Genomic DNA, 101,434 nt, shown 5'->3' with positions numbered 1-101,434 from the left:
GTTACATTCATTTAAGAACTGCTGCTGAAGGGAAGAGTGATTTGAGGGGTTTTCTTATCACGAAATAACATTCATGTGTATGGTCCCGTTGCCAGCACATTTTAACGAGTAATCTCTGGCGACGATCTGTGCACGAACAGGCTTCTGGTATTTGGTCTTGGTAGAGGTTTCTGAAGCCACTGTCCTGTCATTCACATGGCCTAATAAGGTTTTCATCAGTTCATTACTAACCCCCCCCCCCTCAACAAAAAAACCAAACAAAAACAAAAAACTGTGTCCATGTCCTTTTTATTGTTTTTGCACTGGGCTCAGAGCAGGAGTCTCATTCTCATTTGATGAAGGAAAATATGTCTAGCTTAAGGTCTAAATTTCACATTCAGCTCAATGTTTTCGCATTTATTAGAAAATGCACCAACAGGAAAACGGAGGAAGGACGTCATTCTGGAGTGGGTTTCATTTCGGTCTCTCGTGTGACCAGCAGAGAGAAGTCTTGAGCCACAGCCCGCACCCTGCATAGCAGAAGAGACAGGTAGACAGGCTACTTACTGATGCCCCCTCTGTTTGGTATGTATATGACGTTAAAGTATATATCTGTCTAATGGTATGATATTATATATGATAGTATAAATAAATGATTTTTTTTGTTTTTTGTTTACCTCAGTTAGGAATCAATAGACATGAGAATGAAAGGACAGACCAAGTGCACTGCTCTGGAGACTTAATCAATAACACGTTGATAGATCAGAAACTCATTCAAACATGATTTGAACCCAGATGCGCTGGAAACAGGGTGGCCATTCTACTGCTAAAAACAAAATATGTCAGACCCCAGTATATTAGAAAGAACTGAGGGTAATGTGTAGCTCGCCAGCCACTGGATTCTTTGCTTTTCTAAGCAAAGGCGTGCAAGGCATATGAAGCATGACATTTAAAAGCAGATTTTTTTTCCCCCAGGCGATTGAAAAGTATCAGTTCTCCCTCAAATTTGATTGGTACTTGTGCTGATTAGATAGCTCTATGATACTCCATATGTTCGTTTTGGACCACGGTATAATGGCTGATACTAATCAAGAGATAATTGGCACGTTCATCTTGAGAACTATCATGGGGCCCCGGCGGGTTTGAGGTCCCCAGACTGCACAGAACCTAGCAATGGTTCAGTGCAATAAGAGATCATGTATTTCACACTAAAGGTACTGGCATATAAAAAAACGAAACAAAAACAAAACCTAAAAATAGAAGCGAAACTAACATCTTTTATGGAACTGCCAAAGCGCAGGGCCAATAACTTAAGATCTCAGTGTTTCTTCTCGATGATGTATATAAAGCCATAGTCCCCATTCACCTTTACGATGGGGGGGGAGGTTAGTCTGTGCACAGAAAATGCTGTGTAGACTTGATAAACCACTGACCACAGTGGGGTTGAAACAATAAAGTTTATAATTTATATAGACTGTATTGTAGTATCCGGTCCTTTAGACCAGCAGTGCATCAGTCCCGTTATTCAAAAAGCCTTCAAACATGGACTGGAGATAGACGTTTGAAATTGCGTTGCTGCCATTTATCTTTCACACCATCCATCCATCCATTATCGAAACCGCTTGTCCTGCGGACTGTCCATGGTGTCTCCCCGCCTGCCGCCCAAGGAATGCTGGGATAGGCTCCAGCACCCCCGCGACCCTGGGAGCAGGGTGGACGGTTGGGATCCTCCACGCCAGTGGTTCTCAACCTTTTTGGGGTCCTGGACCCCCTGCGTATTTTTGATCTCCCCTGAGGACCCCTCCACATGATCTTGGGGGAGGGGGGTTGCAATTTGACAGAAACAGTAGAAACTGCATTTTAAATTGCATTATAGCATTTATTCACTCTTTGGGGCAAAAATAAGAGCTTTCAGTTGTAACTTAGATATAGTTGACAAAACAGAATTCTTATGCAGTAACTTTCAGATATATGTAACAAAACAGAATATGTATTCAGTAACTTTCAGATATATGTAACAACAGAATTTTTATGCAGTAACTTTTAACAATGCAAACGGGAGCGAGATCTCTTATTAAAATACAATAAATTACACTTGTGAAACAGATGTAATTAGAGAAAAAAGTCCTGTTACCCTTTATAGTTTAGGTAGATAAAGGTCTCAGTCACATTTGAGTAAAATAATCCTATTTCTATAAATGTCATAGGATCTTTTTTTAAAAGATATTTTATTTTCACGGACCCCTTGCAATTACACCACGGACCACTAGGGGTCCGCGGACCCCCGGTTGAGAAACACTGCTCCACGCCACTGTCACAAAATAAGAAGTAGTGATCGGTTCTTGTGGGCGGGAGCCGCTGAGTGAGCAGCCATTCGCTGACATTAATGGGAGGAGTCTATGACAGTTGCTGCGCTTGTCTGGCCAAACAACTAAACAACAAGGCTGTCGGATGTGTGTAGTAACGCATGAAATGGCGTTCTCACATACATGCCCACAGATGATACCCACAGACCACAGCGGGTGTGGGTTGGATGGCTCAACCCGCGTAAAATCCCCCCGTTCATGTCCCAACAGTGTATGCCATGACGGCGTTTATAGCGGGATCGGAGCGCCATCAAGTTCACACACACAAAAACAACCACTAATACTATTTCCGGTTTCACTACACAATTTTCGAAATAAAAGTCTCCAACCGTGTAGGCGAGTAGCACGTAACTTGCCGACCTTAAAGTCTACTCGCCTTTTCTCCCAAGTTTGGGAATGTCTTTTGGGCCATTTTTGTTTTGTTTTGTTTGTTTGTTTGTTTGTTTTAATGCGAAAGATGCCCAAATACTATTTATGTTTCTTTGTCCTCTACCCTGGAAGGAAGGAACAAACCTTTGATTTTGTATAGCTACTTTTTTGGGATCCAGCTAAAAATCGCTCTTTTAATGTTTAGCAGTGATTTTTGGCTTTACTACAATCATTTGACCAGTCAACACAGAAGGTAACCCTCTTCTAAGGTATATGTACTCCACAGTATACTGGCGACCCCTAACGGGAGCAGCCGAAAGTAGTAGTAGTAGTAGTAGTAGTAGTAGTAGTAGTAGTAGTAGTACACAGGTAGACTCACAAGTCAGTCTCTCTTTTAAACGCTTCGCTCAACTAGAGCCTGAGGATAATCTCCCAGCTTTCGTTGCAAAAAAAACAAACAGACAAAAAAACAAAAACAACGCAAAAAACCCCTCAACAACTGCACTGCAGATCCGATCCAAAGTCTTTAGGGCGGTCCTTCTACTGGGGCGGTGTCATGCAGAAGTCGTGTGTGCTTGTAAACACTGTCGTAACAGCAACACATGTATTGTAATGTAACCGGTTATTTTCTTGCCCGGTGCGGGATTCGATACGAGGTGTTCTGCACCACAAGGCGACATCACTAACCGCTCGGCTAAAGGGTTGGACCCAATAGCTAGGGACTAACGTGTCTTATTAGTAGTTTACAGTAGTATGGCTCAGACGCAATCACCGGTGAAAGCACTTCCAACGTTTGTTGATTGTTGCGTTTGCGGCGAAACATATTGTAACGACCACGTATGAGTAGATTCGCTAGCCGCTTGGCTGACGGGTCGGACCCTTTAGTCGACTGGTTAACATAGTTGCCCGTAGTGTGAGGGATTCGGGTTCGCGTCCCGGCTGCGGCGGTTCCCGGCTGTCCCCCGAATTCGCTACTATTTTGTAATGACCAGAGGAGGCGGTCACTCTGACTGTTCACAGTTCTGCGCAAGGGCTCATGGGACTGTTTATGTTAAAATCGTTGTTTTAGTGATGTGGTGTTCATGTTTTGGTTATTTTGTGTGGTTTTAGTGTTTGTGTGACCAGGACAATGTTGGGGGCTGGCTGGCAATGTGGCCATAATGTTGGTGTGTGTTCTATTCAATTGTAAAATAAAAGAAGATTCACAGATGCACAGGGATTGCCACAAAAACCGAGATCTCTGTCTCACGTCGCCATCGTCTACGCTAGCTCGCCAAATTGGTGTCAGAAGTGGGATTTGGGCTGAAGAATGGAGAGAGAGAGATCCAGAGATTGGAACGAGACATTGAACGGACCCGTTGGCACTTGGAAACCTGGTATGGCAAAGACGGAGCCCGCCAGAGATGGTAGTTTTTCAGCCCACCCTGATGGCTCCAGTGCACCGCGGCCCCACCGCCCCCTACATTACATTACATTACAGTCATTTAGCCAACGCTTTTATCCAAAGCGACTTACAATAAGTGCATTCAACGTAAGAAATCAGGAGAACTACAAGTCATCAGAGGTCATAAGTGCATCTAAACAAGCATCTAAGAGCAAAACCAGTGCTAAAGTAAAAGTGCAAGAAAGAGATTTTTTTTTAAATGAGTGAATTCAATAAGTGCTAAGAACAAGTAACATGGTACTTCTGGCCCCCTAGAGGCCAGAAGTGCCAATACAGGGGAACGCCTTCTTCCCGCTGCCACTGACCACCCCATAGCGACCAGGAGGGCTGCTGCCAACGAACCACCACCACTGGTCCCCACGCCCAGCCTGTCGCACCCCGCAATTGCGCACAGAACACCAGCTAAGCTGCCCAAGTACAACAGGATGACACAGCTAGAGCCGCCATAGCTCTCGCAAGTCCAATTAGCCGCATAGCGGAGCGGATGGACCAATGAAGAAGCTGCCATTCACCTGGCCTTGGTGTTGGAGGGAAAGGTGCTGCAGGTGCTCCTTGACCTCAGCCCTGACCATGGCGCTGGAGAGGAGATTTGGGCAGCGACCCTTCACTGACCAGCGCAGGGAGCAGCTAGCCAGCTGCTGCTGCCAAGAAGGAGCGAGCCTGGGCACCTTTGCCACAAATGTGTAGCTGCACACACAACACGGTTACCTGCAGTTCAATGGAGCCACCGCTAGAGGAGCTGGCCCTCCACGCTTTCCTGCAGGGGCTCATGCCAAAGCGGTTGTACCAGCATGTACTCCTCGCCCTACCCCAATCCCTCAGCAAGTCCCTCCGTGAAGCTGAACAGGCCGAGGTGGTACTCTCCATGTGGCCTACCCAGCAGAAGTCCCCTGCTCTCCCACCGCTCTTCAGGTTGGCTGACTATGATGAGGAGGAGGAGGCAGAAGAGGTCTACCAAGTTTGACCTCCACCACAGCAGTCTCAGCAATGGCCTCCAACATCCAGGTGATGTCCACCCCGGCTGACTGTCTGCTGTTACCGGTATAACGAGCCTAGTCACATAGCCAGCAACTGCCCAGCACCAGCACCGAAAGCCAGAATCACCTAGGTGGTGGGAAAATTATGGAATTCCATTTGTTGGCCTTCCTCTTTTCCTCTTCTCTGGCAGCTCCACATTCAGCATCCTTCTCCGCACATGTCCAAACCATCTCAAACTTGCCTCTCTTGCTTTGTCTCTAAACCGTCCAACCTGAGCTGTCCCTCTAATATAATCATTCCTAATCCTGTCCTTCTTCGTCACTCCCAATGAAAATCTTAGCATCTTCAATTCTGCCACCTCCAGCTCCGCCTCCTGTCTTTTCTTCCGTGCCACTGTCAACAAACCATATAACACAACTGGTCTCACTACCATCTTGTAAACCTTCCCTTTCACTCTTGCTGGTACCCTTCTGTCACAAATCACTCCTGACACTCTTCTCCACCCAATCCTCCCTGCCTGCACTCTCTTCTTCACCTCTCTTCTGTACTCCCCGTTACTTTGAACAGTTGACCCCAAGTATTTAAACTCATCCATCTTCGCCACCTCTACTCCTTCCTCATTATTCTGGTGTCCTCCCTCTTGATCACAAATATGTATTCTGTCTTGATCCTACTGACTTTCATTCCTCTTCTCTCCAGTGCATACCTCCACCTCTCCGGGCTCTCCTGCCTGATCTTGTCCGTCAACCTGTCCATTACCTTCGCAAACACAAGAAAGGGCTCAGAGCTGATCCTTGATGTAATCCCACCTCCACCTTGAACCCATCCATCATCCCTACCGCACACCTCACCACTGTCACACCATATATATCATACATATCCTGCACCACTCTTACACACTTCTCTGCCACTCCCAAGTTCCTCATACAATATCATACCTCCTCTCGTGGCACTCTGTCATATGCTTTCTCTAAATTTAGACACAATGTAACTCCTTCTGAACTTCTCTATACTTCTTAATTACTATTCTCAAAGCAACATCACATTTGTAGTACACATAGCCATTGAAACTCTAGTTAATGCTCACAGCAATTTGCATATGAAACTGATTGTTGTTTTCGTTCATTATGCCACTGTATTTTGTTTATAAGGGTGGGGATACCTGTAGTCAGTTGAGACTGAAGAGGCCACTTAGATGAGTGATGAAATGTTTCTCTCTCGATTCAACTTTCTGTAATCACATCTGTAGTGCTCTTTCGTGGCACTACATCATCTCTCCTCTTAACCTAGCTTCCACTACTCTTTCCCATATCTTCATGCTGTAGCTGATAAACTTTATACCTCTGTAGTTACTACAGCTCTGCACATCACCCTTATTCTTGAAAATCGGTACCAGTATGCTTCTTCTCCACTCCTCAGCTATCCTCTCACTTTCCAGGATTGTGTTAAACAATCCAGTTTAAAACTTCACTGCCATCTCTCCTAAACATCTCCATGCCTCCACAGGTATGCCATCTGGACCAACCATCTTCTACTCTTCATCCTCTTCATAGTTGCCCTCACTTCTTTCCTGCTAATCCACCACACTTCCAGATTCACTATCCCCACATAATCCAACCTTCTTGCTCTCATTTTCTTCATTCATCAGCCCCTCAAAGTACTCCTTCCACCTTCTCAACACAATCTCATTGCTTGTCAGCACATTTCCATCTCTATCCTTCATCTCTAACCTGCTGCACATCCTTCCCAGCTCAGTCCCTCTGTTACTCTAGCCAATGGTACAAGTCCCTTTCTCCTTCCTTAGTGTCCAACCTCTCATACAACTCTCCATTCACATTTTCCTTTGCCTCACCACCTCTCTCTTCGCTTTACGCCACATTTCCTTGTACTCCTGTCTACTCGCTTCATCTCTTTGACTATCCGACTTCTTTACCAACCATTTCCTCTGTATACTTTGTTGTACTTCCCCATTCCACCACCAAGTCTCCTTGTCTTCCTTCCTCTGTCCAGATGACACACCCTAGCTGTCCCCCTCACCATTTCTGCATTGGTTGCCCAGCCATCCGGTAGTTCTTCAGTACTACCCAGTGCCTGTCTTAACTCCTCCCTGGACTTCACACAACAGTCTTCCTTCTTCAACTTCCACCATTTGATCCTTGGCTCGGCCTTCACTCTCTTCATCTTCTTGATCTCCAAAGTCATTCTACAGACTGGTGCTGCCTAGCGACATTCTCCCCTGTCACCACCTCGCAGTCTCCAATTCTTTTCAGATTGTGCCTCCTGCATAAAATATAGTCCACCTGTGTACACTTTCCTCCACTCTTATACATCACCCTGTGTTCTTCCCTTTTCTTGAAATATGTATTCAACACAGCCATCTGACACACAATCAGTTTAATAACAATAAATTATTTATACAAGTGTCAAGGCAACAACTGACACTTCATTCTGGTATTTGTGGCACAAGCTGAAGATCTGGCTGTATCATATCTAAAGAGTAACAAAAAAAAATCCATGGCTCGCTTTACAATTTTCATGAAATTTGGACACCGGCTCAAAATCCCAGCTTGATATGTTTTAAAAGGTGTTTTGACTTGTCAAAATGTATCTGTAGATATCCTGAATTGTCGTTCTTAATTGTTTTTCTTAGAAGAGATATCTTGTCAAAGTAGGTTGAATCAGTTCATCTGGATACAACGCTTATTGACAGATACGCTCCATCACCTAGCAAAATTCCAAACCTGGCTCTCTCCATCTGGCCACCAAATCATCTCCCTGTGTAACTGGCTCAATGATTCCTCCCTCTCCACCTCAAGCTGATGTGTGGTGAGCGTTCTAGCGCAAAATGGCTGCCGTGCGTCACCCAGGTGGGTGCTACACATTGGCAGTGGTTGAAGTGAGTTACCCCCTTCAATGCGAATCGCTTTGGGTGTTGAGAAAAGTGCTATATAAATGTAATGATGATGATGATGACGACGCGTCTCAACTTTTTCAACACTCCCGCCACATACATACTGTCGCCATCATGCTGTGGTTGCAAATATTTCCATTTCATATTTGCATATGAAACTGGTCGTTGTTTTCGGTCGTAATGTAACTGTATTGTTTATAGGGGTGGGGATACCTGCAGTCAGTTTAGACTAAAGATGTCACTTAGATGAGTGATGAAACGTATCTATCAATAAACATTGTATCCAGATGAACTGATTCAGCCTTCTTTGGTTGTCTTACCTCAAGATTCAAGATCTTTTATTGTTACGTCTCCAGTGGCGGGTGTAACGCGTTACATTTACTCAGTTACATGTACTTGATTACTTTTAAAAATAAATTGTATTTCTAAGAGTAGCTGTTTTGCAGAATACTCTTTACTCTTAATCAAGTACATTTGTGATAAAGTATATGTACTTTTACTCTGTTACATTGGGCTACATTCGTCTCGCTACTTTTAGTGATACAATAGATAATTTTTATATTCAGCTGAGCTCACACTCAAGACAGTGATTTTCCGACAGTGAGAGATTCACACACATCCCCTCACACAGGATCTTGTTGCCATGATGTAGCTGTGTAAGTTGTTTTATTGCATGTGTTGATGTATATATGCTCTGTATTCATGCACTCTTATTGTCCTTTATGTGAAAATGCTTTGCAATACAAATGTATATTTGTCATGCTAATAAAAGCACATTTGAATTTGAGAGATAAGATACGGTCGCGTACCAGCCAATCACACACCGCAGAGTGACCGGCGTATGGCCCCACCCCCTCCCCTCCACGGCACCTTCCAACGTAGTTCACGATCATGGCCGAAGATGAGACACCTCAGCCTGCTTCGGGAGAAGGCGACGAGGCACGTGCACATCCCCCGGCCACACATCCGGGACCTGTCTGCTTTTCAAACTTCAAGGAATAACAGTGATATTATGCGCTGCCTACTTTGTGAGCCCAAAACGGTGGACATCTCCACATTCAAGAATTCCACATCGAATCTGAGAATGAGAGAGGGTCGTTCTGCTGGAGTTAATAACCTAAACCCTCTCAACCTAGCAGCACACGCTTCAGGGTTGAGAATCCTTCGTATACAACAGACACTAGAAGAACCCTGCTACAATGTAGCGGTTTGGTTATCCATCCGTCTAAATCTCCCTCTTCATCCTGCCAGCTAACCGCCTTCCCCCTGCCCCTAACCCCCCCCCCACTCCAACTCCCTCCCCCCAAACGCTCGGATTCATCTGAAATGCCGAGAAAAGTGGTTTTTAGCCATTTTTAGAAAATGCATATTTTGCATAGTTATGCATAATTATTATAATTATTTTAATTTTCTCCTATTTTTCTGATCCTCTCTGGAACAATACCTACCACCTCTAAAAAAAAAGAGGATCATAAGTGCATTTTTGCAAAAATGCATTTATTTTGCATAATGCCAAAACTTCTGTCCCAGAAATTTTTTTTTATATAGGTGAAAAAATCAAAGATGCTCGGAATCATCTGAAATGCCGAGAAAAGTGGTTTTTAGCCATTTAATTTTTTTTTCATATTTTGCATATTTATGCATAATTAATTATGCATAATTTTAATGTTCTTCTATTTTTATAGGTGCCCCTGATCATCCCCAATAACCTCCAAAAAGAATCAAGGCCCCAAGTGCTTTAGTTTGGCCGTTTATAGACTCTCACACAGACACACACCACACACCAGACACACATTGTGAAAATACAGTAGATTCACACTGCTAACCGCTAAATGGCAGCTAACATTTTGAACTCGACGGCGCCGGTGAGGATATATTCCATCCATCCATTATCCAAACCACATATCCTGCTCTCAGGGTGGCGGGGCTGCTGGAGGATAAATTCACTAAAGCCCCTCCTGGCCCCAACTGATGAACCTCACCTTAAGAATGCAAAAATAAGTGCATTTTCCATGACCGTCCCACGGGTAAGGTAGGCAACCTTTGACAAGGCCTTGGTGAACCTTATATGTGAGAGCAGCCAGCCGGTCCCTGTGGTCGAATCACCTTCATTCAAGAGCGTGGTACAAACATTACAGCCTCACTGCACATTAATGTCAAGAAAAACAGTGGTGCTGAAAATACAAGAAGCTGCCAAAGCCAAACACAACTTGATTATGAAGAAGTTGAGTTCTTTGAGCCATGCCACTACAACCACCGATTGCTGGACTGCCAGACAACAACGTTACTTGGGAGTCACATGTCACTGGATAGACCAGACCTCTTTAGCAAGGCTCCCGTGCTGGCTTGCAGACTCGTGAAAGGCTCCCACACGTTTGATGTCCTTGCTGCAGCATTAGAGGAAAAACACTCAAGAGTACCTACCAAATCAGGGACAAGGTGACCAGGACAACAACTGACAGTGGCTCAAACTTCCTAAAGGCGTTTCGAGTTTATGGTGAAAGCGAGGAAGAAGCCACTGATGACTGGGATGAGAATTATCCAGAAGATGATGGTCCTTCAGAAGAGGTGGAGTATCACGATGTCTATGCTATTTGAATGACGACACTGGCCTTGAGTATCAACTCCCAAGGCATCATAAGTGTGCATGCCATCTCCTAAATCTTGTCTCAACCATGGATGCCGGTGTGCAGAAGTTGGGTGCGAGACATACAAGAGGCTCTCTTGGTCTGCTTTTGCAAAATGTCAAGCACTTTGGAACAAAACCAGCAGGTCCACCATAGCATCCGAGACTGTACAGCGTGAGTGCAGATTACAGTTCCTCCAACCCAATGATACACATTGGAGCTCCCTCTACTTCCCTGTGGCTAGAGTTGTCCAGATCCATAAGGAGAAAGGAGAGAGTGCCCTCCAGAATGTATGCACAGCATCAAACATCAAGATGTAAGTTGTTGGGGGTGGGATCATGGCAAATAATTGCTGATGCTATGAAAAATTATACTTGCTATCGTCAATATTTAGTCTAAAATATGTTTGAATTATGGTTATTGTAGCATGACCTAATACAATCAGCACCTCTACTGCACCTCTAATGGTAGCCTGTATTAAGTTCTATTTAACTTAAAGGGGATATCCTTTCTAGACTGGTCCTTTAGATGGTGGTTAAATAAATATAAAATACATGAATTTACATACTGTGCTTTTAAAAGAGTAATCAAGCAAAAACTCAAGTCTGTCCTTGTCTGCTACAAAAATTATTTGACATGTTTGTATGAAAATTACAATTTATTTTTCTAATATCACTGGTATTCCTCTTAACTGTGTTTTGAAGGTTAAATGCAGCTGAAACTGGCTTTTTGGTGGAATATGCTGCAGTCATGAGGCCAGTTACTAAGGCCCTGAATGTCCTCCAAGGAGAATCATCTGCCCACATGGGCTTCCTGCTGCCGACTCTCTACCAGCTGCAGGACAAGTTGAGGAGGCTGCAGCCAACCTGCAAAGTGTATGGACCACTCCTTGCAGCCCTACAACATGGCATCCAGAAGCGTTTTGGGGATGTCATGAAGGACCCAGCGCTTATTGCTGCCGCCATTCTCCTGCCAAAGTTCAGGACATGCTGGAAAACAGAGGAGAGCATCTTAAAAGCTGGTAATGTATCTTCATTAATTCAACGGGGGATCATTTTGATCTCATTTAGACTACTAATCTGTGTATAGGTTGGACTTCATGGCTTGTATTGTCAGTAGTGTGTTACAGAATGATGTCAACACTAAAACTATTTAAAAGATTTATTTTTCCACAGGGCTTGACTACATCAACGGTCACCTCACCATCAGCATGGACGATGATGCTCCCTTAAACAACAGCCCATTTGATGAGGATGACTTCTTCGCATCCATGAAGACGAAGACAGGAAACCCAGAGGTTGGAGAGCTTGAGTAGTCACAGGAGCATGTCCAGTCACAGGAGGTATGGATCTTTTACATTCCTTTCCTCAGCTAAAGAAGTTGCCACTCAAAATCAACACAAGTCTCCCAGCATTTGCAGCGTGTGAGAGACTTTTTAGTCATGCGGTTGTTCGCTTCACTGCCAAAACATCACAACTTGAGTCTAAGAATCTGGAGAGCCAACCACTTTTGAAACTCAACAGTCACCTTACTGAGTGATTTTTCAAGACAGGCTGAACATTAACCTTCTCAAACACTCACAAAGACACACTCAATGTTGTGTAGACACACACAAACAAGACATTGACAAATATACTCAAAAACACAGACTGACCAAGCCTCTCCTGCTGTTCGAGGGTTCAGTGAGTTTTGTGTGTTAAGAGATTAAACAGTGTTGTTACTGTGCTATTGGTTTCAAAAGATGGAAGTTTTGAAAACAAGTGAAAAAGTGGAGAAAATTGCCTATCACTGATAAGCTAGTGAAGGATTTCTTGTGGCATATGGCGTTAGTTTTCACTATTTGATTCTGTGATGTCCACTGGCTGGAAATCTAAAATCCCGGCAAATACATTTATTGAGCACAGAACAGATTTTTACTTTCAAAATATGTTTTTCTGTGCTCAAGTTTTCCCATTACTCATTAAAAATCTCCCATTGCTCGCTCAGGAATGAGGCACAAATATAACGCCATAGTGGCAAAAGTGCATTAATATATGTTACGTGTTATATGATAAAGATATAATTTTTTACTTAGTGGAATATGTTTAATTTTTTGAATGACTCTATCCAAGCCTCTCCTTGAGTATGTGATATAGTTTACATGTGTATTTTAATTTATCTATTTCTGTATATGGCACTTAAACAACAATATACTGTATGTGCACTATACATTTGTTATTACCGGTTATTACCAGCATGGACCTCAGAGCTTTCATCTCACATGTTGGGGTGTTCAGGTACAAGCGCATGGCTTTTGGGCTGTCATCAGCCCCAAGCTGTTTTCAGAAAATAATGTCACTCATCCTAGCTGGCATTCAGGGGGTTGCCATCTACCTGGACGACGTGGTGGTACACACACCCTCTGCCACACTGCACGATGCTCGCCTGGAACAGGTCTTCCAGTGCTTCAAGCAACACGGGGTCACACTGAACACTGAGAAGTGTGTGTTTAGTGCCAAGGAGGTCGAGTTCCTGGGTTTCCGGCTCTCCAAGGGGGTATCACCCCAATCATGTCCCACACGGAGGCCATTCTGTGCCTGCCAGACCCACAGTCACTGTCCCAGCTGTCCTCTTTTCTGGGGATGGCTGCCTACTATCTCCTCTCATGCCACACTACTCCGACTCAACGGCTCCCCTGCACCAGCTGCTACGGAAGGATGCTGTATGGAACTGGACCCCAGGATGCCGGGAGGCTGTGGGCATCATCAAACAGCAGCTCACATCCCCACCCACTTTGGCCCATTTCGGGCTGACTGCGCCCACCATGGTCACCTGTGATGCGTCCGGGGTGGCACTTTGTGCAGTGCTCTCCCGGTCCATGATGGGGTAGAGCGTCCAGTGGCTTTCGCCTCACGGGCATTCACTCCAGCGGAGCAGAAGTACTCAGTGGGGGACTTCCGGTAATGGTGGCTGAGGAGTAGGGGCGCTTCACTCTCCCTCCCAAACGCATTTCGAATTATTACATCTTAAACTGCGCTAGCTTGCTAAAAACATGAGCCAATCGAAGCCTGAAGGTAAACTAGTAAATAAGAAGTTAGAGAGGAACAAAAAAGACCCTGCCATCATGTCTAAAGCTGAAGCTGTCATCGACCAGACTACTAGCATGGCTAATGGCGCTGTGAGCATGGCTGCCATTGTCAGCCTGCTTGAAACCCAGAAGGAAGCTCTCTGCAGAATTCAAGATGGCCGCCATCTCCCCAGTGGAAAGCAAACTCGACATGATACAGCTAACGGTAACCGATCAGGGGCAGCGGATCACCTCTCTGGAGACAGGCGCTGTATCTACCGACGATCGCCTGAAGGCACTGGAAACTAAGTGCAACGAACTGATGACCAGTAACGCCAAATTAAAAGCTAAAACCGCAGATCTCGAATCCCGGAGCAGACGCAGCAACATCCGCATCGTTGGGCTCCCAGAATCGGTCGAGGGTCCACAACCAACCGCTTTTCTCTCCGAATTCCTGCACCAGATCCTGGGGACTGACATCTTGCCCAACCCCCCCGAAGTTGACAGGGCCCACAGGTCGCTGACAGCGAAACCAGGACCGGGCGAAAGCCCGAGGCCTGGTTCCACAACTTCCAAACGAAAGAGAAAGTGCTCCGCGAGGCCCGGAGAAGACGAGCAGAGCCCGGGTCAGAGCAGAGCCCGGGTCAGAGCAGAGCCAGGGTCAGAGCAGAGCTCCGCTATCAGAACAAGCCGATCACCTTCTACCAAGACTACAGCCCTGATGTGCAGGAACAGCGGGCTCCCTACCGCGAAGTGATGGAGCAACTCTACCAGCGTGGTCTCAAGCCCAGCCTCCAGTACCCAGCCAGGTTGATGATTACGACGGGGAACGGAGACAGGGTGCGGCTTTCGTCTGTGGATGCAGCTGAGAAATATCTTTTGAGCAGTCACTCGTAAATCAGCTCCATAAACCAGACACTCCACGTCGCTCCGATACGGTATGTAGCTAATGGTAACGCGGTAGCTAAACGGCTAATTGGCTGACTCGCTAGCTTTGACATGCTAACATAGCTAGCGTTGGCTGGCTCGGGCAAGCCTCGGGCTAACGCTAGCGTTAGCATTGGCGTTGGCTGGCGTGCTACTAGCTAGCTAGCGTTGGCTAGCCAACAGAACACAGCCAGACGCTGACGTCACCACAGACTAAAGATCGGTTCTTACCCACGCTACTGTGCACACACTTTTGATGGAGACTTCGTTGTTGTGTTTGGTAACAGCGTTTTTTTTTCTCAAATCCAAATGTTTCATTTTTTTTTTTACATCATATTTGGGACTTGAGCTCACTTATATGCGGGTTTGGCCGCTTCCAGTTCCAATCAGAATCGCGACCACACTGGACTCTGAACAATGCGCAGCTGACACCGCTGGACTTATTATGTCGGTAACGTTACTTTCTCCTCCCTCTTGTTTATTTTACCAACGTTACAGGCTACTTAACGTGAACATGTTATTACTGACTGCGCTTATAGCTTCCATGCTGCTTCATATGTTGCTTTTATTTTTCTTTCATTTCTGATCACTGTTGGGCTACGTTACTTGTCAGTACACAAATGGGTGCTTCCGTGCCTGATGTTAATGCTACACCCAGCACAGTTGACTGGCCATATTTAGTTTAATATTTGAGAAAGGTATGTTTGAGAAGGGACGTCAGAACCGACCATTACAGTCTTTTTTTCCACTTTCCCTCTCTTCATACACAATGTTCTATGTTTTACATTTCTCTATACAAAGGTTTAAGATGGGAATTGTTTTATTTCATTGGGGAGGGAGATTAACCTGGGAAGGATATGTTTATCCAGGAAGGATTGTATCCAGGGAGATTTGTAAGCTTGCAGTTTCCTGCGGGACTGGGGTCCCCCTGGGGTGAGTATGTGTGTGAGTGTGTGATGCGTGTTGGTCCCCTTTTTTGCCCCCCCCCCCTCTCAGCTCAATTTCAGGTACAGGTACGACTTAGCGAACCATGTCAGTGAGTGGTAGAAACATCCGCTTCATCTCCTGGAATGTTAAAGGGATGAATACTGCCATCAAAGCTAACAAAGTGACCAGTCACTTGCAGCATCTTAAAGGTAACCTTTGTTTTTTACAGGAGACACATATCCGCACCTCAGACATTTCTCGAATCAAAAGATCATGGATGGGACACCTGTTCCACTCAGATTTCTCTGAGAGAGCTAGAGGTGCCGCAATTATTATAAACAAGAATGTGGCTTTTGAACCAGTCACCACCATAGCCGACACCAATGGTCGTTATGTTATAGTGACAGGTAGATTACAGAATACTCCCGTGGTCCTGGCCTCACTGTATGCTCCAACCTGGGATGACGACAAATTCATGTCTAATTTTTTCTCCTCCTTACCTAATACCAATGATCACTATATTATCATTGGTGGGGACTTCAATCAGGTTCAGGATACAGTACTAGACAGGTCATCCTCCACACTCTCAACAACGTCAAAGTCCGCCAACATTTTAAAATATCATGCTGAGCAACTGGGCTTAATAGACCCTTGGAGAACTAAATTCCCCTCCAACAAGGTTTACTCATTCTTCTCACATGTTCACCACACTTATTCACGGATAGATTTCTTTTTACTAATCTAACTCACAATGTTCGCTCCTGTGACTATCACAGCATAGTTATCTCTGACCACGCCCCTACATCTGTAGAGGTTAATTTCCCTCATGGCAGACCACCTTCCAAACCATGGACATTTAATACACATTTATTAGCTGAGCCGGATTTTAAAAGCTTTCTTGCTACACAAATTCAGGTCTTCTTTGACATAAATGACACATCAGATGTTAGTAGTGGCACACTTTGGGAGTCCTTTAAGGCGTGCCTCCGCGGACATATAATTTTGTTTGTCTGCCATTTCAAGAAGCAAGAACGTTCAAAATTGATAGAAATTTCAGATGCAATACGAGAACTGGATAGACAATACTCACAGAACCCCTCTCCAGCTCTATATACAAAACGGCTTCAACTTCAATCGCAGTACGATTTACTATCAACCGGTCAAGTTGAGAGACTCCTCCTGTGTACCAGACAGCGCTTTTTCGAACAGGGAGATGAGCCAGGAAAACGTCTTGCATACCAAGCACGTGCGGAAAGTACATCCCGGCTGATACCTAAAATACAGTCACACACTGGCGAGGTCACAACAGACCCTATAAAAATTAGTAACGTCTTCTCTGAATACTACTCTAAATTATACTCATCCGACTCATCACTGTTTGACTGGGACAACTTGAATCCTCTAGATCTATTGACTCTTCCCCAGGTGGATGACTCTAGCGAGCTGGGCGCTCCCATAACAATTCTAGAAGTTTAGGATGCAATAAAGTCACTACAAAGCAGTAAGGCACCTGGGCCTGATGGCTACACCACTGAGTTCTATAAAACCTTTTCAAAAGTACTCGCCCCAATCTTAGTGAGGGTCTACAATGATGCCTTCTTAGTAGGCTGTTTGCCCTCTACTTTATCAGAGGCTTCAATTACACTGCTGCTCAAAAAGTCTAAGGACCCACTCCTCTGTGGCAGTTACAGGCCGATCGCTCTTCTTAATGTGGACTTAAAAATACTGGCCAAGGTTCTGTCGTGTCGTCTCCAAAAAGTCGTGCTGGCTCTGATTCACCCCGATCACACGGGTTTCATCCACGGAAGACAATCCTTTTTTAACACTAGAAGGTTGTTTAATATACTCTTTTCCTCCGCCACCGACTCACCTGAAATAGTGCTCTCCTTAGACGCGGAAAAGGCGTTTGACAGAGTGGAGTGGGGGTACTTGTTTTACATACTTGAAAAATTTGGTCTAGGTGCCAATTTTGTCTCTTGGATAAAAGTCCTGTACTCCTCCCCTGTAGCGTCGGTCTATATTAATGGCACTAGATCAAGCCAGTTCTCACTCTACCGCGGCACCCGCCAAGGTTGTCCATTATCCCCATTATTGTTCGCCTTGGCCGTGGAACCACTAGCCATGTGGCTCCGTGGAGAGGACAGATTTAAGGGCATTACACGGTTTGGGGTGTCTCATAAACTGTCCTTATACGCTGACGATTTGCTGCTCTACGTTTCCGACCCACTGTCTTCCATTCCCGTAATCCTGAACATTCTGGAACAATTCAAAAATCTTTCTGGATACAAACTTAACCTCTAGAAAAGTGAATATCTACCTATTAACCCTCCCGCGGAGAGACTCCCTCAGGCTCCATTTCCCTTTAGACGAGTCACCGAGGGATTCAAATACTTAGGAGTCTTCTTCACCAAATCTTTTACTGAGCTATTCGCAAAAAATGTCCAACCCCTGTTAGATCGTCTTAGGTCTGACCTGTCTAGGTGGTCCTCCCTCCCTCTATCACTTTCAGGACGCGTAAATCTGATTAAAATGACAGTTGCTCCTCATTTTCTTTATGTGTTCCTCCACATCCCGATTTTCATCAAGAAATCTTTTTTTTCTACACTCAATCAGATGATTAACTCATTTCTGTGGGGCAGTAAAAGGGCACATATCAAAAGCTCAGCCCTTCAACTCCCCAAGTGTGAAGGTGGTCTGGCCTTGCCAAATATCCGCTACTATTACTGGGCTTGTAATATCGGTAAGATTCTCTTCTGGAAAACCACAGCGGCACAGGATAACCTGCCTCTCTGGGCACAGATGGAGCTGGCCTCTGCGCGTCTCTCACTCTGGTCGGTGATCTGCTTCGCAGTTACCCCCCTCAGCTAGAAAAATATCACAGAACCCAGTAGTCACAAACACTTTAAGGATCTGGAACCAGTTTAGGAAGCAGTTTGGCCTGCACTCTCCAACGGGTCTAGCCCCAGTATATAGAAACCACCTCTTCTTACCATCTTGCTCTGATCCAGTGTTCCAAATTTGGTCAGAAAAAGGACTATTAACCATCTACAATCTGTACGCTAATGGTGTTTTCTCCTCCTTTGCAGAGCTGTCAATAAAATTTAACCTTCCACACACCCACCTGTTCCGCTTCTTCCAAATCAGGCACTTTGTTAAAAACCAGTTCCCACAGCTCCCTGGTCGCCCACCAGAAACACAGTTAGACTCGTTTCTGTGTCCAGACGCTAGTCGTAAGGGTCTCATCTCAATCCTATACAATAACATACTCAGACTAAACCCAACTCACCTAGACTCCCTGAGAGCCGCTTGGGACCAGGACCTCGGGACCACTATGACAGATGGTGGCAATGGCAATGGTGGCAGGCACTAGACCTTGTACACACTTCTTCTATATGTGCAAGACACAGTTTATTGCAGTGTAAGGTTTTATATAGAGTCCACTATACCAACGCTAGACTAGCTAGGATTTATCCAGACAGAACAGACTCATGTAACAGATATAAACAGTCTCCAGCTGATTACATACATATGTTCTGGTCATGTCTGCGGCTTGCTGAGTTCTGGACAAACATTTTTGATACATTAAGTACCGTCTCGGAGACAGTGATAGACCCTGTCCCTCTCACTGCCCTCCTTGGAATTGCCGAATCCCAACCTATGTTTCCTAAGGCCACAAACCAAGTTATTGAATTTACTACTCTACTTGCCCGAAGGCTCATACTTCTTAAATGGACCCACTCTTCCCCTCCCACTCACAATAGCTGGATTCAGCAGATACTACACTGCATCAAGCTTGAGAAAATTAGATACTCATTAAAGGGTTCTCTACAGACATTCCGTAAAACTTGGCAACCCCTCTTAGAACACATTGACACCTTAACTATCAATGAAGAAACTGACTGATCAGAGCTGACCCCACCCCCCCTCTTTTTTATTATTCATTAGTCACTCTTTTCATGTTATCCTTATTTTATTCCTTTTAGTTTACCATCTCTCTTCGTTTACCATGTTTTCTCTCAACTCTCTTTAGTTGGCCCCCTTTTTTTCTCCTCCTTCCCCTCTCCCTTGAAATGAATGTGTGTGTATGAATGTGACCCCAGGGGAACGGGCGGGATAGTGGGCGGGGGGGGGGGGGACTGGAGTGGAGGGTGGGGAAGGGGGTTCATGGGATGGGTGGTGGGGAGGAGGGTTCATGGGATGGGTGGTGGGGAGGGGGGTTCATGGGATGGGTGGTGGGGTGGGGGGTTTTGAGAATTGGGTGGGCTTGCTTTGAGGGATGTGTTTTGTATCACTAGCAGGACAATTATAACACTGTTGTCTTTATTGTTCCACTGCTAACACAATCATTCTTAATTCTACTGTATAACTGTATAAATGCACTTGCCTTCCTGTGTGAAAAGCAATAAAATTATTTTGAAAAAAAAAAAGAAGTACTCAGTGGGGGAGAGGGAAGCTCTTGTCTGCCTGTGGACATGCGAACGCTGGCATGTCTACCTGTACGGCAGGGCTTTCACTATCTGCACAGATCATCAGGCGCTGACGGCTCTGCTGGCGACCCGAGGTTCGGGGCACAGGCCCATGAGACTACTGAGATCGGCAGATAGGCTGAATCAGTACAACTTCAGACTCGAATTTTTGCTGGGGCATACCAATATGGTGGCCGACCTCCTGTCCCGAACCATCAATGACCAAAGAGGATAAGAGGGGTGACGCCAGAGGATGACAACTGTGTCCACATGCTGCATGGGCCCCTCAGCACAGTAGTCACCCTGGCCGAGCTGCAGCAGGCCTCGGCTGAGGATGAGACACTCACAACCCTTCATGCCTACGTCCAGGATGGCTGACTTGCCAAGGTGGATGACAGGCTGCTCCCCTACCATAAAGTCCACGACAAGCTCTCCTGCTGGGGGGAGGTGTGCCTCTCCCGTGGCTACCATGCCATTGTACCAGAGACTCTAAGGGAGTGCTGCAAATGGTGCATGATGGGCATCTGGGGGTGGTCAAGGTGAAACAGTGCTGCCAAGACACCGTGCGGTGGCCTCACATAGACTCTGACACAGAGGAGCTGGTGCATAACTGCACCTGCTGCCTTCTGAGTGGGAAAACCGGCCAACCTACCACGGCACCCCTCACTCCAACCCTGTGGCTGTCCACACCATGGGAGCACATCCAGATTGACCTCTGTGGAGAGCTCCATGGGGCACCCACGCATGTCACTTGCTGGTCGTGCATGACCTTCACTCGAAGTGGCCAGAGGCCATCGAACTGGGCTCCATCACCTCACACACCATCATCGACTGCCTCGACAAGCTGTTTGGGCACTGGGGCCTGCCCAATGTCATCACGACGGACAATGGACCCCAATTTGCATCAGCAGAGTTCTCAGAGTTCCTGTCACTGTGGTCCATCAAGCACATCAGTACAGCAGTGTACCACTCAGAGAGTAACGGAGGGGTGGAAAGACTGAACAAAACTCTCAAGAATGGAATTCGAGCTTGTCTGAAGGAAGGGAAAACCTTCAGCACTGCACTCAGCCAAACTCTCCTGACCATCTGGGCATCCAAGCACTCCGGCACGGGGGGGGGACACTGGCTCTGCTCATGATCAGGCAGGAACTAAAGCAACCACTGGAGCGCTTGAGAGCGGGGCCAGCCACTGCACACGAGAGCCCAGGGCTCCAGAAAGCCAGAACTCAGGTCCGAAGCTCACAGGCCCGGATGAAACAGAGGCTTGATGCCTCCCACCGAGTACAGACTCCCTCTCTGTCTGTGGGGGATTGGGTCAGGATCAAACACGCCCACTGCCAGAACAAGCTACGGTCATACTGGTCGGAGCCCCATCAGGTGACTCAGCAGCTGGGACCGGCTACCTACAAGACTAGACGATGGGACTCATTGGCACTCAAACCGCCTGCATAGGGTTGTAGCCCCTACAAACCCTGCATCATCCCTGTCCCCAGCTGCTGCTCTCAGTTGGCAGCCCAGACCGGAGGCAAACCGGGTGGGTGGTAACCCTCCGCCATTGCCAGGCCCTGCTCCCCAGCCTGCTCGCCCTCAGAGGGTGAGGGTTCCGCCTGTCTGGCACAGGGGCTATGTTACGAATGGTTAAGGGACATCTAGGTAGGGACTGATATGTTATGTTATGTTACTTTCTCAAGGGGGGTGGGGGAGAAAATAGTGTTATGCCCGAGTCTGACTTTTATGGTTAAGCACTAGCAGTTACTGTGTCTTTAAGAAGGGCAGAGGGCAGTGTGAATTACGGCAAGGTGAAAAGTGTCGAGTTGATGTGGGTTAAGTAAAAGTTATAAACGTGGCTCCCGGTGTGGTCATTGACTGAACATAATACTAACCTCTCACTTGGAACTCCCGGCTTTTGGTTTTGGACCTCTAAAGGACTCACTCTTCTCTCTTGGATCACGGACCATGGACACCTTTGCCTGCACGCACATTTCATACATTGGACACGCCATTTACATACCGCACCACACGTAGAGTAAATACTTACACATAGCCTGGACACACAACCCGCTGGTCATCACACACAATTTAGACACACATCCCACAAACAAGACGAACAACGCACCATACACAAGACACTTTATTCTTGTGTTTTTCCTTGTTTAATTTTGTTGATAAACCCGCTGCCGATCCACTGCCTCTGAACTGCCTCTTTTGGTTCTGCTCCAGCCCTTGCCATAACATTTCTGCCAGTTCTAGCTATTCCTTTTTCCATTTCCTTTAAAAAAAAATTTTGGGGTACTCTGTTGACCTGTTTTGCTGTCCCCTGCTTTGGCAACATTGTAATTGATGCTTGTCTGTGAATGAATGCATGTCATCTCTACCCAGGAGACTCAAGAATCTTAGCCTCCAAGAACAACAGTCGGTCACTAACGGCTCCAACGTCTCATGACCACCGAATGGAGCACTAACGAAGTCGAAACTAACACCCCCAACGACCGTCGCTGCTTAACATCGGATCACAAAGAGCCACGCTCATCAATAGCTCTGATAACGACGGGCGTTGCTAAACATCGGAACACAAAGAGCCATGGACATCTATAGCTCTGATAACGACTCCAAAGAGGCTAAATATCTGAGTCTCATCACCAGCCAGTCAGACTAGCTTGGTCTAGTCAGAAAGGCACGAACTGAGGAAGCCTCTTGGATGAGAGGCGAAACGTCTTCACGGATATATACCAAGTCCAGTTGCACTTGATTCAACTCCTTTGGATGTAATTAATGCAGTCATGCCAATTAAGTATCATTGAATTGAGTGTGTGTGTGTGTGTGTGTGTGTGTGTGTGTGTGTGTGTGTGTGTGTGTGTGTGTGTGTGTGTGTGTGTGTAACTGATGATGCGCTGAAGATCATAGGTCAGTACCAGTCAGTTCGGCAACCGGCTTAGTGTCTTTAATGTTCTTTGTTCAAAAGCCTGGTTGGTTGGTTGGTTGGTGGAAAAAGCTGTTCCAGAGCCTGCTGGTCCGGGCTTTGGGGCGGCGGTACCGCTCGCCTGACGGTAGCAGCTGGAACAGTCCATAGTTGGGGTGGTTTAGATAATCCTAGGGGCTTTGCTGACTCAACTTGAATTATTATTCCGACTGCTCACACCGTAATCACGACTCGTCAGAACGCATTTTGTAAAAATGTACTTCTGGATAGTGACGTGAAACCGTGTTGTGTTAAAAGGGCTTACCGCGCAGACTTACACGTGTGTACCTCAAAGCATCTGCGCAATTTGGGTCAGTGTACCTGCACGTGTTGCGAGCAAGCGGGCGCTTTTATTTTGAAGCCGGTGTCCGATAAGTGGGTCGCCGGCCGCGCGGCTTGACGCGGCGCCGAATGTTACGCTCACGCTGCCGACAGCGGCCGAGGCGTCGGCGCGAGAGACGCCAGATGACCGTGTAGAAGAGCTCCGACCGCGGAGAGCAGCATGGCCCCCCTCTCGCTATAGTTCCCGTGGATTATTTCCCTCTAGACGGCACGCAGAGAGACGGGCTTTCTCTTCGTTGGTTTGCTGCGGCTGTGTGTTATCTCGAAGACAGACCAAAAAACAAACAAAAAACAAAAAGCAAAAATGGATAGAGTGAAAAGCTCCATGCAGCAAGTACCCAACGCTATTCCCAAAGTGATCCGGCGGACCGGTGGGGCCAACAGCCTGGAGCTGGAGAAGGAAAACTTTGAACGAGGCCAGGTACGAGCACCACCGCTTTAGATTTTAAATGGCTTTTCTAAGAGAAAAAATAATAATGATACGACATTGCCAAAGGTCTTAGGGTATGAGATATACATTTTTGGTGGAAGGGCGCCCATGTTGGGACGTTTACTGACTTATAGAAATGCATTGAGAGCCGGAGTCCTTTTCCAGCAGCTGGTATGTGGTGGCGGTGCTGCTCCAGAGTTTGCCTCATTATTGCTGCTCTTCCCTGGTGTACGCTGTAAATAGGCAGAACAGCACTCTTACCCGAGTTCAAAGGGCCATTAACCTAAATCTCAGCTGCTTTGTTGTTGTTGAGGGCCCACTGGTGTGTCTGGCCATCACTGATGTCACATGTACATCAGTGCCACATTACACACAGGCGTCTGTCTGGATGTTTACCCATGCTGAGCAAGCCATAACCATAAATAGCAAGCGTGTAATGTCGTATTTGAAAACAATCAAGAGAGCTGACCATTCATTCACATGCAGAACAAACAGTCATCTCTGGATGTCATTTGTTTGCATAACCATGTTGCCCAGTGAAGCAGCACGTTTTTACTGTGCGGAAAATATAATAATGCGTAAACGTCACCGTAGTAATGCATTGGCTGTACTATAACTAAAGTACTATGAGTGAAATACTATAACTAGAGTACTATGAGTGAAATGGTATGAGTGAAGGTGTGAGGAGATTCGGGTGGTGGGCCACCACCGAGATGAGACTTGCGTGAGTGGAAGAGGCAGAATTCAGAGGGATGAGGAGAATGTATCGTTTGCTGGAGCTTTAAAAATGGGATGAATAATCTGTGTTGTAGAGCATGAAAGACTATATCTTACTAAGTTGTTTGTTTTGTTGCATTGAGTCGGGAGCACCCCTCTCCCTTCGATCATAGGTTAAGTGTTGTTGTGTAGTGGAGACTGCTGCTTCCTGCCTGTCTGTCTGGTGGTCTCCCCTCCCTTCTCCCCAGACCAGGCAGAAGGGAGCTATGGAAAAGTAGGTCAGATGAATCAAGCCGTGCGAAATTGCCTCTGCTAGCGCTGGAAGCTTTTTTAGTTTGCAAGTGACTCCAGCTTGCTTACCCCCCTGTTTACAGTGGCTTCTGACTTAGTCAACGGAGACCCAGTTATGTGCACAGAACAGATATCCTCGGTGTTGTCGCGTGCATGTGTACCATGCCCCCTCTTAAACGGGAGAGTCACAGCATGGATTAGAGGCTGTGACAGCACATGCGTGGCTTTATGTGTCCCAAGCCAAGCTTGGTCACTAGGTCACTGTCTGACTCCTCTGAGATCACATTCCCCTGAAGTTTGCCAAGGCAGCAAGGTCATCAGCAGCATAAACCACACTGTATTTATTTCATGCATAGAGTTTCCTTTTATGCCATGTCACTACAGTGTTGTTTGTTTGTTTGTTTGTTTGTTTGTTTTTAAAGAAAGGTAATGAGCTTGGTTGGTTTTAGCCTTGCTCTGATGCATAAATACCGTTGCTCTATTTAATCTAACACGATATCTGGCATCCCCTTTTTGAAACATAGACCTTCTCAGTTTACATACCTTGTAGATCAGCTTGTCTGTAACTATTAGGATAGGAGGAAGTTCTTAGTTTTTAGACAAGAGAAAGCAAGATCAGTGCCACTCATAAGAACGGATCGATATTGTAACATGACCCGGTTCTGACCATATGTAATGTGACGTAGTTATTTTGTTCTTACTGTATCTTACCTTCGCGACGGTGCTGACTTACATTCAATATGACTGAATTGAAATGTTCTCTCTTTGTTTAACTGTAAGTGTTTTCTCGTTTCGAAAGTGGGTTTCGACTGTTTTGGTCATGCATTTTTATTGGGGCTGATTTTTTGACTCCGGTCCTAAAGCTGTCGCAGCCATTGCGGGAATCAATGAATCTGCGCTCTGCTTTACAGGGATCAGCAAGAGATAATCTCATCTGATCTGTTGTGCTCTAAAGCTGCCTAAATCTGCTGGGTGGCTGGCTCTCGCCACCTCCATTGAAAACCAACAGTTTGTCTGGCTCTTTGTACAAGCTTTTTGGATCTCCAGACAGCTCCGCCACGTTTAGCTATGAAGAAGGCTACACCCATTGCTTTATGTTTATGTTCCCGAGCCCCAGTATTGTATTGTACAGACAGCAATGTATTCAGTCTGCAAATTCACTCTCCTTTTTTTGCAGCTAGTTTTACCTTTATTACCAAATACAACATATGTGTAGTTTTACTCGGCGATAATGTGAAGCGGCAGCAAGGAGTTCAAGCTATCGATTCTGATGACTGCTCTCTGAGTTGAGCTGCGTAAACAACCAGGGTGTGTTCACATGTCTCCCTGTTATATTGTCCACGCTGAGTTAAAAAAAGAATGGAGCTGGGCCACCCGATAACACACTGCTTGTTTTTAATGACATGTTTGGCCTCATAATAGCAGCTTCCTCTTTAATTCAGACTCCGGGGGGGGGGGGTTAATCTTTTGCATGTTTATCCCAAAAGTCATGTTAATGTTTTGGTTCTCTTGCAGTAGTATACCAACATTTGATGAGCTTTTAAATGCAAACATTTCACACGATATAAGCCTATATGTTGTGCTTTTCTTTTCTTTTTTTTTTACTTTGGGCTTCGAAGTTCCTGTTGTCTACTCTTTCTTAGAGTGCAGAACAGGGCCGGAGTTTTCCGAGGACATGAAACTTTTCAGAAATGAAAGACTGTGTAAGGGTAGTAATCTCCAACCCGGTTATGGACCATAATAAGTGCTTATGGCAAGGTTCTTGGGCACCAGCTGCGCCACTGGGACAGCCAGCGTGAGTGTCGTACACAATTAAGGCCTTGGAATTAGACTTCCTGCCACCTTCCTCCTTTCCGTCTGCGTGTGCACGAGGAAATTACTCCTGTGCATGTGCGTGTTTGTGTGCATGTGTGCACTGGTCTGAATTTGTGTACACGTTTGCGTAGTCGAGTGTCTATCTGTGTGTACTAATCAATGCCGCCCCCTGTCCCTGCCCTGTGCCCTCTGTAGTACTGTGTGGTGCCCTGGCAGCTGTGGAATTTAGGGGAGGAGCATGTCAGTGGCCCTCGGGCACGAGCAGGACACAGCATGGCGGAACCAGACAAGTGCTTTTAATCGCTCTCTTTCTCTTCCTTTCTCTCTCCCTTTTTCTGCATCCTACTCTGTCGGGTTCCCTGACTCGTTCCAGTTCCCTTTCCCTGTCCCACCTGTCTTCCTATTGTCTCAAGTCCTCCTCACCTTTTGTGCAGCTTGCAGTTCTGAATACCTGAGAGTCGCAGACGACTGACGCTCAACACAGTAGCGAGAGACAGACAGACAGGGAGGGAGGGAGAGGGAGAGAGAGAGAGAGAGAGAGAGAGAGAGAGAGAGAGAGAGAGAGAGAGACCATTAAAAAGCACTGAGGCAGCAGAAACAGCAGGTGGTGGTTTGTGGCCTCATTGCACCGACCCACTGGCTGGTTGTAGAATAATAGGTCTTGACATGAGTGACAAGTTGGAGAGTGGAGGAAAAAAAGTAAACAGATGAGGTCCTGGTGGTGTAGCAAAGGCTTTGATATTGAAAATGCTTCGGGGATTAGAGTGCAGCTCGGGCCGCATATTTTGTCCATACCCGACCCGAGCGCATAGTAAACGAGCCCGATCCAAACCCGACAGGCATCCTGTTCTGCCCCCCCCCCCTTTCTCCGAATTGTACTTAGCCAATTACCCCACTCTTCCGAGCCGTCCCTGCCGCTGCTCCAACCCTCTGCCGATCCGGGGAGGGCTGCAGACTGACATGTGGAGGAGCCTCTTCTTTTCACTTGACACTAAGGAGTTTCGCCAGGGGGACGTAGTGCTTGGGAGGATCACACTACACCCCCCCACTCCACAGAACAGGCGCCCTGACCGACCAGAGGAGGCGCTAGTGCAGTGACCAGGACACATACCCACATCCGGCTTCCCTCTCGCAAACACGGCCAATTCTGTCTGCAGGGACGCCCGACCAAGCCGGAGGTAACGCGGGGATTCGAACCGGAGATCCCCGTGTTGGTAGGCAACGGGATAGACCCCTACGCCACCCGGACGCCCCAGGCATCCTGTTTTGTATGTCCGAACCCGACGCAGTTAACGTAAGCTGAAGCACCGAAATGCCTCCATACCGTCGATTTCCCTGCATGGTTTTTGGCAGTTTTAAACTTCCCCGACAACAAATTTTGTCCTCCATCCTTAGCTAGGCTGCATTTATTGCCTGAAATAGCCCATTCAGCATTGCCAGCACTATATTTTCACTAAAAACAACTTGAGGTCGACGTGACTGAACCCGAACATCATCTCTAAAATTCTGTCCAAACCCAGCCCGGTTATCCACCCTCTTCTGGGGATCTGCTATGTTGGACTTTCAATGCAGAGAGGAAGGAAGGACGGCGAGGGACTTTTGTGTTTGTTTTACGAGCCACGAAGGTCAAGAGTCAAAGTCTTAGTTTACCTTGGTACTGGTGCGTGGTTTGCTGTTTAGCCCGCTATAACCCTTTGCCCCCTGATGAAACTCTGGAGACCGAAAGACTGGCTTAAATATTGTAACGATCACGGATGGATAGGCTCGGTAGCCCTTGGCTAACGGGTCGGACCCTTTAGTCCACTGGTTAACGTTGTCGCCCGTGGTGCGGGAGACCCGGGTTCGCGTCCCGGCTGTGACGGTCCGGCCGGGCTGCTCCCCCCCCCCGAATTCGCCACAATATTAATTCAAATCAAATACTTGCGTTGGCTCCTCGTGTGCAGAAGCCCTTCCCGCTCCTAGGATGGTCCTTGTTCTTCTCGCACCGCAGGGTTTTCGATATGCGTTTGTTGGTCGCTCTCTTTACTTTACAACAGGATGTTAATAGTTGAGGAGTGTAGCGAAGATCGTTTGTGTCATTTCTGTTTACGTCCGATTGTAAAGCTGAAAGCGATCATAACGCGAGGGTTGATACCCCAGCGCGGCTGACATTTGCATACCCGGGCTACCCGCTTGGAGGTGTCTCTCTAAGTGATGACGCGCTTGTTTTAAACCTGTGACCTTTAAAAGCACCGCCCTCTTTAGGATGGTAGCCAGCTCCTTAGCGTCGTGGCTTTTCAGGCTGTTGTTACGATTTTGCTTGGCATCTTCCGCTTATTGGTTGAGAAACGGCGACGGGCTGACGATATGGATCTAGAAGAGGCGAAGCCCACCTGACGTCACCGCGGTGACGTCAGCGTCGACGTTCAGTGACGATTCCGCGGCGTGTTTAAGAAGCCTCCTGTGAAAGCGTCATGGCGTCTCGTTTTTCAAGCAATACGCGGTAGATAGTGTAACCTATTTTTCTGGACTTAGCCTGTTAGTGATGTTAAGTTCCTGTTATCAGCTGTTGCCACAGTATATGCCTTGAGCTCTTATTTTGAAGGCTGAAGAGAGAGCGGAAGTGCTGTACGCAGTGTTGTTGCTGTGGAGTTCTGTTGGGGGAAGAATCCAAATAACGTGGTCCTCGCGTGAAAGTGGAACCTCCGTATTTGTTATTTTATAGTTTCATACAGTATAGGCGACATCTACAAACCCTCGGCTACATTGGTGGCAGCGGTGGGATCCGGAAGTGTGCAGATCCTCAGAAGTCCCTTCGGAGCGCGGGAATAACCAAGCGCGAGGGCGCGCTTCCGGGGAGGGTGTGACGACTGTAAACTACTAATAAGACACGTTAGTCCCTAGCTAACGGGTCTGACCCTTTAGCCGAGCGGTTAGTGATGTCGTCTTGTGATGCAGTACATCCCGTATTGAATCCCGCACCGGGCAACAAAATAACCGGGTACAATACCAAGCAAAACCATAACAACAGCCGGAAAATCCGCGATGATAAGTAGCTGGCTGCCAACAGCCGTTGCATAGTGCAATAGTAAACGGCGCTAAATATGGCGCTGCTTTTTGAACGCCGTCGGAAAAGAGGGCGCTGTTTTTAAACGTCGTCGACTCAAGACGAGTACGTCATCAGTGAAAGACGCGCCTTCATGCGCGTAGCCCTGCTGTAATGGAAATGCAAAATCCAGCCGCACTGGGCTGGAGTGCCGAGCCGAGCCGAGCCAAGCCAAGCCAGCGCATGTATGGAAAAAGTGGTCAAAGATCACTTTCCTTTATGTTTGGCTCTCTTTCTTTTGACAAAATAATCCACATCTCAGTTCTCCTTACCCCCCCCCAGCCCCATGACTTTATTTTTAACAAGTGAAATCAACAAGGGATCCCAGCATCTTCTTTCACAAAGGTTTGTGTGTTGCCACTATTTCAGGGATAGAGCGGATCCAAAAAATGTTGCACTGCCAGTCTGTCGCAGGTAGGGTAAAACGAGCACACTCACCACACCAGGAGTATAATGGGCCTTTTTGTTGTCACGTGATGTGTGTGTTTGTGCTTCTGGAGACAGAAAACTGTTTGGAGGCGTGCTTGGATGAACTGCGAAAATCAAATCATTGCAAAATGTCCACTTTTATCTCACAATATACTATAAAAACCAGTTAACCAGAGCTGTTTATCATGACTTTTGCCACAATTATGCCATCCTTAGGGCACCTCCCACTCTATCGTTATACAGTTTATGTATTGTGTATACCAGTGTTTCCAAATCCAGTCCTCAAGGACCACCTATGCTGCAGATTTTCATTGTAACCTTGCATAGGTAGCCCTGCTTGTACTTACACAACCAATCATCTCATGGCACTTAATTATGCAAGGTGTGCAAAAATCTGACATAATTCATTGCTGATTGGTTGAATAGCTACAAACAGGTACCTATTCAGGGCTGCAAAGAAAATCTGCAGGATAGGGGGTCCTTGAGGACTGGGTTGGGAAACACTGGTGTATACATTCACAAGAACCTCAGTCTCATATGAGCCACAAAATTATAATGGAGAATAAGTTTTGTGCGAAGCTAATGTGCTGTAATGTACTTGCCCAGCCATGTACTGTATGTACAGTTTGCAGTTAGGATGTATTAATCTTACTGATGATTACCTCAGCTTAGTAAAAGTTTGGCTCGCAGCCTTGCTGCAGGCGAGGAAGAACATCAGAGGATAGCACAGAGAATTAACTTCTATCGTACTTGTATCGTGTGTCTTATCTCCTGGCTGTGAACACTGTCTGCTGGCGTCACAGACAAAAACTTCGCTGATCGCTTCTGTACTGAGAAGCTGACCACCCCGATGAAATGCCTTGCCGTGCTCCAAAATAGTCTGGTGGGCAATCGTTCAAGATATATAATTGCACAGTGATCTTTCTTTTTTCATAAAAGAGATGTATGATGTTTTTTTAAGGCTCAAATGATCGCCCCATTTTACTTTGATGGCGCCTGAGGAAAAGACAGTGAAGCTTTTGTCTGTATGATTGTAGGACTCATGCCAGACAGCATTTTAATGCAGCCTGGGTTAAAATAAAAACAGGTGAACCTATCCTTGAATTATATGGCTCCATATTTGTAAGCTCTCAAACTGCTTTTGTTTGCGCTGTTGACCAACCACATGGATATTGTGTTAGGCCACTGGCTGCTCTTGACAAGCTATCAGGTGACCAGGCAGAAGGGACGGGGACATTTCAAGCTGTTTCTCAGCGTTATTCCAGGTGTCTTGGGAATTTATCATCTTAGAAGTCAACTATCGGGTACTGTACCACACATGCTCTAGTATCCTTTGTTGCCTTCAAGTCATCTAGGAAATATTGTATTACTCAGATGGAAACACATGAATGACCACTATATGTGGGGAAGTTTTGAAGTTTCTGTAAGTTCCAGGGTTCCAAGTTGGGGGTTTGTTGTTAAATTAGCAATGGCGTTAAAAAACACACATGGAAAAAAATAACTGCATATGCACCTGTGGCCAAGCAACTCTGTCTAGTGTCTCATTCCTCAGCACATCTCTTGGCTCAGTAACTTGATAAAAACATCATTTCTGTTTTGCCGAATATGCGTTCTCTCCTTCATTTTGCCACTTCGGTGCAAAATGGTCTTCTTCACTAAGACCATCCAGTAACAACAAAAAGAGGAACTTCCCTGCAGCATCCATCATGCCGTTTCTGACCAAAACCGCTTGAACGCACATAACAAGTGGTGCTTAACTTCTGAACTTGTAAAAGTGGGAATTTCCAAAGAGGACTTTGGAGGCAGCATTTTGGCTGAGCTCTCCATCCTCAGTGTCGGCATGATGTCATCGTTTTTATTTTTTTGCTCACAGGAAAATGGCACTTACATGTGCCTTAGCTCAATGAGTGACCAGGATTGTTGGTAAACTTTAATAAGGGAGAAAGCGTTTTATTGACTGAGCCAAATACCAGGAAGACGGAGTTGGACCACTTTATGTGAGAACGGCTCTGACTCCACACAGCTGCTCTCAGCTGAGGGCCCACGTCGTACCAGGAAGTGAAGAGACAGTAAAAAAGAAAAGCCATTGTCCAGAGGCACACTGTTTGTTTGTTTGCCTAAGCCTTATAATACATGGCACCGGTAGTATATCGAGCGGCATATTGATTCTTGTTAATGGCTCGGTCCAATTTTCAAGTCAGCTGATGTCATGTTGTTTTCACAAGATTTGTGTTGTCAACCGGCTGGAGAAGTCTTTGCATGTAGTATATGTGTGTATTTGTATGGAGGGCTGCAAGTGACGAGTGATTGACGTTGAAAAGCTTACAGGCAAAAAAAAAGAAGAAAAGAAGTAGGAGTTTCTGTTCTTTCACACTGTAATTTTCCTCTTTTGTTTTGAGTCTGATAAGATTCAAGGAGGCGCTGCAAATCTGGAGACGTCTACAGGGCGAAGTGTCTTGTCGTTTGTGCCGGGTTAAATTAATTCCCACGTGGCCGTACCACGCAAAGGGAACTGTTGGCTGCAGAGATGCACACAAATGAGAGATTGTTTACGCGCGCGCGCGCGCGCGCACGCACACAGAGGACGGTCAATTGGACAGTCTCGGAGAAACCAGTTGGGGGCACCGCCGACCTAAAATTGCTCGATCTAAGCCCCCTTTCCACTGCCCCCGGTACCAAACAGCACCCTTTAAACTGGCTTCGGTCGTCTCCTGAACGCCGCGCACTCTGGAACCGGGTGGCGTTTTCAACCCGCATTGGAGACGCCGCCCGGCCGCCCGCCGCGGAAACAGCAAGACGTTACCGAGCCACGACATCGTTATGTCCCGACGCACAGCTGTCGTGGTGGGCCCCCTTATGTAGCCTACATGCCCCCCCCTCTCCCCCCGACATAAGTACCGTCGTTAAAACACGAAGTCGTTGCTAGTCGGGGACTTCATTAAAGTAGGGCTTGAGAGGTAAAAAACAACCAAACAAACAGAAAAACAGAAAGAGAGAAAAACCCGGGGGGGTTAAAGCCATCCCACTCACGCTGCCTCCATGCTATTGTGTGACGGAGGGCGCGCTCTTGGCAGAATAAAGGCAGCCCGCCCGCCCGCCCGCCCGCCGCTATGTGGGCTCGGCGCTTCGCCGCACAGACGGACGCTGCTCTGGTTGGAAACGACACCGCGGGGAAATGTGCCGCATGTTCCCGCCGGGAATCGCCCTCGCTCGTGGTATTCCTGCGCCGAGGGGTGTTATCGTCGGATGCTAGTAGCCCCCCCCCCACACACATACACACCTCCCCTCCGCCGAGCGAGCGAAGAAGAGGGGGAGAAGTGAAGGACTGAAGCCAAGTGTTTGGGGACTGAATCGGGACGAACGGACCCGCTCCTACATCCCTTCTGTCCCGATGCGCCGCTTGGCCGGATCGCTCCCCCGTCACTGATTATTCTGTGGGACAAAACAAGCCGACACCGTCCTCCCTCCCTCCTCCTCCTCCGTCTTCTTTTCCTTGCGGGAGACAACTAACGCAACATGGATCTCAGTAAAATGGTAAGTCCTCAAGGCACCGACCCAGCTTTTATCCCTAGGGGGTGAGAAGGGCGCAACAGATGTGGATGTGTTGTTGTTGTTATTAAAACGGGGAGGGTGGTGGTGGTGGTGGTGGTGGAGAATGAACGTTGCCAGTGTTTAGGGCTGCTCTCCCTCTCTCCCTCTCAGTAAACGCCAAGTTATGTCGAGCTCAAGTAGCGATTTGTCTGATGATATTGCGAAGATTGTGACCGTGGGAAGTTTTTTTTTCTTTTTTTTTTGTCACGGCGGAAAAAATGAGTGTAATTACAAACAGGCCATTTGTTGTCCCATCGTGCTTTCCCTCTACAGCTTCCCGACTCGCTGCTGCTGCTGCTTGGTCTGCTGCTAGTACGGTATCGGCAGATGTGAGCAAAGCACGTTCAGTTAAATGGTGCCACGAAAGTCAATTATAGGTTTCTTCTTCGTGTCTCTTCTAGGGTTAGATGTAGTTAACTGCTGATAATGTTAAAATAAGAGTTTGCTAATGGTTTTTTTAAATATATGGCGTCCCATTAGAGGGCATTAGTTTGGATGTCAGTCAGATGGTAGGCTGCTTTAATCCTTCCTATATTGTAACCTATTTATGCTCACAATAATCCAAGCTCGGAATAATGCTCTTATATATATATATATATATATATATATATATAAATACACATTATTCTTCTGAACCAAAAGAAAACAGTGAATGATGGATAAAGGTTAACAGGAAGAAAAAGTAGACTCCAGTGACCCCGGCCAAAAAGTGTACTGGAGCAGGTGCTTAAGACTGACCAGGGTGGGTGGGTGTACTTTTTAGAGAGAGGGGGGGGGGAGCTATGGGGGAGGGTGGTGATGGAGGTATCCTCTGAGTCGCCTTTCTAATCCTTTAGCTGAGGGAGGCCCTGAGAATCTGAGAACCACTCTCCTTTATCTGAATAAATGGACACTACACTAACCATCCAGAAAAGCTTAGACCAAGGTGGTGCAACAAACCAGGGAACTACATTTTAATGGTAGAGGGTGGGGTGGGGGGGGTACACTCTGGCTGATCCGTGCCACTAATTGCACTTTATTTATATAAAGCATCTCTCACAGACACGGAAAAGGTCTAGTTAATGGGTATTTTGGTGAGCTTTATGCTTTAGTGTTGAAGCCCCCCTCCCTTCAGGTTTGGGAAATGTGTTCACTGTTGTGGATATGACGGTGCTCCTCAAGGCTGTTCTCGGTCCACGCTAACAGCCAAAGAGAGCCACTTGTTTGCCTGCATGCCTCTTCAGCCGCCATGCTTTGGTTATTTGGCATGCATGAAGACAAACGGTATGAAAATACAATCCAGACAGATGTAAGACGCGATGCCAGATAGGCTCTAAATAAAGTAAAGCTTCCAAGAAAGAATCCATACTAAAAGTTTTTTTTTAAAAATAATTTGATCGTCTCGGTTGCTGTGATTTCAAGATCAGGGTACTTTTGAGAGAAAACTCTTAAACGCTGTGGTTGCTGGAGAAATTTTTACCTTACGGGTCCAAAATTTTCCCCGGTGGTCTGACTATTAGACATTTTTTACATGTTGAAACATGCAAAAACAAGAAGAAGAAGAAAAAAGAGAAGTTTCTCCAAAAGTCACGGTTGTGTAGTCTCGAGATCAAATATAAGGTTGTGGTGCATCTGAAGTACCGACTAAAACACAACCGAGTCCAATGTGGAAGCGCACACTGAAACAGTTAAAAGTAAATTCATATATTTTACATTTATTCTTGTCAGCAAAAGGCCAACATACGATGTTTTGGTCTTCTTCAGGGGGGTGTGTGCTGAATGTTAAACATGCACACGTACACTTACACCAAAATGTGAAGCAAAGCATTTAAAATGTGAGTAATGAGCGAGAAGAGCTGAGGAGTCTCGTTCAGCTGCACAGATGTTCTCTTTACCATGAGGCAATGACATCACCAGGAAGGTTCAGGAAGTTTGGCTAGTTACACAAAGCAGATTGATCTTCATAGCGGAGGCCTTTTTTTATCAGGAGACTACTACAGAAAGCTGTCGTTAGAAGCGGATCATAAAGCAACCATGTGGGTTCACGCCTAAGTTTCATTATTATGCAAGAGCAATTCTTTAAACTCGCCCTCAGGGTTGGCATACACACACTCGTTTGTGTGTGTGTGTGTTTGCGCATGCGCGTATGCATTTAACCACCTGCTGCCCTCCACCCCTGCCCCTAAGAACAAAAGCCCATAGCTCTGAGGTCACAGACTCTGAGTAGCTGGAAGCTCCTTGTTTTCATGCTTTTAATGGTCTCTCCAGAGACAGTGTCATCCCACAGGGTCTGTTATTGATGGGATAATAGGACGCACAAAGCATTCAGTTGGCAAATGATCTCCATGTTACATTCTAAGGTTATAAATGATTGATGAGTAATTTCAGGCAATCATCCCTCATTATAGTTTTACACTGTTGTCATTAAGGCCATGATGCACGATTATAAGCAGAATTTAACACTAGCACGACCAGGATTTCACTCCTCCCTAAAACGACCATGGGCGATCAAAAGGACCACTGGTTTTTAAACTCCATACTCTGCCAAGATGAATACCCAATTGAGATATTCATGCACTGCATATACACTCACTGGCCACTTTATTAGGTACACCTTGCTAGTACCGGGTTGGACCCCCTTTTGCCTTCAGAACTGCCATAATCCTTCGTGGCATAGATTCAACAAGGTACTGGAAACATTCCTCAGAGAGTTTGGTCCATATTGACATGATAGCATCACGCAGTTGCTGCAGATTTGTCGGCTGCACATCCATGATGCGAATCTCCCGGTCCACCACATCCCAAAGGTGCTCTATTGGATTGAGATCTGGTGACTGTGGAGGCCATTTGAGTACAGTGAACTCATTGTCATGTTCAAGAAACCAGTCTGAGATGATTCGAGCTTTATGACATGGCGCGTTATCCTGCTGGAAGTAGCCATCAGAAGATGGGAACACTGTGGTCATAAAGGGATGGACATGGTCAGCAACAATACTCAGGTAGGCTGTGGCGTTGACACGATGCTCAATTGGTACTAAGGGACCCAAAGTGTGCCAAGAAAATATCCCCCACACCATTACACCACCACCGCCAGCCTGAACCGTTGATACAAGGCAGGATGGATCTATGCTTTCATGTTGTTGACGCCAAATTCTGACCCTACCATCGGAATGTTGCAGCAGAAATCGAGACTCATCAGACCAGGCAACGTTTTTCCAATCTTCTATTGTCCAATTTTGGTGAGCCTGTGCGAATTGTAGCCTCAGTGTCCTGTTCTTAGCTGACAGGAGTGGCACCCGGTGTGGTCTTCTGCTGCTGTAGCCCATTTGCCTCAAGGTTCGACGTGTTGTGCTTTCAGAGATGCTCTTCTGCATACCTCGGTTGTAATGAGTGGTTATTTGAGTTACTGTTGCCTTTCTATCAGCTCGAACCAGTCTGGCCATTCTCCTTTGACCTCTGGCATCAACAAGGCACTCACTGGATATTTTCTCTTTTTCGGACCATTCTCTGTAAACCCTAGAGATGGTTGTGCGTGAAAATCCCAGTAGATCAGCAGTTTCTGAAATACTCAGACCAGCCCGTCTGGCACCAACAACCATGCCACGTTCAAAGTCACTTCAATCACCTTTCTTCCCCATTCTGATGCTCGGTTTGAACTGCAGCAGATCGTCTTGACCATGTCTACATGCCTAAATGCATTGAGTTGCTGCCATGTGATTGGCTGATTAGAAATTTGCGTTAACGAGCAGTTGGACAGGTGTGCCTAATAAAGTGGCCGGTGAGTGTATATTCCAACGTGACACATATTCTATGCGCACTGTTTGGAACTATCCTGGGCTCCCATGATCCGCCATTGCATTGGCCCATTGACGTCTACGGAGTTGACGTAACTCTCTTTCTAGGGCTCTGGTTCCCATCGACGCAGAGAACGGAAATGGAGTAGAGAACAGTCAACTGAGCATGCGCGAAATGCCTCTACCATGCCTCCACGCGCCCCGCGTAGCATCCAGGTGCTAGGATTCTAGGAAGACCCACCCCTACTCTGCGTCTGATTAGCTAACTTTAACCCTAACCCCGCCCTAACCCTAACCTTAACCTACCCAAACAACGAAGGCAACGAGTACTTGCGCATGCTCAGGTGACCGTTCTCTGCATCGATGGGAACTAGCCTCTACCATTTGGGCTTCCATAGTCGAGCGCACTTCCGCGTTGTAGTTTCCTGTAAAACTGTCCGTGAAACACTACATTACCCACAATTCTTGCGCGCTGTTTACACTCTTCTGCCATGGCGTCCGACGCTGACGACGAGGAAGAGATGCTCTGCCTGCTGGCTCTACAAGAAAATAAACTGAAGAGACGCTGGTGTGGGTACTTTCGCACCTCGTCTGGCAAGTCTCTCCTCAAAGCTCGCCTCCATCATCAGACGCTCCGGCTTCCTTTGTTCCACCACGCGATGGCGGCAAATCCAAAATGCAGATCGGTGTCCCATTTATTGGAGGTCGATGTGACAAATACATGCCGAGCAGTCTTTTGTGTGACACTGGTGCGCGGCGCGGACTCATCGCGGTCGTAAAATGTGAGCTTTGCGCGCGTCCGCTTTTAGTACGGCGGAGTCCGCCCCGCCCGAGTATGTTTGGGCCTTTAGGAGGACAGCCCAGGAACCGCCACAGCCGGGACGCGAACCCGTGTCTCCCACACCACGGGCGACAACGGTAGCCAGCCGACTAAAGGGTCCGACCCGTTAGCCAAGGGCTAGCGAGTCTATTTATCCATGCACGTTACAATATCCGATTTAGATATTAATGCGTTACATATGTTCGTATGTCTGTTAAGAAACTAACTAACACCAAAATTAACATTTTAACAACTTTTAATACTATTTTTCAAACAACTTAAAATGGCCGCTGTCCAACGCCTGTAAATACTGCAAGGCGTCAGTCATGGTGCGTCTGAAACGGCGTCTGTACCCAGACATGTTGGCACTAATCAAAAACCAAATGTAGACCATGTCTCGGCACTGGAGAAGGCTAGTTTTTGGGTTTTTGTTTTCTAGGACAGAGCGATGAATTTAGCGAAGGAAATGACGCGACCACAACACGTCACAAATAGTGACATGACGCGCACGATCACGTGTAAATTACGAGCGGTCATTTTGACCGATCATGGTCGTTTTAGATAGATGTTATCATGACTTTTTTTTAAAAATGTTTTTTTGGTGTAATTGGCTTCCTGTCCGCCTGCCGCCCAATGACTGCTGGAATAGGCTCCAGCAGCGGTTAAGACAATGGGTGGATGGTTATATGCAGTTTTAGGAGAATTCAGGGGGCGGCAGGTCTGTATCTTTTATTTTTCACAAAGTTATTAAACTTTGAAAATCCAAAACGGTCATAATGACCGTCTTGGTTTGTGACCAGGTTTGTTTATTTATTATTATTATTATTATTTTATCCTCTGCATCACTCTTAGCTACTCTTCATAATATTGCGGGTCAAAATGTTTATGCGGACTATCTCCGTTTCCTCAAAGTGTGGCCCTTTACAGCATAACCCATTGAGTTTAGGCTTAGAAGGAGTCTCTATGCTGGGTCTTTCCCTAGGAAACTGTATTCAAGCACACAGGAAAAATGACTGGCCAGAAAAGATTGTCTTTTATTCTCTCGTCACCCTCAGAACCAGACAGGCCCTTTTTAAGAGGTGTAGAGTGACTGTTCTGTGAGAGCGGATGTTCGTGGCCGACGTCAAAACGGTCCTTAAACAAGCAACACAGAGGGCTCTTTTGAGTAGAGTGACCTTTTGAATGGGGTGGGGAATTACACATGGAAAAATATTTGTCGCGAACCTCTGTCAAACTTCTTACCTGTTTTCTTGTTTAAATGTGCTTTTAAAATGGCCTTTTCATGCTGTGGAAATGTATGGCATTTGCTTCGTGCATTTGTGAAACTGCATTATTGTAAAGATTGCCTTTTGTCTTGATGCGTCCATTTTTGGTTTAATGTGCCGAAAGGTGGGTTACTGAAGGAAGTGGGCATATATTTATAGCCTTCTCAAAATTTCCCCCAGGGTAACATCTGTCCAAGTAAACAGAGAACTGAAATGTTTTTTTTTTGTTTGTTTTTTTTTTACTAATTATCAGTCTACGTCTATAACACACATACGAAATACAATTAGGTTGTTGTCAGGGGATTCTTGGTTTAACCTTTAAAGACACTTAGACAGAGAGAGAAGTAAATGGTCAAACAGGCTGACTTGCTGGGTCCTGTTTGGGTTGGCTTGGCAAGGTCCAGAAAGCAGGCAGAGCTGGGCATTTTTCTAGCAGACAGGAAATGGGCAGAACAGGGTGTGCCAAGACAGGAAGCCTGACTGAGTGCCCCCGCCCCACCCACCACTTCCCCACCCTTACCTCCACCCACGGTAGTCTCAGCTGCAATGACAGATCGGATGCAGTCGCAGGCAGACAGACACACATGTCTCCTGTTTTCATTCCCCCCTTTAGCCTCGTCTCTGTTTACCCACTCCTGTGTAGGTGGGCAAGTAGTTCGGTCACACGACCGTCACCGTGGGCGGCTGAACCATTTGAGTGGTGGTGCGCGTGCACACACACACACACACACACACACACACAGATGCTCCACTGGCTGTGTCCAGTTACCTGCTCTCATCACAGATACACTATTAAAGTGAAATTTCACTGTCATCATTGTGGATCTTATTTCATTCTTGAATATCGCCCATATTTTGTAGAGGGGGAAAAATTTCAATAGTGGGCCCAGAAATGGCAATTTTTCTACTTTTCTTGTCAAGTTCTGACTAGGTTCGGCAGTTCCTGCAATACCCAGAATTGATTGGGAACACTGCAGTCTGAAATCCAACTCACTAGGCCTGTTGCTCCTAGATGTAAGAAGCAGGTTTAAGAAAGTTGCGTTTGTCCCCATTCTGTTGAGAAAAGGGAAATGAGAGTTATTAAGAGATGCAGTCAGAGAGGGCTGTGAGATTAGAGAATTGCATGGTCCGTGCTGCTGTTTTGGTGAGCTTCCGTGCTTTTTGTATTTTACTTTTTAAAATGACCACAATCACAATGCAGGAGTCTGTATGCGAGTGTGTATTGTTGGCAACTCTTCCTGGTTGGAGATGGACTCCTGCACACGGTGCCTTAATTTAATCCCCTGGAAGCATGACTAAGAATCGAGGAAGTGAAACGGGCTGTGCTTTCCAGTAGTTTGAAATTCCCATCCATGATATCATATACACATAAATGTTTAACGTATCCACGGCTTTCCCCAGTGACACAGAGTGACAAGACAGAAATTATGTTGCCCCATAATGAGCATTACTGAGGTTATACAGAGAGCAGGTTGAAAAACAGTTTATCTTAGTGTATAAGTTTCCCTTTGCTATATTTACTACAAGTAAATATCAGAAGCAGGTTCAAGAAAATTGTGTTTCTATCCATTCTGTTGAGAAAAGGAAAAAGCAAATTATTGAGAGATACCGTGAGAGAGGGCTGTGAGGTCGAAGAAATTGCACGTTCTCCACTGTATTTTGGTGAGCTTTTGAGTAGCAACATGTATTGACCCAGAGAGTGAGGTAGCGACCGTACCGTCCTGGCTTGTTTTGAAATGGGGCCGTGCAACACATGGACAGAAAAAGGGCGTGCGCATGGATGACATGTTGCTGACTCACGACGCACTAAGTGCATCCTCAATTCTAACCTCATGTGACAGTGTAGTCTCCCCCCCGTTCCTCCACGGTGAACCTAAATGATAAGGGGTCAGAACATCATGCCAGTGTAACCAAAGTTGACGGTGCCTCCCCCTCACTAAATCAGCAGGCGTCATCGGGGTTATGTAAGGATATCTCTTCTACCTCCCTGACTGTGAGAATGTGAACTCAGAGAGAGCCTATGTGGCTTTTTATAATTTGCATCTATTTTCATGACCAAATCGAGGATACTAGGTATCTGATTATCTATATAGTCATCACCAAACCTCAAGTCACAATCATATTTCCCTAGATGGACTGAGTGCCTGTGCCTCCTCCTCCTCCTAGCGATGAGAAAGTATTCAGGGAGGGTGTTGTCATTTTGGTCAGTGAGTGGACATGTTTTGACATATCTTCAGGACAAACATGGAAATCAAATTTCGGAAGCGTGCATTAGTCACATGCTCCCGCAAATCAGTTGCAAGAGTTACTCAGAGGGTAAGGGATGGATGGGGAAATGAGTTAACCACATGAGGGATGGCTGTTTTATTTAGCAGGCAGGGGATGTCTCTTTTCTGTGGCACTGTGCTCTACCCTGGCCCTGTGGTGGAAATGACCAGGCTACGAGCAGCATATCAATGGCCCCGCATTCAACAGCTGAGCCAATTAAAACTTGCCGAGGCCAACTCCACTCCCATTGAACACTGTATCAACAACACTTTGTTTGAGATTATAGCAAAAACCCCAAAACAGAAAATGCCAGTTGACCATAACTGACATAAGTAACAAGAGAAGCCTGACAATATTGGTGAGGTTAGTGTTGAAAATCTGGCTTATGTGAAGCAGGGACATATGGCAGGAAGGCGGTATGACACAATGGGCGAGGGAGCAGAGGCAGCCTTCTCTGGCTATAATGATGTTGATCTTTGTTCAGATTTAGCCAACTCATTTTGGACTCCCCCTGGGCTACGCTCTCTGTATGTCCTCATTATGACTTCATTCTTACTTATGGATTTGTTTCCTCTAAGCAGCTATCATTTTTTTATGTAAGCTGGCCTGCATGGCCGTCCTGCAAGAAGCACATGGGCAATTGATGCATTGATACCAGTGAGCCGCCCCAGTCAATGCCAGGAGTCCCTTGCAGCTGGCACTCTCATTCTCAGCCCCACCACACAGTACAAAGTCTTACTGTGGGCTAATTGGGTCATCCATGTCTTGACAATGCTTGCACTAGGAGTCTTTCATTTGTCCCTTGATATTTTTTACGTGTATGTGTGTGTGTGTTAGTGAGAGAGAGCAATGCGAATCAGAAAACTGAATTTTATTGAGTTATTGAGTGAGTTGAATGAATGAGTTGAAAGTAAAATGCCAAAAAGAAGTCTGAGAAAGTTGCAATTGCTCTTCCGCATGATTGACATCCCAAGCAAGCAGCGCTAAAGTCCCTGACATATGAAAGTATTTATCGTGTGACTTTTCTTAATAAGCCAAGTCTCGTCTTCCCTGCAATAGATACTTTATTTGTGTCATTGTCCAGTTACTTTGGAATCTCCCATCACTTCCATCTCTATTGGTGATCTGTTCTGCAATTAAAGTAATTTGCATTTGACATAAAATGGACTCTTTGCAGTGATGTTACTATTCGGTGCTCTAGTCAGGAGGTTGGCACACAAATATATCTGTAATCGCTCTTATAAGTTGATCTGGATAAAAGCGTCTGCTAAATAAGACATTTCAAAGGTGTACCGATGATGCCAATTATTGGCTGGGAAACTCAGCAACGAAGAAACTTGGAGGAGGAAAGTTGTATAGCGGGGTCAGAGGTGCCACCTGGGCTGAATAGTGTAAAAAATAAGAGCGACCTTAAGTGAAGGCAAAGCGGGCCCCTGACAGCCCTTTTCCACCAAAGTAGCTCTGGTTCAGGCACCGGTTCCGTTCAGGATTCTGAGAACCTTGGTGTCGTGTGGCGAACGGGCCCCGCGTTTCGACCAGTTTTTAGCGGAACCGTTGTACGTCATCAACGGGGGACTTTGTGCGTTGAGCACCGGATGTAAGCTAGCAGTAATATGGCGTCATATTATTACGTCGTCCGGCTCCACTTTTGGACAACTCTCTTTTATCGTCTCGGTAGTCCTTCTTAAGTTTTTTTTTTTTTTAAGTTGTTGATAATTTGTTCTTGCGTTCGAGTGAACCCATTCTTGGCCATGTCTTCTACTAATTCGCCATACAGCTTACTCTTTCTTGTACTACCCTCTAGTTTTTCCTGAAACTCGGGAGATGCCCAGATAACAACCAAACACCGAGTTTCCTCAGCTGACCCCTGCGCACCCTTGTTATCTGCCGATTCCGCCATTATCTGTCGTCAGGTTCTCCTCTCTCCTTCCTCTGGAATGTCACGCGCCCATTGGTGTCGTCACGGCTCGCGCTGAAAAACCTGCTATTTTGTTGGTGCCGGTTCGGAACCAACTTTTCGGGTTCGCAACCGATTTATTTTTGCTCGAAATGCTCTGAACCGTTCAAAAAAGGGTTTGCGAACCGGCACCGAACCCGTTCCCTGTTGGTGGAAAAGGGTTAGGGTTAGGGTTAGGGCCATCAGTCGATGCATGGTGTTGATTCTGAGTGCGACCGACGGTACAAGCGATCCTTTCACGTTACAGGGAGTCACGTGATTCAGTTTCTATCGAAAATATCGTTTAATGCGGCTTGAAATTTCTAGTGGTAGTAAAATACCAAAGGAAAAGCCTGAAATCAGGGACATAACAGCGCTACATAACCAGGCTTGTATGCTCCTTAGATTAGCTTTGTTGTTTGCAACATGAACATGACTGCATCAGTCATGTGGCAACACACACTGACAGGCAAAATGTTGTCCACTGATGTGACAGGACAGATGTTGTTCCAGCCTCCGTCTACACATGTTTAGTGACAGGCATGATCAGTCAGTCATCTTTTGAACATCTAGTGTTGTTTTGTTATCTGCAGAATTACAAGAGAAGTGCAGAGCCCTCGGTGTTGTGGCATTGAAAGCCATGGAACAGCACATGGAGACACCAGTCAGTTCTGCTTTCCTGTCCATTGTCCTCTTTTCCTGCTCCCTTTTCTCCTCCTCCTACTGCTGTAGTGAATTCGCAGTCATGATGCCACCAGACACTCATTCAACAAACTGATTTGTCAACACAAAATGTGCATTTCTAGCCTTTCTTCAGCTAGCGATAATATGCCACCCGAATCACATAGAAATGGAAAAACACTTGACTAAACAACTGGCACTGTTTAGCCAAGTGTTTGTGTGTGTGTGTGTGTGTGTGTGTGTGTGTGTGTGTGTGTGTGTGTGTGTGTGTGTGTTTTAGTGTGTGTTAAAGGGAAAGTGGAGGTTCTAGTGAGGATTAGTTTTCCATGATTAGACCGCATTTTTGTGTATTGGTACTAATTATAGCAATTATCAGAGTGTGGAGGACAGGTGTCCATAAAGATCCCTTACAGTTAGACATCCTCTACTTTATGCATGGACCAAGATTATTGGTTTCCTGTGGCACTTCCTATGGATCTTGGTTCTTGATTAGATCTGGTTCTAAAGGTTTCATTCTTTAAGATTACATTTCTTTGGTATTTGTCTTCAATGTGTTTTCATGATGTGTAATCTGTGTGCTCATTACTTAGTCTTGGTTCTCTACTACATCTCTCTTTATTTTGCATTTATGCATATTGAGGCAAGATAACATCTACACTACATAGATCACAATGCAGGCCTGACCATTTCCATATCTTCTTTTTAAGATCCAATAGCAATGTAAGTAAAATGCAGTTTCTGCAGGTATAGCGCTATCAGTTAATTTGATGCAGCGTGAATGAATTATAAAAGCTGCATATCTTATTATCTCTTTGTTAATTCGGTTTCAGGACCCAGGACGGCCTTCATTTAGCCATCTTGAAAACATATCAACATTGGATGAATGGCATAAATTGTCCAAGCTATACAATAACAAAAAATGTCTTGCCCTTTTGGCCCCTTATATGGAAACAAATGTCCATGATGCAGGGTGGAGGAGCTCTGGGGGAATGGGGATTGTAGCCTTCTAAGTGCCGTGTTGAGCAAGTAAGTGTGTCAACCAGGTGCAGACGTCCTCCTCCACAGATTTGACAAAACAGACTTGCAAGATTGGACCGGTCCCTAAGATTGTGTCTACACTGTACCATCGGCAGTGAGTTTCCAAAGTTGTTTACTCCTCTTTCCCCACTGGCCCCTACCCCAACCCAGCCCCCACTGTTCTCCCCTCCTGTCATGCTCCTCCCCCTGTAGAGGTACCCTCCGATGATTTATCATGGTCGACTTCCAGTCATGGCAGCACACATACTGGGAGAGGAGGAACAGGCTAAAAGACATATGCAGGAAGGGAGATTATGAAAAACACCTCCTGTCCTCTCCTGACCGCGGCCATCACACTCACGGTTCACTAGAGCTGTAAATTATTGATGAAAAAGGGAGTATTGGAGTTTGTTTTTTTGTTTTTTTTTGTTCTCCCTGAATATTGTATTGGCCGCAATCACTACTTCCTGCATAACTTTTGGGCTTCGTACAAATGATAGTTGTTTGAGTATCATATGTAGAACATGATTTTCAGGTCAGATGGTGTGCTAGAATATCTTGTTAAAAGGGCCGTCTGAAACAACTTTGACTCTCAAAATAATGCAGCTCTTTGTGATTTGGGGCAATGTTGCGGGATCTTTTTTTAAATCAAGTGCCTTTCACACATAGTTTCCGGTAAATTACGGGGATAACCTTTCAGCCACCACTAGCGATTTTCATTATTCACACATACAGTGCATCCGGAAAGTATTCACACCCCTTCACTTTCCCCACATTTTGTTATGTTACAGTCTTATTCCAAAATAGATTAAATTCCTTTTTTCCCCCATCAATTACACACAATACCCCATAATGACAAAGTGAAAAAGGTTTTGTAGAAATTTTTGCAAATGTATTAAAAATAAAAAAACTGAAATATTGCATGTATATAAGTATTCACACCCTTTGCTATGACACTCAAAATTGAGCTCAGGTTCATCCTGTTTCCACTGATCATCCTTGAGATGTTTCTACATCTTGACTGGAGTCCACCCGCAGTAAATTCAATTGATTGGACATGATTTGGAAAGGCACACACCTGTCTATATAAGGTCCCACTGTTGACAGTGCATGTCAGAGCAGAAACCAAGCCATGAAGTCAAAGGAATTGTCTGTGGACCTCCGAGACAGGATTGTATCGAGGCACAGATCTGGGGAAGAGTACAACAAAATTTCTACAGCTTTGATGGTCCCGAAGAGCACAGCGGTCTCCATCATTCGTAAATGGAAGACGTTTGGATCCACCAGGACTCATCCTAGAGCTGGCCGCCCAGCCAAACTGAGCAATCGGGGGAGAAGGGCCTTGGTCAGGGAGGTGACCAAGAACCCGATGGTCACTCTGACAGAGCTCCAGCGTTCCTCTGTGGAGATGGGAGAACCTTCCAGAAGGACAACCATCTCTGCAGCACTCCACCAATCAGGCCTTTATGGTAGAGTGGCCAGACGGAAGCCTCTGCTCAGTAAAAGGCACATGACAGCCCGCTTGGAGTTTGCCAGAAAGCTCCTAAAGGACTCTCAGACCATGGCAAACAAAACTCTCTGGTCTGATGAAACCAAGATTGAACTCTTTGGCCTGAATGCCAAACGTTACGTCTGGAGGAAACCAGGCACCTCTCATCACCTTGCTAATACCATCCCTACAGTGAAGCATGGTGGCGGCAGCATCATGCTGTGGGGATGTTTTTCAGCGGCAGGAACTGGGAGACTAGTCAGGATCGAGGGAAAGATGAATGGAGCAAAGTACAGAGAGATCCTTGATGAAAACCTGCTCCAGAGTGCTCAGGACCTCAGACTGGGGCGAAGGTTTACCTTTCAACACGACAACGACCCTAAGCACACAGCCAAGACAACGAAGGAGTGGCTTCAGGACAAGTCTGTGAATGTCCTTGAGTGGCCCAGCCAGAGCCCAGACTTGAACCCCATTGAACATCTCTGGAAAGACCTGAAAATAGCTGTGCAGCGACGCTCCCCATCTAACCTTACAGAGCTCGAGAGGATCTGCAGAAAAGAATGGGAGAAACACCCCAAATATAGGTGTGCCAAGCTTGTAGCTTCATGCCCAAGAAGACTTGAGGCTGTAATCGCTGCCAAGGGTGCCTCAACCAAGTACTGAGTAAAGGGTGTGAATACTTATGTACATGCAATATTTCACTTTTTTATTTTTAATAAATTTGCAAAAATTTCTACAAAACCTTTTTCGCTTTGTCATTATGGGGTATTGTGTGTAGATTGATGAGGGAAAAAAGGTATTTAATCCACTTTGGGATAAGGCTGTAACATAAAATGTGGGGAAAGTGAAGGGGTGTGAATACTTTCCGGATGCACTGTAGTTACAGTCAGGAACATTTCCGTCTTGCGCTTTTTCATACAAGGGACAGCCCAGAAGATGGCGGTAATGCAAAACCTTTGGATGCCAACCGCCATAAAACTCAACAGAAGAAGAAGAAGAAGAAGAAGAAGAAGAAGAAGAAGAAGAAGAAGAAGAAGAAGGAAAAAGTAGAAGGGCAAGGTCGGGTGTACGTAATTAACCCGGCGGATGGCAATTCGAATTATTTTTAGCAATTTTAGCCTTTGTGCAGACTGAGAGGAGCGCCCTTATTTCAGAATTTGTCCAATTTCCAGCCATTCTTGGAACTTATACTGCAGTTATCAAATCCCCCGCGAAACAAGGCAACCGTCGCAGCTTCCGATACATCAACGTGGGTCGTGATTGGTTTGCTCGCTTCACGCGAAAGCGCGTTTCGTCAGATGGGCGTAACCCTTTACGTGCGCGTCCCTGCAACGTTAACTTGTCATTCATAGCCGGCATTTTTATTATTATTACTAGAAGAACCCCGCTACAATGTAGCGGTTTGGTTATCCACCCGTCTAAATCTCCCTCCTCTTCATCCTGCCAGCTAACCGCCTTCCCCCCCGCCCCTAACCCCCCCCCACTCCAACTCCCTCCCCCCAAATGCTCAGAATCATCTGAAATGCCGAGAAAAGTGGTTTTTAGCCATTTTTAGAAAAAGCATATTTTGCATAATTATGCATAATTATTATAATTATATTTTAAGGTTCTTCTATTTTTCTGGTCCTCTCTGGAACAATACCTACCACCTCCAAAAAAAATAGGACCATAAGTGCATTTTTGCAAAAATGCATATATTTTGCATAATGCCAAAACATTTCTAAGTCCCAGAACATTTTTTTATATAGGTGAAAAAATCAAAGATGCTCTGAATCATCTGAAATGCTGAGAAAAGTGGTTTTTAGCCATTTTTAGAAAAATGCATATTTTGCACATTTACTCATAATTATGCATAATTTTAATTTTCTGGGATTTTTCCCTTACTCTCTGAGACAATACCTACCACCTCCAAAAAGAATCAGGATCATAAGTGCTTTAATTTTCGGTCCCGCTATCTACACTAACTAACACACACACACACACACACACACTAACACCAGGCACACACACATTCCGAAAATATATGAGTAGATTATTATTATTTTCCCTGAATTTTATGTCGTGGAATAGGGGCGGCACGGTGGCCTCACAGCAAGAAGGCCCTGGGTTCGAACCCGGGGTTGTCCAACTTTAGGGGGGGTCGTCACAGGTCGTCCTGTGTGGGGAGTTTGCATGTTTTCTCCTTTCTGCGTGGGTTTCCTACGGGTGCTCCGGTTTCCTCCTGCCACAGTGCAAAGACATGTAGGTCAGGTGAATCAGCCGTACTAAACTGCCCTTATAGGTGTGTGTGTGTGTGTGTGTGTGTGTGTGTGTGTGTGTGTGTGTGTGTGTGTGTGTGTGTGTGTGTGTGTGTGTGTGTGTGTGTGTGTTTGTGTTTTTTTCCCGGCCCTGTGATGGACTGGCGGCCGGTCTAGGGTGTCTCCCCGCCTGCCGCCCAATGACTGCTGGGATAGGCTCCGGCATTCCCGCGACCCTGAGTAAGGATAATCAGTTTGGATAAGGAATGAATGATACATGGTCTTGAGGTGTGAAATTGGCAGTACAGATTTCCCTGAATATCGATCCCCGCTCCTATTCACACACGACCCCATTTTAAGGGAAAGACTGCATGTGCGAAAGGCACAATACTTTTGCAGCCCTTCTGACTGCCCTGCAACGTGCCACTTTTGACCCCTATCACCTTGCTAAGGCCGAAGGAACAACGAGGACCACAACAGAAACAAATTCAGGACTTCATTTTGATATAAAAAAAACTTTGCTACACTTGCATGCTTGACATTTTTTTAATTGATCAAATATCTAAAATGAAGTGGTTTGGGTGTGAATGTGGGTTTTATCTTACAGATATTTGTCATATTTGAAATAACCATCCATACCTTCAACAACCACTACACTCAGTAATGCTTTGCGATTGTCATCACTTTTATCAAATACTGCTACCACTGCTGGTTTGATGAACGGTAATAATGTATATGTTTACAATGTAACAGTGTAATGTAATAACACCAATACTTTTTCCTCACTTATGAATTAAATACTGTAGCGAATTCAGGGGGCGGTCTGGGAGACCGTCGCCACAGCCGGGACGCGAACCCGTGTCTCCCACTCCGCAAGCGACAACGTTAACCAGTCGACTAAAGCAGTGGTTCACAACCTTTTTGGGGTCCTGGACCCCCTGCGTATTTTTGATCTACCCTGAGGACCCCTCCACCTGATCTTGGGGGAGGGGGGGGTTGCAATTTGATAGAAACAGTAGAAACTGCATTTTAAATTGCATTATAGCATTTATTCACTCTTTGGGGTAAAAATAAGAGCTTTCAGTTGTAACTTAGATATAGTTAACAAAACAGAATTCTTACGCAGTAACTTTCAGATATATGTAACAAAACAGAATATGTATTCAGTAACTTTCAGATATATGTAACAACAGAATTTTTATGCAGTAACTTTTAACAATGCAAACGGGAGTGAGATCTCTTATTAAAATACAATAAATTACACTTGCGAAACAGATGTAATTAGAGAAAAAAGTCATGTTACCCTTTATAGTTTAGGTAGATAAAGGTCTCAGTCACATTTGAGTAAAATAATCCTATTTCTATAAATGTCATAGGATCTTTTTTTTAAAGATATTTTATTTTCACGGACCCCTTGCAATTACACCACGGGCCACTAGGGGTCCGCGGACCCCCGGTTGAGAAACACTGGACTAAAGGGTCCGACCCGTCAGTCAGCGGCCAACGTGTCTACTAATCCATGCACGTTACAATACCATGGGCATTGCTTTTTTAGAATAGTTGTTATAAATGTAAAATACTACCAACTCGACTCAAAGGCAGCTGAAATTGTTATCTCCGCAATGCGGTAGCCTGCAAGGGAGTGTGTGTGTGTGTGTGTTTGTGTGTGGCTAATCTCGCAAACTACTGGACCTATCAGCTCAATTATAATATTTGTGCACAGTTATGACTGCAGGATCAATAACCTGCCATGGTTGCGTTGATTCCGAACCTTTGAAAAACGTCTGTTCTCGCCATCGCTGCTCCCTCTCGGCGTTCACGCTCTAGCTCGCTCGCCCGCCCGCCCACCGCCGCTTCCGCCGTGCGCGCGAGCGGCTCACCCCTACGGCTGGGTCAGATCCGGCGGCGACGGTGTCAGAACCAAAAACACTATAACGTTTGTGCGAGGGTCCGCCAATAAGTCTGCGCATCCACCGTGACAGGTAAAACGTTTTCATTAGGTCAATTTTTTTAGCTTGAGCGCTACATGTTACATTTTTTTCCATATTTCCCCTTCGACCGACTTGGGCGCTGCGCAAAAGGCGGGAAAAACACTGGTTTTTCTGCCCGCGTGTGCGTGTGTGTGTATTTCCCGTCTCCCGGTAGGCAAAACAACAAGTCTGAACACCAGAGAAGGTAAGATACGTAGGCCGGGTGGAGATCTGCACCCTACTTTCTGATTTTGATATACTTCACTCGTCCCCGTAGGGAAATTACCGCTCTGCGTTTAAGCCAGCCTAGCTGTGTAGCCTAGCCGTGTAGCTTAGCCGTGTAGCCTAGCCGTGTATCCTAGCTGTGTAGCTAGGAGCAGCGGGCAGCCGCCGTGCAGCGCCCGGGGACCAGCTCCAGTTCGTCTTGCCATGCCTCGGTCAGGGGCTCAGGCAGGAGTATTCCCCCTAACACGCATGTCTTTTTGGTGGTGCGGGCAACCGGAGCACCCTGTGAAAACCCACCGCAGACACAAGGAGAACATACAAACTCCACACAGGACGACCCGGATGACCCCAAGGTTGGACAACCGAGTGCACGCCTCTGGTTGCTAGTGATTTCAGTGCACTTCCTCCATGAAGTTGTCCGGCTGGACGACGCTGTGATTTCAGCTGAAGAAGGAGGGGATATGACCAAGGGCAGACTTTTTTGATTCCACAGTAAAGCTCAGACGACTAACAGGTACCTTCCTGGTCACCTTCATGTGTAATTAGGCTGAAGTCACGTGGTCTCTGTTTACAGTCCTAATATCATCTCTGATCCTTTCTATTTAAGATTTTGTCCTTCAGAAATGAAAAAAAAAATTATGACTCAGAAATTGTTTTCATGTGCAGATGAAAAGTTGTGGTGTATTTTTAGTATCTTGAGTTCATATGCTTAAGCTGACTCTGGGCCCAGGTCTTCAGGGCAGCCCTAGACATTTAATTGGACCCTTACTTACTGCTGTGAGTTCTCAGATTTGAACCCCCCCCCCCCTTTCAAGTCCACTCATAGAGTGGTAGAGAATTCCCTGTTTAATTAGAGATAAACCCAAGATGACTTGGTTCTGGTTTTGTTTTGGTGCAAAACAAAAGACTGATACCGATATCAACTTTGGTACCTCGATCTCGGTACCACGGTAAATCAGTGTCAAAGGTATTTAACAAAACTGAATGTAAATTTAATGTTTTTTCAAAAATATCTGTAATGTTGTTTATCATTACACACCGTAAAGGTACAATCTGCAGTTGATGTACACACTAGCTGTCTGCCCCACTTGTGCCATTGTTTTGGTCTGACTTGATACACGTTCGCTTTATTAGCTGCAAATGAGAAAACCAGCCAGTGCCACATGGTTTTCACGTTTGAGACTTTTCAGTCACCGTCATTTCTCAAACACATTTAGCAATGTCAACTCGATGGCAAGGTGCCATGTTTCCTGTTGTCAGTAGAGCGCTCATGTTGTTGTAGTCCTCCACAGATTCATGGTGAAGATTGTCATAATGAATTGTACCTTTCAGTCTTCATCATACCCCCCCCCCCATTTTTTTCTCCCCAATTGTACCCGGCCAATTACCTCACTCTTCCATGCCATCCCAATCTCTGCTGCACCCCCTCTGCCGATCTGGGGAGGGCTGCAGACTTCCACATGCCTCCTCCGATACATGTGGAGTCGCCAGCTGCTTCTTTTCACCCGACAGTGAGGAGTTTCACCAGGGGGACGTAGTGCGTGGGAGGATCACGCTATTCCCCCCAGTTCCCCCTCCCCACGAACAGGACACATACCCACATCCGGCTTCCCACCCGCAGACACGTTCAATTGTGTATGTAGGGATGCCCGAACAAGCCAGAGGTAACACGGGGATTCGAACTGGCGATCCGTGTGTTGGTAGGCAATGGAATAGAGCACTACGCTACCCGGACGACCCCATCATCTCTTTTTTTTTAACATTTATACTAAGGCTGCAAGGTTATATGTATCCGTGAAGTCCAGTTGCACTTGATTCAATTCCTTTGGATAACTATGACCTGGATGAATGAGAACATTCACAGACAAGAAGGCTGCAAGGGTATAATGAGTTTTGTGAGAATCTGATTTCTGTGGATGGGGAAAGAAAGTAAACCAATTAAAATGACATGTCATAAACGTTGCCATTGAAATTATGAATGATACTGTTGTCTTTATCTATGTGGGATATTTGCAAGCAGGCAAATATATGACTTGCTTACTTAGCCCTCACTGGGCTAAGTCTACTCTACCTCAAGCAGCTAAACGAAATATGAAAAGGAGTTCTTCTATGCTCTTCTGTGTTTGAGATAAAATACACACATTTATAAAATAACTATGGGCACTAGCTGTAATCCATCTTTGCGAGCCATTTATCCTGTGACTAGATCGTGTGTTGCTATACATATGAACTTTTCACCTAAATATTGCTTGGGTTTTAGTTTTGTGTTAAGGCCTACATGTTTTTCACCCCAAACCTGCTCACTGGGCAGTTTGTATTGGCGTGTTTGCATTTGGTTTGCAGCCTGCTAACTAGTTTGTATAATGTAGTCGGGGTAAAGCGGTCTGAAATAACTTGCACGTGTGAGATCTTTGTGAACCGTAGCAGTGCACTTGTTAAAGCATTGAAATACCTCAATCTACACTTGTCATGTCTGTGTCTGTTATTACCACTCCTGTTGGGCTTAAACTTCCTTGAATAGATCAGGTTGGTTGTGGGAGAGATGCTTTGCTAGATTCGACATGTTGAAGCAAATCTTGGAACATCTTTTACCAATGGGAGCTGTGATATAGGCACTTTTGTCATTGTCATTCGTAGGCAATGTGTGTCTCACTAACTTCTGTCTTCCTCCATGAGGATAGTGAGGTATGCTGACTGCTCTCTCACTTGCAATTCCACACACAGACACTCACTCGGACCACTACACAGGCTACACCGACATTCCCTTCTCAAAGGCACAGTCTTTGTATTCTGATGGATGGCAGTCATTTTGCTGCAGTAGAAGGCAATAAGAGACGTGTTTTCATCAGATATCAATGACACTGTTTAGTAATGGTTTAAAATTTTTGTGCCAGTACATCGTGCAACCCTATTTTGCACTGCAGCTGGAGTTGGCTGACAGATGTGTTGTTGTGGGTATGTGTTGTTTGCTAAAGGCATTGTTTGTTAAGTCTCTCTGGGACTGTAGAATGGCCCACAACTAAACAAGATAAGAACCCAGGCCGGTTAGCTGCTGCCTTGAATACCAATCTTTTAAGGGACCTGCTAAAAATGGATCATTCCTCTGTCATGAAAGTGTTGCTACTTCTCACTCACTAGGTGAATGGAAAATCAAGATCAACGTCCTAAAACCTGGTGCGTTTTTTAAAACTGAACACTTGGAAGATTTTTTTGGGGGGGGGGCAGGGGGTACTCTACAAAGGGTGTGAAAATGCTTTCAGCTGTTGATTTGTATTTCCTCTTTCTCTCCTTCTCTTTCTCTCCTTGTCCTGGTCACAGGCTGTCAGCATCAATAAGGCCATCAACACACAGGAAGTCGCTGTCAAAGAGAAGCATGCTCGGAATATCCTCTTGTACTGGGTGGGCTGCGTGTGTTTGTGGAACAGAGGCATAGGACTTGCACAGTAAATTAAATGCATCAGAACCTCCGATGGAGGCTGGTTCTGATGAAGACTGTTTTGTCGAAACATTAACCGAGCTGAAATAAACCTGTTTTGGAGAATTTAATTTGGTGTGTGAGTTCTATTTCTCTGATCAGTTTTGATTTCTTTTACTCTGCATCTGAAGAAGTTTTTTTTTTTTTTGGTGTGCGTGCATCTTTGGGACATTATTTGTGTTCGTGAGCATATATTTTTGAGTGCTGGCAAGAGCAGAACCTTGATAATATATGAGCTTATATTTTCAAGGTTCTGTTCTTGTGAGTCGCAGTTTGTTCATTGATATGCTCATGTGTATGCTGTAGCTCTTACTCCTTCCTTCCTTACTTGAGGGGACAAGTTTGTGCAACATCAAAGCAGTGCATGCAGTGTGACCCTGTACTCTATGCATGGCCGTGCTGCAGAGCCAATTAAGTCATGGGAAGCAAACATGAAACATTCCAGACAGTTGGGGAGAAAGTAGTGCTGTTAGCCTATTCGTCCACATTCAAAGTGTTTATAATATAAAGAACACAAAATGATAATGAAAATGGTAGTTTCCCGTTGGAACAGAATGCAAGACTGTCAAGACTGACTTCTTCATATGAATGAGAAAGGGAAAATGGGGAAAGAAAGAACTGTTGCTCATAAGAACGCACGGTGGTTCAATGATCCTTAGCAGTCTCTATCACCTTGCATCCTGGGAACCCACCATGAGAAAGGCGCGCACACCTTCTGGGCAGCGGTTAACCGGCTGCCTCTCTCCAGCAACGCAGTGCTCTGCTGGAAGTTCTGCCACGTCTTCCACAAGCTACTGCGAGATGGACATCCAAATGTATGTATAGACTCTATTTTAAGTTTTTCTCTGGTTTAATAATTACTACTCGCCTAATAATAATCATCATAATTTCAATTATAAAAGAATGGATGTCGCTAATGTCAGAGTCTCCTATCTTACATGTTATTCTGTAACACCATACCATCATTGGGATAACCCCACTATTCTTAGACCTTATATGAGTCATATAGGTGGGGAGGGGGCTTCTGCAATGACTCGTAATGTACATAGTCATCTTCACAAACCATCACTTAACATTTTTGTTTACCAATTACAATGCATTCAAAATTATACCTTAGAGAAACATCTGCCTTTATTTCTGTCCCAGTTCACTGTTTCTAATTGTTTTCTGTCTCTTTTTACCTCTCTGTTTTCCATGATCTTCCCCTAGGTGATAAAGGATTCCATGAGGAACAAGGCTGACTTGACTGATATGAGCAGGATGTGGGTAAGCGAGGGAATGGACAAAAATCAACAAGGCTGGTTCCGACTAATATCCCTTTAACAAGGGAAATGACGCAGTCATCAATGGTTGACATTTTGCCATGAGGTGTTAACCCCAGGAACTGTCAAAGATAGCATAGGGCATAATGCTTCTGTTATCTGCCAGTCCATCCATCCATACGCCTGTGTCCAGTTAGCCTGTGTGGTGACAGAGGGCCAGACTACTGTGTAAAATTAATGCATATGATAAGGGATTACAATCCCTGACCCACCAGCGACACATGCTGTGGGTGACAGACAGCAACAAATGGTAATCCACTATCATGAATCTGGTGTGAGGTTTTTCCAACTCCCACCTAACCTCCCTTTTTGGCTGGACAGCCCTGCAAACGCGAATGTCCCTGACTGATTGACTAAGTGGCCATGTTGAGAGTGACTGACTGAGTGATCAGTTTGACACAATTGGGCTGCTGCATCAGGTGACCAACAACGTCACTGAAGTTACATGATTGGTTTGGCTGAGTGCTGAGGGCCTTAGAGGGAGAGCGCACAGTTTAAGCACCCCAAATAACAATCACTCTGACAAAACACTCACTTGCAAATTCACAAAAGGATTGTGCGGTTTTTGCGGCCACTAAACCTGTACAAATAAGACAAAAAGAATCCAAAGCACTTGCAAACAAAAAGCATCTTGGTGCTCCGGTGCCATTTGCACATATTTAAATTAGACAATATGCATACATTTGGCGCAAAATTGGCCCCTTTCTATGCAAATGAGCCTCATTGTCAAAAAAAGTTAAATTCTCAAACACCAGCGCCAATTGCCACACGTGGTTAGAGTCAAGTCAATTTTATTTGTATAGCCCAATAGCGTCTTCAGAGAGATGGTGGTAACTGACGCCCAGACTTTCCACTGATCATGGCGGCAGTGACTGTAGCCAGGCGAAGGCATCATGCCCGGCGTGCTCATGAGCAGCTGTAGCACAGGAGGATATCACTTATATTGATTTAACTGAGACCAAAATCATTGGCAGATACAGGTTGCCAGGTCAAACAAGTCTTGCTCTACTTGATGACATCAAGGATGAAACAGCCTACCTGCTGTCTTCTTGGTGCAAAGCCACTATTTATACTGTGCCTCATGATAACTGCAGTCAGGACATGTTCTCGCTGTAAAATCAGTAGTGTAAAATCTTTTGTGAAACGGACCTTGAGATGGGGCAGACAGCGGTTGCAAATGACGCACAATTCATGGTAGTATCAGCAGTCGCAATCCATTCTGTGTGAATTCGCCTGTCAATGCATAGTGAGTCTTAGAGAAATGAGAGGTCTCCGCAGATAGAAACAGATGAAAGGAGGGGGCAGTTAAGAGATAATTAGAACAGTTATAATTACAATTAAATCAAATTTTCTTTCAAATCAAACATCCCAAAATATGAGTGGAAATTATTGTTCTTGCAACTGCATTTATAACTCTTTTTTTTTCATACTCACACGTCATGTGATGTGCTACTTTAGTACACTTTCACAACAGATATTACTGGCACCACTACAGAAAATTGAAGATGAGCGTTTAAAGCAGTACGAAACACTTAAATGTGTGTTTTGAGCTGTAAACTAAGTGATATGATTGAGCGGTGATGAAACACGTCAATGCTGGTGTTAATATTGACATCTACTACAACTATTTGTCACAACGGGAGCAGGAAAGGAGGACTCAAATGCACGACTCTCAGTTCCACGTTTCCAAAACTCATGGGCTTACTTCTTAGACAGGCAAGTATGGTACACAGGTGGTCAGTCAGAGGGAATGAACAACACGAGTGTGTAAGACAGAGACAAAGTCAGACGTTCAGACCAGGTGTCCAGAAGACTAGAAGGCTATCACAGAAATACAAACGGCCAGTACGCTTGTAACAAAAGGCTAAGTACACAAAAGGAGGGAGGATAATTACACAGGTGAATAACACAGGTGAATGACATTGGGGGATAATGATGAAGGCATGACAAAAAAAAAAGATTGTCATGACAAAACATACATAATTCATTGTGTAGACCTGTAAAGGCCACGTTCCTTTTAGATAATAAATCTGAACTCTTCAGTCGTGTGTATAGGTAATATGAGCTTGGGTTGAGGCTCTGCTTTTACTTAGTATACTTAAAATCAACCTATTCCTGGATGTACCCACTTAGCAGTTTTTGGTTACTATTTTTTACATTTTTCTGTTTTTTTGCTGATGTCACTAGATGAGGCGGGAAACAGGAAGCATGGTTCCTGTGACAAAGGCTGTGGCCTTGCCTTCCTGTTGTTAGATCACTACCCCTTACAGATATGAGGACAAAGGAAATGAGAAGCAATTGGCCACATAGCTGGACTATTCAACTTACACACACTTATACCAAAGACATGTAGCCAAAGTACCTGGAAAAACTTCTCCTCTAATCTTCCGTAAAGATCTGTGAGCAGTACAAAGAGAGCAGAGGGAAAAATATTTTTGCTGTTACAGTTAATGTGGTAATGTTGCTTTGGTGTCAGTCGTTTTTTCACACCCCTTGCACATTCTCTCCATGTACTGGCCTCAGCCAAAGTGTCGCAATGAGTTGCTTAAGATACCTAATGAGTTGCCTCCTCAACATTTTATGTATCCAGCCAGCCAACTTGCAAGCTTCCCGGGAGGAGGAAAAAAATGTTTTGCTTTTGATCATATCTCTACCCCCTTTCTTTTCACATCTCTTTTTCCCCTCTATTTCTCCTCCTCTTTCATCTTGAATTTCAGCTTGCTTTTTCTCTCTCCCTCAGGGTCACCTGAGTGAAGGTTATGGGAAGTTGTGCAGCATCTACCTCAAACTGCTCATCACCAAAATGGAGTTTCACATCAAAGTGAGTCTGCCTGGCCTATAAAACCCTGCGCCTGTCTCCCTCATTGCTCATTATCTCTGACTAGGGCTATCATTTTACTGCCACTGTGTCTCTCTGGGGGGGCTGCCTTCATAGAAAATGCTTGCTTTAAGACTAACGGTCTTTCATCAATCTGCAATATAGAGGCAGTCGGGCAGGCTTGCTGGTGAGAGCCTAGACAGTAGTGTTGGTTCCATTACAAGATGTTGTGGTTGTTTGTTTCTCTATTAATAATTGGTGGTCAATGCTTAGCCCATGATGAAGGTGCACCCGAGTGTCATCTTGGGGTTTAGACTCCCAATCCTAAAATGGCAGCAGTCAAAGGACTGCTATTATGCAACAAAAGCAGTGGTCACAGTCACATTTGTGTCCCCATCCAATGGTTCTTATTAACACCCTGTCATGTATGGTTCATCTATAAACAACTTGCATCAGTTCACAAAGGCAACAGCTTACTGCTCAATGCAGAGTTGTAAAACTATTACCAACACAGGAATCGCCGGTTCAAATCCTCGTGTTACCTCCGACTTGGTCAGGCATCCCATAATTGGCTGTGTCTGCAGGTGGGAAGCCGGATGTGGGTACGTGTCCTGGTCGCTGCACTAGTGCCTCCTTCAGTTGGTCGGGGCGCCTGTTCAGGGGGGAGGAGGAACTGGGGGGGAATAGCGTGATCCTCCCATGTGCTACGTCCCCCTGGCGAAACTCCTCACTGTCAGGTGAAAAGAAATGGCTGGCGACTCCACATGTATCGGAGGAGACACGTGGTAGTCTGCAGCCCTCCCTGGATCGGCAGAGGGGGTGGAGCAGCGACCGGGATGGCTCGGAAGAGTGGGGTAATTGGCTGGATACAACTGGGGAGAAAAGGAGGGGGGGATTCCAAAAAAAAAGAGATGTAAAACTATTGTTGTCTTGTATCATCACACACATCATGTGATTGAGACGTTATTGCCCTTACAATTTCAGTTGATATCAAAACCTCTATACTCAGTTATCTGAGTACAACCTGTCCAGTACTCATGTTGTCCCCTCTTGCAGAACCCCCGCTTCCCAGGCAATCTCCAGATGTCAAACAGACAGCTTGATGAAGCTGGAGAGAACGACGTCAACAACTTGTGAGTATGGTTTTCTATTGTGTTGCTATTTGTTATAGTTGTTACTAGTAAACGTGATTCCAGGCATGCCCCATGTAATCCAGGTACTTATGAGTCTCGCTGTTATTCATGGCTCTGTTAGCGAATGTGTCAATTGAAATTAGATTAGATGCCTACTGACTGCCTGTCATTGTTCACCAGGGCCTGCCTTCTAAGAGACATGAGACCACTATTTAGTCCTGATCAAGTTTTACGAAGGTCATGTGGTTAAACTCATCAGCACTCTTCTTCATGACAGCTTTGGCCTGGGCCCTTCAGTTGACTTCCCGTTTTCCAATGATTTGAACAGGAACAGGAAGCAGGAAAACACTAGTCCTCCATGGGGGAGATTTCCTGCATGTCTTAAAAGCATGAAGAAATTAATTCTTAGTATTTTTTCTAAGCAGGCTCTTTTTATCATAAGTTGTAGTGGTGTCTTGTTTAGTGCTGTAATGGTTTTGTCAGTTTCACTGGGCATAGTGGTTGTGTCAGGAAAGGCATCCGATGTAAAATTTTGCCAAATCAGTATGCGGCTTGACGAGACTATACCAGATCGGTTAAGGCCCAGGTTGACAACGGCCACCATTGGTGCTGTGCCATCACAGGGTGCCGATGGAAACTATAAAATCCGCTCTGGCGACCCCTGAGAAACAGGGAATAAACTGAAAGAAGAAGAAGAAGGTTGAGCATAGTTAACTATGTAGATTCGTCAGTTTTGCACGCTCATAACTAGAAGATTGCAGATCTCCATCAGGTGTAGCTCCCCATCTCCAGTGCTCAGACTTAGGCGACAAACTCAGCTGAAGAGTTCCCACTCAGTTGCGGTATAAAACAGGTTTTTCAAAGGTTTTGAATCATCGCAACCACGAGAGGTCCTTGATCATATAGTCGTAAGTGTGCACAAATATTATTAGGCTGACAAGCCCAGTGGTATGTGTGATTAGCAGTGGACAGAGACACACACATGGACAGAAAAACCAGTGTTTTTCCTGCCATTATAAGACTTGCGCAGCACGCAATTCAGTTGAATGGGAAGTAGTGGGGGGGGGGGGTTAATATGCAGCTTTCAAGCTAAAAAAGTCTACCCAATAAAAATGTTTTGCCTGTGGGTGGATGCACAGCCTCCTAGGCGGGCCCTCGCACAAATTATACAGCTTTATTAAATTATGAAAATAATGACAGAGTTCGGTTTAGACCAAAATGGTCCCATAGCAAACTTTTGGTTTTTGGAAAGTGCAGCTTAATATTAGACTTGGTAGTATTTGTGCAAGGGTTTGCCTAGGAGGCTGCATTTGAATTTATCTGTCCATGAATTTGTGGACTGACTTCTATGATTAGTTATGACATTGGGGGAACTGTACATAGGCCTGCTGATAGTTAAGGTTTTCCAGGACATTCTTAGTTTGCCCATTACAGGTATGCTACAGGGATTTGTGAGGTCTGTACTCTCAAATATATAACAAATGTATCTGGTGATAGCCACATTAAAGTATGTAATAAGGTTCTGTATTTGTATACGAAATGTGCTTTGGTTATTAGAATGTATTCAAATCAAAATCAAACCTCTTTATCGACTTCAAAATGATTAGTTTTATATTTATAACAGATAAATTCAATGCAAAGTAATTGTTAGGCCTCTTGTTTTTATATTTTTTTCCTTTTTTGGAATTTTCCTCCTTTTTCTCCCCAATTATATCTGGCAAATTACTCCACTCTTTCCGAGCTGTTCCGGTCGCTGCTCCACCCCCGCTGCCGATCCGGGGAGGGCTGCAGACTACCACATGCCTTCTCCGATACATGTGGCGTCACTAGCCACTTCTTTTCACCTGACAGTGAGGAGTTTCACCAGGGGGACGTAGCGCGTGGGAGGATCACGTTATCCCCCCCCCCTCTGAACAGGCGCCCCTGACCGACCAGAGGAGGCGCTAGTGAAGCGACCAGGACACATACCCACATCCGGCTTCCCACCCGCAGACACGGCCAGTTGTGTCTGTAGGGACGCCTGACAAGCCGGAGGCAACACGGGGATTCGAACCAGCGATCCCTGTGTTGGTAGGCAATAGAATAGACTGCTACGCTACCTGGACACCCAGGCCTCTTATTTGCTGTAGCCTTGGTGTAGCTGTATCTTTGTGTGTGTGTGTGTGTGTGTGTGTGTGTGTGTGTGTGTGTGTGAGTAAATGGCATTCTGTAGACTTCATATGTTTGTGGGCCTCTGTTCTTTCTCTCCTCTTTGTGTCTTGCCTATCTCTACCCTCTTCCCCCCTCTCTCTCCTCTAGCTTCCAGCTGACGGTGGAGATGTTTGACTACCTGGAGTGTGAGCTCAACCTCTTTCTGGGTGGTAAGCTATTCTTGTCTGTTCTGTCTGTTCCTCCTTGCTAGCCAGGCTTATCTAAGGCAGGGCATGACATAATGCAGCCACGCACAAAGATAGACGTACACACGCACAAACACACACGTACACACACAGATAGATGCATACACACATGACGAACATGCGTACAGTCGTACCCGCAGATGTTCACCCTCACTGATTAATAGGTGGGGGTGAATCACACTAAAATATACACTTCCACTGAACGACAAGGTTGCCAGAAAGAGCCTACAGTCCCACAGGTGTAATCAGTGTGGCTCCATAGCAGCGAGGCTGTTAGTTGTGTACTGTAGTTGTATTCCTGACCACATTAGTCATCCTGGGTCAGTGTTTTTTAAACTGGGCACCGGACTAAAAATAGTATGCAGGGACATGAGCAGGCGTACAAGAAGGCAAGAAACAAGTAATGCCTCATTAGAAAGGCATTGGGAGTTAAATGCCCTAAATCTGAATCTGATGTCCTGCTTGTGGGAAAAGCACAAATTTCCACTGTGTGTGTGTGTGTCTGTGTGTGTGTGTGTGTGTGTGTGTGTGTGTGTGTGTGTGTGTGTGTGTGTGTGTGTGTGTGTGTGTGTGTGTGTGTTGTCCTCCCAGCCCCACCCCATAATCTTGATCCCAATGACAACACTGTCCTCGCTTACTCAGCTGCATAGGGCAGAGACAGACAGCCTATAGATGTCAGTAGCGATGGGGGTGATGGACTTCCCCCCTGTCAGTTCCTTTTCATTGGTGTTCAGCATGAAGGAGGAAACTCCCATCTTTGTTTTTGTTTTTCTAAGTTCAGTACTGTCTGTGATCTGATATCTCACTCCATGCAGAAAACATTCCCCATAAATTCAAGCCAAGTGAATCTATACTGGCCAAGTGAAAGTCTGGCCAAACATTGCAGCCAGTGGCCATGGCCCTACCTCCCTCTCCCCCTCTTTAAAATCTAACTGGTGTATTTTAGAAGCACTGCGTCACTCAGAGGCCTGGACGAAACCGTGTGAATGTGTGCGTGTGTGTGTTCATCTGTGTGTGTGCGTGGTGTGTGAAGTACTACAGGAAACCACACCTCGGTAAAGTGAACAGAAACTCAGGGCCTGGTACTGGGGATAGAGAAAGTGAGGCAGAAAAAAAAGTTGTAATAATGAAAGAAGAAAGGGTAACCAAGGAGTTTGCGTTACTACTGACCAGTACAGTACAGTACAATATATATAAGTTGTGTGTCTTTATATCTGTCAGTTTTTATGCGTTATTGCTGTATTTTACGTATATCTGTGTTGCTTTCTGCCGTAATAATCAAATTTGTGTGTTTTTGTATGTAATAATCGTATGCATGCTTACCCTGATTGCACATGTTTTGTCTTTTTCGTAATGATCCCTTGTGCATATGTTTGCCTGTCATCCCGCCCCCACAGTGTTCAGCTCTCTGGACATGTCTAGGTCCGTGTCGGTGACTGCAGCAGGCCAGTGTCGCTTGGCCCCTCTCATCCAAGTCATCTTGGACTGCAGCCATCTGTATGACTACACTGTCAAGCTGCTGTTTAAACTCCACTCCTGTGAGTAGTGCAGGCCTCTGTTGGCCAAACAGTAAAACAACAGCCTTAAGTAAAAGTGTCATTCCTACAGCAGGTGTCAAGTTTGAAATACTCTCAGTTCAGATGTTTGCACGGTAACAGCTTTTCTGTGACTATTCACGCACATTTTGACCTATTTTCCGATATGCAAAAACACTCAGCCTTGTTTAGAAGTTTTTAAATATAGACTCAACACCTCAATTCCTTGAAACAAATCTGCGCTCTTTAACACTGCATTTAACTTGTGTGTGCATGTGTGTGTGTACGTGACTGTGTTTGCTGTGTGCTTGCAGGCCTTCCAGCAGACACTCTCCAGGGTCATAGAGACCGTTTCCAGGAACAGTTTAAGAAGTAAGTTCTCCCGCAGTGTGTCATGCAGAGTAAGAAAGATAGGCAGTCGTAACTCCAGTACATTTTCTAACCCCGCTGAACTGCCCCTGAACCGGAGCACCAAGCTCTTAGTGCCAATGAATTTGCCATGTCATAGTCTGCTCGGCTCCACTTTGTACGTCCATCTCTCATGCCCATTTTCTCTCCCTCTTGGCCTCTGTCTGCTTCTCTGCTCATTTTAATCTGTGTGCCCTTGCTTCTATTGCGTGTGCGCTCTCTCCAACCTATTCCATATAGTACTCTCCTGCTGTCGCTGTCTCACCTATGGCCACTGTCTCACACAGCTATTCGCTCTCACTCTCTCACTTGCTCTTTGTTTTCAGATTGAAGAGCCTGTTCTATCGCTCCAGCAACTTGCAGTACTTCAAGAGGTTGATTCAGATCCCACAGTTACCTGAGGTGAGAGCTCCTCTTCCTCAAGCTTTGACTTGACAACTGCATCTACTGTCTTGAGATTAGCCACCTGATTTGGCCCCGAGGGCTTTCTAAAGGAATAAATTAAAATTTTTCCTGATTTTGGGGCATCCAGGTAGCATAGCGGTCTGTTCCATTGCCTGCCAACACAGGAATCGACGGTTTGAATCCCCGTGTGCCCCTCCGGCTTGGTTGGGTGTCCTTTCAGACACAATTGGTTGTGTCTGTGGGCAGGAAGCTGGATGTGGGTATGTGTCCTAGTCGCTGCACTAGCGCCTCCTCTGGTCAGTTGGGATGCCTGTCCAAGGGGGAGGGGGAATAGCGTGATCCTTCCACGTTCTACGTCCCCCTGGTGAAACTCCGCACTGTCAGGTGAAAAGAAGCGGCTGGTGACTCCACATGTATCGGAGGAAACGTGGTAGTCTGCTGCCTTCCCCTGATCTGCAGAGGGGGTGGAGCAGTGACCGGGATGGCTTGAAGAGCAGGGTGATTGGCCAAGTACAATTGGGGAGAAAAAAATAGGGGAGGGTTGATTTCCCAATTTTATCTCAGGTCTATTTCCCCTCAGGCAAGCACACTTTCAAAATTTGAATTCACACAGGTCTTAACAGCCGTTCGTATTCTCGAAGTTTCTGGATTAAGCCATCGATGTCCTTCAGTGCCTTATGTCAGTCACAACTAGTTTGAGTAATAACTTTATACATTTGTACTTAATAGTTTAAGAAGTATTTATGGTTTGTTTTTTTAATTTCCTCTTTTCTTTTCAGAACCCTCCCAACTTCCTCCGGGCATCAGCTCTGTCAGAGCACATCAGCCCAGTAGTGGTGATTCCCGCCGAGTCATCGTCCCCCGAGTCAGAACATATGGTGGAGACAGAAGACCTGGTGGACACTGACATCCCTGTACTACCGGTAACCAGATGAGACCAGAGTCACTTGCTGGAATTCACTCTTGTAAATACGACTGTCCCGTTTTGTCGCTGGTCAGTTCCCTGAGTGGATTCTGTTGCAGCTCTGACTGGCTGGTCATTAAACGGTGGGGATGGCTCTGTCGTAGCAATACAATTGGAGAAAGACGGAGCAGTGCAAAATAATGAGCAAAACTGACGGATATCTTTGAGATGAAAGACTCCGCTGAAAAGGAAATGGAAATCAATTTGGTTATCTTTAGACTTTTCAGTTGATTTTCCCTTGAAACACTTGTGTATGTACAGGCAGCGGTGGAAACCAAGTTCGATGACCTCTTTGGCACCTCGGCTGCTACAGACCCCTTCAACTTCAACAGTCAGAATGGCATGCGCAAGGACGACAAGTAAGGCCTGAGGAAACCTCATAGGGTCAGGGTTGGGTCGTGTCTGCGTTCAGCCCACATTGTTTCCCAACACCAGTATTCAGATGACAGTGACCTTATCCATTCTTAGAATACTTTTAGAGTGCTTTGTCCTAACCAGCATCGGCCTTTGTGATGGATGGGACTATGTGTTCATGTTTCGTGGGTGGGCAAAAATTTGTGAAAATTTCCTTCCCGTTTGGGTCAGTCTGCAAGTCAGTAACAATTAAACACATGGAAAACATCTAATTTGCAGCTATTTATTTACTGTATGCATCATAGTTTCTGTTGTGCACGCGTCCTTGTGTGTGTGTGTGTGTGTGTGTGTCTGCACTCAATTCCAGTGTAAATTTGCGCTCCTCTGTCATAGCCTATTTCTCATTTATGGAAAATAATGATAATAATAATATTAATAATCGTGAGGTGAGGTCAACTGAAAATGCCCCCCGTGAAATGTAAATGCCATCCTGTCCAATCTACCCTACTCCTTTTAAAAGTAATGCAATCCTTATCACATAATAACAAGAAACAGCAACATGACATGAATAATATCAGCACAGTTGCTTCACAGGTATTGTAAGTGAACATGTTACTGGTTACGTGTAGGACCGTGTATTCAGTATTCATGCACTTCATACGTTTTCAGAATATTCTGCCCAACACTGCACAAGATTTTTTTCATTCTCTTATGGTCATATTTGCTGTTATGCCTATAGTCTTGCCCAGTGGTTGAATTTAGCCCTCATAAGAGCAGGCTCATAGTCAAAATGAGTGCTGTTTGGAAAATCAATAGCGTGGCTCGTTCCTCGTCACAGCCACATTAATCTGTTTGACTTCTTCAATTATGATGACAGGAACTTAAAAATTCGATTAAAAATTTGACATTGATGAATTCGTAGTGGTGCTTCCCAGTGGCTTACAAAGTGCAGTTAATTTGATACAGACCCTGTGGTTTGATTTTTCTCTTTTTTTTGTAATTTATTTTTGCGTGTTTAAAAAAAACACAACAGGCAACTTTAAAAATAGAAAGGACCATGCATATGACCAAAAATGGACAAAATAAAAGCTTGAGAGCATGTAGCCCCCCCCCCCTTAACAATTACAAACTACGCTTGTGTCCTGTCTCATGGGTAATAATTTGAGTTTTTTTTTAATTTTTTAATGCATGTTTTTTTCTGTATCCATCAGAGACCGTTTGATTGAACAGCTGACCAGGGAAATCCAGGCCCTTAAGGAAGAACTTGAGTCCTTTAGACTAGAGGTAAAGAGACGAAGGCTTTGGCTTTCCTGTCCATAGAGAACATCTCTAATAATGAACTCTTTTCTTCCGTTATTGTCGGTGAAAAGGATGTGCTGTCATATCTTCCCAACCAATTTGAGCACTTGCAGTTAATCTGTTGAAACTTTGAGCAAAAGAGCAGTAATGGTTAAACTAGATTTTTATCAGTCAGATTGAAAAGAGCAGTACATTCATTGTTTGAGTCCGTGCCAGGTGAAGCAAATGCATGGGAAGACGGTTGAGTTGGAACGATCCTACACCTCTCTCTCTCTCTGTCTACTCCATTCCTTTTCTTTTTGCTCCTTCTCACCTCCTTGGCACCTTCCTGTCCACCATGCAGAGTGGTCGGTTATGCCAGGCGCTGAGGGGGCGTGTCAGTGAGTTGGAGGCGGAGCTGGCGGAGCAAAGCCACTTGAGGATGCAGGCTGTCGGCGAGAGCGAGTTCCTCAAGGCGGAGCTGGACGACCTGCGGCGGGTCAAAGAGGACACGGAGAAGGAGCAGAGGAGCCTCACTGAGATAGAGAGTGAGCATGGACATTGTCTTGTCGTTTCTGATGACGGCACATTTTATGATTGGCTTTGGCATACGTCGCTAGTGATGTCAGTGCATTCTTATTTATTTTTATCTTTATTACGTTAAGTTTTTTCCACCATATCCATCAGAGACAGTCTGATTGAATGGCTGATCAGGGAGATCTTGCACTGTAGACACAAACTCCAAGCTTAGTCACAAGTAGGAATGTCATGGGTGTCCGGGTGGTGTGGCGGTCTATTCCATTGCTTACCAGCACGGGGATCGCTGGTTCGAATCCCCATGTTGCCTCTGACTTGGTCGGGGGTCCCTACAGACACAATTTGCCATGTCTGCGGGTGGGAAGCCGGATGTGGGTATGTGTCCTGGTTGCTGCCCTAGCGCCTCCTCTGATCGATTGGGGCGCCTGTTGAGGGGGGAGGGGGAACTGGGGGGAATAGCGTGATCCTCCCACTCGCTACGTCCCCTGGCGAAACTCCTGACTGTCAGGTGAAAAGAAGCAGCTGGCGACTCCACATGTATGTAGTTTCCCTTGTTTTGAGTGACATCTTAACTTCACACCTGCTTTAAACGCAGCATTGTGGTAAACCCCGCCAATCCTGCACCCCGCACAAACCAGCATCCGCCCTGAACCAGGCAGGATTAAACTTGAATGCACTCTGTCCTGCAGTGGCTCTGAGACTTAAGTAGAATTGTGGAGCGGATACTGGTGTAGCTTACTGTACAAATGCTGTCAGTCACCAGCTGTGTTAGTGAATGGGGGGGAAAAACCCACATTCAAACAGCCGTCAAAAGATGTTGCAAAATGCACTCTACAGGAAAGGCTATTGGAACACCGTTTACTTTGACAAAAGAATTATGTTTGATGTAAATTTTGCACTTGCATATAGATTTTTGTCAGGGCTACCAGGTGCAGGACCCAAAAGCAGAATGAGAGACAGGATGGGGGGAAAAGTCAAAGAGGCACCTTTATTGTTTGCCGGGTTTAGGCAGTGTCAAGGCTCTCGGACAGGCGGTTGGCTTAGCAGGGGCGTGATTCCCGTACCAGTAGTGGGCTTGGCAGGTTCGAGGTTCTTGTACAGGCGGTGGTCTTGGCAGGGTTGTGGGACTTGTACAGGCGTGGTCCAGGCAATGGCAGGGAGGTCAAAGCGGTGGGCTTGGCAGGTCCGGGGTTCTCAAACACACGGTGGTCTTGGCAGGGTCGTGGGACTCGTACAGGCATGGTCCGGGCAATGGCAGGGAGGTCAAAAGGCGGTGGGCTTGGCAGAGTCATGGTACTCGTACAGGCGTGGTCCAGGCAATGGTAGGGAGGTCAAAGGCGGCGGGCTTGGCAGGTCCGGGGTTCTCATACAGGCGGTGGTCTTGGCAGGGTCGTGGTACTCGTACAGGCATGGTTCAGGCAATGGCAGGGAGGTCAAAAGGCTTGTAGTGGTACAATAATCTAGCATTGTCTGGAGAGCAGAGCGGCTTCTTATCCTGGCCGAGATGGGTTGATTGGCCTGATTGGAGATGCAGGTCAGGTGTGAGCTTTGGAGAGCTCCAGGTGAGGTCAATGAACCAGATGAGCTAGGTAAGAGTGGGAGCAGCCTGACGAGGGTGGGGCTGATGAGGCAGGCCCGTGATAGATTTTGGTGGATATTTTAATCCAAAACATAATGAAAAAAAATTCTTTATAGTGTGCAAGGGCCAGTGGGAATGGGACCCTGATTTAGCTGGTTTCAGAGGAGCTCTCTTGACTCATTAAGTCAAAAACAGCTTTAATTTATAAAAAAAAAAACTACTTAAACTGTAACGTGCAGCATGGTTCAGGAGGTAGAGCAGGCCGTCTAATAATCGGAAGGTTCCCGGTTCGATCCTGGTCTCTTCCAGAGTAGTGTGTCAAAGTGTCCTTGCGCAAGACACTGAACCCCCTAACTGCTCACGATGAGCAGGTTGGCTACTTGCATGGTGGCTTCCGCCATCAGTTTATGACTGTGAATGTGAGGCATACATTGTAAAGCGCTTTGTGTGTTTGGTAGACTGGAAAAGTGCGATATAAATGCAGTCCATTTGCTATTTACCATTTAATTGCTTGCACCCAGCCAAGCAGAAAGTGTAGCGCTGAGAATGAAAAGAAAATAGAAGTTGGAGGGATCGTCTGATGGAAAAATAGTGACGTTCTTTGCTCTGTCAATACTGCTTGACCGTAAGGGAGTACATGTAGTTTTTTTCATATTCTGCCCCTCCTGTTTTTCTGATAACATGTGTGTTTGATTGTGTCTGTCTTGAGCTGTACATATGTCTGTATCTCAATCTCTGTCCAGGAAAAGCTCAGGCCAATGAGCAGCGTTACACCAAACTGAAGGAGAAGTACACAGAGCTGGTCCAGAGTCATGCAGATCTGCTGAGGAAGGTGAGGAACAAGGAATCCTACCTTCCTCCCCTTTCAGTGTCATTTCCTAGTGCCCCTTCTCTCTGCCCTTCTGTCCCCTTTAGTACTAGAGCCTCATATGAAGCGTTGTCTCCTTAGGCTAATTTTTCTTTTTACTTTCTTCTACTACTGCTGCTGTCCTAATTATTTTGGTGTGTGTGTGTGTGTGTCTGTGTACGTGCCTGTCTCACTGTTTCTTTGTGTCTATGTAGAATGCGGAGGTGACTCGGCAGATGACTGTGGCCCGAGCAGCCCAGGACGAGGTGGAGGCAGTGAGGAAGGAGATGCAGGAGAAGGTTAAGGCCGCCCAGGAGGCAGCAGACAGACAAGTGAGGCCTCTCAGTGGGAGGAGAACAATTCTAAAAATGGGAATACTGACTGTCGTGCATATGTCAAAGTCATTTGCTCTCTTTGTCCTCATTTTCCCTCTGTCTATCACTCACTCACTCACTGACTCACACACCTCTCTCTCTCTCTCTCTCTCTCTCTCTCTCTCTCTCTCTCTCTCTCTCTCTCTCTCTCTCTTTCTCTCGCTCTCTCTCTCTCTCTCTATGTGCTTTATTTCCAGTTTTGATGTACTTGCATGACAAAATATATGTTTTTTACCAAAATATTCAGAAATACATTTGTTGGTCATCATAAAAATTATAATTGGTAAGTTAGGTAAGTTAAACCAAGTTTATAGCATGTGTATGATGAATTAAAATCAATGTAGGCACAATTTCACAACCACATATGGACCTGTGGACCCTATCTAAATGCAGCATAGTATTAAGACAAGATTTTTGTTTTTTCCACGTGTGCACACAGACACAGGTATAAATCTACATCTCTCTCTCTCTCTCTCTCTCGTTCTCTCTCTTACTCGCTTATTCTGTCTGTCTGTTGAAACTGAGCTAAGAAAATTTTATTCAACACAAACAAATGACTGAAAGGTTGCTAAAAGTGGAACAGTCAATATTAGCTGTGACCTGCTGTATTAGAAGTCATGTTTTGCTCAATGTTTGTTCCCCCAGGAGAAGGAGCAGCTAGAGCAGCTTCAGGAGCTCCAGACCGAGCTGGTCTCAAGCAGGGCGGAGCTGGGTGTCCTGAAAACCACCATGACCTCCTCACAACAGGTTCCTCCTCTCTCCACTTTATAAATGCCCCTAACCCTTTTAGAGGTGAAACCACATTCCTTCACCACAAAGTCTCTTGAAATAGATAACCAGAAGTTGACGTTGTGTTTAAAAGTCCTTGATGATGGATAAAGCACCAGGATGTCCATCCAGTTTTAGCATTGCCAGTGCTCCTGGAAACCCCAGAAAAGTTGCATCAGTTCATTTCTACACCTGGATTATTGAGCATGCATCTAAACACCCGCTCCAGGAAAGTCTGAAAAATCACGTTGTGGGGGTTTTGACCCTGACTAAATGACCTTGGGATGTTTCTAGCCAAAAGCTTAGAATTTGATTTCGTTCATGTTGCGCTTCTGTGCCAGACAGTTTGCTTTTGTTTAAAGCTGCTGAGAGACATTTGGATTTTTGTCCACTTTCGCTATAGTACACTGGTAGTATTTCATGGAAGAGCGGCTTCATTTCGCATAAGCATTGCCTGTTGTCGTGCAGCTCTCTATCTAACCTCTGGTAGCTTGTGTATTTGTTTAGAGGAGAAGAGCGAGAGATGTGGAGGTGCTCTGGAAAAACAGCTTTGTAAGATACGCAGGGAGATGTCAAGTATCTCTAATTGTGACTTGGTATCCCGTCCGTGTGCCACAAGTCCTTTAATCAGATTTGGCAGGGGATCTGATGTGGAGAAAGCCATGAGGAAACATTATATAGCGATATCTGATCTCCTCAATAATGGTCTCATTTGATTTTGTTGGTCATGTTGAGGTATCGAAAGTAGAGATACGCGATGGTATCAGCACGGTGTCCCTATTGGCTGATAAAAACTTAAGAAGTTCATTATCTGCATCAACAGCTATCAAAATTCCTGCCGAGGTGACTGGCCGATAAGGTGACGCATTAACGGGCGTCCGGGTAGCATAGCGGTCTATTCCATTGCCTACCAACACGGGGATCAGCGGTTCGAATCTCACACAATTGGCCATGTCTGCGGGTGGGAAGCCAGATGTGGGTATGTGTCCTGGTCGCTGCAGTAGCGCCTCCTCTGGTCGGTCGGCGCACCTGTTCGGGGGGATAGCGTGATCCTCCCACGCGCCACGTCCCCCTGGTGAAACTCCTCACTGTCAGGTGAAAAGAAGCAGCTGGAGACTCCACATGTATCGGAGGAGGGCTGTGGTAGTGTGCAGCCCTCCCCAGATCGGCAGAGGGGGTGGAGCAGCGACCGGGACGGCTCGAAAGAGTGGGGTAATTGGCCAGATACAATTGGGGAGAAAAAGGGGGGGGGGTGACACGTTAACTATGTGCACGCGATGACGCTAAATGTTTATTAAGCGCACTAGCAACACGCTTCAGCATATGAGCTGTATGGCAGTATTTCAGAGTATCTGAAACGGATGATGAAAATTGCTATTTGTAATGCTTGTAAAGCACCAGTGATGCAAGGAGTGGTCAACCACACTCCTTTAACACGAACAATTTAATTATGCATCTTAAGAGCCGTCATCCTGAACACCACGGAGAGTTTCTGAAAAGTAGGCAAGAAAAAAATGGCGGCAGCTAAAAAACTGTCAGCAGCCTCCACTTCGGTCATTTGACAACACTAAGTAATATAGCGGACTACCCGAAGGTGAAAACCCGTCACACCATAGTCATTGAATTTATAGCGCTTGATAACCAGCCATTCACTGTGACAACCGTGAGTGAATGTCTACATTTGTAGAAGGATACCTTTATGGTAGAATCACAGGAAGTGCTCTATGTCTGTATTTACAACAAGTAGGCCATCACAATAAGAGTAATGGGTTAATTCTAGTACAGAAGAGACTTGGTGTTCTCTTCAGTGAAATGAAAATAAGTGTGTGTGTGTGTGTGTGTGTGTATATATATATGGGGTATCGGCATCAGCAATCAGCCAAAATGAGTTTGGAAATGTCGCATATCGAATCCAATATCAGGCATCCCTCATCAAAACCAAATTGATGCTGATAAAATAATCACTGAAAAGCTCCAGAAGCAGCTTTAATGACGCACAGCCTTAATTCGGTACTGTCGAAATGGATGTCAGCACCGCCTTTCTTGCTTAGACTTTGAAGACCTCGATGTTAAAAAAGAAAAGCATATTTAACAAGTTCATTCTGCGTCCCGGATCTGGCTTTTAAAGGACAGGATTCTGCCTGGTTGCAGCCATCGTTAGGTAGAGCTGGGTTGTGTCACATAAATGTGTCGTTTCATCGCTGACAGTGGATCAGTGGGGCTGCTAATGGGGGAAAATGGTGGCTCACAACTTTGATCAGGAGGTTTGTGTGCTGGTAAGAGAAAATCTTGTAAGCGAAGGGAGTTGTCACTTTCACCTGTTGGTCTTCTCCTCTCTTCACATCCCTTTTCTGTCTTTTTTATGTTAGATGTCTCCGTCACCCCACACATACACACACACACACACACACACAGTCTGTCCATAATTGCACTAGTAGAGTCACACATCGTTTCATATCCGCTGCTCAAAATCCTTTTCAGCTCAAATAATTTTCGAGTCATGGGTGGCGACCTAAATTGTTGGATTAGTTGAATCAACTGCTTTGCTCCTTTCTGACTTGACACAGCAATAGAACAACAACATCTGCATTTGCAGGAATAAATTACCTGATTTTGGTCCCCCCCAGCCTTTCTCAATCTGGGCTGCCTGTCAGCAGCCACTTCTACACAACAGAACCAAGAGAGACTTGGCAAAGACAAGTCAAGATGTTTAAAACAGAGGGTTGAAAGTATTAAAAGCTTATTTGAAATCCATCACCCAGGCTCAAAACACAGATCACAGAACCTTAAACGCTGCTAAACACAAAGCTTGTATAAACATGGGCTGAGCCCACAGTCTGTTGGATAAACTGCTGCAGGTTGGCTACTTGTTTTCAGCATAGACTCTTTCATGCGGAGCACGCACACACACACACACACACACAAACACACAAACACAAGGCTATTTGGTGGTGTGGTCCTTGTATTAGTTGGGGGAAAGCATGCTTAATTTAGGTTTAAAAATTAGTATATCTTGGAAGATTTTTTTTTTTTTGTATTTCTCCCCAGTTACACTTGGCCAATTATCCCCCTCCGAGCCATCCCGATCTCCCCTCCACCCCCTCTGCTGATCCGGGGAGGGCTGCAGACTACCACAAGCCTCCTCCGATACATGTGGAGTCGCCAGCCGCTTTCCACCTGACAGTGAGGAGTTTCACCAGGGGGACGTAGCATATAGGAGGATCATGCTATTTGCCCCCCTAAGTTCCCCCTCCCCCCTGAACAGGTGCCCCGACCGACCAAAGGAGGCGCTATTGCAGCAACCAGGACAAATACCCACATCTGGCTTCCCTCCCACCTGCAGACACGGCCAATTGTGTCTGTAGGGACGCCCGACCAAGCCGGAGGTAACATGGGGGTTCGAACCGCTGATCCCTGTGTTGGTAGGCAACGGAATAGACCGCTACGCTACCCAGACGCCCCCAAGAATGTCTTTTGTTTGTTGTCAACAGCATGCAATAGAAAACATTGTAATGACTGAGTGACATGAGTAGGTTCCACCTACCTGGGACACGAGGACCAGGTTATTTATTGTCCCTCACAGTCCCATCCAGCCCCATTAAACAACAAGCGTGGGACTTCTCTTTTGTTTTTTTTTTGGAGTTTTTTGTACACATAAACACTCGACTGCTATTCATTTGTACTTGGGTCGTCGTTGCCCACTCCTCTTTGTGACGTAAATCGATGAACCTTAACAATTCTGAAGAGCTGTGGACCAAGAGGCAACACACTCGACTAGGGCAAATTACCCTTCACCCCACCCCTTCCCCAACCACCCCCCCTTACCTCTAATCCCCCACTAAACCCCTCCCGCTCTCGTCAGCCTATTTTCGTAGCCATCGCTCATATTCTCTGTCATACACATTTTGTAGTGTCCTCCATCTATGTCTGCCTCCATGCTCTTTTTTCCTTTCCTCGCTGCCTCTTTGCCCTCCTGTCCTCAGCTCGAGGAGATCCAGCCCGAGCTGTCCTTAGCAAGCCTCTTTTACTTGTTTATCTCTTAATGCTTTTTCTGTTTTCTCTGCTGGACCTGGTGTCGTGCAGGCCGTAAGTCTCACCAAGTTTTTTTTTTCTCGCTCATGCGGCACGTATATCATTTGTCCTTGCATGTATTCACCTCCTTTATTCTCTCCTACTCACAAGAAATGTGGATTTTCTATTTTCCCGCTTCTGACAGAAATGTCATTGTCTTGGAAAAAACACAGACACACACAACACCCACGCAGCAGTATGAAGGATCTTATGGAACACAACTTCGGTGTGCCGTCGTCCATTTTTGGTTTCTGTTTGTCCCCTCAGGGCAAAACTACAAACCCTAAATTTCTTAATGTTCACAGAAAAATCACATTTCAAAGATAATCCTCACCATGACATTAATCTAACTAGGTGCCTTTCCCCAACATTAGAAAAGAGCTGATTGGGTGCCCAGGTAGCGTGGCGTTCTATTCCGTTGCCTATCAACACGGGGATCACCAGTTCAAATCCCCGTGTTTAACCTCCGGCTTGGGCGGGCATCCCTACAGACACAATTGGCCGTGTCTGCGGATGGGATGTGGGTATGTGTCCTGGTTGCTGCACTAGCGCCTCCTCTGGTCAGTTGGGGCGTCTGTTCGGGGGGGGTAGTGTAGCGTAGCGTGATCCTCCCACGCGCTACGTCCCTCTGGCGAGAGTGGGGTAATTGGCCAAGTACAATTGGGGAGAAAAACGGGGAAAAATCCACAAAAAAAAGCTGATCACCAGTTTTTTTTACCTTGTTGTCACATGGCACTTAAATAATATTATAATAAGATATGATGTATGTTCCTGCAAGAAATTCACCAAGACAAAGTTATGTACAGCTGACAAACTTTCCAAATTCTTCATGTGCCTCCATCCATGCAGTCAAGCGAAGCCCTCAGTACACAGCTGTCCACCCTGGAGTCTGAGAAGGCCGAACTAGTGGAAACCTTGTCCAAGAGGGAGGCAGAGCTGACTTCTATGGGGGAGGACCTGGAGCAAGCCCAGAGCTCTCTGGCCATCGAGAGGGAGAGCGGGGTGAAGACGGCAGAAGCCCTTCAGAACCAACTCAATGAGAAGGTGGGTCTCATTTTCACAAGCAATCCAACACAATCTCTCCTGTAATCTCTTTAATTCCTGCTACCAGTACACAGGTTAAAGGGAAACCCCTGTATATTTTAAACTAAGCCGTGTCTTCCTTTTGTTGGGAGACGGACTGAGCGTTGGGTAGCAGAATCTTTTAAATTGATTTAGTATTGAGCAAACTGGCACCAGCCGACTGCTGTGCACCAAGCTTTGGTGTGATCCTTCGCCAAATTAAGTCCACAAGAAGACCTCCATTTTGGCACTCACTAGCAGGCTAATAATGTTTTGAAACGAGTCTGAAAAACCTTAGCCACAATATCGGTCATGGAACGATCTAGATATGAGTGCATTTCTAACCCAGAGCCGAAGTCTTGCTCTGTGACCCTGCGAGGAGTGAGTTGTTGCAGGAAGACGTCAGTGGAAGTGTGAGCGTGTTGGATAGATAAAGGTCCATCGCTGTGCTTATAGACTGTACTGGGATCGTCTTTTCATGAGGGAAGTGTTTTCAGACACTTCACAGTACGGAACAAAAAGATCTTTTAGTGGACGTTATCTGGTGAACGCTATTGCCCCAAAGGATTACATTGCAGCTTGGTGCATTGGTGGACGTAAGCTTGTTCAATACTGAATCAATTAAAGATTCTCTGCTACCGATCACTCGAGCTGACTCCTAATGATAGGAAAATACTGGCTAGGTTAAAAAAAAAATACCAGAGATTCTCATGGCATGCCGTTGTTCTGGTGCTGGTAATCAACCATACAAATGTAGTTTTCAGTGTTGAATGAGAGCAGAGGGAAATATGGTGTGATATCATGGTACGTCATGGTGAGACTGCTGGTCGGTGATACGCAGATTTAAAACCAAAATTGAAATCACAGTGTTTTACGTACATGGTCAATCTACCTCAAATTCCAAATGCCTGCTGACCCCGTCAAGATTAGCTGTGATTATGATGGAAATGTGTTTTGTGTAAGCATGTTTTGTTTGACATGCTTTTTTTAAAGCCACCCTCTGGACTGAGTATGTGTCTGTGCGGATGTGGAGGTGGGCGTACAAGTCGGAGCGTTTATGTGTGGGCACACTGACTACCTGTCTGTTTCTATCTGTGTCGTTGCCGTGAATAAAATGGATGTAAATCAGTTGAACATGCCTGTGTGTGTGATTACCGTCTACACAGGAGAGCAGGGAGCAGGCGCTGGAGAATCAGCTAGTAGCCGCTCGCTGGGCAAGTCTGCTGGGAGCTGTGGAGGAGGCTGAGAGGATCGTACGAGACTCCCTGGTTCAGATAGACGACCCAACACACATTAGCTGCACCAGCTCGGCAGGTCAGAGACAACTCCCACACACATTTGTCAAGTGTTGCTCATAATGAGGGCTTACTGTTTGACTGTGCTAAATCAATATCCAAGTGCAAATTCAAGTGTGTGCGCGCCTAGGTGTTAGTGTTGTTTCTCAATGACGTTTTTTTTTCCCTCAGTAGCATGTATTAGAACCTGAGCCATGCAAATAGACTCAGCTACAGCTCGGTTCAGTCTTGTGGCATCTTTTGAGTTGTTATCTTTCTTTGTTTTTGCATAACAAATACATATCGAGTACACCAATAGCTCTCTCTGTGGCTGCAGGACTGTTATGGATTCTGTCAGATTCTTATCTCTGTGGATGGGGGATGGAGGGGGACTAATGAAAATTACATCATGAACACTGGCATTGAACTTGTGAATGTTATTGTCTTTATCCATGTGAAATATTTGCTTACTAGCTTAGCTCTCAAATATTACCAGGCTGTGTTTTGCCCACTTTTAGCTCAAGCAATTGAATGGAATATTGAAGGTGGTTCTTCTGCCTTCTATCATGCTCAAGATAAAACGGATGTATTTAATAAAGAAAAAGCCTATTTGCATGTCGACAGCCAGATGCGCTAACCAGAGAGTGTGATGCAATACCGTACACAGCTAACAAACTTTCACTTTTCACTCAAATATTCCTTGGTTTTGGCCTTGATGCATTCCCCTTTTCTACCCTAAAGTTGCTCATCATTTTAAAATGTTGGTACTGCAATAACTTTTTTTAGTACTGTTATAACACGGAGCTTTGATGTTTGTGCTTCCGTGCATGTGTGTCTGTATGTAGTGATAAACTGTTCCTCTCTCCTCATCTGTAGAATACCTGGCATCAAGGTGTCAGGCCTCCTTAGATTGTATGGACAGACTCCAGTCTACCAGAGAAGCCTTCCTGGCTGATAACACAGGTCAGAGCCGACCACAGTCTCCTGTTCTGAGGCACACTGCTGGGGAAGGAAACATATTAGACACCTTTTTCAGATTCTCGTCATCATAAGTCATGAGAAGCTGTTGTTTCTGCTAAACCACCTCTATTATGAAGCATTTTTTACCTTATATTTATGGACTTACATGGGTTTTTGTTATTTTCCAGTTCAGTACAAGCTGTATCAAACGTTAAAGTGAAGTATTTAAATCTCTGATACAGTTGCTGTAGGCTGCGTCAGTGTAACCATCATCATCATTTTTTCCAACCTTAATTGTATGTGATTGTGTAGGTGTGTCAGAGCTGATGCGAGCGGTAACCCAGTTTGGCCACCTGGTGGGCGATGCGATTGTTCAGGGCAGTGCCACCTCCCACATGGTGCCAGTGGAACAGGCTGATGGTAAGTCGGAGTGAGTGTGTTTGTGTGTAAAAGAGATTGGACATTTTTTTGCATGCTGATTGACAAAAGGTGGGGGCCTCATTGAGTCCCATCAGCCTGTAGGTGTGCATAAACCTTGCATACTATCCCACATAGCCTCTAAATGTGTAATATATTCACAGACATTGTAGGCACGATCTGATATCGCCATGTTGGTGTACCCATGACATCATAATTAATGTTGCTCCAGGACCATCACTGCAACGGACCAATCACATTGTTGTGATGTCGTGCCTTTGCGACACGGGGAAAAAGATCAGAAAAATACCAACGATAACTTAACATGACCTCAACCTAACCCTAACCTTAACCTAACACTTACTTTACCCTAACCTTAGCCGATAGCTAACCTTAACCTAACCAAAAGCTAACTCACGCTAACCCACAACTGTCTTTTTCCCCAAGTCGCAAAGGCATGACGGCACAACAACATGATTGGTCAGGTATAATGATGGTCCTGGAGCAACATAAATTATGATGTCGTAGGAACAACACCAATACAGCAATATCAGATACACCAGCATGCATTATCCTGACAATAAAGATATTCCTTACAGCAGTTATATCTGCTATTACACTCGAAGAAGCTAGCCTTTTATCCACCAACCCACCCACAAGATTACCCAGGCACAGAGTCAGCTAGAGAATACCGCCCAAAGCCTGCAGGGGTTCATCATTTAGCTCGTGGACGATTCAGCAGAGTAGCTCTCTGCTGTCATGGGAGCTTGAAGCCATGTCTTCAGATTGAACTTCCCTACCCATGATGCCGTTCTTCTTCTTCACCCCGCTTCATTCTCACGCATGTACATTTACATACAACCTACCCTTATTTCTGCTTCTGCCAGAGCTGTCGGAGAGCGTGAAAGCATGCGGGTCCGAGGCCCTGGCTCTGTTGGGGTTGCTGAAGGAGCAGGAGAGCTTGGCCACAGCAGACGACTCCACCCTCCGGAAAGCTCTGGAGGGCATCCTGGCTGCTGCCGAGGTCTGTGTCTCTCACCTGTTTGTACCCTGATTTTGTAAACCATGGGTCTACGACTAAAATATATTTCATTTTTGTTGCCATTCACAGAGTCATTGCATGTTCAGTGAAACTCTTATCATAATAAGAGTTTAACTGAACATGAGTCTCGGTAAGAGATTGAATTATAAACTTGGTGTTTGAGGCGAAAAGATGTGAGTTACAGTAATCGTATAAGTGGGTCTTCTGATTAAACAAGCATTTTGTGTCACCAAGCAAGATGCCATCCAACTCCTGGTTTTCAAAATGAGATGCAAGTTTGGGAGTGTATAAGCATTCATTTACAGTATCTCTGTACAACATTGACCTTTCACCTTACATGCCATAATCTTCTCTCTCCTTCTCTGCTCCCTAGAAACTGCGCCCTCGAGGTTTAGAGCTTCAGCAGGGCGAGCTGGGAGATCTAGTGGAGCAGGAAATGGCTGCTACTTCTGCAGCTGTTGAATCAGCTGCTGCCAGAATAGAGGTAAGTGCACACCTCTTTGTGTTTGTGTGTGTACTTGCAGTGGTGGCAAGGTTGTATGTCTGTAGGCTTGTTGCATGTATGCTTCCACGTTTGAAGCATGTAAGGAAATAGTTTATCCTTGTCTTGCCTAACAGTATTTTCAACTTCAAAATGTTTTTTCTTTTTCATCGTTTTTTTTTTTTTTTTTGGACATCAACAGGAAATGCTCAACAAGTCACGTGCGGTGGACACAGGAATCAAGATGGAAGTTAATGAGAGGTGAGAGTCCCTCACAGTTTTGATGGAGTTGATTTTTGGAGGCACAGTATGACATGACATTCTGTAGTTGGCAATTACAGAGGTAACTGATTTTCCGATACCACTTTTTCACTTCCCATACCAATACCACAGCTTTGTCTATCTGCCGATACCGATATCAATCCGATATTTTTTTGCTCTTGTACTACTACTTCTACTACTACTACTACTACTACTACTACTACTACTACTACTTTCAGCTGGTCCCGTTAGGGTTCGCCACAGTGGATCATCTGTTTCCATCTCTTCCTGTCCTCTGCATCTTCCTCTGTCATGCCAGCTACCTGCATGAACAAATAATAAAATAATAATAATAAAATACACAGAAATACTTTGCGTATGATAGCCAACCAACCTAAAACATCTCACTCAAATGGAGAACAAACAAATACTTCCCCAATATAGTCCACAACAACAGTTGGTTACGAAAGACTGCCACCCTTTATTCAAACACTACAAAAAAACAAAACAAAACACGTACTGCAGTACTTATAGCGAACAGGTTTAAAGTCAAAACAATCAGCATTCAGCATTGCAGAAAAACATACAAAACTATCCCTTACAGTGCAGCTATGTGCAAAAGGCACTGTAAAACACAACTTAAATATGTATAACATTACAAATAAATAACATAACATTAACAAACACAGTTTAAACTGACTTTACTGACCTAGCTGCTTTATTTTTAAATTTTGCATTCGGCTGTTGGATTTTTTTTCCCTCTGAAATACTTCCACAGCACTTACATGACTATTCCACAGGTGGTTAACGTTCATGCACTTGCGACTAATTCTACTACTGTTCTTATCACTTGATGCTGCGCCGCTTAACCGGAGGTGCGCGGCACGGGAAGTGCTAATGAAGAAGCCAGAAAGAAGCTGTTACACATTCTTGTACAGTAGGTGACAGTGTGCACCTTAAGGTTATTTGCGATCCGCCAGTAAACCGAATGAAGAAGAATAAGACGAAGAAGAAAAAGACGACGAAGAAGAAGAAATACTATATAAGCATTTAGGCGATGGTTTAAGCTAGATTTCCCCATGGGTTGTATCGGATAGGTATCGGATCATATTTTTTTCTCCCCTCCGATATCCGATCCAGCATTCTGGGCCAGTATCAACCCGATACTGATACCGTCGATTGGATCGTGACATCCCTAGCAAGAACATAGGCTCTGATGTGAAGCCGTCACGAGACAAAATATAAAACTTCAAAAAGTTGGAGACTGATTTTATAGCTTTGCATGTTCTACAGACAGAGCTTCAGACAGTCGTCTTGGGCACCATCAGTAGTCTACACACTCGGTTATTATTTCACTGGAGCGGCTGAAACAAGTGTTTCTAACGTAACAGACTCTGCTCTCCGCATTTTGGAGCTGGGAGACTTTCCATAAATGTATTATGCAAAAATGTTTAAAATACTACCAAAAATTCTAAACCAAAATATGAACTCTTTCCCACAATCTAAACCACCATGGATAATGTCAGTGTCTGCCGAAACAGTCCTATGTTCCCTTTTAATAGCAAAAATCGTTCATTCTGTCTCTCAATCTTATCACCGATCTGTGGCCAGGCTCATTTGTTTCTAAAATTAAAGGACTTTGGGTGTGTCCCTTTGCTGCTTTTCATCTTGGCGATAAGTGTGATATTAAAATTTTAAATATTTAAACATGAAAAAGAAGGAAATGGGCAAGTCAGCAGAAACAACTCAAGATGCTGTCTCGGCAGCACAAGACTAAAAACATGGCTTTCCTCTGCAATTGTCATACATGGAGCCTGCAGTGTTATTCTCAATAGTTCAAAGATTTTAAACTCTTGCACCCTTTTTTGTATTTTCTCTTTTTTTTGCCACATTTTATTTTGTTTGTTGTCAGAAACTGGTTTGCTCTTCATACCAACACATTAACATGGAAGTTGATAATCAAATAGTGGGCGGCACGGTGGTCTAGTGGTTAGCACTGTTGCCTCACAGTAAGAAGGTCCTGGGTTCGAACCCCAGGCTGTCCCAGGTCCTTTCTGTGTGGAGTTACCATGTTCTCCCCGTGTTTGCATGGGTCTCCTCTGGGTGCTCCGGTTTCTTCCCACCATCAAAAAGACATGCATGTTAGGGTTAATACTCCTGTCTGTGCCCCTGACCAAGGCAATGGAAAGAAGAACTGGAGTTGGTCCCTGGGTGCTGCAGCTGCCCACTGCTGCTATACAATAGGATGTGTTAAATGCAGAGAACAACTTTTTGTAAGAATACAATGACAACATAAAGTGGCTTTCTCAAATATCTGTTCTCTCAACCAATTGCTGTGCTCATTGCTGTGTGAGACAATTATTAGAAATAATAAATGACTAATGCAGCCGTAAGTATATTGATAGTCATGGCCGGTTGTGCTCTAGTTGCCCAGCTGTCAGGCTGCTTTGAGCACCTTGTGTTTAAAGAAGCTCTCTTAAAGGTCAAACTTGTTGCAAAGATGTCCAAGTTATTTTAGCCAACTTTCATGATGGTGTCCTTTGTCACCCTGCACAGGATCCTGGCCTCCTGTACAGACCTGATGCAGGCTATCAAGGGGTTGGTGTTGTCGTCCAAAGATCTGCAAAGAGACATTGTGGAAAGTGGAAGGGTCAGTAGCATATTGTTTTGTTTTTTTTTTCGTTTTTTTTTTTCTAATTAATGTTGTATGATAGATAATTGGTAAAGGCTGATGAAATTCTTACCAGATGTGTGTCTTAATACACAGTCTCACTATTTTTAGGGCCCTGATATACAAACTCACTAAGCATGAATGATTAAAATATACAGCGCTGCAAAAACATATTAGCACATACAATTCAATGCTTTATACATATTAAGGGTTCAGATCGGGAAGACTCTATGAAAACCGAAGGCAATGTTTCTGAACATTGTCAGGCAACATAGCCAATGCAGATAAACTATACTGTTCTCTGCTTGAGTCATTGAAAGTGCAACATGTAATTTGGTTCATCCCGCTTGTCAGTTTCCATCTGTGCCCAACACTGCATTGTCTGTTTAAGCCATATCAAAATATTGCCTATGTTTCGGGGTCATGAAAGCGAGCCGTTGGCCTGATCATCTGATAAAGTCCTGCTTGCGTCCACTAGGGAGCAGCCTCCATGAAGGAATTCTATGCCAAGAACTCTCGCTGGACTGAGGGCCTGATCTCTGCCTCCAAAGCTGTTGGATGGGGTGCCACAGTCATGGTGTAAGTACATTTCTTTAACTTTTTTTTTTTCGATCCCCCCCCCCCTTTTTTTTTTTGTATCTCTCCAATTGTACTTGGCCAATTACACCACTCTTCCGAGCTGTCCCGGTCGTTGCTGCACCCCCTCTGCCAATCCAGGGAGGGCTGTAGACTACCACATGCCTCCTCCGACATATGTGGAGTCGCCAGCTGCTTCTTTTCACCTGACAGTGAGGAGTTTCGCCAGGGGAACGTAGCGTGTGAGAGGATCAAGCTATTCCCCCCAGTTTCCCCTCCCCCCCGAACAGGCACCCTGAATGACCAGAGGAGGCGCTAGTGCAGCGACCAGGACACATACCCACATCTGGCTTCCCACCTGGAGACATGGCCAATTGTGCCTGTAGGGACGCCCGACCAAGCCAGAGGTAACATGGGGATTTGAACCGCTGATCCTCATGTTGGTAGGCAACAGAATAGACAGCTATGCTACCCGGACGCCCCATTTCTTTAACTTTAAAGAGAGTTCATGAATGTTAAAGTTCATAGATGAGGTAGTTGGAAAGAGACAGGTCAGTATTTAATGCTGTTCATTGAAGGAAACAAGCATCCAGAAGGAAGGAAAAAAATAACCAGAAGAAAGAAACAAGTTCAGTTTTTCGTCCCTGTGAAAGGAATCTACCTAACAATAGTGCCTGGCTAAATGGAAAATATAATGATAATTTTATGCAATATTGACATACACTCACCGGCCACTTTATTAGGCACACCTGTCCAACTGCTCGTTAATGCAAATTTCTAATCAGCCAATCACATGGCAGCAACTCAATGCATTTAGGCATGTAGACATGGTCAAGACGATCTGCTGCAGTTCAAACCGAGCATCAGAATGGGGAAGAAAGGTGATTTAAGTGACTTTGAACGTGGCATGGTTGTTGGTGCCAGACGGGCTGGTCTGAGTATTTCAGAAACTGCTGATCTACTGGGATTTTCACGCACAACCATCTCTAGGGTTTACAGAGAATGGTCCGAAAAAGAGAAAATATCCAGTGAGCGGCAGTTCTGTGGGCGAAAATGCCTTGTTGATGCCAGAGGTCGGAGGAGAATGGCCAGACTGGTTCGAGCTGATAGAAAGGCAACAGTAACTCAAATAACCACTCATTACAACCGAGGTATGCAGAAGAGCATCTCTGAACGCACAACACGTCGAACCTTGAGGCAGATGGGCTACAGCAGCAGAAGACCACACCGGGTGCCACTCCTGTCAGCTAAGAACAGGAAACTGAGGCTACAATTCGCACAGGCTCACCAAAATTGGACAATAGAAGATTGGAAAAACGTTGCCTGGTCTGATGAGTCTCGATTTCTGCTGCGACATTCGGATGGTAGGGTCAGAATTTGGCGTCAACAACATGAAAGCATGGAGCCATCCTGCCTTGTATCAACGGTTCAGGCTGGTGGTGGTGGTGTAATGGTGTGGGGGATATTTTCTTGGCACACTTTGGGTCCCTTAGTACCAATTGAGCATCGTGTCAACGCCACAGCCTACCTGAGTATTGTTGCTGACCATGTCCATCCCTTTATGACCACAGTGTTCCCATCTTCTGATGGCTACTTCCAGCAGGATAACACGCCATGTCATAAAGCTCGAATCATCTCAGACTGGTTTCTTGAACATGACAATGAGTTCACTGTACTCAAATGGCCTCCACAGTCACCAGATCTCAAGCCAATAGAGAACCTTTGGGATGTGGTGGACCGGGAGATTCGCATCATGGATGTGCAGCCGACAAATCTGCAGCAACTGCGTGATGCTATCATGTCAATATGGGCCAAACTCTCTGAGGAATGTTTCCAGTACCTTGTTGAATCTATGCCACGAAGGATTAAGGCAGTTCTGAAGGCAAAAGGGGGTCCAACCTGGTACTAGCAAGGTGTACCTAATAAAGTGGCCAGTGAGTGTATATATTATGGTATCTGCTTACATATAATGTCAAACCAAATAATACTCCCTTAAATATTTCAGACCTTATTTGTTAGGCATTTTCATAGAGATTCTCATGATCAGGAATTTAGACAACAAAATAGCATCATCACATTATGACAGTATCTGAAATTCATCCTGATACAATACCAGTAAAAGTCAATAAACGATGATATTGAACTATAGCCCAGTCCTGCTGAGCTGCCTTTCTGAAGAGGTGCTCTTGACTGTGTGGTGAAAATGACATGGCATAATTAACCTTGGAAGAAAGAAGAAAATTCAGACATTTTTTAAAGGAAAGAATTGGCTGTGATCAGTGAACGTACTGAGTTGTTTTTTTCCCCAGTGTATTTTCTTAACGTTCCTCTGCTCCAACAGGGATGCTGCAGATATGGTGGTGCAGGGCAAAGGGAAATTTGAGGAGCTGATGGTGTGTTCACATGAGATAGCTGCTAGTACAGCACAGCTAGTCGCTGCATCCAAGGTGAGCAGTCACTGCCTAGTCTCTCTGTGTCTCTTTGTCTCTCTCTCTCTCTCTCTCTCTCTCTCTCTCTCTCTCTCTCTCTCTCTCTGGTCTGAAGTATAGGGGGAAAAGAATCTCAGTGATACTGATTTAGATGGTTATATTGGAAACAAGGCTCAAACAAATCATACTTTACATGAATAGTTTTACTCATGGCATATATACACACACGTACTCTTCAAGATAAGTAGAAGCAAGATGCAAGGAGTAGAGGCAATGAAGGCATATGTGTTTAAATACAGAAGAAGAGAGTGCAGGCAGGGTGGAGTGGGTGGAGAAGAGTGTCAGGAGTGATTATTGACAGAAGGGTACCAGCAAGAATAAAGGGAAGGTTTATGTTGTATGATTTGGAGACAGTGGCACTGACGAAAAGACAGGAAGTGGCAGGGTTGAAGATGCTAATATTTTCATTGGGAGTGACGAAGAAGGACAGGATTAGGAACAAGTATATTAGAGGGACAGCTCAGGTTTGGACAGTTTGGAGGCAAAGCATGGGAGACAAGATTGAGATGGTTTGGACATGTGTGGAGGAGAGATGTTGGGTATATTGGGAGAAGGATGCTGAATATGGAGCTGCCAGGGAAGAGGAAAAGAGGAAGGCCAAAGAGGAGGTTTATGGATGTGGTGAGGGAAGACATGCAGGTGGCTAGTGTGACAGAGGAAGATGCAGAGGACAGGAAGAGATGAAAATGGATGATCCACTGTGGCAACCCCTAACGGGAGCCACTGAAAGTAGTAGTTGTACTCTTCAAGATAAGAGAAGTGTAAATCAAGCATAAGGTTAGATATCCAAAACTAAATGTACTAAGTACAAAAAAGTAGACGTATCAGGATAAAAGTAAAAATATAATAAGTACACAACTATACACTACAAACTATAGTATAGACATAAGAGTAGCAAATCATTCCCAGCCGACATCCCTCTCTTGTGTTATTTCCTTCCTCTCATCGTCTCCCTCCTTTTCTCTGTTCTTTCTCTCTCCATCTTTCTCTTGCTCATCTCTGTTGCCCCCCGCAGGTAAAAGCAGACAAAGACAGCACCAACCTGCACCGTCTGCAGCAGGCGTCCAGAGGAGTTACCCAGGCCACCGCCGCCGTCGTGGCCTCCACCAAGTCAGGGAAGTCCCAGATTGAGGACAAGGGTGAGTGTATGTGGGTGACTGGTTGGTGGACTGGTTGGTTAGATGGATTTAAAGCTGGCTGGTTTGTTCACTGATTACTTGGTTCGCTGGTTAGGCGGTTGATTGTTTGAATAATAATTCCAAAGCGACAGATTAAGATAGCACAAAATAGTCACTTTGCTAATTTCAGACTGATGCAGTCATCATTTTCCTATCCAGCACCCATGTTGTTTAAATAGCAAACGTACTTGTTCCCATCTGAGCACCCATGGGCGTGTTGGTCTAGAATGAGTTGTGGTCAGACGCATTGTTGGCGCATTGCTATCTTGAGGCAGCAGAAAGCAATTGTATGATTGGCCAAAAACAACTAGGTCTTAAGTCAATGGCACTGTTATTATATATTTTACTGTTATTTTAAGGGCGCATTATTCAGATAGTGATATGCGCCTACATAGGCGGGTGCAGATCCATTTCAGAGAAGCGTTCTTTCCTACTACTTGGCAAATCTGCCATTATAATAGCAATCCACCAATGTGCAAGTGCATCTGGCTCTTAGAAAGAATGGGAGGGCGTTCGGGTAGCGTAGCGGTCTATTCTGTTGCCTACCAACACGGGGATCGCCAGTTCAAATCTCCGTGTTACCTCCAGCTTGGTCGGGCATCCCTACAGACACAATTGGCTGTGTCTGCGGGTGGGAAGCCAGATGTCAGTATCTGTCCTGTTCGCTGCAGTAGCACCTCCTCTAGTCGGTGGGGGGACCTGTTCAGTGGGGAGGGGGAACAGGGGGGAATAGTTTGATCCTCCCACGCACTGCCTCCCCCTGGCGAAATTCCTCACGGTCAGGTGAAAAGAAGCGGCTGGCGACTCCACATGTATCGGAGGAGGCATGTGGTAGTCTGCGGCCCTCCCCAGATTGGCAGAGGGGGTGGAGCAGCAACCGGGATGGCTCGGAAGAGTGGGGAAATTTGCCGGATACAATTGGGGAGAAAAGGGGAGATGACACTGATTGGTTTATTTCATGTTACGCCCAAAACAAAACACCGCTATTATTAATTAAGAGACTAACTACAACCCCTTTGAGCTTTGCACCTTACTTTGCACTCAGATTATCCGCTGTTAAACTAGTATAAGTGGATTTGGACACGCCCTAAATGCACTTGCACCATGCGGTTTGGACCTTGTTCTTAGATGGTAAACTTTTTAGCTAAATGTGTTTTTAGCATGAGCATTAAGTTTTAGTTGTTTTGTTGGTAAGTTTTAGTTGGATGGCCATTGGTTTCAAAACAAAAACTCGCCCTTTCACATGTCTTGATGCATGCTCGACAATCGAGGTAAGAAAATCAAAGAAGGTTGTATCAGTTCGTCTGGATACAACGTTATCGTACAACATTGTATCCAGATGAACTGATTCAACCTTCTTTGATCGTCCTTTTCACAGTTCTATACTTCACTAGTATTTCGACCTTGTTAACAAAGGTTTAGACAGTTTAATAAAGAAAATTTACTTTTTTCAGTAAATCTGAGCCCACACCTTCTGCTGGATTCATTATAGACTATTCGCTGTGGCAATTTCATGACTTAATCAAAGTTGTTTTTTTATTTGACTGCTTCCAGACACAATGGACTTCTCAAGTATGACTCTAACCCAGATCAAACGACAAGAGATGGACTCCCAGGTAAAATTCAGAATAGCAGTGTTGTAATTAACAAAATTCCAAACTTATAGTCATTTTCCATATGTCCTATGGACTTTAAGAAGAAGGGATGATCAGTTGTCATGAACGTACTTCAAAATTGTACAAGGAGAAAGGTCATGATCATATGTTCAGAGGTGAAGCGATAACAGATCTCACTGAGCAAGTCTGGTCAAGACGAGTGTCTCCATTTCCAGGACATGGACATACAGGCTCCCTTCTGGGAATTTAAGGATGAGACGGGTGTTTGGATATCTGGACCTGTTTTATTCAAAAGCAAAGCACTGTGTTGTCTGTGGGGTTATCTGTTCACTCCAGTGTATAGAAGAGGAGCTCTTCAGCTCCCAAGGATAGAGAGACTCTCTGGGTGATTTCTGTCTCTCTGTCGCTCGTTAAATTATTCACAGAATCAGAGCAATGCTCCTGTGTTTGCAGCTCTCCATAGGAAATGGCTTGCAACAACAGAAATATTACATTATAAAGTATATCCATATCGAGTTTTTTTACACGCTGTGACGAAAATCTGCCCGTTGAGTGAGATCATTTCACACAACAGCGGATTTGGGCAGTCATGGGCAATGGAGGACCAAGAATATGCAGGTTTTCCCTTCAACCAGTCACAATGCCAGGTGATTTCTCAAGTCTGTCCTCTTTGGTTTGAATTGTGCTGACCAGGGAAGTCACCTGGTGTAGTGAATAGCTGAGAAGAAAATGTTCATAATCTTGGCACTCAGTGGCACATCGAGTTGTGTCTACATAACAGCTTCAATTTCTAGGATTTTCCTGAAACAGGTTATAACATTTGAAAAGGTGGTTCAGTCCGCAAGTGTAAAGATCGTATCACTTGGTACAAGAATGCCTGAAAGAGTTGCATTGAATGATAAGGATTTAGTATGAGCTTGGATGTACAAGGAATTTTAGAAGCTGGCCCCTGAATGACTGTGAGTGTGGTGCATAACACCGAACAGACCAAGCTCAGTCTCAGACTTTCCCATGCGGGCTGGAGTTTGATTTCAGGCTGTGGCATTGTCTGTCCCTTTCCGTAGCTGTGTGTTTCCCTACTGTGTAAAAAAAACACACACACACGAAATGTGGCTTGAGGTATTGTACTGCTTGTCACAGTTCTCGATGAAACATAATTGAAGACCCACACTCTCACAGACGTCTGTATTAAATGAGAAGGATAACGCAGTAGTGTCTGTAGAGTACTAGAAGAAAATAATGGGTCAGAAGGCATTTGATCTTAAACTGTATCTATTTGGTCAGGTCCTGGTTTTGGAGCTGGAGACACGTCTCCAGAGGGAGCGAGAACGTCTGGGCGAACTGAGGAAGAAGCATTACGAGCTGGCCGGCGTGGCAGAGGGCTGGGGCGAGGAAGAAGAGGGTGAGTCAGATGAGGTTACGAGACCAATTGCTACAAAATGAAGATGCTTACGCTTGTGTTCAGTTAGTGATAAGGAGGCTAACCTCTCCCTCCCTCTCTCCTCCACAGGCACAGGTTGAGATCTGCCTTCAGCAGCCCCCTTTTCCCTCACCTCAACCAGAAGCCTGGTTTATGTCTGATTCTTTCCATTTATACACACAGTCTTCAGTCAGTCTTTTCCTCCCTCATTTTCTTCTCTCTCTTTTTTTCCCCCAAGCCAAACAAAAAAGGTGCTTCTTTTTTAATTCCGTTCCTGCCACGTTTTCCCGGAAACTTCCATGAGAAGAGCGCTGAGGGCTTTGTTGGGTGTCGGTGGAGGAGGAGGTGATGTGGCCAGGATGCCCCCTCCCCCCACACCCCAGTACTGTTGGCTGAGTAGCGGTTGACGTTATTGATCCATTTGTAGTGAATATTTATTTTCTTTTTCCTCCCCTGGTTCTGCTTTAAATACCGGCGGTTCACGAGGGGAAAGCATCCCGGAAGAGACTGTCTGAGCACAAGTTCTACTCGAGATATCCCAGGATGCATTACACAAGTGGCCAATCCCTCAGTGATCATGTCTCCCTCCGCTGAGAGACGGGCATCGGGTGCGGGTTACAGGGTCGCTGAGTCCGTGGACCGTGTGGCAGCAGGAGCTAAGTCTTCACTTTACCCACCAGTCCTGTGACCACCGTTTCCATCCTGGGGCCCTTGTTTCTCTCTCTTTTCTGTCCCCACTGTGAGTTTTCTTACCTCTCTGACCCATGCCCCATCAGTGCTAACACGCCAGCTGGGTTACTGGACTCGATGCCTTTCACCTCTACATTTTTACTGACCGTGACTGTTATCAGAGCCGACTGTTTTTGTCGGTATTTTTTTTGTTTTGTTTTGATGTTTTTTTTTTGGTTCTTTTTTTAAGCTCCCATTTTGGAAACACTTGTACAACCCACAGGCCTATGAACTCTTACCGTGCATAATTTTAAAGGGGTAGTTTATGAATGACAGGGTAACGAGAAGTTGCTTCCAAACACGAGACCGCTTCCCTTGAGCCATGAGACTGCTGACTAGCTCATGCTGCTTCGCTGCGGTAGAGGTCAGCGGTAGTGGTGCATCATGGGACGCCCCGATGATACGAGTAGAATTGTCCCTATCCACTGATAGGAGGTTGTAACTTTTTTATTTCCTGCTCTAATGATAAGGGATAAGAAAGGGGCAGGGGAGTTGCTCCCCAAAACCACATCTATGTAAAAAAAAAAACACAAAAAAAACAAGTTTTGCTATTGTTGGGTTTGAAACTTTTACATTTGATTTAAAAGACATGCGCTACTTAGAAATGACAACTTCCATACCAGAAATGAGTTGGCTTATTAAAGGTTTTAGTCTCTCTCTCTCTTTCTCTCTCTCTCTCTCTCTCTGGTGCATTTCTTTTTTAAATATACATTTTTGTAGATGCGTAGTCAGCAATCAAGGGCTTTGTTTTTCAGTTCTGCAGCAATATGCTAACAAAAGAAATATTTCAACAAAGCAACAACTGCTAAGAAATGGGGCTGGTTTCAAAGGGGGTGCTGGGATTCGGTCACATCCTGAACTCACATAATGACATTGTTTCCCGACAGCTAGCGAGCACTCCTGTGTTGTTTGCTGTATCCGTTTTGTGTCAGGCACAATGAGGTGTAATTACCCCACCAGCAAAGAAATCGTGCTCCTGGTAATTATAACAGTTCCCCTTCGAACGGGCCGGCTGCTGCACTGGATGACGCCCTGTGCAGACTGTGCGATTTTTATTGTCTCGCATTTAATGAATGTTGGATTATATGAAAGGACCCAAGTACAAATCTTGATATCAGTCCTGTCAGACAGAGTCTGTTCTTTTGTCATACCGTGCGATGGGGCTGCATGTGTGCGATGTCTGCAGACCGCCCTCTTTTCGAGTTTGTCACATCTCTAAAGTGATTAAAATCGCACAATCCACAGAGGGCTTGAATCTGAACAAGTCATTTTGTAATTCATTAACATCAGGTCATATGAAAATCAAAACTTGAATGTTGGGTTAAATGGATGTATAGTAATCTCACCGCCCATTCTGATGGCCCTTGTTCCACATAAGTGACAAAAAGTTGTATCATGAAATATTGGAAGAATTGTCAAGCTTACTACCTCTTCACATACCCTGCTGGACCGATGACCAACGTGCGATTATAAGTTCTTGACTTGCTGACTTGTCTGCATTACCAGGACCATGATCTTTGAAAGTGAGCCTCTGAAATAAACATGTATGCTTCAGGGGTTTCCTTTGAGTTTTCCCCAAGACCAGGTGGCTTTGTATATACTACAACAAGAGCTTTTTATATTTGGTTATGGTCCTTTGACTTCACCTAGTCTAAAAGCCTTTACTGGCACTTCTTTTGCATCCTCCTGATTGACCATGCAAAAGGGTGCCAATTGAAATCATCCCTTACTAATATTTGTTGGTACCGAGGGTTTGAGAGCTGAATTTGGTGACTTAGGCCACCAGAGTGTGATTGACACAATTCTTTCTGAGACTGGTAAACTGACTTTCAGCACAACGCCAGTCGACTCTGACGGCGCTCAAAGTGTACCACGGCACGGCCGTCTGTAGGAACTGTTTAGAAACCCATGAGATGATCTGGTGTTCATTTTGAACCCTTACCTTACCTTCTTTCTGAATTGTAATGATGATGATGATGATGATACTCATGGAGTTTGTCTTCCTACACGTCTTAACACCCTTATCTAGCTTTGGTGCTCCGCTTCAGCCATTCTGAAGCTTTGAAAGTGGATATTCCAACAGAGCTCGATCAAACGGTATTTGCCCATATGTCATAAAGTCGGTTTCTAACCACAGCAAAGAGCTAGTTTCATGATGAAGAGCTAGTTTCATGATGCTAATTTCAGTTGAACAGACAGCTTGCAGGTAGTGTCATATAACTTTAACCTGTTGCAGAAAAGAGCATCTACTTCACATGATCTTTTATACTAACTTTACTGTTTTTGTAAAAGAAAAGTTGAAATACTACATAATCAAGGCAGTCGAAAGGGACAGAAATGAGGTTACATGAAGTCCCTCGGCATAAAAGTATCAGGTCAATGACCAGAATCTAATACTAATAGAAATGACGGTGGCAAATACATAAGGGTTAGCCACAAGGGTTTCTTCTCACAGTTGTCTAAGTTTTATGATTATGGTCTCAACGTTTTATCGCCGACAGCCAATCCCAGGCAGCCAAAGCTGGTTAAAACAAAGGGCGACCATGATTTGCAAGTACAGGTTGACCCAGATCTGGCTTTCAACAATGATTTTAGCTGTAATCTGTCCCCTTTTACAGACCTGGGCAAAACAGTTTCTTGAATTCATTTGAATATTCATGCATTGCAATGTAAAACATGAGGAGCAGCTGATTTGTGTCCACTTTTTGAATGAGTACTTTGAATGTCTGACAGAATAAATCAAGTGCACCTCAAGTGATTAAGATAAATGTATTTGCATTTATTTGTATTTCTGCCCAAATTTGAGTAATTTGTTAATCACCTTTCTAACTCTAACTCGCTCTCTCTCTCTCTCTCTCTCTCTCTCTCTCTCGCTCTCCTTTTCTTGTCTGTGTCTCGGGTCTGTCTGTAGTCCTACCAGCTCAGCCAGCGTTTCAACTGCCTCACACTGTAGTAAACGAGAAGCAAATACTCAAATAACAGCATTGAAATATGTCTTTGTATGATATACTAAAACTATGTTGGTGGGTTTGTTTTATTTTATCAGTTTTTAAAAATAAATATTTCAACTCATTAATATAGACCCAAGTCTGGTGGTGCTTTTTTCCTTTCAAAAGATGTGAGGTGGCTGATTTGCCCCATCCTTCAAGGTTTTCGGGAATACAATTAGAGAAATGGGTGATTGAAAGGATTAACTTGACTGGGTAATTCCGAGGTAAACGCACACACACACACTGGTGTAATGTTTCCAGCCATTATTTGTGAAATTTCTAATTTAAGATGTGAAGCAGCTTGTGGAGCTGGAAATGAACCCACTGCCTTAATTGCACATTCACAGTTAGCTAGTGTGGTCCATCTCTGGATGCAGGGGTGAGGAAACAGGCGTTGCCTAGCAATAAACGGACCAGAGTGAGTGCAAAGTGGTTGTATGGCAAGAGGGGTTTTAATGTGTCTTGTATCATTGTGTAGGTTACCTTGATGGCACTGCTGGCAAAGAATTTGTTCATCAAGTAACACGCAACTCCCGACAGTAGAAATTGTACTAAGAGGCAAACACAAAGTTTTGCAGTCCAGAAACAATTTGGCGAACGCAGCATGGTGTAATCCAGAGCGAGGTGGCTTGCATTCTGCAACCTCACACATGCACCTTGCACAGTGAACAATTTGGAAACAATAACATGCCTATAAAAAATTAACCCCGGGGAAAGTATCTGACGCACTGCCTAGGAGACCATTTTGGCTGGGGAGGAGGGGGGAACATACAGAAGCAGGTTCAGCTGATTTAGCTTACAAAAATAGCAGGACTCCAAAGTTAAAATGAGCACAGCAAGGTAAGAGAGACTTAAATTAAGGTAAACATTAAACTTCATGCACAATGTAAAAAAAAAAAATTTACAAAATGGACAACCCTGCAAGTAAGCCTCAGATGGATCATGTCCAGGGCCGGATCTAGGCACAGGCAAACTAGGCAACTGCTGCCTAGGGTCTAATTGCCTCAGGGGGGCCCAGACAGACAGATAAAAACATCAACTTTTGGTCTAAATTAAAAATATTTAACATAGAGTATTTTAAACTATAAATAGATAATAATAAACAAAGATATATACCTAGCTAATTAACCACAATAACCATGTGGCAGTTAAAAGTAATATTGTTTGTTTACAAAGTATCAAAATATGCTTGTTTGGGGGGGGAGTGGGCCCGAGAAAACTGCTCTGCCTAGTGTAACCTATCCATTTAATCCGGCCCTGATCCTGTCATTTTTGCCCCTAATATTAGCAGGAAAAGGCTCACCCCTACTGAACGCATACAGAATAAGGCTACCAAACTCAAATTCATTATTGTGCCGTATTGGATCATTTTTATTGATGAAATACTCCTCCATACAAGTCTGCAAACAGATGATCAGACACAAAACAACTGGATGAGCATGTACATTGGATATTTGTGTTGCAGTCAGATTACCTTCGTTTCTATTGTGTCGGGGCTCATAATATTGTTACGCAAGTATGATTAGCTGGAGTCAGAGTTCTGGTGTTCAATACAGGCTGGTTTGATGTGTTTGTGTGTGCTGGGGGTGTACGAGTCCATCATCTTAATAAGTTTGTCTTGACAGGAGGAGTAACTTCACATTTACATCAGAGTGCAGCTAAATTTGTAATGCACTTCATTGATTTTTTTTGGGGGGGGGGCATTATTCTTTTTCCAGGAAAGGCATTGATTTTTGAGATGGAGTCAGAGATAAGACGAACAGCTTTTCTCTGTCTGTTCAGTTGTACATGCTTTAAAGAAAGAAAGAGAGTTGAATCAGTTCATCTGGACATTGTAAGTGCAGCTTTGCCATGGCTGTTCACAAAATATTATTTGAATAAACATTTCACCAGCGCACAAGATGGGGTGTAACTATGTTTATGCCATACTCCAGGGTGAGCACTCGCACAAGGGCCTGAATCAGTTTTCTAAAACATCCTAAATCTTATAGTCATCACGGAAGATGTAAACTGCCCCCCCCTTGCAATTGTATCTGGCCAGTTTGTCCCACTCTTCCGAGCCGTCCCGGTCGCTGCTGCACCCCCTCTACTGATCCGGGGAGGGCTGCAGACTACCACAGGCCTCCTCCCATACATGTGGAGTCGCCAGCCGCTTCTTTTCACCTGACAGTGAGGCGTTTCGCCAGGGGGATGTAGCGCGTGGGAGGATCACGCTATTCCCCCCAGTTCCCCCTCGCCCCCGAACAGGCGCCCCGACTGACCAGAGGGAGGCGCTAGTGCAGCGACCAGGACACTTACCCACATCCGGCTTCCCACCTGCAGACCAGGGGCGTAACCACGGGTGGGCCTGGTTTGTCACAGGCCCACCCATTTCAAGCCCAGGCCCACCCAATCACGCTGGCTTACAAGCACGTAGGCCGGCCCCTTTTACGTACGTAGAACTGCAACATCTGAGCGCGCGTACCATCACGCTCTGTATTTTCCACTGCTGCTAACTAGCCAATAGCCAACAGTTAGCCATAACTTATGGAATGGCGAAACAAAGTTCAATCTTCCGCTTTTTTAAAAAGCCACGGATGGAGAGGAGGAAAGCACACCTTCCCCAGCACCGACTGAGCCGCCCAATGAGAGTGAGATACCGCCGGAGAGAACGACAGAGGAGGCTACAGCTTCTCCGTTGCAGGCAGCTTCTCCTCCCCCCTCTGACGACGGTGAGACGATTCCCTTGACCATGCCACCGTCAGATTTGTCTGCTGTGGATGAGCCACCCACGCAGCCTAAATTAGTGTTCCCCGCAACCAACGTTTCAGGAAAATTACGTTCTTTTTCCCATAAGTGGTATGAAGAATTTAAGTGGCTTGAATACAGCTCAGCAAGGAACGCTGTTTTCTGTAAGATGTGTAGGCATTTCCCCGAGCCCCATATGGAAAACATGTTTTTTCGAAGCGGGTTTGTAGATTGGAAGCACCTCCGCCAGGCACGCTCGAAACATCAGGCTAGCAAACCCCCCCATTGTATTGCACTTGGTAAATTTGAGGGTTCGGAATGGACCGTTTTCATTCAGGCACTGCGTCGTAAAGTGGAGAGGGGTCAGTGTTACCCATCCCTCATTGAAGTGCTGGACAGCTGCAACTCTGACGTTTTCCCAAACATTAACAGACTGTTAAGGGCAATGATCACCATTCCCCTGACTTCATGTTCTGTTGAAAGACTCTTCTCCACTACAGGCCGTATCAAAACATGTCTAAGATCTTCCATGCTAACTGCACGCCTCAACAATCTATCCCCGTTGTCCTTTGAAAGGGAACTTACTGACTCTTTGGACTATGATGAAATAATCTCGATCTTCAACGCTCGCCCTCGGCGTCTACACATTGTGCTGTAAAACGTGTACTATAGGCCTATAGCTTACATGTTGTATCGTGATCTTTTAGACCGAGTCGGGCTGTTTTCCTCAGTGATGTTTAAATGGTTGTGCAGAGCCTGGCGAGAATGACTGGGGTGGTATTTGTTTAAGTGGTTTTTTATTAAAGTTTTAGTATGTTTCTTGGTCACATACTAAATACCTGTGTTATGTGTTTACTGCTGTAATGTGTTCGAATTTGCGTCTTGTTTGAAGGATTATTGCTGGAAAATTTTGGCCCACCCATTTTCACTCAGGCCCACCTACAAAAATATTCCTGGTTACGCCACTGCTGCAGACACACTCAATTGTGTCTGTAGGGATGCCCAACCAAGCCGAAGGTAACACGGGGATTCGAACCAGCGATCCCCGTGTTGGTAGGCAACGGAATAGGCTGCCGCCATGCTACCCGGACGCCCTAAACTGTGCTTTTCTAAATCCACCGCCCCATTTCACAAGGCAGCACAGTTATACTCTCTAACCTATCATGTTGTCATTTTACCTCATGCATGGCTTCACTGGGTTATACCAACTCTCAAAAGCTATGCCACTGCTGCCTGAGACACACATTCAGTCTTTAGCTACTTATCATTTACACACACACACACACACTATCATCATCATCGGCGGTCACTCGGGGGACGAGTATGACCGTCCTCCCTCTGGGTCTCTCTGGGTCCTCAGGTGGGCAGTGAGGCCGATCCTGGAGCTGCATAATGGGAGGATGCCCGTGCATGACAGCTTTTTACATGGAGTGACTGATGCGGCTGCAGCCTCCACACGGTCCTTGGCAGGGGGTGGACAGAGTCCAATGGCATGGAGAACCAGGACGATTGGAGACCTCCCTCTGTTGCAGTCTTCCTCCGCCTTCCCTGCCATTGTGACCCGGAGACATCTTCCGCCAGTTCCGCCGTTGAGGTCTTTGTTGGATCGCACTTCATCTGGAACCTCCCCCTTGACCTGTCCACCTTGGGTGAGCCTACCAGGAGCCAAGCTCCGGACGGCATAGCAAGCTTCTCCACCACGGCAAGGCAGCGATCCGTGCGTGCGTGCGTGTGTGTGTGCGTGCGTGTGCGTGTGCGTGTGTGTGAGAGAGAGAGAGAGAGAGAGAGAGAGAGAGAGAGAGAGAGAGAGAGAGAGAGAGAGAGAGAGAGAGAGAGAGATTGTTAGTGATGTTTTCCGGGCAGGGATGAACTCGGCTGGCTATGAACCCTGACCTGAATAAGGGTCAAATGCACGTGTTTCTGTGCACACACTATGTACATACTGACATACTACCAAAACAATGGCACAATTACAAACAAGCCACCAATCATACCACCCTCAGACAGATGCTAACTGAACACTGTGATCCACGTGCTATTCTAGTTCAAGCCTTAATGACAGCGTAATTCTAACCGTAACCACGTACAAATCAAACACCAGCACACAATCCTTTTACAAATGTGTCAGTCCAAATTGCTTCTCCTCATCCTTGATGACTCACTGCATGCTTTAATTTACGCCTACGAATGTCTCCATTTTGCAAAGCAGTGAAAAATTGAGACATTCACTTTAGAAACACATTTCTCAAGTTAAGAACTATAGAAATGATCCCTGAAAGTATAGTCTTGGAGACATTCACAAGGACAAACCCGTGCTTCCCAAACATCCTGCTCAGTTCAGGAATTATGGTCATTTTTCTTTCACATGCTTGACCTAAAGCATCCTCCTATGACATTTACTGCCATTTATCAATCCCCGATTATCCTTAGAGGTGCTAAAATATTTCTGCCCAAAATTGTATAACTCATTATTTCTCTGTTCATGGACTAAACCAGTTGCATTTTCTTCCTTCATGGTGGCTAAAGATGTGATTTCCAAGTGCTTTGTTCTCTACCCTAGATACCACAACTTCTTCTTGTTTTTGTCCTACGTCTTCCTCCGGGGAACATGTTAGGTTTGCGTGAACTGAAACTCACAGGGATGTTATGCTGCATAAATTAACCGGTGTAGTCTGAAATTAATGTGCAGGGATTGCAGGACTCTCTTAATATGCGTGTTAAGAGTAGGGGAGACCGGGGCTTCTTGTCACATGGGTAAATTGTCACATCGTTAATATTTTTACCATCAGAGGATGCTACATAAAACTCAAATGGCCTACTTACTAGTTTTGTGCATCCACTTGGTCTGATGTCATATCCTGTCTGGGAAAAGCAAAGCGCATTGTTAACTGAGATGAGCGCTAAATATACCATTTTTCACATTCTCCTTCCTCTTCTTTCGACTTGCTCCCTGTTTCTCGGGGGTTTTCCATCGGTACCCTGTGAGGGCACAGCACCAATGGCGGCCGTTCTTGACCTGGGCCTTGACCAGGTTAACAACGGTTGATGTTAGAGCCAACGTGGTGTAGGCACGGAAGTAGACGTGATTGGTTGTTGGTTAGGGTTTAAACTCTTTTTGAATTTCCATTGTTAGCAAGCGTTAACGTTAGCTATCGTTACACTACGACCTGGCAGTGTTACAGTCCGTTGTAAGCTAGCTAGCTAACTGTTTCAGTGCGCATCGATTGTTTCAAGTCAGTGCGCTTCGAGGTTCCGCGCTTTCTATTGGCCGACGCAACAGCCAATCACGGCTACTTCCGTGCCTACACCCCGTTGGCTCTCGCATCAACCGTCATCATCACGGTATGGAGCCTCGACTGATCCGGTATGGTCTTGTCAATCTGCACAATGATTTGGCAAAGTTTTATGTCGGACGCCCTTCCTGACACAACCACTAACCATATGGATTATTACCGTTTCTAAAGTAAAAAAAAAAACGACATTTTTTTGTAATAATCTTCTAGTTAAAAATCTTCACAATTATATATTTGTTCATGGTAGAGGAGAGAATAAAGTGTCTTGCTATGCTTTTGCTAATTTCCTGCTTTAAGCTATTTTTAAGTCAGAGCAGACATTAGCAAACATGGCAGTTTGGGGCAACTTGTCTCAGTAATTTTGGGGTAAGTTATCACGTGACAACCTGCTCCAAAATCACTGAGGCAAGTTGCCAGTATACATACAGAGACAGCTTGTCAGCTGTTGTCATATGTAATTTTGAATTTTGTGAATGTGTTTTTAAAGGAAGGCAGGAAAGAAGGAAGGGGGAAGAGATGGTCAGGAATTATAAAAGAAAAACAAAATGGCAGCACACCACCTAACGGCAGCACACCACCTAACCTCTCTGCCCTTAGCATCGAG

At 45.3% G+C, this 101,434-nt stretch overlaps 1 protein-coding gene and 1 pseudogene across 3 annotated transcripts; one reads left to right on the top strand and one right to left on the bottom strand.

Moving 5' to 3' along the window:
* Positions 1–23,402: 23,402 nt before the first annotated feature.
* On the top strand, positions 23,403–94,125 carry hip1 (huntingtin interacting protein 1). 3 transcript variants are annotated; one of them, XM_056283140.1, is made up of 31 exons: positions 23,403–23,762; positions 54,699–54,762; positions 55,528–55,670; positions 56,065–56,121; positions 58,918–58,998; positions 60,052–60,128; positions 62,427–62,488; positions 63,922–64,062; positions 64,374–64,431; positions 64,794–64,869; positions 65,652–65,795; positions 66,098–66,195; positions 67,402–67,474; positions 67,833–68,016; positions 70,328–70,416; positions 70,647–70,763; positions 71,451–71,552; positions 76,494–76,688; positions 77,873–78,020; positions 78,857–78,943; positions 79,253–79,360; positions 80,245–80,381; positions 80,773–80,883; positions 81,083–81,141; positions 83,698–83,791; positions 84,291–84,391; positions 86,730–86,835; positions 87,893–88,016; positions 89,610–89,671; positions 90,956–91,073; positions 91,182–94,125. In XM_056283140.1, exons 1-31 carry the CDS (start codon positions 23,646–23,648, stop codon positions 91,190–91,192), a joined length of 3,144 nt encoding a protein of 1,047 aa, XP_056139115.1. In that variant the 5' UTR covers positions 23,403–23,645; the 3' UTR covers positions 91,193–94,125. The 3 variants fall into 3 exon arrangements, with proteins under 3 accessions (XP_056139115.1, XP_056139118.1, XP_056139116.1); XM_056283141.1 differs by lacking the exon at positions 23,403–23,762 and adding an exon at positions 33,255–33,642; XM_056283143.1 differs by lacking the exon at positions 71,451–71,552.
* A 5,541-nt stretch (positions 94,126–99,666) lies between these two features.
* LOC130116213 (small nucleolar RNA U3) lies at positions 99,667–99,825 on the bottom strand (annotated as a pseudogene).
* Positions 99,826–101,434: the final 1,609 nt, after the last annotated feature.

The sequence above is a fragment of the Lampris incognitus genome, chromosome 7, assembly GCF_029633865.1.
Source record: "Lampris incognitus isolate fLamInc1 chromosome 7, fLamInc1.hap2, whole genome shotgun sequence".
Taxonomy (NCBI): Eukaryota; Metazoa; Chordata; class Actinopteri; order Lampriformes; family Lampridae; genus Lampris; species Lampris incognitus.
This window is presented reverse-complemented; position numbering and strand designations above follow the sequence as displayed.

What these genes read in the sequence shown, in the direction of transcription:
- hip1 (XM_056283140.1), top strand. Translation starts at nt 23,646, where the DNA reads ATGGATAGAGTGAAAAGCTCCATGCAGCAAGTACCCAACGCTATTCCC. An exon ending in CAGCTGCTGCCAGAATAGAG is followed by an intron (nt 80,884 to 81,082) that starts GTAAGTGCACAC and finishes GGACATCAACAG; the next exon opens with GAAATGCTCAACAAGTCACG. An exon ending in AAGATGGAAGTTAATGAGAG is followed by an intron (nt 81,142 to 83,697) that starts GTGAGAGTCCCT and finishes CACCCTGCACAG; the next exon opens with GATCCTGGCCTCCTGTACAG.